Source organism: Mytilus californianus, unplaced genomic scaffold (assembly GCF_021869535.1).
Source record: "Mytilus californianus isolate M0D057914Y unplaced genomic scaffold, xbMytCali1.0.p SCAF_11, whole genome shotgun sequence".
Classification (NCBI taxonomy): domain Eukaryota; kingdom Metazoa; phylum Mollusca; class Bivalvia; order Mytilida; family Mytilidae; genus Mytilus; species Mytilus californianus.
The window spans coordinates 36,752,545-36,896,723 of NW_026262593.1; the positions used below are offsets into that span (position 1 = coordinate 36,752,545).

The window sequence follows — 144,179 nt, forward strand, 5'->3', positions numbered from 1 at the left end:
GTCCAAGTTGGGGTCCAAAATTAAACTTTGTTTGATTTCAACAAAAATTGAATTTATGGGGTTCTTTGATATGCTGAATCTAACCATGTATTTTGATTTTGGACATTTGACCATAATAGGTAAATTAAAAAAATTGAAGTTCTTAGACCACATTCTTTCTGTGTCAGAAACCTATGCTGTGTCAAATATTTAATCACAATCCAAATTCAGAGCTGTATCAAGCTTGAATGTTGTGTCCATACTTGCCCCAACTGTTCAGGGTTCGACCTCTGCGGTCGTATCAAGCTGCGCCCAGCGAAGCATTTTATTTTAAGCAGCAATTCCGTGGAATCCTTCAAGAATTAATTCTAATACTACTTCCATTTGAGAACTAAGGAGACAAAAAACGGCCGGACCAAGTGGTGTGAGGATATCCCCCTTTTGTCCGAAATATTGTTATTATTTTAATACTTTTTTTCTTATTTTTGTCCGTTCCCCTTTTGCATACTAAATAACTCAGAACAACAAATCGACCTTTAATTTGAACTTTAACTCAATGGATAGCGCCACTAATCCGAGGCACATTAAACATATGGAAATCGGTTTAAAAATAGAACTAGTTTTTACCAAATGGTCATGTGGTTGTACCTCATCAAGTAATGTGATAAGCACATCAAAGAATGACAGAACCACACCAATTACCACATCATGTAGTGTGAAATCGTCAAATTTTGAAACATTGTTATGTAATGTTAAAGCCATATAAAGAATTGGCAAATCATCGTTACGAAATAACAAAACCACATCATGTAATGAAACAACTACATTACGTTAAAACACATACACATCAAGTAATGTTAAAACCACATTGCCTAATGACGCAACCACATTAAATAATTGTGAAACCACATTGAGTAATGACAAAACCATATTAAGTAATGACAAAACCATATTAAGTAATGACAAAACTATATCAAGTCAATACGAAACCATATCATGTAATATCGAAATATCATTAAATAATAACTATTCCATATTGAGTTATATCATAACATCATTAGGTAATGTCAAAACCATATTATGTAAAGACAAAATATCATCAAGTAATAATAAAACAACATAACGTAATATCAGAGTACCACATAAGACAGCTGTGGCGTTCCATAATACTTCATACATGTACCCCACATAAAGTCGGGGCAAATTAAGTCTATGATTTAATTAGGGAAACTCCAAATCATAAGGGATATTTATGCTGTCCAGCATCATTTTAAAGATATATTTTGGATAAAAAAGAAACAAAAAAAGAGTGTCACAATGGCATTTTATTGTTGATGTTCAGAGAAAGTTTCAATTAAATGTAAAAAACTAAAGGTTTACAAGGCAATACTAAATGACTGCCCCTGATAAAAAAACATTTGCAAAATCCAATTGCTGAAAAAAACAGAAAATAATTGGGATAAAAAAATTAAACAGAAGATGGGCAATAAAGTTAAGATTTCAATATTTGACATTGGGTTAGACAGTTATGCAGTGTTAGCTGACCAAACAGATTTTAATTTGACCAAAAAATAATTTGTATATTATAATATATATTTTTGGGATTTGATCTACGTTAATTATTCATTTCAATTCTATTGCACATGTACTGTATTGTACCAAAAAAAACCATGATGATATTGCACAGTAGGATTAATACATATTTGTTCATACTCAGATAAAATGTAGCTAAGATCAAGATACGTGTACATATATTTGGCAGGTAATTTTGGATCAGGTCAACTTTAAGGAGTGTTCTAAGGGAAATTCTAATATGTATTATATGAGGAGCTTGAGGAGAACAATCCTCCTTCAAGAATGATATAACTATCATAGTGGTACATGTACATGAGCAGCCTCAGCAGGCATGATTTCTTGCTCATTGTCATTTGTGACCTGTCCCTGGTACATGCACGTCTATGAAGACAGGCTATGGGTTGTGATTATTACAAGTTGTAGCTTGAAGTCCAGTGTACATTATACCATTTGGGCAAATTTGTCCATGACAAAGGACAAATGAGTATTTGTACAGATTTCAATCAATATATTTTGAAGTAAAATAGATGTAGATAGAATGTACAATGTAAGCCAGAGGGCAGCAGCACATGTACATGTTTTAGTGTGTTGATATTATTTCAGGGATATAGTTTACTTAAATGAATAGTTCATATACAGTCAAACCTATCTTAACGGTCACCTCGTTTCAGTGGTCACCTACCTCTAACGGTCACTTTCAGACCCTCCCAAACGTTTTCTCTATATAATTTAACTCGAATCAGCTGTCACCTGTCTAATGCGGTCAGCGGTCACCTATTTTTTGCACGAAATCTGTATTTCAACTTTGACCAACGGTCATTTTAATGTTTTTAGCTACCGAAATAATCATGATGAAAAATATATGTGTTCAGTATCACCGGATTCGTAACAAACCTTGTACATAAACATTTTTACTTACTGTACATTTTACACCTCTGAACAAAGAACTACTTAATTTCATCTAGGATTTGGCCCAGATGATGGTTTTCCTACAGCCCTTCACCCAGTTACATAGCAACACTATATACATACTGTATGTACAGTTTCTAGCTAAATGACAGCTTGTAGTTGTAAAGTATTCATTCAAATACATAAATTTATATGTTTTCTGTAGCTTTAATTTAATTCCCAAAATGTTTCTTATTTATTTTGTATATTGTGGGTAGCATGTTGATTAGTCTTTAGTTTTCTATGTAGTGTTTTGTGGGCTTGTTTAATTTGTCTTTTATTTTTTTATGTAAAAATTGCAGTCATGCAATCAAAATCAATTTCCAGGGTTTATCTCTACTTTTGAAATAAACAAAACATAATGCATTAAGCACAACCTTCTATTTACATTATGGACATGTACATCCTATCCATGAACATTTTAAAAAATTTGTCAATGAAAAACATACTCAGATATTCAAGTTGCAAAATGACATGTACTTGTATGTGTATAAGCATACTTGTCAAGAAAATTAGATAAATTGTGCATGGTGCATGAATCTAGTATCTGTTCTAAAAATATCAATAATGTCATTGTTAATGATATATTTAAAATTAGAGATATCTTCCTTTTTCCATAAATATATATAGTTGAACCAATTTTTAACCAGATTTTCGAAAGAAAAATAGGTTATTGATTTGGGGATGAACGGCGGGCGGGCAGCTGGGCGGCTGCCAAACAGTGTCCGTTCTTTAACATGAAAACGCTTTGACGAAATCTTTTCAAATTAAGATATGTTGTTTCCTGTGACTAAATGAAGGTCAAGTTCAATTTTCATTAGTATTGCATTCCAAAGCTTAAGGGGGCCTCTGTGGCCCAGTGGTCTAAGTTGTTCATCAACGGTATCACTAGCGTGAGTAGTATTGCCAGTTTTCCTGCTGATGGTCTTGTTTTCTCCGGGCACTCCTGCTTCCTCTTTCAATAAAAATGGCCACCACGAAACAGCCAAAAGTGTTGAAACTGACATTAAGCATCAACAATCAATCAATCATTCCAAAGCTGAAAACAATGCTATGTCTAATTTTTAGTTCCCACTGCAAATTAAATGCAATCTTAAACCCTTCAGTGCTCGACAGCACTTTGATTTGCCATGGTGTTGTCAATTTCTCTTTAGCTTTTTGATTTTAATAAATTTTTATACCCTGTCTTTCTGAAGCGGTTGGTACGAAATGTATATATATTGATGTGGTAGTCTATTCCTTCATTTGTCTCTCTATCCCACTTTTGTATCTCGCAACTATTTTTTAAAAGGCTTGACAAATGTTGAGTAAGTTTTAACACAATAAAATTGAGAATGGAAATGGGGAATGTGTCAAAGAGACAACAACCCGACCATAGAGCAGACAACAGCCGACAGCTGAAGGCCACCAATGGGTCTTCAATGCAGCGAGAAAATCTATTCTTGCTCACATAATGTACTTTTACACCTATATCATGTCTTCATTTGAATAATTTTTGGCATGACAAGGACTATGTCCTATCTTTATACTACGATTCACATTTGTATCCCTTTCTCGTAAACCCCAAATCGAATTTAAAGAAACTTTCTCAGAATCTTCACTGAATAATGCCATTTTACACCTTCTATATTTTTATCTTAATTATTTTTGGGGTTTCCCTTACATGCCTTATGTTAGCAAATCATGGACTTTGCCATTTATTTATCTTGTGTGTGGGTGGGGGAATAATATCTTTGTATCCGCAATGCCTCCTAAAATTCCTTATTATATTTCATTGAAACTTTCTCAAAATTTTACTATTATAATCAATGCCATTGTGTTTTTTTTATGCAAAGGAGTAGGACTAACATGACTAAAAATTGGCTCTAAGATTTTACTGTTTTAAATCAGGTCAGAATGTTTCAAATTTCACATAGAAATAGTTGTGATATATATGAGTATTTATACAAAATAATTTCTTTTTTGCACCTCACATTATAAATTTCGAAGTTATGACCCCTTTATTATGCATTATTTGTTTTGTTACGTTATGTTTGGTCCAATTTTTCCATAATTTTTAACAGATTTTAGCATAATTAACTTTGGCCACCATCCATGATCCAGATAATTTTTATACAACCGCAAAAAAATTTTGCGGTCGTATATTGGTATGACGTTGGCGTCGTCGTGGTCGTCGTCGTCCGAAGACACATTGGTTTTCGCACTCTAACTTTAGTTTAAGTGAATGGATCTCTATGAAATTTTACCATAAGGGAAGGTGGGGATTGATTTTGGGGGCTATGGTACCAACAGTTAAGGAATTAGGGACCAAAAAGGGACCAAAAAGGGGCCAAAAATAAGCATTTTTATAACTTCCAGACATAACTTGTGTGTTAGTGTATGGATCTCTCTGACATTGTACCACAAGGTTCCACATCACAAAGGGAATGCTGGGATTAATTTTGGGGGTAATTGCCTCCAAATTTTAGGAATTAGGGGCCAAAATGGGGCAAAAAACAAGCATTTTTCTAGTTTCATGACAATAACTTGTGTGTAAGTGTATGGATCTTTATGAAATTGTACTACAAGGTTCCATATCACAAAGGGAATGCTGGGATTGATTTTGGGGGTAATTGCCTCCAAATTTTAGGAATTCGAGACCAAAAAGGGGCAAAAAACAAGCATTTTTCTAGTTTCATGACAATAACTTGTGTGTAAGTGTATGGATCTTTATGAAATTGTACTACAAGGTTCCATATCACAAAGGGAAAGCTGGGTTTGAGTTTGGGGGTAATTGCCCAAAACGTTTAGGAATTAGGGGCCAAAAAACAAGCATTTTTCTAGTTTCCAGACAATAACTTGTGTTCAAGTGTATGGATCTCTCTGAAATTGTACTGCAAGGTACCATACCACAAAGGGAAGGCTGGGATTGAGTTTGGGGGTGATGAATCATAAGGGGGGTTCAAAAAATTTGGGGGGAGGAGATTTTTTTTCCCTTTTTTTTCTTTAAAATTTTCCAATTTAAATTGGTTATTTCTGATTTATATATAAAAGCAAGTAATAATGATATTGTTTGAATAGGTAAATAAAAAAATTTTAAGTTCTAAGGCCACATTCATTCTGTGTCAGAAACCTATGCTGTGTCAAATATTTAATTACAATTCAAATTCAGTGCTGTATCAAGCTTGAATGTTGTGTCCATACTTGCCCCAACTGTTCAAGGTTCGACCTCTGCGGTTGTATCAAGCTGCGCCCCAGCGGAGCATTTTATTGTGTCTAAGGATTCAATATTGACCTTAGCACATTTTAGTAACAGAACATTTTGGATCGTAGGTTGGGTCCACAGTTTTTAAAAGCTTTTATGTCCGAAAAACGCACAAAATCTTCAAATTTTGACAATGTCTTCATGATCAAAATATGCTGATTTTGGAGCCTATTATGAAGAGATTTGTTTTACCTAGCATTAAGGCTTTTGAAATAGATCCATATGAGAACCAGATTATGGTCTTTTTAATATTTTATCATTAAGTTGAAATTTTACCAAAAGTAAACCTTGTTCTTTTTTGGGGTTTCTCCTTGCAAATCCTGGACTTTGCGATTGCTTTATCTTTGGGGGAACCCATTTTATACCCATGATATCAGCAGCTCATCCTAAACTTCTTTTGAGAAATAACAAATCAGGAACTTTGGAAGGGAAGGGTTAATAATTTTATGAGCTTCCTTACAGAACTTCTGGTATTTCAGGGTTCTCACTTTTTATGCCCCCTCCGAAGCGAGTGAGTTTTACCCTTGTTCGTCTGTCCGTACGTTTTTATGTGAGTGCACAGACTTTTCATTTGTAGCCATTGCGAGTCCAGAGTTTTGACAAAAATTAATTTGAACTGTAAGGAAATTTTTAATTTCACATACATGAATATATATTTTTAATTACATTAATATATAATTGTCAACACCAAACCCTATCAAGCATGACCACCAACATAATTAGTTAACGAAAATTCTTTGTTCTTCCAAATGGCTTCTAAGCTTTTTTGAATAGAAGATGACAGATAGTTATAAAATTAATATAACCATCTGTGGTTAAATTTTTAGTGGGGACATTACAAATACATGGTAGGTGTATAGAAAAACAAGAAATATTCATATACTTGCATTTTTGTAGCTGTGTTTGCAATATTTGAAACAAAAGCTTTGGCCATGGGCAAAAAAACAGTACACACAGGAAATTGCTGTACTATCTTTAAATCATGGGGACACATTTTATCAATTTGTGTTTAAAAAAAAGTTGTTGAGTTTTATGAAATACATTTAAAAAAATAAAATAAAGTTGTTCAATTTTGTGAAATATATTTTAATTTTTATAAGTTTATATCATGGATTCACCTGTATCAACACCTCTACTAACATTAATTAAAGAATTCTTGAAATATTAATCTGAAATTAAATCTATATTGATCAGTTTTTGATCCCTTTTAGAGATTAAGACAAAAACAATTGCTGCTTTATTGATTTTTAAGAAGCAGTAATCAATGTTGTTATTTCTTTCTCATTGATTGTATTGGAATTCCTTGTATGTCTAACAGGTTCAGGGATGAATAATTTAACGATCCTATTTTCCTAAAGCTGGTAGAACTTTATGAATTTGTCTCACGTCAGACTAAGATCTATATTGGTAATGATTTATAGTATATCATGGTCAAATAAGGTATATAAAATTACCAAAAGAGGAAGGATGGTTTTAATGTTACGTGGGAGATGATAAATAACCGTATATGTATTTGATATGACATTAACATTTTTATTTAGACATAGATTCAAAACAAAATTCAATGCAGGACCTAGTGGATTAAGAAAAAAGAACCCAGGATTTTTTTACCCTGTAGAAAAGAAAAAATTGTAAAATTTTATAAAGATCCAAGATTCCCCATTTATGTACGTAACATTTGTACCTTTAACCTGGAAACAAAATATGATTTGGCAAACCTAAAAGAATTAAAAAAAAAAAAACAACAACATTCAGACTTATAAATAAGGAAATACGGTACAAAATCAGAATTGTAAATGAGACAACTATTCAGTAAAGACATCCAAACATGAAATTACTTGAATGTGAGGTAAAACTTAAACTGGATCAGTCCACTCTCAAAGGTAAAACATACAGAAAATTATTTTGATAATAAATAGATGAGTTATAGAGTGAATACTGACATAGACAGTCTGCACCATTAGCCACTAGTCCAATGCCCTAGACTAGTAAAATTTTATTCGGACTAGTAATTTTTTGCAAAACTTTATTAAAACACATAAGAAAAATGTTGGAATATTGGTCTTTGGACTAGTACATGTAGTAGTAAGAAAAGATTTTGGTGCAGACTGCATAGAGGTCTCTAAACCCTATAGCTTCAATGGAGCTTTCATTAGATGAAGCCATATTAACTATGTGTACTAGCATGAAGCAAATTTGAAAAGTAAAGGTAATGCCGAAAACACATAATTAACAGTGTGTCAGGTTTAATTATGTGTTTTCTGCATTACCTTTAATTTATTTTTTTATGAATAGTTCAGGATTATACCTAATGTTCTAGGTTTTGGTCTTGAGAGAGTATATGATGATGGTTATTTCAGAAACATGCTCATGCATTTGCACAGAAATTGGTATTATACATTTTTTATATGGAATTTCAATGTACACATGCACATGGTCAAACATTTATGTTTTTTGAATAGATTGGTAGGTATCCTTGGAAATAATAGATGTAGATGCTCTGGTGACATGTGCAATAAATTTGGTGGAATTTACAGAAGTTTTAAAATAATGACCACATAACATATGTTATCATTTAAGGTTCTAGACAACCATTTAACCATCCTTCTTTCTGACAAGTCTGATATATCATACCCAGTAATGCCATAGGAAATCAATAATCATCAAATTAACATTTCATTGTAATAGCTAAACATCTTGTTTTCTTGTTTCATGTTATTGAAATTCAATAAAATCACATTAGAAATAATTTTCTGGCATAATCACACAATGAATTGTCCGGTATAGAATAATTATATTTCATAAATCAATATCTGTTTGATACTTTAAAGAATTAGCCATTGTTTCACTTTTAAAACATTCTCAGCATCCCTTGTATGTTTTGAAAATCTGTGTTGCAGAGAAGCTTAATATGGTAACATTGAGGAGAATTATGATAATTATATGTTTGTGAGTAAAAGACAGTGACGTTATTCATTAACATTTGAGGAAAATATCATAGCACCGTTTGGTAAAAATATTTTGATCTTTTTCAGTGAAGAGTATTCAAGTAACAGTTAAAATGGATATATGACGGTGAAACCGGTAGGAAATAAACATTTTTCTCTATTTGTTATTTATTTGTGATGGAGTTTTGCTTTGGAATATATGAACTGGTTCTTCAGACAGAGTGTGGGAGAGACTAAACAATTGGTGCAGCATTGCAACTTTTGCTGTACTACAGATTATTGCAAGATATTTGGATATTTAATTACATAATTTTGGAGTGAAATTTTTAAAGGTAAGAAACCATATTTGTAAGATTGATTTATGCATTTATATTTTATACTGATTATCTATTTGGAGTTATTAAAATTTTATGTTAAAGTTTGCAGTGACGTCATTCCCGAGTACTGCATTTCGGCAGAAATTTGTGAATCATCTTATTTGGATATAAGCCAAAAGTGGATTTAAGAGATATTATTATGTAAACAAGTAGTGGTTCTAAATTGTTTATATTTTTATTTGAAATATACAAGATTATGTAATCTACCATTGAAGATATTGAAACAAGATATTAAAGGTAATTTTAGGTAACCATGTGTTGTATTTATTTTGTCAAATTTTTATAAGAAATTTCAGAGAATCAAAGCTAAATTTTGAAATAAATATATACTATGTTGATAAGAAAATATGGTAGCTTAAAGAGTCCCATACATACTTTTGGTCTATGATAGGTATAAAGTTCTTAGATATATACAATGTCTATGTCTGGTCAGTTTATGACATTGGGCTATCATAAGATAGCAGACCTGAAGTCTGCTGCTGTTTATAGAAGTTGTACAGCTATAAGGCCACCTACATTTGTGTACAGACAAATTCAAATAAAACAAAAACCATTAGAATCAGTTTAACACTGGTAACCCTAACCATATTGTGTTCCATCCCATATTCATAAGGTCAGATCAGGAGTGAAGACTGGTTTTCATAGCATCTGTAAGACCACAAAAACATATTGTGTACAAGTAAGCATTTTTTAGAGGGAACCCATGTGTACAAAAAAGCATTGTTTAGAGGGTACCCATGTGTACAATAAGGCATTGTTTAGAGGGTACCAATATGTACAATAAGGCATTGTTTAGAGGGTACCAATGAGTACAATAAGGCATTGTTTAGAGGTTCCAATGTGTACAATAAGGCATTGTTTAGAGGGTACCAATGAGTACAATAAGGCATTGTTTAGAGGTTCCAATGAGTACAATAAGGCATTGTTTTGAGGGTATCAATGTGTACAATTGGGCATAAAGAAGGTACCAATCATCAAATCTTCCTAAAAATTATTTGAAATAATATCCAATATTCCCATAGATTGAGTGCAGGTTTCTTTTATCCAAAATTTGAAAGTGTGAAAATCCAATAAATACCCCAAAAAAATGAAAACAGGGCTCATGTTACCTCTTTTTTGTCTCGCTAGAGGAAGTTGCAGAAACAAGACTTGGGCATCCAGTTTCTGGGGTCAAGAATAAATTGTTAAAGTTGGTTATTAGATCAGTTTAAGAGGAACTCCAAACAGTAAGTCACTTATATATATATATATATATATGGTATGCAGTTGTATTAGAGTTGTCATATTTCATTTCCATGGAAATAATTTGGCCCTGCTCCCTCAGTCATGGTTCATTAACTTTAAAACTTTTCCATAGTGTAATTACATATTAAGTATTGCTATTTAAATTTCAACATTTGCTTTTTCTATCGAAATCACAGATAGGCAAGGCATATCTCTGCGTCAACAGTTTATTTGTTTTTGTAACTCAGAATTATGAAATATAGTATTATATAGCTATATAAAGTATGGCAGACCCAATTAAAGGTGTAGATCCCCAGCTGTTACATCTGTAGAGACTAGCCTAAAGCAGTTTTTTTATAGACTGACAATAATGTCGTCCAAATAAAAAAATTGTTGAAGACACTGAATTTCAATAAGCATTAGAGTCAGGTGACAAATAATTGCTTTCCGTTATGTGGCTTAGTTATAACTGTTTCTGACACAATTGATCTTAATGAATAACTTTATGCAACTTTTACATTTTGCAGGAGAAAAAAATGTCGTCTGTAAAGGTAGCTGTGCGTGTCCGTCCATTTAACAGTAGAGAGGTGGCACATAAGTCTAGCTGTGTTATTGGAATGACTGGAAACACCACTAGTAAGTATACAAAATGTTACATGTACTCACAATATTTAAAGAAAAAAAAAGGGGGGGGTTTGTAAATTTTTATTAGTGTTTTGTTTAGGAAACAAAACAGGATTAATGCTATTCTGTTTCTAAGTATTTTTTTCTTGGTTACTTTTCTTCAATGACTTTTGTCCCTGACTGCAGTGGTGGGACCTAGAAATACAAAGTGTCCGTCCATACAACACTGGCACATACAATTCTTGCCAGATTGTTATGAAATATGTCAAAGATTTATATCACCAATGTCTTGCATGAGTTGGAAAATCGGTGTCTATCAATGATTTTAAAGGAGTTATGCCCCTTGAAAATATAAATAATATGGAAGTTGCATTTGCAAGGGCTCTCCTGCGTACAATTCTTTCCAGATTTTTGTGAAATGGCATCTTTAATGGAACACTATTCCTTTATTTTGTACTGGTTTTCTGATAAAAGCCAGAAATAAGTAAACAAGAAATCAATAATGAGGGGCCTGATGGGGGGTGTCTCATCACAATTCATGAGTTGATTTTTTTGTCAATCACGATTCACAGAAAATAAATTTCCATGATCATGGATCACGAAAATATAAAAAAAAAAAAAAATCTGTAGAAAAACGGATCACGATAGCGAAAATGCGCCGATCACGATAACGAAAATAACCCATCAGGCCCCTCAATAATGGATCACAGCATGAATGAAATCTAATCTGTTCTTTGTGTTTCATGGAGACTTATACTCATTCACAAGTGTGAAGTTTGTAAAAAAACTAGACTGTAACAATTGAAACAAGCAGGGACATAGTAGCTCACGGCCCAAGAACTTTGTACTGGGTTTCCAATTTAGTTTTAAGTAGTGGCCAAATTGGTTACTAGAATTTGTTTTATTTTTTCTTTGAAATAATGTGATGGGATCCCAAACATAGAAGTTGGGTAATTAAAGGAAATTACACACAAGCCAAACTGACAATTACAGTGAAAATATGAAGTTTCAGCCTTGATGCTTTTCAGTGCCTTATATTGTAAAACTTAAGCAAGGGGAACCATCTCATGAGGGGACACAGTTATATCTTCCAATACATTGGTTCTTGTCACTTTAACTGGTAGAAGGGGGAGGGGCGTTCATTCTCAACATAACTAAAGTGTTAGATAAAATTATTAAGCAAAGTTGCTATATTTGTGATACAAATTGCCTTTTAGTTGTTGCATTGATTTTACACTCCATTTTAAACATTTACACATACAAATTATTACCTTAAGCTACTATACATGATATAGGAATAAATTTATATTAAAAAAAAAATTGATAGAATTTGTTCATACTTTGATATTTACAGTAGGTGTTCATTCATGTGTATGCTGATGCTTTATTGACTGAAATCTTTTGATTTCATATAATGTTTCCAATTTGTATGAAAACCACCTGAGATTATAGAATTAACAGTTCAACCCACCTGATAAATCAATACTCTTTTAACTCTTTGTTCCTTGTACTTAGTTCAAACTTAGTGCAAACTGTTAGTTTTTAAAAAAAATGCAAATTTTATTAATTTGAAAAAGTAATTGACATGATATTGATTTTAAATATGAATTATTAATAAAAAATATGTAACAATAAATTGTTATTCTGTGATCTATAGATGTATACTTAGTATTGAAAATTGATGAATATATTACGAGCTATCTATTTTGAAATCAACATCTTCATTATTCAAATTTCAGCTATATGACATATAATTGAGTTTTTCATGTGGAATGATACTGCTTTCATCAAATTAAATAATTTGTGCTGAAGTTTAGATTACATAAGAATTAAATGCTGTGTTTTTGAAAATTTTATATGCAATGAAAGCAAATGACAATCACAATTTTATCAAGAAGCTTCCGTGCTTCATGCAAAATGTGAAAGTCTCTCACTTTCATTTCATATAAATAAAATTAGAAAAAAAATTATAAGAGGTCACTGTACATTCCTTTATAAAAGTAAATTGTCTGACTTATCAACTCTTACAAAGCAAAATTTGAATATTTTGAATCAACCAAGTAAATATTCTCTATTTGTTAAAACTTTAGTAAATGACAAATTTTTCTTCATTTGAATGAAAAATCACAATATGAATTGTATTCCTGCATCAAAATTTGTTAATTTCAATTAAAATCTTGGCCCCTTAGTTGCTGTTATTTGCTCTCCAGGATGACAAAATACTTCAATACTACCTTAAGTGATGCAAATATTTATGTCTTTTCTTTTAATTTGTTTTAGCTATTACCAATTTGAAGGCAGGTCCCAAGGAAAACAAAGTGAAGAGCTTTAACTTTGATTACTCATACTGGTCTCATACAACAGTAAGTAAAGTTACTTAATACATGTGCTGTAAACGTCAAAATATTACGTCAGTGTTATCTTTTGCTTATTTCTCATTCACATAAATTATGCCAAAATATCCACCAAATGAATTGTTCTAAGAATGCAAAAAGTATTGATACGCTGTGGAAATTTTTCGTTTATGCACAAATTTAACCTTCTTGCAAAGAGTTTGCATTGAAATCACAAAAATAACAACCCCTCGGAAATTTCCACATTTACAATAGAATGGGTAAAATCTGATTGGCTAATACACACAGACAGTGTATATTTTGATTTGTGTCTTTTTGTTTTTGTTGTGTACTGTGTTATACAAAAAATCCAATTTACAATTTACACATTTTTTTACAACTGTAAATTCAGAAATTTTTTGTGAGGTTTTTATTACAATGTATTGTGAGAATTGAGACAATTAAACTTGCATTTTAAAGTTTTATAGCATGACATTATTTGTATGCAGCATGTTCTGAAATTGCAATATAAACTTAGCATTTGTGTCTGTTGTTTAACTAACACAATATTAAATGTTTGCAAAAATTTCTGAATTAATAGTAAATGAAATTGATAATTCTAATTGACATCAGCTTAATTTTTCTAGTTTCTATGCTTTATATAAAACCTACTTGTACATGTACATTAAAATTGCCGCATGAGAAGAAATACACACTAGATTTTAATTCAAAATGTATTTAATTTGTTTTCCTTAGCCTGCAGATAAGAATTTTGCAACCCAGAAGAAAGTTTACAGTGATATAGGATTGGAAATGTTAGACCATGCATTTGAAGGATATAATGTGTGTATATTTGCTTATGGGCAGACTGGTTCAGGCAAAAGTTATACCATGATGGGCAAGAGTGAGTCTGGGCAACAAGGAATTATTCCACAGGTTAATGTTATTTTATAGATTTATCTACTTTAATTTTTGCAACTTTTGTTAGTAGATTGATAACTCAAATATTTCAGACTTGGCCATGGATTTTCTCTTATATGTATATATGAATAAACCAATTAAATTAAAAACTTGAGAATATAAATCTGGGTGAAATAGAAAGGGTTAAACACAAAAAAAAGTAACTATGAAAAAATAAATTTGTTTACAGTTTATGTTTACTATCCATCGACAGTACATGGCCATTAGTAATACCCTGCCATGTCCGGTCTGTGTTTATGTTTGATGTTTTTCTACTTTGTATCAATCTGATGAGTTAAGCCTTTTTCAACTGATTTGGATAGTTTGTTCTTATTTTGTGCTGTCCCAGGTTAGGGGGAGGGTTGAGCGCTCACAAACATGTTTAACCCCGCCACATTCTTTATGTGCCTGTCCCAAGTCAGGAGCCTGTAGTTCAGTGGTTGTCGTTGGTTCATGTCTGTCATATTTGTTTTTCGTTAATTGTTTCATTATAAATTAAGCTGTTAGTTTTCTCAATTGAATGGTTTCATATTTTTATGTCGGGGCCTTTTATAGCCGAGTATTTGGTATGGGTTTTTCTCATTGTTGAAGGCCGTACGGTTACCTATAATTACTTACATCCACTTGATTTGAATTTTCGTGGATAGTTGTTTCATTGGCAATCATACCACTTCTCCTTATTTTTATATCACTTGTGATTTTTCACTGTATTGCATATGAAACTATGTTTTTTCCAAAAAATATTGTGGGGACATTTCTTGTCGGATTTTAATCAACTTGGTACTAATAGAAAGAGAATTACCACAGGCTTATTTGTTTGTTTGATTATATTTTTGTTGTGGAACGATTTTCAATTTCTGATGATATAAACACAAGTATTTTTTTTTGTTCAGATATTTCCTATATATTTCAACCATATTAAATAATAAAAAATTATTATACATGTTCATAAAATGAGAAAAAACAAAAATAATTGTATCAAGTAGTAAAAAATACTGACTTTAATGATTTGGATATTTAACAAGAATTATCATGTCGATTGCCCATATGTTTACAGTTTCCTGCCACTGTACATGATTGATAAAGACAATATATCTTTAGCAGCAGTTGTATCAAAAATTAAGCAGGGTCGTATTCACATTTTATTCTCAAATGATGCTTATACTGAATTTGTTGGGATATTAAATCAAAGATTGTCATTTAATCATGATATTTATGTCACACCATCAGTGCTGTCAAGTCTCATGCAATTTGCGCAAGACTCAGGCATTTTCATGCTTATTTGGTGGCATTTTCCTTTGAGCTATTGTTTTTTCTCTTCGATCTTTACAATTTTTGCCTAATCTCACCCATTTGCTTCATGAAAACTTGACAGCCCTGCACCATCCTTTGGACATATATTCTGCGGTGAATTTACAATTTTTTTGGCATTCCAATATAAAAAAAAATGAATATAAAAGTCACATTAAGCATAGAGTTTATTAAGGATGGCCTAAAGAGAAAATGAACAGAATCCAAAATACTATTGGATTGTACTGTATCACTTCTTATTCAGAGACAGGGATCTAGTGGCTCACAATTCTTGTTGAGAAATTCCCTAGTCTTCTTACGTACAGATTACATGGTGCAAAATTGGAAAAATTGACATAAAAAAAGATGGAAGCTGAAAAGCTAAATAATTTGATCGCTTAATGGAAATTTGGTTTGGATTACATTTGGCATGCGTTACTCACTTACAAATGTACTGTAAATACAGAAATTTTTGCAATGTTATCATTATTATAAAAATTGCAGGATAGGTTTCGCTGCAGCACCAGGAAAATAGAAAACAGTGATTTAGAGAAGCTACTTTGGAATGGCAAATAATCTTTGAAAATAGTAAAACAATGTTTGATGGTTTATTCTTCGTTTAGTTACATACAAATTACTCCCTTCATCAGATATGCTAAAAGCCCAAAGTGTCGCAGTGCACATTATCAATATAAAAGATTTTTAACTTTGGATTCGGGCAAGTGAGTTAAGAGGTCAGACTAGTAGATTTTCTAGCAACTTTTCCAAATGCAACTCTTGAATAGCAAAAGGCCCTCTCATAACTGAGGGTACATCTTTATGTTGGAAGGGTAATATAAAAATAAGGAGATGAGGTATGATTGCCAATGAGACAACTATCCACCAAAGTTGAAATAAAGTGGATGTAAGCAATTATAGGCAACCGTACAGCCTTCAACAATGAGAAAACCCCTTACCGTATAGTCAGCTGTTTCTGCTCCATTTCATTAATGATTCATCAGATCATACATTTTAAATTTGTTGACAACCTTATGCCGTAGTACATTTGTATAATGATATTTGATCTCAGGATTGCAAAGTGTGCATTGTTTATTTTTTACAGTTATGTGAAGAATTATTTATGAAAATAAAAGACATGACGTCTGACAAAGACCTGAATTATTCTGTGGAGGTAAATATATATTGACTTTATACTACATGTTGTAATGTGTCTTACATGATTATGTATCATCAATTCACCTTTTGAATTTTGTATTTGCACAATTCAGTGTTTGAAGTTCGTAAGTTCACACAGCAGCCAAATTACTTGCATGACTATTAATAGGGCTTTGAAATTATATTGCCCTGCAAAAATGAAAATATACTTTTTTCCCAACAAGGTAGGGATATTATTGGTCAATCCATGTTTTCAACAACACATGTTTGGTGAAAAAATGATTGATCCTTTTGCAAAAGCAGGCAGTGTTTCACAAAAGAATATTTCAAGAAAACATGTAGGATGAGATTTTAAGGGGGTACAGAATGCCTAAGAAAGATAACTCTTACTTCTAGTCTGTTTCATTGCAGTGTTTTAAAATCACATGTAATATGCAAGAATTTAAAAGATCCAGATCAGAATGTTAACATTGTTGCTAAGAGCAGATGTACACCTATTGTTATTCTTTTAATCTTTTAATCCATTTATAGTCCCACTATTAATGAAAATTGAATGAGAAGTCTTAATACTTACTCTCCTTAACGTAATTTGATACTAACGACCAGGACATAAATAACATTAAGTGCCCTCAGTCCTCTATAGCTTTGGCTTGAAAAGCCCAAAGGATTTATAATTGTAGACAATGATAGTGTAGGATATAGTTATTGATATGAACCGGTCATCATATCTAAATACAATGTACTATTAATGTATTTACTTGAGTGCCATTGAATTTTTGTAGTTCTAATAATCACAGTATGTTCTTGTGTACATTTTTCTGTTTATTATAATAAGATATCTTTACCACTGTGAATGAAGTTTTACAAGTGTAAGGTTCTGTATTTTGTGGAAGCTTGTTTGCCTTGAAAATCAATACATGTTTGAACGAAGCTGTCCTTTCCCTTTACAACCCTGTCATAAGATATCTTCTGAATATAAAAAAAAGATATTTTAGAGTAAGTGACACCGAATCACCAGCATTCACTGTGAAAATTCACCCCCGATTTTTGTCTCACCTTGACGAAGTAAAAAAAGCAAGGCTTAGACACGTCAGCTGTTTCCGGTGGCATCGGCTGCGTCAACAATGTATTAGTTTGTGATTAGGTCAGTCAAAGGGGAACCACAAGTGGTAGGTCAATATTGTTTAGTAAGCAGTTGTAATAGCATTAGAAAATCCATGGCATGAAGGCTATTTTGCCCTGCCCCCTCACCATGGTTCATTGACTTTGAATGCTTTGCATAGTTTACATCTTAAAGTTTGTGTCTAGGTCAGTTTAAAGGGAACCACTTATGATAAGTCAATTGTATTTGGTATGCAGTTGTATCAGCATTGGTTTTTTCTCATTACAATGGAGGTTATTAGGCCCTGCAATTTCAGTCATCATTGACTGATTGTTTTGCATAGTTTACATGTTATAAGTATTGTCATTTTAATTTCAGCATTTGAATTATACTATTAAAATTACATAAAGGCGAGACATACCTCTGTGTCAACAGTTTATTAAGTGTATTGTATTTATTTTTGAAGCAGCTTCTGTAACAATCTAAACGAATTCACCATTTGAAAGAAAATAGTTTAACAGATAAATGGCTTCTGTTGTAATGTAATAAAATTTCACTTTCTGTCTGTACGAATTCATTTCCGTTGTTAAAGTCAAAGATAAATCAAGAAGCCCAATAGTTTTTTGTTCATAATGATACTATGTCCAGACATAGGTAATATTGTATGCAAATAGAGTAAGATCTGTGTTACAAAGCACTATTGGTGTGTGAAAGATCTGATTTGGTAGTCTGGGAAAAGAAATCGTTGATTTTGTCTGGTTTGCTAATTGATCCCTGTAGATTGTTACGTGTGACATGCATATGTAATCGTGTTGATGAAATGGAATTCTGTAAAATCTAATTGTTTATATTTACTGATGTATATATATTCTGAAGTTGTTAAGTACAATGTATTAATTTTCCCACCTTTTTTTGGTCTCTGATCGATATTGTGCCATTGGCAATTAGGCCAACTTTAAAAGAAATATATTTTTCCTATTGCTCCCGACGACACCCTTTATGAGCTGTTGTAGGTCGGAAATATTTGTTTTCTGAATTGATATATTTCTGAAGCAAACAATTGAAAAATGGTGATATAAAAAATTAGATGGAGAGTGGGGAGGGGCAGTGAATAAATATTCATTTGATATGGCTGATTTGTAGAGATAGGCGAATAAGATATGGCCAATTTGTAGAGATAAATGAACAAGATATGGCCAATTTGTAGAGATAGGTGAATAAAAAAGAAACAATATCTAAGATTTGTCCTCATATGAATTTTTTAAAAGTTTGCATAAAAATTGAGTTACCAGTACAGCCCTAGTTTGATAGACCTGGACATTTTATGACAGTTACCAGTACAGCCCTAGTTTGATAGACGTGGACAATTTATGACAGTTACCAGTACAGCCCTAGTTTGATAGACGTTGACAATTTATGACAGTTACCAGTACAGCCCTAGTTTGATAGACGTGGATAATTTATGACAGTTACCAGTACAGCCCTAGTTTGATAGACGTGGACAATTTATGACAGTTACCAGTACAGCCCTAGTTTGATAGACGTGGACAATTTATGACAGTTACTGGTACAGCCCTAGTTTGATAGACGTGGACAATTTATATTTATGACAGTTACCAGTACAGCCCTAGTTTGATAGACGTGGACAATTTATGACAGTTACCAGTACAGCCCTAGTTTGATAGACCTGGACAATTTATGACAGTTACCGGTACAGCCCTAGTTTGATAGACGTGGACAATTTATGACAGTTACCAGTAGGCCCGAGAACACAGTTATTTCGTAGTGCATTTCTTTTAGACAGTAAATTCAAATTAAAAAAATCGCACCTGCTCTATCTCGAAAAGATTTGTACTGTGTAGTGTACTACTATTGATACAAATAATATCAAAATTATAGAAACTTCTACCAGCTCTAACTCAAAATATTGACAATTCTGTGTTAAGGGGGGCTCAAATTCAGTTTGACAGCTTCAGACATTCTAATTTTTGACCTTTTTTAACTGGACCAAATCACTACTTAACATAAAGATTCAGCACCCAAATTTTTTTAACATGTAATTTCACCTCCTTACTTAATATTTCATGCATAAAATATCAAGAAATAAATTGGGAAAGTGTATCAAAAAAAAATGCAAGTTATACACTGTTCACACTAGGGACTATATTTGTAGACAACGAAAACCAAAGGACGATAACTGTGTCCTTGGACCAGTACAGCCCTAGTTTGATAGATGTGGACAATTTATGACAGTTACCAGTACAGCCCTAGTTTGATAGACGTGGACAATTTATGACAGTTACTGGTACAGCCCTAGTTTGATAGACGTGGACAATTTATGACAGTTACCAGTACAGCCCTAGTTTGATAGACGTGGACAATTTATGACAGTTACCGGTACAGCCCTAGTTTGATAGACGTGGACAATTTATGACAGTTACCCGTACAGCCCTAGTTTGATAGACGTGGACAATTTATGACAGTTAAATGACTTATTGGTAATGAATGGATGGTCAGATCTTACTCAAATTTTGAATATATTTTGTTGTTGTTACATACTGCTTTGTTAAACATTTGAACTCGTGGTTTACCTATTCCCATGAAACCCATGAAAATTTGTACCCCATAGATAATAATAAGTGTTTTCTTTCATAGCATAATTTATTGAATATAGTCCACTCTCCAATGTAGGAAGAATAATGTCTAGGGATATTTTGTAGAAGTGACATGCAACCGATGATTTCCAAGTAATATCACCAGTAAACTGATACAAAAATAGACAGAAAATCAATTTCTTTTCCACAAAATGATTTGATGTAATTGAGGCTTTATGGCTAAAGGAGAATTTGAGATTAAGTTAAACAGAGAAAAATGGTCGCTGTCATAACACTGGAAGGTAGCAACAAAGCCAAATGATGTTTAGACTTTGATTTGGTTAAATGATTCAAGTAAATAAATGTCAGTTCTGAGCTTCATTTGTAATTTGGTGTTTATACATCTTTGAAGGCCAACATAGTGACTGCTAGATGCCCTTTTCTGCTAGACTTTTGTTATTGTATGAATTTTGTTATATTTTTTACTTTCACCAATAAATAAGTTTGCAACAAAGCCAAATGATCTTTAGACTTTGATTTGGTTAAATGATTCAAGTAAATAACTGTCAGTTCAAAGCTTTTCTTGTAGTTTGGTGGCTATACATCTTTGAAGGCCAACACAGTGACCTCTAGATGCCCTTTTCTGCTAGACATTAGTTATTGGATTGCTATATTTTCCAAAACTTTCAAGTATAGATATAAATAAAATAAGATGTAGGGTATACATCAATGAAACTGCAGCCCTACCTCATAAAAAACCAAAAGATATCTGGGCAGTCAACATAAGGTCATTATATACTGATAGACAAGTGTTTATGCAATATGTCAAACTCTAAATATTAATAAGTAATGTATATAACTAACAAATGCAACTATACTGCAATTTTATCTTATTTGCCAAAATTAGCTAAAAGAAACCCCATGCTAACTTTACAGACACAAATTTGGATAATACAGTCGAACCTCATTGTGTTGAACTTGGTTGTGTTGAAAACTTGGATGAGTCGAAGTAATTTCTCGGTCCCGGTAAAATTCCTGTTTGATCAATGTATATTTACATCTGATGAGTTGAACTCGGTTGATTCAAATACTCGATTAAGTTGAGTTAACTTCATAGCCCTTCGATATAAAACTATTGTAAATTGACCCTGACGTCTTGAAGTTCAAAAGTAAGAAATTTCTAAAGATGCAGACTAAATGATAACAATTCAAATTGGATGTATTTCTTATGCTGTCTAATCATTTTCAAAAGAGATAAAAGCTGTGTAAACATACTTGTTTGTATAACAGTTAAAATGACTTGTTTATGGTGACCGGTAATTAACACCTTTGTTGATTCTCCAAGCGGAATGTTAGTGTGTTGAACATATTTTACCTGACATTAAAACGAAAGGAATTTAAATGACCAAAGCCAAGATTAAATAAATCGTTAGAATAAAAATCCATTAATTACAATAAATTAAAAGGATTAAGACAATTATGATCAATTTATAATAATTGAATGCAAAGCAGACGACCATCGATCATCAGAGACCTCGGATGAGTCGAACCTCGGATAAGTCAAATACTTTTGTCCGGTCCCTTCGACTTCAACATAACGAGGTTCGACTGAATAAGTAAATTTTGTATTTTGTTGAGATACTAAAGGTGATTAAGCACACACAGTCTTTGATATTAAACTTTTGGTTAAGATAGTTTTAGTTTACTAGTCTACACACTCAAAACATCGATATATATTTAACAAAATATTACAAAAATTACAGGCCTGATCAATTCTAGTAACAGTGGGCCTACAGATTACTTTCTTGAATCAGTGTTTTACCATGAAATTGATAAATTGTGATTAAGAATACAAGTCATACAAATAACAGGAAAACAATTAATAATTATTAAAAGAAGATTTAGTTCTTCACAAAATAAAAAATAATTCTCTCTTTCTCTCCATCATTTTCCAGTTAACAAATGAAAGGGGGAATTTAGCGTCTTAAATGAAATTAAACTTTATAATCCAAATTATGAATTGTTTTGATTAATTAAAAAAAGTACATATATGCTCTCCAATTAGCAGCAGAAAGATATTCAAAGGATGAAAATTTCATCCTTCGATCCATTTTAAACCTATCATTAGATCATAATGATTTGATGAAGTTGTTTAAAATGTTTGATTCATATTTATTGGACATAAATTTATGGATCTTTTCCTGTAATCTATCAGAGCTTCCTTTCTGTCACTTGGATGGCCATGATTATAGTCATTAGATTTAACACTTGATTTATGTCCAAAAATAGCTGTTTGTGGCTAAGCAAGGAAATAATCAAGACTTAATTTGTATTGTGCTGTTCAATTGAATGTACAATTAAAGTCTTGCATCTGGGAGGTCTTGGGTAGAACCCAGGCTGGGTCAAACCAAAGACTTTGAAATTGGTTTTTGCTACTTCTCTGCCAAGCATGAAGTATTTAGAAGTAACTCTAAAGTTAATTGTTAATGTGTCCAGGTAAAGAGTGACATGTCTTTTTGCTGACTGTTAACTTCGAACTAAAACATTAAAAACAAAGTTCCAAAGTAGTATAAAACATGTTGTATGTATATCTTATTAACATTTTATTGTCCTCATTATGCATGTAATATTTTCTGCTGGACATTAAGCAATGATTCATCAATCATATATCTATAAATTATTATTTATGGCTTTGGATAAAAATTTCCAAGTTAGTGCAGAAGGTAGGTGGTTCTTTCTGGGCACTTGGGCTTCCTCCACCAAAAAAAACTGGCCGCTATAAAAGAGCCAATAGTGCTTAAAGTGGCATTAATCACCAATAATTAATCAATCATCCAAGTTAATGTCTTTAAACCCACACTCAAACAGGTGTTTACCTATTTTCTGTCAGCTGGTCAGCTCAGTTTGAATATACATAGAGCTATTTAATCATTATTAGGTATTAAATCAGTATTGGCTCAGGTGTTTTTGACTAAGATTTAAGCTCTTCATAGAATAAGAGTAGAATTGACCAGTGGTAGGAAAATCATTTAAACCTATACAAGCTTATTTGTCAATGTGATGGAAACATGATTGACAAGAAAGCTGTAAAATGTGTTCATTGTTTGGTTTACGAATGCAATATTGATTTGTGATAATGCAATTCCTGTTAATTTTTGTTCTGGTGAAATATCCTTGCAAAAAGCAAAGTGTGAATTTTGTGATATTTATCTTCTTGGAATTTTGCACTTTAATAAGATATTTGCATTAATTACTTAATTTACAATAACATTTCAGATGTAAATTAATTCTTTGTTTTTTATCTGGTGCCTTAATCCCATTTTATCTAACTGGTTAAACTGGTACGTTATCTAACTGGTTAAACTGGTACGTTATCTAACTGGTTAAACTGGTACGTTATCTATAACTGGTTAAACTGGTACGTTATCTATAACTGGTTAAACTGGTACGTTATCTAACTGGTTAAACTGGTACGTTATCTAACTGGTTAAACTGGTACATTATCTTCAACTGGTTTAACTGGTACGTTATCTAACTGGTTAAACTGGTATGTTATCTATAACTGGTTAAACTGGTACGTTATCTAACTGGTTAAACTGGTATTATGTAAAACCTTTTTATTACTTTTCTGTTTTCTGTGGGAAAAAAAGCATTTCTTAATTTTTATCTCGATAGAAATTGATAGCATCAGTTTATATTCATGTATTCATTGAAAATTAAGATTGAATAAAATCAAATACAATAACTGTTGATTTGGTGAAATGTTAAAACAGTGTCACATAGGTTTTGCTTTATTTTGGATAAACAAAACAACATTATATGGATGTTATAAAGAGGTTGGGCTAATTTAGTGTTCGAAAAACATAATTTTATAGCAATATATCTTAATTATTGGCCTTAGATTTAGTAGAAAAGGTTTAATGTTCCTGTAGGTAGGGGTAATGATCTGTGGTTGATTTGATTTTATTTTATTTACATTCATGGAACACGTTTCGTTACATCATCTTTTTTAATTCCCTAACGAAAGAGTTAAATTAATCAATCGAGAAACCATTGTAAATCAAGAAATTCGTTAGGACGGGTCTATAACAAATGACGACAGTACTTTCATCATGGAAAGGCTAACATCAATTTATCTCTCAAAAGCAGCATCGGAAAAAATCAATACTGTATTATTTGACAAACCCCGCAGTTCCTTTGCCACACAGAAAGACTGACAAGTGAAATCTTATTCAGCAATTTATAACATGGAAGGCTATTTTTACGCAAGTGAATGTTCCTAGTTTTAATCCAGACATAATTACATGCCCTTTAATTTCTCTGTATATTCAATGAAGACAAATTGTTATGTTTTTGTAAGATCTTTATTGGAGAAAAATTGTAAAAACTTGAAAACTGTTTCTCACACTGAATTTGTTTTATTAACTCATATTGATTTGAAATAAATATTAGTTAATAGTAGTTACTCCTTTGAATTTGGATCAGCCCAGTCTTCATAAGCTTGAATCTGCCCAGTATTCATAGACACAGATGTGGTCAAGTTAAATCTGCCCACTATTCATAGACACAGGCCAGGTGTGATCAAGTAAAATCTACCTAGTACTCATAGACACAGGTGTGATCAATTAAAAATCAGCCCAGTATTCATAGAGACAGGTGTGATCAAGTTAAATCTACCTAGTATTCATAGACACAGGTGTGATCAAGTTAAATATGCCTAGTATTCATAGACACAGATGTGATCAAGTTAAATCTGCCTAGTATTCATAGACACAGGTGTGATCAAGTTACATCTGCCCAGTACCAAGATATAGGTGTGATCAAGTTTAATCTGCCCAGTGTTTATAGACACAGGTGTGCTTAAGTTAAATCTGCCCAGTACCAAGATATAGACATGATCAAGTTTAATCTGCCCAGTATTCATAGACACAGGTGTGATCAAGTTAAATCTGCTCAGTTCAAAGATATAGGTGTGATCTAGTTTAATCTGCCCAGTATTTATAGACACAAGTGTGATCAAGTTTAATTAGCATTTCATAGACATAAAATCTGCAAACTATGCATAGACATAGGTGTTATTTTAAAGTTACATTTTGATTGAGATTTTCAATTCAGTTAATAACTTGCATAAATTCTTCCATTTCCCCTGAGAAATTTACATTTGTATTTTTTTCATTTTTTTAATCATCTCAGTAAAATTGACCAATAGATGAATGGCTTTTCAGTATTGATTATAATGGAGTTTTGTTTATTTTGAACACACTCTATTCTAAATTTAAAAGGATATTTATGCGTTGGTTAACCAAAAATTCTGAAATATTCAAGATTATGCTTCCTTAATAATATTTTATGTTATTTTTAGATATTTTATGATTTATCACTTATTTTATTTTTAGTTGAAAATGTTAAACATCTTCATGTAAGATTATCCTTTAATCCATTTTTTTCACCAAAGTAAATTTTAAAAGCATTTCCTTTGCACAGAAATGCTTTTTATTTAAGATATAAAAAGATTATTCATGAAATCAATAGACTTTTGAGTTTGCTGAATGTTTTGAATTTTGCATAACGGTTTTAGAATTATCTCTGCATGACACGCAGTTAATTTAATAGTCGTTGACATTTATTGGTACATTCTATAAAATAATGTTGATTTTCTCTGCATCCATCAGAAAAAAGAAAAATTTACTTTGCTGCAAGCACAATATCACTTGATTCTGTGATTTTTTTACTCCTTTGAAAACATAAAGGATTAAAATATTGATGAGAATATAGGCTTTTTAATTGGTACAAAAGACAGAGGTTTTCTGGTACATTTTCTATGTTATTACTCCTAAGCGACATGTACTTCAGATAACATAAAAGTAATTATTTGCTGATGTTGTTTAGTTCTTTTGTCTTGGTAAAAAATTATTTGCGGATGTTGTTTAGATTTTATATCATGTTAAAAAATTATTTGCTGATGTTGTTTAGATATTTTGTCATGGTAAATTTTTTTTACTGATGTTGTTTAGATTTTTTGTCATTGTAAGATAAGGGTGATAAGAGACTTATTTGGCCAGAGTTTTCAATGAAAGAGGTAGGACCTGAATTTCCCCTGTATTTATTTCACTCACAGTCTAAAAGATGTCAAATCTTAATTGAAATTGAAAATTAATAAATCTGTCATATGCATAATATATTGTTTCACAGTTTAACATATTTTCATAAAATCAAAATGCTATTCAGAACTTTATGTTGCTGTTGAAAGCTTTTCGATACAAAATTGAAAATTTTACTTGTTTTTGTCAGATTTTGCGATTGAAGGACGTCGCTAATCAAAAGGATTTACATTGAATCTGAAAGGCAATGCATAGCTTTACTTACAACAGAATTTTGGTTTTGGTTATGAATGTCGTCCCTGTACATTATTGGGATAAATGTACAAAATTTGCCGAAATCTGTCAAGTTACAGTTTTGGACTATCTTCAGCTTTTCATAGTTTTGGGCTGTCTTTTGGCATTTATAATTTGGTGATACGTTTAGAAATAATCCACAATATTGTTAGAAATTTCAAGCTCACACATTGGGCTGTGATACTATGAATTTCAGTAAAGAGTGAAAGACCTTTTGAAAATGGTCCTAGTTAGTAAAAAATTTAGAGGAAATAGGCCCTACCACTTTGTAGTTTTGAAAGATTTCCATTTATGTTGAACTGAAATCTGGTAGTGTTTCAGCAGTGACTTCACACAATAGATGTAGTTATAAAGTCTAAGATATATCACTTTTACTAGTAAATGTTTTTGTGAAAATATTTTTCTTGATTTTTAAATGATTCTTCATAAGGACACAGAATTGATATCTTTGTCAATCATGTTATAAGACTGTTCACTGTAATAAGAACACAGAGGTGATATCTTTGTCAATCATGTTATACGACTGTTCACTGTAATAAGAACACAGAGGTGATATCTTTGTCAATCATGTTATAAGACTGTTCACTGTAATAAGAACACAGAGGTGATATCTTTGTCAATCATGTTATGAGACGGTTCACTGTTCATGAGTTGCCTCTCAAGATTTTTCCAATAAAAGGGCTTTACTTCTGCTGACCTTGTCATTCAACTCTGACTGACCTTAGATATATATGTTTAAACAATGAATTTGAATTTTGACATTGACGTTTTTTCCTTTGACATTTAACATTATGGGAAAACATGTTAATTCCAACAGCGACAGAGTAATTGTGAATAAGGCAAAAAAAATGTAGCCTCTTGGCTAAATAAAAAAAATAGGGTAGGTAGGTATGTAGGTAAAACAATTAAAAAAGTATTTTCTATAGATTTTACAGGGAAATATTCTTGAAATAAACAAAAATGTCTATAAAATGGGTTAGAGAAGGTAGTGTTTGGATAAAACACAACTTTATTTATGAGGCCTTAGAGCATAAATGTTAATTTCACTGAATTTTTATGTAAAAAAAAAGCTATGGCAAGTGTTTGAAATTTAAGACTAAATATCACTGGATCATTTGTCAGAACTTATGTGGGAGTTCATTACAAAACCATATATCTTTTATTGAGGAAACCAGCCTTAATATCTACAATTTAATGTCTCCAAATTTGGTAGCTTTATTAACATTTTAAGATATCATAATTACTGGTCTAACATTAAATGCCAGAGTGTTCAAATATCATTCATAAGATCAATTAGGGATCATTGATTTGTTATTTATCTGCTTGATTTAAATAGGAATTTTCTTAATCAGTTTTTCCCCTTTCTCCATATCGTATATCAAATAAAGTAGCTATTTCGCCGACATAATATTGATTCTGACTTTTGCTAAAACGTCATTTTGCCTTGTTATGGTCTATTCTGATGGGGATAGAAAGATGTAAAGTGTTAATGTTTGTTCTTGTGAAGTTATAGAAGGTTATGTGAATATATGTGTACCTTATGATTGAAAAAGAGAGGGGAAAGTCACCAAAGGGACATTCAAACTCATAAGTAGAAAATAAACTGACAACGTCATATCAAAAAAAAAAAAAAGAACAAAAGACAAACAACAGCATACAAAACACAACATAGAAAACTAAAGACTCAGACCATACACAAACCCCAGCAAAAACTGGGGGAGATCACAGGTGCTCTGGTAGATGACTTGCAGAAGCTTCTTTTTCTACGTAAATATCTATGCTCTAAGGAAAGAAAATAATTGTTGTGTTTCCTTCCTACCTACACATCCTAAATTACCTTAAAGTTCCATGGAAAGTAAAAAGCTGAAATATGCTCATATTTTATAGTGTGTCTTTCTATGTTGTGATGTTACACTATTGTTTCAGGTAGGGTGAAGGTTGGTGCCTATTAAAACATTTAAACCTGCTGCATTTGTTTGCACCTTTCCTAAGTCAGGAACCTGATGTTCAGTGGTTGTCGTTTGTTGATGTGGTTCCTAAGTGTTTCTCGTTTCTTGTATAGATAAGACCCTTGGTTTTCCTGTTTGAATGGTTTTACACTAGTCATTTTTGGGGGCCTTTATAGCGTGCTGTTCCGTGTGAGCCAAGGCTTCGTGTTGAAGGCCGTACTTTGACCTATAAAGGTTTACTTTTACAAATTGTGACTTGGATGGAGAGTTGCTTCATTGGCACTCATATTACATCTTCTTATATCTATCAGCTTCATTTCACCATATAAACTAGAATCTTTCAAATGAGTTTTTATCTAAAGATATTATTAAATAAAAAAGCTGTAATTCATTAGTAGTTAAATAAAATTTAACTGATAAATCCTGTTCCTTAAAAGAATTCTTGCTCTTTTATAGTTTTTTATCATGCTACAGATTTCCTTTAACAAGTTCTGTTCTGAGGCAATAATTGAAAAATTAATGGACATTGACTGTCTGTGATGTCAGACAACATAGATTCTTAAAATAGCCAAATATATTGTTATTGCTGAGAAAATTTCCAGTCAATATGTTTTACTTTGAAGGATTACTGAATCTCTGATTGTGAAGATTTCTTTTACTTTGAACAATTTTTGTACAGTAGTTCATTTTTATTATTGAGAGCTACAATCCTTGAATGATGTAAACTTCCCACTTATACCATACACCATGAACCATGAACAGTACACCATACACCATAAACATTTGATTGGAAAGTTTACACAATTTAAGTTTGTACCCTGTTTGGTTGTTATTTGTCTGGTTGTGCTTAATATACATTAATTTTGACAATTATTTCCGGGAGCCTGTTTTAAAAATCAAAAGAAGAAATATCAGTCTTATCTACAAATGGATTTCAAGGTTCTATATTTGTGTACTGTAATTAGTTTTTCAGTTAACAGCTTTAAAAATTTCCTTAGCAAATCAAAATGAGGCTTTTACATGATTTGGATTTTTTTAAAAGCTTATTTTTGGTTACAACTGGCAACTGAGGTGTGTTACTGTAATTTTTCATTTTACTACCATCCCTTGCTGATGCAACAGTAAAAAGTGACTGTACTGTGGTTCTTTTTCTGTTTACGCCTTGTATCTGCAGCTCTGCGCCTTGTATCTACATCTCTGAATCTTATTTCTGCAGCTCCTAAACAAGTTGCTGGATTTAAGTTTTAATGAATTTAAAGTACTGTAAATTCACAAATTATTGCGTGCATTTATTATTGCGATTTTGTCATTTTAACCTAAAATGCGTTTTTTTAATTTTTGCGATATTGAGAAAAATCCTGTTTAATTCAAATAAAAAATTTCAAAATGCAAGTTTAAATTATTGCGATTATAACCCTGTCGCATTTTTCGCAATAATAAAAACATCGCAATAATTTCTGAATTTACAGTATCTAATGGCAGTATGCACCTCCTCATATTATTGTATGTAAATTATCTTTGAGGTTTCCTAAAGCAAAACTTTCAATTTGCTATTAGTATATGAATTGGAGACTAGGGCTTATGGTCATAAAACTTTACTCAGTACTCGTGTACAAATTTTGTGCTTGAAATACCAAATTCAGTATTTTGATCAGTAGATTCTGAGTCTGCAGAGTACGATTCTCAATGACCACCAAGACAGGGATGCATTTTTTCGAGTACTGCTAAATAAGTTCTAGAATCATTACACCTTTTCTAATGCTTCAAATTCACCAGGAACTTTGCTGACAACATTGTTTATCAGAAAATATGTTTTTTATTTAGCTCCCTTAGCCTTAATGAATATTATAAAAATTACTGTAGAATCATTTATTTTGGTGGGTATAAATTTTTGTAGATTCACAGAAAAGTATATTTTCATGGTTTTGCCAAAGTCTATATAGAAATCTGTAGTAGATTTGTACTTCATTGATCACTTAAACTTTTGGTTCAACTTTACCTATGACATCAAAGAAAGTTAGTATCCTGGACAAAAAATAATAAATACACATTATTTGAAAATTATTGAAAAAAAATACAGTCACAGTATGGGGCATTTATATAAGCCGACTAATTTATCACAATTAAATTTTTTCTGAGGTCTATCACAATTCAATTCCTTCTGAGGTCTATTTGCAGATCTCAGTGGTTAGCATCAAATAATAAGAATTGCTTTTTGTCTTATTTTCATCCTGTCATTTGCATTGATTTTGTTTAAAATGAATCATATTTCTAGGTTACATTCCCGGTACATGAGGACTTAATCATGCTATGATGATATTTCATTTATTATTCCTTTTGTTTTTAAATATGTACGTTTGTTCAATAAAAAAATTAGTGATTGAAAACAATTAAAGTCAGGGGACAGTTTACAATATTTAATTTCAGTAAGCTTATGCATTATCCCACCTTCAAGTGACATTTAACACAGTTTCAGGTGAATCTGCATTTGAGAGAAGCTTGCTATGTAGTTCGTAAAAATCACTTTCTGTAATGTTTACAATATTTAATTTCAGTAAGCTAATGCACTATTCCACCTTCAAGAGACATTTAACACAGTTTCAAGTGAATCTGCATTTGAGCCAAGCTTGCGATGTAGTTTGTAAAAAATCAATTCCTATAATTTCGATCATGCTTTCCAATGATTTAACGATTTTTCATAAAGCACCCTGTATAACGGTCTATCGGAATTTGTTATGAGTCATCTGTTATTCTTTTTATACGGTATGCATTGATTCATTTTGCAATTAACCTTGCTGACTCTCTCAAAAATCAATTATCGTGAATATTTCATTAAAAGATATTCCTTGCACTTACAGTTAATAGCAATCTAGGAACTATGTCTATGAAAGAAATGACAAATAAAATAGTTCAAAGTCCAGAAATGGTAATGCAAAATAAAAATAAGGGATTGAAACTGGTACTTGCAAATCATTGATTCAGGAGATAATCACAAAAATTTCTCCTTTGAGAATTGTAAGAGTTCATGTCCATTTTAGGTACTCTAGTTGAATATCTTATATGGAAAATCCCAAAAGAGGCTAGTAATAACATGTTATGAACCATCACTGGTCACTGAATTAAATATTCCCAAAGAGAGGTCTTTATGAATATGTAACAAACCATATGGTCACTGAAATGACATGATATCAATGCATTAATCATTTGTAGAGGAAAAAATACTGTATTCGTTTAATTAATTTTAGAATTAATTTTTCCATTGTGAATTTTGTTATCTAAGAATTGCTATACTTACAAATGAGTGAAAAAATATCCTTGAAAAGTGATTTCATATCACACATATCTCATATCACATTATGACACATATCACATTATAAAACTGTGAAAATGAATTTGTGACTTAAAACTAGAAATTAGGCACATCAAAAATGAATGGTTACAGTAGTTCATCATGACATATGATTTAACTGCTCTGTGGTTTGTGACAAAATATTTTCATATCCATTTGGTTTCATATTGTTAAGACTATAAAACAGTATTGGCAAAAGAAGATAGCCAGAAATAAAGTTTTTAGGCTTCTTACTCATTAGTCTTCTGGATTTGGTGGAAAATGTCAGACAGGCATGTAGATCTCTGGGTAAATGGGATGACTGCTTAATATATTAAAGCTAAATAATTTGACAATTTTGATAGACAATTGATGACTGTAAAGAAGAAAAATAAGTAATTACAAGAATTCTCTAGTTTATTGTCTCGCCTGCGACGAAAGTCGCAGAAAGTGAGACATAGGTATTACTATCGGGCGGCGGTGGCATCGACGGCGGCGTAAACTATTTGTATAAAGCTTTATATTTCAGAAGGTAGAAGACCTGGATGCTTCATACTTTGTATGCAGATACCTTATGTTACGAACTTTCCGTCTGTCATATGTCCAATGTCCTTGACCTTATTTTCATGGTTCAGCGACTGCTTGAAAAAAAAGTTTAGTTTTTTTGTTATGTAAATTTCTCACTTATTATGAGTAATAGGATAACTATATTTGGTATATGGGTTCCTTGCAACGTCTACATGTCCATCAGACAGGGTTCACCTGACCTCAGCCTCATTTCATGGATCAGTGATCAAGGTTAAAGTTACGTGATTAGGTCCGTTTCTCAGATACTACAAGCAGTAGGTCAGCTATATGTGGTGTATGGAATGATTATAAGGGATACATGTCAGTCTGGCAGGTTTCATCTGACCTTGACCTCATTTTCACGGTTCATTGGTCAATGTTAAGTTTTTCTGTTTTGGTCTGTTTTTCTAATACTATAAGCAATAGGTCAACTATATTTGGTGTATGGAATGATTGTAAGGTGTACATGTCTAGCTGGCAGGTGTCATTTGACCTTGACCTCATATTCATGGTTCAGTGGTCAAAGTTAAGATTTTGAGTTTTGGTCTTTTTTCTAATACTATATGCAATAGGTCAACTATATTTGGTGTATGGAAATATTTCATGATCTATATGTCAGTCGCGCAGGTTTTATTTGACCTTGACCTCATTTTCACAGTTCATTGCTCAGTGTTAAGTTTTTAAATTAAAAATTTTTTGGTCGTATATTGGTATGACGTTGGCGTCGTCGTCGTCGTTTTCCGAAGACACATTGGTTTTCGCACTCTAACTTTAGTTTAAGTGAATGGATCTCTTTGAAATTTTACCATAAGGTTCAATACCACAAAAGGAAGGTTGGGATTGATTTTGGGGGTTATGGTACCAACAGTTAAGGAATAAGGGGCCAAAAAGGGGTCAAAAATAAGCATTTTTGTAACTTCCAGACATAACTTGTGTGTTAGTGTATGGATCTCTCTGACATTGCTCCACAAGGTTCCATATCACACAGGGAATGCTGGGATTGATTTTGGGGGTAATTGCCTCAAAATATTAGGAATTAGGGGCCAAAAAAGGGGCAAAAAACAAGCATTTTTCTAGTTTCATGTCAATAACTTGTGTGTAAGTGTATGGATCTTTCTGAAATTGTACTACAAGGCTCCATATCACAAAGGGAAAGCTGGAATTGAGTTTGGGGGTAATTGCCCAAAACGTTTAGGAATAAGGGGCCAAAAAGGGGCCAAAAATAAGCATTTTTCTAGTTTCCAGACAATAACTTGTGTTCAAGTGTATGGATCTCTCTGAAATTGTACCACAAGGTTCCATATCAAACAGGGAATGCTGGGATTGATTTTGGGGGTAATTGCCTCAAAATATTAGGAATTAGGGGCCAAAAAAGGGGCAAAAAACAAGCATTTTTCTAGTTTAATGATAATAACTTGTGTGTAAGTGTATGGATCTTTCTGAAATTGTACTACAAGGTTCAATATCACAAAGGGAAAGCTGGAATTGAGTTTGGGGGTAATTGCCCAAAATGTTTAGGAATAAGGGGCCAAAAAGGGGCCAAAAAGGGGCCAAAAATAAGCATTTTTCTAGTTTCCAGACAATAACTTGTGTTCAAGTGTATGGATCTCTCTGAAATTGTACTGCAAGGTACCATACCACAAAGGGAAGGCTGGGATTGAGTTTGGGGGTGATGAATCATAAGGGGGTTCAAAAAATTTGGGGGGGGGGGGGATTTTTTTTTTTTTTTCCTTTTTTTCTTTTTTTCCTTTTTTTTTTCTTTTAAAATTTTCCATTTTAAGTTGGTTAATTCTCTGTTTTATATTTAAAAGCAAATAATAATGATATGGTAGTATTGTGCAATAGCAAGAAATTTTCAATTGCACAGTATTGCACAATAGCAAGAAATCTTCAATTGCACAGTATTGCGCAATAGCAAGAAATCTTCAATTGCACAGTATTGTGCAATAGCAAGAAATATCCAATAGCACAATATTGCGCAATAGCAAGAAATTGTCAATTGTACAGTATTGTGCAATTGCAAGAAATATTCAATTGCACAGTATTGTGCAAAAGAAGATACTTCGTATAAGTTGCTTATTTCTTGACCAATTTCAATGGGGTTTCATTCTTGAATTCTTGGGGTTCTTAAATATGCTGATTCTAACCGTGTATTAAGTTTTTGGATTTTGGGCCCCGTTTTTAAATTGGTCCACATTCAGGTCCAAAGGGTCCAAAATTAAACTTTGTTTGATTTCATCAAAAATTGAATTATTGGGGTTCTTTGATATGCCGAATCTAACTGTGTATTTAGATTCTTAATTTTTGGTTCCGTTTTCAAATTGGTCTACATTAAGGTCCAAAGGGTCCAAAATTAAACTTAGTTTGATTTTAACAAAAATTGAATTCTTAGGGTTCTTTGATATGCTGAATCTAAACATGTATTTAGATTTTTGATTATGGGCCCAGTTTTCAAGTTGGTCCAAATCGGGGTCCAAAATTAAAATTTGTTTGATTTCAACAAAAATTGAATATATGGGGTACTTTGATATGCTGAATCTAACCATGTATTTAGATTTTTGATTTTTGGGCCCCATTATCAACTTTGTCCACATTGAGGTCAAAAGGGTCCAAAATTAAACTTTGTTTGATTTCATCAAAAATTGAATTCTTGGGGTTCTTTGATATGCTGAATCTAACCATGTATTTAGATTTTGGATATTGGACCATAATAGGTGAATGTCCAATTTAAAATTTTTAAGTTCTTAGACCACATTCATTCTGCCAGAAACCTATGCTGTGTCAAATATTTAATCACAATCCAAATTCAGAGCTGTATCAAGCTTGAATGTTGTGTCCATACTTGCCCCAACTGTTCAGGGTTCGACCTCTGCGGTCGTATCAAGCTGCGCCCTGCGGAGCATTTTATTGTGTTTTGATCTGCTTTTCTTAAACTATAAGCAATAGGTCAACTATATTTGTTGTATGGAAGAATTGTTAGCTGTACATGCCTGCCTGGCATGGTTCATCTGACCTTGACCTCATTTTCATGGTTCATTGGTCAATGTTTAGTTTTCTTGGTTAATGTTAAGTTTATGTGACAGTTGTAATAAAGCTTTATATTAGGACTATCAACATAATATCAGTGATTAGTAAAGAAGGCGAGACATTTCAGCGTGTGCACTCTTGTGTTATTATAAAGATAGAAAGAGTAACAAAGTCAATACATCATGGTGCGAAAAATTATTAAGTAAAATTTAAAAAATAAAGAACCCTCCTGCCCCCTACCTCTCCCCCATAAAATGTATGCACCACTAATTCATCTCAATTTAAAACATCTTTTTACAATCATAGTACAGAAACCTTTTAATCAGCATGATGTAATATGAAAGGAAAATTGCAGTAGGTAATTTCATGTTTTCTTAAAAGAGCTCAGTTTGGATAACACAATTAATAAAATATATAAAGGCCAATTCTCAGAATTGAGACTTGAGATTTGGAATAAGTTTGTCAAAACAATTATTAGAATCACAAGGAAGTACAGGTCTTAAATTTATTCCATATGTTGTCTTTTAATGTCTTGTTTTTGAATTTTCATGTTTATGTTGATTTGTCTTCGTTAGGCCATATGATCTGCAAACAAATAATCCCATGAATTTAATGTAAACTCGTAGTAAAACTAATGGAGATTAATTTGTATAATGGACATGATTTGATGTCATATGATGACTATTTTGAGGTAATTCTAGTAAAATTGTTTGATTAGAGATAATATGATCTTAGTATAATTTCCTCTTTAGTCTGAAAATTGCTCTGTTTGTCATGTCAAAGGTTGGTGACCTTTGTCATTAAAAGCAAAGCTATTGGCCCTGACATTATTTATTATAATTAAAGACAAATGGAAACTTAGAAAGTGCAATTTATTACTATACATATACATTTACTGAAGCATGTGAAGAATTAATTAGTTTTTTTTTTGTAATTTTTGGGAGTTTAAAAGCATGGACAAAAACAGAAACATTTCATACTAAAAATGTGTGCACACAGAGTCAGACATTTTTATAGTGCCAAAAACCAAAAAGCTGAAACCTTAAACAATCTGCAATCAAGTTTAATAATATTTCTGAAATAATATTCAATTGGACAGATATATTTTTGTCATTTCAGGTTAGCTACATGTAGATTTATTGTGAGAGAGTTAGAGATTTATTGAACCCAAGTAATAAGAACAAAATACTTTTGTCATTTTAGGTTAGCTACATGGAGATTTATTGTGAGAGAGTTAGAGATTTACTGAACCCTAGCAACAAGAACAACCTGAAAGTCCGTGAACATCCCTTACTTGGTCCCTATGTGGAGGACCTGTCAAAACTGGCTGTGCAATCCTTTGATGATATCAATAATCTTATTGATGAAGGAAATAAGGCAAGGTGGGTATGACATAAAGAAGAAAAAGGTCTGAAAATCAAAAAAAAAGGAAGAATAATGGCCTTGTCCTAGAAAAAACTGAAAAAAATCACTATAACCCTTTTATATAGCAGTGGTCAGGGCTAGTAACATCTCAGGATTAGGTCAACTTATTATTGCAGAAGATTCAATGAATATACATTTATTGTCTAATTGAAAAAATCAGATAATGGGATTTTTTTGCTAACATTTTAGCCAGAGTCTATTGAAGTTGTACATATATATGTAAGAAACAATTGGTTACATCTGTTAAATAATGTAGTACTACTCGTCTTTTCACCTCCAAGACCTATGAAAAAATACACCTGTCTAAACCAAACCTTTTCGATACTGAATAATGTAATACTACTCATCTTTATTCACCTCCAAGACATCCGACAGGATTACAACCGTCTAAACTGTATCTCTTTGGGACTGAAGTTTCTGTTCATTTTAGATGTGTGCAGTTTACATAAATTTTATTATTTTAGAATTTTCACTGTATATCTTGAACAAGAGTTCCTTTTACACAAATTTCACTAATCATACTACATGTTTGCATGATCATAGCAGTTTTAATGTCACAGTTTTTTGATAACATCATAGAATTTAAACAATGGCTAAGATTTAATATTGAAATAAGATGTAAATTGTAGTGCAATAGTTGAAGGCCGTACAGTGACCTTTAGTTGTTAGTTTCTTTGTCATTTGGCCTCTGGTGGAGAGTTGTTTCATTGGCAATCATACCACATCTTCTTATTTTTAAATTGACAGAAATGAATGCTGGGACTTTTTTCAAAATGATATTTGATAGTGCTAATGACTGAGAAACAGATTGATATGATACAGGACTTAAGATTTAAGCTTTTAGATGATAAAGGAAGGATGAGACAAATATTTGCTTGATTGTGGCACTTTTGCAATTTGTGTTTATTTTGGTAAAATGTTATAAAATTAAGTTAGTCCTTTAGGATTATTGAAACAAGTTTAAATTGATTATGATTTCTGCATGAAACAGCATTACATCTGCCTTATGGAAATTAATATAATAAGCATTTTTATCTCAGAATAATAAATTGTACTTTTAGATATTCAACTCCTACTTGAAAACACTTTTGGCATTTGCTAAATTAATCAAAATCATATTCATATCTTTAATTCATTTATCTATTTAAAAGCTATAGCATAAATATATTACCGGCATAATATTTCCAAAGCAGTTGTATAAAAGAGTTATGTAGAAGTCTTTCTTAAGTCAGAAAATCCATAGAAAGAAACTTAAGAGGAAGACAAAAAAAAATTGATAGAAAATTATGGCATGCTTCTTTATAGTAATGTAAAACTAAATTAAATGATTTATACCTTTAGAAAGAGCGATCAGTCTATTAATGAAATTGTTATACTGTAAAGTGTTTTTATGCCCCACCAACAACAGTAGAGGGGCATTATGTTTTTAGGTCTGTGCCTCTGTTTATTTGTCCGTCCATCCGTTCGTCCGTCTGTCTCGCTTAAGGCTAAAGTTTTTGGTCAAGGTAGTTTTTAATGAAGTTGAAGTCCAATCAACTTGAAACTTATTACACATGTTCCCTATGATATGATCTTTCTAATTTTAATGCCAAATTAGAGTTTTGACCCCAATTTCACGGTCCACTGAACATAGAAAATGATAGTGCGAGTGGTGCATCTGTATACTATGGACACGTTCTTGTTTTGTTGTTGTTGCAGAAATTAAGATTCATAATTTTTCATGCAAACCTGTTTGCAAGGTTTTATTTTCATGTTTTTACTTTTTTCCTTAAAGATCAAATTGACATGAAGGGAATGATTTCAATTTACAAGAGGGAATGATTTTATTAATGTAAATACTGTAAAAAGTTATGTATAATTTGTATTATAATTAATCGGCACACCCTTTTTTGCCACAAGAATTCAGGGAAAAAACTTTGTCATTTGTTGAAAATGTCAGGTGAAACTCCAGTAATTACAAGTTGTAGGTCATCATTTGTGGTACGTTCATGGATATTAACAACATTTCGGATTGCGCCCTTTAATAATGATCTTAAAAATATGTGAGATCACATAAGGGACATTATCTCGATCTCTTATACCCACACAAACCAGACACTCATTTTTTAGAGAGACAGTGTTCTTGACTAGGCCAGACAATAATAGCATTTCAATATCATATTATAATTTTAATCAAATAAGAAGCAATAACTACAGTAAATTCTTAATTTTTTTAAGTGCATCTATTATTGCAATGTTGAACAACTGACAAAAATGCAAGATTAATTAATTCTATTTCAAGAAATAATGTTGAACCACTGACAAAAATGCAAGATTAATTAATTCAATTTCAAGAAATGCTGCATACAAATTAGGCTTTAAAAATTCAAAATATAAATTTGTATTTTGACGGAACCTACCCCATTGCAATTTTAAGAATAAAAAAATTTCTGAATTTATAGTATCTTATGGGTATAAAGTTGCTTGTGTGAATTTGTTAATCAGTGGACCTCTGGTCAAAATGACACATGACTATTCCAATTTTTGGTCAAAAGTATACCCTTTTGAAGTTGTTTCAATAAACCTTTAATTGATAAATTTTTACTTTTAATTTTGCAGAACTGTGGCGGCCACCAACATGAATGAAACAAGTAGTAGATCACATGCTGTATTTACAATAATATTAACACAGAAAAGACATGATGCAACCACAAATCTTACTGGTGAAAAGGTAATAGTTTTATTGACATATAAATCAGGCCATTAGTTTCTCCTTTGAATTGTGTCATATTTTGTCATGCCAGGACCTTTGATAGCTTGCTATACAGTATGGGTGTTGCTCATTGTTGAAGACCCTACGGTGACCTATAGCATCCTTGTCCTAAGTCACTGATTGCTAATTGTCTCATTTGCAGTTATACCACATCTACTTATTTTTACATTGACAATTTGTATTTTGGTTATTTCTGATAAAATACTCATGGTTAAGTAAACAAATAAGCAAAGATACATTTCCTGTAATGACTGCTTATTGAAGTAATTTAGCTGTAAAACTGGCAGAGTTCTCAAAAAGTTGTGGTTCAAAGGTTTTGACCAACACAATTTCTGTATTTTGCAAAATAATGGTGACCAGCAAATTTTCTTCAAGGACCATCAGATCACCAGAGAAAAAAATATTTTGAGAACTCTGAAACTGGTACTTTTGATTTATGTTGTAGGTCAGTAAGATAAGTTTGGTAGATTTAGCAGGAAGTGAAAGAGCTGATTCAACAGGTGCTACTGGAACTAGACTGAAAGAAGGTGCTAATATAAACAAGTCATTGACAACACTCGGAAAAGTTATCTCAGCGCTTGCTGAATGTGTAAGTGTTCATATCTGATGTAATCTTGAGAAAAAATGGTAAGGTCATAGCATTTCATATCCATTTAGTCTTTCAATTTTGTACAACCGGACATTTAAACGTTACTTTGTTTTGACTTTTTGATGTAAACATTTTTGATAAATTGTAATGTTTAATTATTGGTTACTGGTGAATTTGAATTAAGATACTTTCTCTTTTTCTTGATAAGTAAAATTTAGTGTTAAACGTATAGTACATATAGTGATCGCCCTGTTTCATGATCAGAATTGAGAATAATGTTAAATGAGTTGCAAAATTATTCAAAAATAGTGCTGAAAAAAATGTAATCGTCATTATTTATGATGGAGAATTAACAATGCTGTTAAATGATTTGTTACGACTGTTAAAACTGAAATGTAACAAAAGAAATATTTCAGAAGATAAAACTAAATATGTAATGCAGCTAATTTATTGCAGTTCATTAGTCATGGCACAAGCGACTTAGCTTGGTTTCTTCTATATCTAAGCTTATATATACACTATATAATCAATCTATTTGTACTACAAATGCAGTAAGAGTTACTTCCCTTTTGTGCAGGTTATATTGCAATATTTTACTTAAAAAAGTTTGTAACCTGTTTTAATTTCAACAAAATATTCACTTTCTTAATACTATCACAGATTATTGAGTACTTTTAAAGACATGAAATCCATTCAGGATACATATCAATATTGTAAAAATTTGTGTACTACTTGAATTGTTTCAATTTTTAGAGTGTCCTGGATAACAAATTATCAGTAAGTGTAACAAAACAAGTCAACAGGTCAATAGTTGGATAGAAAAACTCAGAAATGACCAATTTAGAAAAAAATGTTGCATTGTGGGAATGGCATTGTATTTTTATTATTTCATTGGTTAAGGTTTTATTTACTAGGGCTCTTCGTAAGGCTGAGCAATGAAATTTATATGGCTAAATTTGAATACTGAAGTGGTCTTTCATGATTCATTATGATCTGCTGGTAATAATTATTGATTGATGTTTTATGGGGGTAGTTTCAGAATGTATGTTGTTACTTAATCACTGCACTATGATGATGGAATGAAAAAATGCCCAGTTATTTCATTAAGAAGATTGTTTTTATATTTTCTAACATATCACCTTTTATGGAAAGATATGAACTTTAAACCATCATGATAGCCAGTGTGGCATGATTTTATAATATAAAAAAATAATGTCTTCAGAATTCTTTTAATTTTGAAATTCTGATTGGTCATATTCTGAGTTTTTCTGATGATTGTTCTATTTTAAATGTCATGCCTCAGTTTGTTTCAAAGATTATTCAGCAGTTGAGATTCAAAGTTTTATGTCAGAATTTTAAGATTTATTTTGCAAAGGTCAATTTCATATTTTGCATGGCAATACAAATGAAGAAGATACAATTAGACTAAGCTTGTGATGTTATAGTTTCATAGCTTTAATGCAATCTAGTGTAAGCTAATCTTTAAGTCCTGTCACCTTGACTATTTTCATGCAAAGTACCATATCTGATCTACAAAGTGACTTTGCTCTTATTAAATGCTTAAAAATTGGGCTATGAAGACATTATAAAAAAAAACCCTAGCATCTCTTCCAACTTTTCAAATAAAATTGGAACTTGGAGAGAGAATGTTGCACTTTTTTTGTGTTAAAAATTAAAGTATGCTGAAAGAATTTGGCAAAAAAAAAATATTAGCTCTGAAAATCGGCTGAATTAAAACAACTTCATATTTAATATGCTATAATTTTAAATGTTTTCTAAAAGGGATTTTTTGACGATCACTAATTGAAATTGTGAAAAGGAACTAATTTTAGGAAATGACACAATTATTTGCCTCTTCTGAGACTTTATTTGGAAAATAGATCTCAGTATTGAGTCAAATTAAAGTGAACTAATTAATTTATGAAATGTTGCGTCAGATATGGTTTTCCCTTTCACTTTTCAATGTTGTATGTTTCATGAACTACAGTTTTACTTTGCTAGCAAACAGAACCCAATATTAGAGCTAATTTCCTAATGCGTGTAGAGGAAGACTTTGGTTGGCTTGCTTGCTTTGTTTGTATGAATGTTTGCTCAAGCATTGTAATTAAGATTGACATCTGCAAACAATATAAATAGGCGAAGTTGAACCTGTATACATTATTTTTAGATTCCTATCTGAGGATCCAGTCAAATTTAAGTATAATGTATACAGGTTTAACTCCGCCTATTTATATTGGTTGCAGATGTCAGTCTTAATTACAATGCTAGAGCAAACGTTTATACAAACAAAGCAAGCAAGACAACCAAAGTCTCAATCTACAAGCATTAGTAAATTAGCTCTAATGGAAATTTTACATTATTCTAGTTACTGATTTACTTTTTAAAAGCTGGATAAGCATTAAATAGGGGAAAAAAGTTGACAAAAATTGCTATAATGTAAAATTTATTGGTGTCCAAGCTACCCAAGTTCAACTGTAGTAAGTGTACAACTGTAAGATAAATATTGAATTAAGTTTTGATATTTGATTTGTTAGTTACAATCATGCAGTTTCAAACACTTGAAGCCCAGTTTATTATAATAATGCACTCCATCTCAATTACATACGGCTCAAATGGGATTAAATGGCAATCTGTTCATAAAGAACAATTAAGTTGTAGAGAAATTTTCAAATCACACAGTATTGATGAAATCAAATCGGGTACAAATAATTTCAGTACCAAAAAACGTTTTCATTTAATATTGGTAAATTAGAATGGATAAAATATTTGATTAGCTGGAATGGGGAGGTGGCCTGTTGTATATTTACCATTTTTTATTAAGTTCATATTTTACAGTACTTTGTTTGGGAGGCCATTCAATTTTAGGAAAATGATAGTAAGGAATTGACCAAGTAGAAGTGCAGACCATAATATCTTAACTTTTTTTTGTGTATCATTGAGAAGTTATTTTCCACAAGCAAAATATAATGTTTTTGGTAATTTTGTGGAATATCCAATGTTGACTTTTGTTTTAATTTTAAAGGCTACAAAAAAGAAAAAGAAGGATAACTTCATACCCTACAGGGATTCTGTACTAACATGGCTGCTGAGAGAAAATTTAGGTAAAACATTTAAATGTCACCAAGATATTTACAAGGGAAAAAAATTATTCTAACTAGAAAAAAATGATCAACTGGAAAGCTTTATAAAAAAATATACTTCAAAACATTGGCTGTTAAGGGAAAATTTAGGTAAAATATTTAAAAATAATCGACATTTACAGGCAGAAAAAGTAATCTTGTGAACAAAAATAAAATTATCAACTGGAATGCATTTTCAAAACATTGTGGTTGGTTGATAATGTTAAAAACAATGGGAATGTTCTATCCAATGATGCTACTTATTTTTCTTGTAGTTTACAAACAGTGAAACAAGTCTCTTGAGTTTTTCATACTTTGAAAGGTTGAATACGCCTTATCGCTATTTGTCAGCCTTTGTTGGACATCACAGAAGTCCTTTATACTTTGAAATGTTAAATATAGCTATTTTTCCACCATTGCTACACATCACAGACTTTCCCATAAGTCACAAGAGAAAATGTCCGATGCCACAGAGGAAAAGTGATTATTGTAAGACGTCAATAGTTAAAGTATCACAAATTCTTAGGGTCAAGTGTCTCAGATTCCTAAATAGTGTTAAGGTCTATTTTTTAATGAACCAAAAATAATTTTGTTTATCAGGTGGAAATTCCAAGACAGCCATGATAGCAGCTTTGAGTCCAGCAGACATAAATTATGATGAAACTCTTAGTACTCTAAGGTAAGTTTACACATACTCATGACAAGTTAAACTATTATGAAACTCTTAGTACTCTAAGGTAAGTTTACACATTCTCATGGCAAGTTAAACTATGATGAAACTCTTAGTACGCTAAGGTGAGTTTACACATACTCATGGCAAGTTAAACTATGATGAAACTCTTAGTACGCTAAGGTAAGTTTACACATACTCATGGCAAGTTAAACTATGATGAAACTCTTAGTACTCTAAGGTAAGTTTACACATACTCATGGCAAGTTAAACTATGATGAAACTATTAGTACGCTAAGGTAAGTTTACACATACTCATGGCAAGTTAAACTATGATGAAACTCTTAGTACTCTAAGGTAAGTTTACACATACTCATGGCAAGTTAAACTATGATGAAACTCTTAGTACTCTAAGGTAAGTTTACACATACTCATGGCAAGTTAAACTATGATGAAACTCTTAGTACTCTAAGGTAAGTTTACATATACTCATGGCAGGTTAAACTATGATGAAATTCTTAGTACTCTAAGGTAAGTTTACACATACTCTGGGCAAATCAAACTGGTGGAAGTTAAATTATAAATCTACAAGATTTATAGAAATGCTAATATGACTGTAATGATTACATGACCCCTTATGAAGGAGGATGGGTCCTCATAACAGTAGAAAAATCAATAAATAAGTGAATCCAAAATCATTAATTTTTATGCCCCCGCCGTAGCGGTGGGGGCATTAAGTTTTACCCTTGTCCGTCTGTACGTATGTATGTACGTCCCAAAATTGGTTTCCGTTCTCTAACTTGAGTTTGCCTCAACCAAATGTTATGAAACCTATACACAATGCTAATAACCACAAAACACAGATCAAGTTTGAATTATGATGTCATCACTTTAACCGTTCTAGAGTTATGCCCCTTTATAAATGGAAAAATTGCAAAATTTTTAGTTTCCATTCTCTAACTTAAGTTTGCCTCAACCAAATGTTATGAAACTTATACACAATGCTTATTACCACAAAACACAGATCAAGTTTGAATTTTGATGGCATCACTATAACCGTTCTAGAGTTATGCCCCTTTATCAATGGAAAAATTGCAAAATTTTTAGTTTCCGTTCTCTAACTTAAATTTGCTTCAACCAAATGTTATGAAACTCATACACAATGCTGATTACCACAAAACACAGATCAAGTTTGAATTTTGGTGGCGTCACTTTAACAGTTCTAGAATTATGCCCCTTTATTAATGGAAAAATTGCAAAATTTTTATTTTCTTCTAAATATCAAGTAATTTTTAAAATTGGAGTTATCTTCCTTTGTCCATGATTATAGTTGAATCAACTACAATCAATGCTTTATATTATGCAATGTTTAATTTTGACTTCCACTGATAAAACAGATCAAGTTGAGTTTGGGTAGTGTCACTTTAACCATTATTGAGTTATGCCCCTTTATCAATCGAAAGATTGCAAAATTTTTAGTTTCCATTCTGTAACTTAAGTTTGCCCCAACCAAACATAATGAAACCTATACACAATATTCATTACCACAAAACTAAGATCAAGTACAATTTTTTTGTTTCCGTTTTCTAACTTTAGTTTGCCTCAACCAAATGTTATGAAACTTATACACAATGCTTATTACTACATAATACAGAGTAAGTACGAAATTTGGTGGCGACACTTTTACCATTCTTGAGTTATGTCCCTTTCTAAACATAAAAATTGCTGAATTTTTCGTTTCCGTTCTCTAACTTTAGTTTGTCTCAACCAAATGTTATAAAACTTATACACAACCGTTCTAGAGTAATGCGTGTTTACAAATAGAAAAATTGCTGAATTTTTAGTTTCTGTTCTCTACTTAAGTTAGCCTCAACCAAATGTTATGAGACTTACACACAATGCTTATTACCACAAAACTCAGATCAAGTTCAAATTTGGGTAGCGTCACTTTTAGCGTTCTTCAGTTATGTCCCTTTATAACTATTATGATATGCAAGCAGTGGCATCATCTGTGTCCACATGTGGACACTATCCACATTTATTTTGACCAACATTCAAACTTGCGCATTACCATTTTTACGGAGGCTGTCATGTTGTAAAGCTTGAGATTTCCCACAAATTTGTACATCTGATTACCAAAATGTGTCATTAATAATTAACTACTCTAATTTTGCCTTGTATTATGAGTTGTTGCTCTTTAATGAATATTTTTGATGAGTTTTACAAATTTAGCCTATTATCTTGAAGACAAATATTTGAGACACTATGTTTTTTTTCCCTTTAAAATATGACCAATAGAAAATATAAGTTGTACAACATTTATCTGAATATATCTACATAGAAGGCTGCTTCTGTTTTGATTTATGTTTATTATTCCATTAAATGATGAAAATACAAGATATTAAATGAATAAAATGAGATGTGTGGCAAGGTTCTCACTAAGGACTGTTCCATACAAAACATACACGGTACCAAGGGAAGGCAGTTTCTTAATGGGGTACCCACCTAAAGAGGCAAATTTATAATTTCAATTAAATTTCCACTGTACTTGACACCAACCCATAGTAGAGATTTCAAAGTGCCTTCCCTTGGTCCCATGTATGTTTTTATGGAACAGCCCTAAAACAAATGGATGAGTCTTGGACTCATGAAAAATTTGTATTAAGCAAATTAATGAAATCAGAATAATTTTAATCTCACACTTTTCTCCATTGTTCAACAATCACAATAATAAATGCTTGAATATCTGAATTTACAGTAACATGCTAAATAATTTATACTTGATTTTAAATTCTTTTCTGTTTTATTGCTACAGATATGCTGACAGAGCCAAGCAGATCATGTGTAAAGCTGTTGTTAATGAAGATCCTAATGCCAGACTTATCAGAGAGTTGAAGGAAGAAGTAGCCAAACTAAGGGAAATCTTACAACATGAGGGTATTGAAATTGAAGAAGGTAGGTTGTACAAAAACTTCTTACAAGTGCACTTTTTATGCCCCCGTTGCGACAGAGGGGGCATTCAGTGTTATCCTTGTCCGTCTGTACATACGTCCCAAAATTAGTTTCCGTTCTATAACTTTTGTTTGCCTCAACCAAATGTTAAAAACTTGTACACAATGCTTATTACCATAGAACACAGATCAAAGTTTGAATTTGGGTGGTGTCATAAAGTAATACTTTAACAGTACTTCTAAATGTTGTACTATTTCAGCAATAAACTTTTCCTTATAAAATTATTGAAAGAACTGTTTATTTGCATGTCAAAATTGTTAAATGCATAGAAATAACTTGCGTTACACTAACCTGCACCTAATTTTAAGTATATGCACCTTATCGTTATTTGTCCGCCATTAATGGACATCACAAAGGGTCCTGTAAAATTTTGACGTCACAATAGTAAATAAATGACGCCACAATGGAAAAGTGATTGTTGTATGACGTCAATAGTTCAAGAGGCACAGATTCTTGGGTCAAGAAGGGCAGATTTCCAAATAGCGATAAGGTCTATTCAGAGAGGTGAACAAACAGTTGTAAAATATGTCATAAAAGTTAACAAATTCTTCCATTCAAATTTGAAGGTACAATAGCTAAGAAGGAAGGAACCAGATCTAGAAAGCAGTCAGTTGCTCTGGATGAAAAGGAAGATGCTTACGAAAGACTTCAAATGTCCGAGAAGTTGATAGCAGAACTTAACCAATCGTGGGAGGAAAAACTGAAAAAAACAGATGAAATAAGGAAAGACAGGTTTGTCATTTCTTATTTTGAATTGATATCTAACTGATAATTTTTCAATACTGTTGATTTATTGATATTAGATGGCTACTGATTATTGTGGAAGTTACCATGAATTTAGATATTACAATGGATTCATTATTATTCCTTGTGTACCAATTTTCCTGGATTTTGTGTGTACATGAAAACCACAAACTTCGATGTTCAACAAAGTACTAATATTCTTTAGGCTTGTACGCAGACTTTGTCAAACCACAAAATCAAATATCCATGAAATTACAATTTTTCCTGGATCCACAAATGTTGGTATCCATGGAAATAAATGAATCTACATTATAAGAAATGCAAATGAAATCTCAAAGCTAGGTACTCTATAAGAGCATTTGTTTACCCGCGTAGTGGTTTAATCCATTTATTTCTTACATTTTTTGGTCAACGTTGACATCGTTCACATAAACGATGTACACACAAAATAGTCGCATAGTTGTTGATTGTTTATCGTCAAGACGTATAAACGATGCATTTGCTTTTGCATTTATAGTTAAATTAATTACGAGCACATGTTTTTTATTAAGTCCTTGTCATTCATTTCCCACACTTTTACCGGTTTGTTTACCGTACATGTATGTTTTCTATTTCTGTCTCACTAGGCAAGGTTGATAAATGTCATTAAACAATGTATTTGTTTCTAGCAGTTTAGTGTTAACTGAACGAAAGTCATTGACATAGGGTTAGAAACAAATGCACTCTTAGATTAGCAAATTACTCTCCAACCATGAAAATTGATGGCAACAAAAATGAACAAATCCACAGTCAAGTTTATACAGATATCTCTGATGTGAAGTTTATGGAGTAATAGTCAAATACAATTAAACATGACTTCAGGAACATAATTTTTTCATTGAATTTACGACATTACTCAAATTAACAGTGTAAATGGACGAAATAGTACTGTTGGTACTTAATTGTATTTGGCTGTTATCCAATTAAGTACTAATTTAAATGAAATTCTCACTTTATTCTTCATTTCAGAGAGAAAGTGTTAGAAGAAATGGGTGTGGCATTAAAAGAAGATGGAGCCACTATTGGTGTATTCTCACCTAAAAAGGTAACATTTTTAGATTAAAAAGATAATGATATCAGTAATGTTTAAAGTCAAACAGGAGACCCTGTTAGGGCATTGGAAAAGTTTTTTTACTAGTTTGAAAACATGCTTATGAATATAGTGAAAGGACTTAGATTCATGAATGTTGCTTTTTTGTAATCTTACGAAAAAAGTGTTAATTTTAAGGTTTTAAACTTTTCCATATAATAGAGGTAGCCAATAAATACAAACATAGTGTGATTTGAAATATTGACATACAGGATACAATACTGTAAATTTAGAAATTATTGCAAGGTTTTTGTTAATGCAAATAATGCGTCTTCTTCAGTATTGCAATAATAAGAACTTGCATTCTGATATCAAATACATACATTTGTATGTAGCTTTTCCTAAAATCGCAATTTTTAAACTCGCATTTTTGTTCATTCTTCAAAAATTGCAATAATAAATGCTGGCAATGATTTCTGAATTTACAGTATATGCTTATATTTACTTGTAGACCCCACATCTAGTTAACCTGAATGAAGACCCCCTAATGTCTGAATGTCTTTTGTACTACATAAAACAAGGGACGACCAAAGTAGGTGGAGGGGGTCATCAGGACATACAACTCACAAGTACTACTATACTGGACTTGCATTGTTATTTCGAATGGAAAGATGGTAAGTTAAGATACTAGGTGTTATTATTTTCAACCTTAAGGGCTATTCTTTGGGGAGGGGGATTTGTATGGGTACAAAAAGGGGAGGGGGATTTAGCACTTTATTTTACCACCACTGTAAATTTAATAAAAAATGTGAGAATTTGCATTCTAAAAATATATTCAACCACTATTATGACTATACAATGTTAATTTTCATTGCCTTACAAATACCAAAATCCTCCTTCATCTCTTTCATTAACATCTTTGATTTTTAAGAAGAGATATTGAAATAAACTTTTTTGAGCTAGAGCAATGTATCTGTATCTCTTAGTTTTAGTATTTTTATGCCCCTGTCGTAGGCGACAGGGGCATTAAGTGTTACCCTTGACGGCCTGTTCATCCCATTTTCATTGCAAAGCTTGATTGGGTGCATTCGTGTCCTCTGACAATTTCTCCTTTTATTCTCGTTTATTTTTTATTTGTTCTGTATTTATATATATAGCTATATAAGGACAAGAAATATAGATAAGTTAGAAGTATAACATCTACAAGTCTTGTCTGTTCAATTGAAATACTAAAAAGATGGTCAGAATATTGAAGAATAAAATAATAAAGTTTTGTTTATTAACAATATTCTGAAACTACCCCCAACAATGTATTTCTGAAACTACCCCCAACAATGTATTAGCAGTTTTGTAAATGATGAATGATAATGGTGACAGAAAAGGCAGGTTTTACATTTTGTTATATTCATATTAAACATATACTTTATAATCAATTTTTTTAATAGGAACAGTATCAGTGATTGAACATGAAATTTTTTTTTAATCCCAAACAGCCATTTTGTTTGACATGAGTCATATTATATATATCTTTAACAGGAACTGTAACATTGAAACCATGTGAAGGAGCTCTTTGTTATGTTAATGGTAGGAAGGTGGACGAGGCCATGGACATGAAGACTGGTGCGAGAGTAATCCTTGGCAAACATCATGTCTTTAGGTTCAATCATCCAGAACAAGGTAAATTTTTGAGGAATTTATTGCTGTAGCTATTCATGTGATCATCAGTTTGCTTTCAGGTTGCATTTCTGTAAATATTGACAATGCAATTTCCCATAGGAACTCCTTTTACGGGTAAAACTGTACCACTTTTACTATGAAGTTTTGAAAAAAATCATATCCTAGAATGGAAAGTTCATATGCACTACAATTTTTTTCAAAGGTCAAAATATAGGGCTGTGCGGCATATTTTCAACGTTTATATGCCCCGAACTTCTAAGAGTTTAAACTAACACTAAATTTCTTAACTATCCCTACCTTGACAGTAGGATTACCACAGATTTCTATTTAGACAATATGCATATGTATATTTACTGGTAACATTCCCAAGTTATGTCTCTATGAGATGAAACCTAGAGATCATAACTGGGAACCAGTATGTAAACAAAATTAATTATCTATGAATATTCTATATCTCCCCAAAAGAGATGTGGTTTGAGAAACAGCTGTATTTACAAAGTGCAACCTTCAAGGGGTGAATACAACAGTTTCGAGTTCCAGGGTTTTACTATTTTGATTTTTGTGATGATTGACCTTACGGTGTTCTCTAAACAATCTCTTTTGGTCCATGACATCAGGTATTTCCTATTATAACCCTTAAAAAATATAGGAAAATGTTATTTCCTTAATTATGGACAAACTCTAAATTTGTGTATATTATGAATATTAGTGTAAGCACTTCAGACGTTGAAATAGAATTTTCTTAATACGGGAAACAGCTTGATATATATTCAGATAGGATAATTTTAGATTTTACTCACAATTTATTTAGATCTTGACATATTATGTAGTCACTTGTATATTGTTGAAGACTGTATGTTGCCTTCTAGATGTTATTTTTATGCCCCACCTACGAGAGTAGCAGGGGCATTATGTTTTCTGGTCTGTGCGTCCGTTCGTTCGTCTGTCTGTTCTTCTGTCCCGCTTCAGTTTAAAGTGTTTGGTCAAGGTAGTTTTTGATGAAGTTGAAGTCCAATCAACTTGAAACTTAGTACACATGTTTCCTATGATATGATCTTTCTAATTTTAATGCCAAATTAGAGTTTTGACCCCAATTTCATAGTCCACTGAACATAGAAAATGATAGTGCGAGTGGGGCATCCGTGTACTATGGACACATTCTTGTTTGTTATTTAGTTGCTCTCTCATTGACACATACCCCACATCTCTTTTTGTTCATATTGGTTGTTTAATGAACACAATAAAATAAAAGTTTAAAAGAGAATAAAATACCTCAAAGTTTTTCTCAAATTTGACAATCCCCTATTTTGCAAGTCTACCCAAAATGCAGAACAGGGAATAAATTGTATTATATTTGAGTATTTTTTTGGTTTATCTGCATTTTAATTCAAGCAAATTAATATATCTATAACAGTTCTAGACTTATACAAATGAAATATATAAATGTTAAACTTATATCTAGCAATCCGGGATTTCGATAAAAAATGTGGAAATGGAATAATTATTATTTTGCAGTATATGAGACATAGAAACATATAAGTTCTTTGTTACTTGATTTAGAATGTGTTTTTTTTACCACTTCAGCACGACAGAGCAGAGCACACCTAATAGACTTTGACCAGATTGATACCACTGGGTGTAAGTTTCTATTTATAGTAACAATTTCTAAAATTTTTAAATGGAGACGGAAATTATGATTTTTTTGTATTGAAATGATGTCTTTTATATGTCGTTAAATGCACAAGTTCATGGATGAAGACGATAAATTTACAATGATTTACCTTGTAGTTAAAAGAATTACAATAGACCTACTGAAAAATAATATTTAGATGCAATAATATGAAATATATCTATTTATAGCTGAACCAGTTGATTGGACATTTGCACAGTTAGAATTATTAGAAAAACAAGGAGTTGATTTGAAAGAAGATATGGAACAAAGGTTAGTTTACTTTTTTTATTAGATCATGTAAACATTTTTGGCGATAAAGTGTTAACATTTAGTTTACCTCACAAGTATATAAAATTTTGAATTCATGTATTAGATAACCCATGTGGATGTACTTAAATCAGATCAAGATATTATGGTTAATGCAAAAGGATAGATTTCAATAATTACGAGGGGTACTTTCAGCAATTTCGTCTAAATTTATGGTAAAGCATGACGGACAATAACAACTCATTAAATGTTAATAGTAGTGCCTTTTGACTTTTCTATACAAATATTCATGAACTAAAACATGTTTTTTTGGTCATTAAGGATGAATTTGATCATATCCATATTCTGTTAATTTTCACAAATAATGTTCTATTTTGACAGATTGTTTGCAATTGAAGAACAGTATAAAAAGGAAAAAGAAGAAGCAGACATGTTATTTGAGCAACAAAGAAAGGTAAAAATGAATTGGATAGTAAGAGAAATTGTACCAAAATGAAGGGAAAATATTGCAACACTCAATTTATAACCAATTTATTTATAGAGGTTATTTTTAGGAATTTGAATTAAATAGATAAAATGTATGTACTGTAGAAACATTAATTTTCATGGTGTCAAAATTTTGTGGTTTTGTCTTTAAAGTGAATTAAGAGTAAAATTGATTCTGTTGGTACTTGAGTAAAAGTCAAACATATAAGTCTGTTGCCCTTTTCAGCTTTAAAATCTAAGGACTTAGTCTTGACCCTCGTATAAGTCGGTCAAAATTTTGGCATTTTTTTTTTTGCAGCAGACAGTAACTGACCAATTGGTAAAATCAATGAAAAATCGAAGAATTATTTTCATTTTGTGATCCCTTCATGCATTGAATAAATGTTTGTTTCATGATAATTATACCCCAGCTTTTAAAAAGTGGGGGTATACTGTTTTACCTCTGTCTGTCCGTCCATCCATCAGTCCGTCCTGCCGTCCCATGAATATTTTTCATCGCATCTTTCTCAGGGACTACATCATAAGGATTTCTGAAAATTGGTTTCAGGCTTTATATAGGTCAGCTATGCTGTGTGATGCGTTTTCATATTCATCACTCAACAACTTCCTGTTTACCTAACACCTGTATCATTTTACACATGATAGCCAAGTTGAAAATTTTGTTACATTTTTCTCAGGAACTACAATACAAGGATTTCTGAAATTTGGTTTCAGGCTTTATATAAGTCAGCTATACTGTGTGATGAGTTTTCAGATTCATCACTCAACAACTTCTTATTTACCGAACACTTGTATCATTTTACACATGATAGCCAAGTTGAAAATTTTCTTCACATTTTTCTCAGGAACAACAATACAAGGATTGCTGAAATTTGGTTTCAGGCTTTATATAAGTCAGCTATACCGTGTGATGCGTTTTCAGATTCATCACTCAACAACTTCCTGTTTACCGAACACTTACATATTTTTACACTATTAAAATTATCCATATTTTGGCGGGGGTATCATCAGTGAGCAGTAGCTCGCAGTTTCACTTGTTTATTCCATTGTTAATAATAAAGATTATTCATTTCTTGTTCACTGTTTGATTATAACAATGTATTGTTTATATTTTAGGATTACGATTATAACAATATATTGTTTATATTTTAGGATTACGATTATAACAATATATTGTTTATATTTTAGGATTACGATTATAACAATATATTGTTTATATTTTAGGATTACGATTATAACAATATATTGTTTATATTTAAGGATTACGAGACGCGTATACAGAATCTACAGGAACAGGTGGAGACTTACTCCATGATGTCATCAGTATGTCACATGGAAGATGTTACCTCAGAAGAGGAACAACAAGGTCTGTATTTGAAAGCTATCAGTATAGACATTTTCATGATAAATTTAAAAGCATTCTATACAAATTTCTGTGAGGTAAATGCAAGTTTTGTGGTAAAGTATTGACTAGATGTTATTCTGGATGATGCTGAATTTCCTTGTGAATTTGTAATTTGAAAAGCTTTCAAGTTGTCATAAAGGGTTACCTTTGGTGGTAAAAAAAGGGGAAAAGTTGTGAATTCTTTATGATGTCAATGCAAAAGTGTTTAAAAAATTTAAATTGAGAAGCAAGTAATGATTATATTACAGCTATTTATATGTTTCATGTAATTACATCTACAGATGCTTGTTTCCTTAAGGAAAGTATCACAGTATGACTACTGGGTTGTAAACTAACATCACTACATACTTGTATGTTTGTAGAGTATACATGGACAGAGAAAGAAAGACAACTTGCTGCCTGGGCATTCAGAAAATGGAAGTATCATCAGTTTACATCTCTCCGGGTAAGATATTAATGTCTTCAGCTTTTATTCAATGGAGGACATTTTTATCTGTCTATCGACAAAATACACTACATGAAAGCTTTCATACTTGTGAGAATTGTTTGTCATTATGTGTAGTTGACCATACTTTACCATAATTATTTACTGTAAGGTTATTGTTATGATGAGATTTATAATTAAATCTCTATTGTAAAAATTGAAAAGCAGTTTTCATTTGTTACAATCAATTATATTTTTATTGGTACTATGGTTTCATTGAACCTTATATTTAAATGATTTTATATCATAAATTGGATATAGTACAAAATTTCTGAATTAGAACATAAGGAATTTATAAATTCAGGGAAATGTGAAAATGAAGGTGGCTTAGATGTATATCTTTCAAAGTATAATTAATGATTATTTTTCAGGATGATTTATGGGGTAATGCAATATTCCTGAAAGAGGCCAATGCAATAAGTGTGGAACTGAGTAAAAAGGTAGTATGGATACCTGTGCATGGTATACCTATTCTAAAAGTTGTAATGAACCACTAAACAAACTGTGTCAAGAGGGAAAATAATTTAATATTGACTGCATGAACAGAAATTTAACTCAAATTCTGCTACAATTAGATGTCATAAATAAGTTGTTTATTTGGCTTGTTCCATTCATCTGTTGTCTTCTTTGTGTATCCTAAGTTGATTTGAATATAAAATAATTATATTCTTTGGCCTAGACAAAAAAAAAATCCAATGTAGTTGTAATACAATACAGTATGATAAATTATAGCAAAAATACAAATACGATTACTCATTAAATTATGCATTAATAAAAGTGTCTCTTCTTAAAGTTATAGTGAAAGTCAAAGGTGAGAACTATAACAGCATAGGTTTTATGAATATTCATGAATAGATCCCAAAAAAAGAATTTATGTCAAAGTTTCTCGTATCTAAAAAAAATATCAATCTTTTTAGGTTCAGTTCCAGTTTGTGTTGCTGACTGACACCCTTTACTCTCCACTGCCTCCAGACCTACTGCCATCTGGTGAGAGGGACATTGCTAGGCCATTCCCAAAGACTGTTGTAGCTGTAGAAGTCCAAGACACCAAAAATGGGGCCACACATTACTGGTGCCTTGATAAACTTAAGTGAGTTTTTGATATTTTATAAATTTGTCTTGTCTTTTTAAAAGTTTTGTCTTGTCTGTTTAAAATTTTTGTATTGTCTTGGTCATGTCTAGAGTACACTGTCCTAGAATACAATTTTTGTATCACTGTCCTAGAATGCAATTTTTGTGCTGAAATTTTCAAATATTCATTTGCTATTATTTCATAGGAGATACTTATGAATAGTACATGCAAATACAGATCTTTATACCATTATTCTGATAAACAGACATCAGGCATGCATTCACAAAAGGCTGTACAGATAACAACCAGTTGTAAAGATAATAAATTACGACTGGTCCTAATTGAAATGACCTTTCGGGAAACATGGACCAGTATGCCACAAATTTAAGAACACCATCATTTGTATTAAATTATTATGCTTCTCAGATTAAACTAAGAACTTACTAAGAAGCAGGTACAGAAAATCATATTTGAACTGATCTCTCCCATTCACAATGCATTTTATGTCAGTATTGATGAAATTTGTGATTTCTCCTCCAAGAACCTAATCTATGCTAATTCAATACATTTTATTTACCAAATATATAAATAAAGTAGCTAGGTAGAATAAATCAGAATTTTAAGCATTCTTATTCTTTATATCATCAGCATACTGATGATTTATCGACAGAAAGTTCTTTTCAGATATGCTGTGCCAGTGGAATTTTTCCATTTCAACATGTAAAATCAAAGTACTGAAGTACTGAACATCGGATGACCACAAGTTCTTGAGGATGGTCAAAAGCACTTGTCTCAGAAAAAAAACAACATATCTCTTTGCGTGAAACTTAGGTTAATGTACAGAGATATATTTTTTCTAGACAAGTGCGTGCGAGTATGATGAATAAATGACAGGAAATTCAACTTCACCGTAATAACTATTATATTGTTGTGATACAAATCAGTATACACTGATTTGTTGTTATATATTATATTAAAATAACAGTTACATATATATATGATTTGCATCCGTTTGTATATCATTCTATTCTACTGTTCTAATAATAGTGCAATGCAAGTGCATGGTGGACACTTTTCTGTAAAAATTCGATTTTTCTAAGATTGGATACGAGTAGGCATTCATATTTTCCCGCAAAAACAATTACAGAGTTACCGGTCCTGTCGCAAAACGTTCTTTGAGATATTCTTCCGCATGCTTTAACACAATTTTTCGGTACTTGTGCATTGATATTATCAATGATTTTTTACTTATATATATATATATCTAACTACAAAACATTTTCACAATATTAATTTATGTTGTAAACAAAAATATTTTTATCAGTATTCATTGAAGAGATGTATTTATATCAAATGACAAGGAATGTTATTTTGCACTCGTTTATGTGCGCATATTTATCATGTTTATAGATCGGTTACAAACCCAAAACTAATTTACATAATGGAAATCTAGGCGATAGCAATACATCCGCATGACCTCAAGGTCATCGCGATGTAAAAACACGAAACAAATTTAAACTTTTTACATTATTTAAAGTTACAAATTAAAACATAAAATGTATCTTATGCATCAAAATATGTCCATAGTCTTTTAGATGAAAAAAAATGCAACTTGAATATAGGCTAATATGGCTTCAGTGTTCTCCTCAGAAATTTCTTATATCATCCAGTTAAACAGGGAACTATGAAATACCTTCTTGGTTCTAGAAAATATGGCATCACATTCATAACACTATCTATAAGAAACTAATTTCAGATAGAATCACATTCTAGAAATACAGCATCACATTGCCATGATGCTAAAAGGCCCTGGGGAGAACACTGTGGCTTACATGGTGATTGGTCTGTATTATAGCCGATTGAATATATCCCTTAATAGTATTTATTCAGATACATGAAGTTAAAACTTAATTTTTCATCACAAAGCAGAAGATAATAAGTATTTTTTCTACCAAAATAATGAAACTGACTTTTATATGACTGATTCAAAAAAAATTTGTGTTCAGTATATTGAATCAATATTTTAACACTTAGCTTAGGAAGCAGATCAGTTGGGACATTGTATTTTTCATTTTTTTTTGAAATATATTTAAACTATGATATCTGTATTGGATTTGCTGTATTTTATTTATTGATTTATTCAGTATAATTTGGGCGTAAGGTGGTACATAACACTACAGGGAGATAACTCTGTAAAATCAGCTGAACGTTTTAATCACGTTCTATTGTTAAGGAAATATTAAGCTTCTCAATGATCAAAATTAGTATTTGTCAAACTGCTATGTATCCAATGAAATTTTTCCCATAAAGTGAGTGGTTCAATTCTTTTGAAATTTTTATATTTTTATCAAAGGGTCAAAGTTAATATTTTGTCAAAATTTTATGAAAATTAAACGAGCCAAATTAATTCAGGTCAAGGTGTTTGGTACCACCTTAAGATTTATAAAGATTATAAATAAAAATACATCTTGTGATTATACTTAAGAGATATAATAAATTGTATAAATCTGTTTCTTACTGCTCTTTTGGTTATTTTGCTGATCAATTTCATTCACAGCCATTTACTACATAAATATTTCTAATATTTTTATCATCATATTTAACATTATTCCTGGGCAAAGTTGGAAGCTCAAAATTTTCATCATAAAACAATCTTGTTTCATCAGTTACAAAATTCTGTTGTCCTCAATATTGAACTTGTTCTTCAGAAAAGAAGTCTTTTTGTTTTTATATGAAAGAATTGCCAGGAAATTCTTGCTTAAAGTGGCACAATCTTATTATAATTATTATTTTTTAAGAGAATGACTATAAATTAGCATGAAATGTTTTGAGTAGATAGATTTGTAACTGATGTCCGAATTCATTGCATGAAAGATTAACTTTGTTTGTGATCCCCTGTATAATTTAATATAATGACATTTCTTGTGTAAATTTATTTTAGTTCTTTTTTCAGCGTTTCAACTTTTTGCTCAACTTTTTATATTGTCTGAACGCATGTTAAAACTTTATTAAAATCTGACTGATATGTATCTCGGCATGAGTTCCAACTTTGTCCTTTAAAAAGACATTTTTTTATATATTTCCTTTTTATATATCATTTGCACAATCTTTTTAATGATTGTTTTTGCAATTTGACAATAATACATATTGGTTTTTATGGCATTATTGCATTTACTTTTGTAATCGGAGAAATTATTTTTGGACAGAATCTTTTTTAAACAAGCTTTTTTTGCTTCATGACAGTTTATTTCAAGACCAAAAATAAATCATCTTTCAGCAAATATATTTTTGCACTAAATAATTTCTTCATTAAATGTATAGATAATATGCAGTTGTTATTCATATAAAAAATAGATAAATAAGTTATTTTGTAGACAATAAATTTAAAAAAAATGATATTGTAATTTTGTAGACAACGTTTGGGACTCATGCGAGACATTTATAATGAAGACCATTCACCAGATTCGCCAGTACAAAAACAGGATTTCTTTCAGTGTCTGATGGGATGTAATCCAAACCAAAATGTCTTTAATTTTGCTAATTTAATACCATCCAGGTCTGTGGAAATCGGTGTTGTGTAAATGTCATCATTTTGGTGTTGTAAATTTCATAAATGTTTTCTTACTTTTGCTTCTATTTTGATTTGTTCATTTTTTATACCATTTATTATTTATTGATTTTTTATCAATTTTTTAAATATAAAAACGAAACCAATTTTTTATCGTTTTTTTCTGGGCATTTTTCCCTTGTGTTTTAAAAATATTTAGGGGTTTTAATTGCTTTTCTTGTCTGTTTTTTAAGACCAAATCATTTGAATCAGCTACTGTATTGAAAAGATCAGCCGTTAAAAGTGTCACTTGGGAGTTTTCGTCTATACGTCTTATTATCTGTATTTTTGTTAATTGAAATTTATTTCTCTCATGAGTTATGTCTCAGTGTTATTTCAAAATACAATGGGAAAGGTTCGTGTCTTGTCTTTTATTTTTAGCTCACCTGACCTGAAAGGTCAAGTGAGCTTTTCTCATCACTTTGCGTCCGTCGTCCGTCGTCCGTAAACTTTTACAAAAATCTTCTCCTCTGAAACTACTGGGCCAAATGCACCCAAACTTAAACACAATCATCATTCAAGTATCTAGTTTAAAAAAATGTGTCCGATGACCCCGCAAACCAACCAAGATGGCCACCATGGCTAAAAATAGAACATAGGGGTAAAATGTAGATTTTGGCTTATATCTCTGAAACCAAAGCATTTAGAGTAAATCTGACATAGGGTAAAACTGATTATCAGGTCAAGATCTATCTGCCCTGAAATTTTCAGACAAATCTGACAACCTGTTGTTGGGTTGCTGCCCCTGAATTGGTAATTTTAAGGAAATTTTGCAGTTTTTGGTTATTATCTTGAATATTATTATAGATAGAGATAAACTGTAAACAGCAATAATGTTCAGCAAAGTAAGATTTACAAATAAGTTGTCACGACCAAAATTGTCAGTCGACCCCTTTAGGAGTTATTGCCCTTAATAGTCAATTTTTAACAATTTTTTGTAAATTTTTGTAATCTTTTACAAAAATCTTCTTCTCTGAAACTACTGAGACAAATTTAACCATACTTGGCCATTATCATTATTAGGGTATCTAGTTTAAAAAATTGGTCAGATGACCCCGCCTTCCAACCATCATGGCCGACTTGGTTAAAGATAGAACATAGGGGTAAAATGCAGTTTTTGGTTTATATCTCTGAAACTAAAGCATTTAGAGCAAATCTGACAGGTGGCAAAAATGTTCATCAGATTTAGATTTATCTGCCCTGAAATTTTCAGACGAAACCGACAACCCGTTGTTGGGTTGCTGCCCCTGAGTTATTAATTTTACAAAAATTTTGCAGTTTTTTGTTATTATCTTAGATATCATTATAATATCTAATATCTAATACTATTAATTATGATTTTAACCTTATTTTACATGATTTCCAAAGCATCAGTAAATACAGGTGAGCGACACAGGCTCTTCAGAGCCTCTAGTTTTTTTTCAGTTTCATATGTGTTATTATTAGCACCATATTTATTTCTGTCTCATTACTACATTGTATATTTAATTTAACATATATTTTAGGAAATAAGTTGTCAATATCTTGTATTCAATCTCACTAAATATTATGAAATGGTAAAGACTGTAAAACTCTAAAGGACAGTCTTGAAAAAAAATTTGATTTATTTGGTTATTAAAATTATTGTGTAAGTATTATGTAAAAATCAATATGATATTTTCCATGAACAATGATTATTTATTTAGATGTGACTTACCAAAAAATGGTTTAATAAAATGCAAATTGATAAACTACTATAATTAATAGAAAGTGTGTGGACATCAAAAGTTAAAACTACTTTTTAAGTCACCCCACAAAACCGTGTACTGATCATTTTTAGCTCATCTGGCCTACAAGGCCACATTAGCCTTTTGCATTGGTCAAAGAGAGGCAAGGGATACCAAAGGGACATTCAAACTCAAAGTCTAAAATAAACTGACAACGCCATGGCTAAAAAAGGAAAAGACAAACAGACAAACAACAGTAAAACAAAGCACATAACACAACATAGAAAACCAAAGACTGAGCAACAAAAACCCCACCAAAAACCAGGGGTGATCTCAGGTGCTCAGGAAGCGTAAGCAGACCCGTCGTGTTGCTCATGTTAGTACAAACCCGGTGATAAGTCTAATTTGGTAAGTCACATTGGGGGAAAATGGAACGGGATAGTAGTTACGACAATTGGAACATATCCATTGTCATCTGTGAAACAGATATTGGTATTTATCAGGAGAACAAATTCATTATCAGGATATTGGTACATCCTTCATTGAGAATCAAAAGTTTATACATTGTATGTGTGGATCCACATGTACCATTATATGCAGATGTCTTATTTTGAAATATACTTATTATTTGGAGGCCTCCATGGCCACTAGTTCATTTAAAGTTATCAGTAGGCAGTCAACTCAGGTCGCAAGTTCTAACCCAACTCTTGGCAGGTTTTTTTTATGCCACACCTACTATACTACAGGGGCATTATGTTTTTCGGTCTGTTCGTTTGTCCATAGTCCCTCTGTCCTGCTTCAGGTTAAAGTTTTTGGTCAAGGTAGTTTTTGATGAAGTTGAAGTCTAATCAACTTGAAACTTAGTACACATGCTCCCTATGATATGATCTTTCTAATTTTAAAGCCAAATTAGAGTTTTGACCCCAATTTCACAGTCCACTGAACATAGAAAATGATAGTGCGAGTTGGGCATCCGTGTACTATGGACACAATCTTAATTGACAAGGATTGCACAGTTGATGGTTCTCTCTGTATACAACGGCTTCATCTACCAATAAAAATAAAAACTGGCCACCATAACATAGCCAAGATATCTGAAGGTGGATTTAAACACCTACAAACAAACAAACAAATTTATTATTGGGTAACTATTTCATTGATCAATATGGATGTTTTGTGGTAGAATGTTCATGTAGATGTAATGAATTTGATACCTGGTCAAAAATTAGAACTTGCTGCTTCTTTGCTTAGCATACAGGATTTAGGAGTTAGTGCAGAACTTGATGGCTAAAGAGTCATTAAATGATCAAATTGGCTTGATTTGAGGCTGCAGATCTTGTTAAGTAAAATGGTTAAAAATCAAGCTAATTGTCTAATAAAAAGCTGAGTTCACATTCTAATCACATCAATACGTTTTTGTCTCAAATATGGTTAATCAATTTACTGCTGGAAGTTGAACATACATGTATTCATACATTCATCAAAGCTTTAAATCCTTACACATCCTGATCCTTACACATCCTGAGTAATTTATTTGATTTATTTAGTAACATTTCTCTTATAATTACAGGCAGAGATTGGAATTGATGAGAGAGATGTATCACAATGAAGCAGAGTTATCCCCGACATCCCCAGAACCTAACATGGATAGCATGACTGGCGGTGATCCATTCTATGACAGATTTCCATGGTTTAGACTAGTAGGAAGGTAACATGTTTTAATCTTCACAATTGAAATCACTAAGCACTTTCTGTTTTTATGCCCAATCTACGACAGTAGAGGGGCAATTTTATGTCCCATCTATGTTTATAGTAGAGGGGCATTATGTTTTCTGGTCTGTCCGTCAGTCTGTTCAAGTTATGGTTAAAGGTAGGTTAAAGTTTTGGTTTAGCGTAGTTTGTGGTCATATTAACTTGAGACCAGTACTAATGTTACTTATGAAGTGAACTGTTTAATAAATATGACAAATTAGGGTTTAGACAAAGATTTTATGCTTTATTGAACATGGATTTGTAATAGAGTGCACCAGGAATATATCCTGTAGATGCACATTCTTGATAGATATTGAGCAGTGTATTTGTATAAATCTGAAGATCTGTGTATCAGGTTCTATATATTTTTGTTATTAGGACCATAATAATAGATTTCTTTATTGGCCAGCTAGTTGGAAGTTCAAATTACCAGTTTCAGGTCCAATAATATGACGTCAATGATGTCAAAGATTTGGTCACTTGTAAGAAAATAGGTTAAACAAATTAATGTTTTTTTCTTTAATATTTTTGCATAGCTGTTTTGCTTATAGATTGTTTTTTTCTTTTCTAGGGCTTTTGTATACCTGAGTAATTTGTATTATCCTGTGCCATTGATACACAGAGTTAATATTGTCAGTGAAAAAGGAGAGGTCAAAGGGTCGATACGGGTAGCTGTTCAAGCCATTACAGGTAATTGTCAAAATCAAATGCAATTGATATATTGTCAATGAAATAAAAAGGGTCAAGTAGTGTTTATGGTTAGCTGTTCAGTCCATTAATGGTAAAAACAATGTATATATGGCATAAGTACCACAGAACACCATGTGATTTAAGAAATCAGAACAAAATTATTCTATTCAGCCAATTAAATCATAAAAACCCTGTTTAGTCTTAAGGAGAAATAGTTTGTCTCACCAGTTATAGGAGAGTTAAATTTATTGATTCACATAACTTCTTATATGAAAATAACACTGCATCTGACATACATTTCTGAATTTACATTTATTAGGAATGCTTTAGCTTCTAATTGAAAGATCACTTTTTGTTTAGAAATTCAAATAAAGCATGTCCAGTTTTAAATAATTAAGATTTTGTTATCATAAAGTTTCCTCAGTCCCTTTTTCTTTTTACTGAGTGACAAATTAGTTACACTATGAGCGAAGAAGATCTTAGGCTGAAGTGTTTTTGCTCATGGTAAAAAGACAAAATTCAAAGAAAAAATATTAGACATAAATTTACTTAATTCAAATTTTTTCATTTTTATTTTTATAAGGTATTAATAAGTATATTGTTTATTTAGTGGTTTTAAAACAATTTGATGGTTGTAGATGTATTTTATTTATTTGGTACTATTACATATTTTCTTAGGCAAAGAAGAGACCCCAGACTATACTCCTGGAATAAAACAGTTCGGAAATGCCAAGATTTCATTTAGAGATGATGACTATTTTAAGAAGGTATGAAAAGCTTCATCAGAGCTTTAAAACAAAATTTATATTTAGCTTAGCTTTACCAGAGCATATTAAACAAAATGAGTGGTAAGCTAAGCTTTCTTAGGCCACTTAAAACAATAGCTATAGTTCGCTTAGCCATTTGACACAAACAACTTACCTTTTTGCTTTGTCAAACTTTATTTTTTTAAACTTAAAAACTTTGTTGTTACACTATTTTGCATACTTTCTTGTTCTTTACTTACATTTAATGGTAAAAGTTTGGCAGTGAGTACTGATGGAGGTTTGTTTGTATTCAAAGCATGAATTAAGATAAACATTTATGGCAGTGTAAGGCTCCAGTTTTTTTCTCTTATGAGTGTGTCCATATATTGGTAAACGGACAGAAAGTCACAGGACAAAAAGTCACAGGACATAAAGTCACAAATTTGATAGGACAAAAAGTCACAAATAATTTGTTGACAATTGTTTGAATATATAAGAGAAAGATCTTGAAATATTTTCTTTTTATTACATATATTCATTTTTAAGTTTAGGAAATTGTTCATAAGCCTTGATAAATGAAAATTTATTAAATTTTAATCATGCAAAGGATATATTACTTGGCACAATGAAGCCATTTAAGTACCAAGCCACTTTGACATTTTGTTTTCATAACAATTATTTGATCATTATTGATATTTATTGAATAAATTTTAATTACAAAGTTGCTTCATATATAATAGTTCAAGAAAAAACAAAAATTAAATTTTTTAAATTAGTGTTTTCTTGTTTAAAGAAAAATAATCTCAAAACTGAATTTTTACTTTTTGTCCTGTGACTTTTTGTCCGTGACTTTTTGTCCGTGACTTTTTGTCTGTGACTTTTTGTCCTGTGACTTTCTGTCCTACATTCCATATTTTAACTGTTCACATTTTACATTGATTTGATATTTACAGAAACAATTGTATGACAAAGAACCTCAAGCTGCTCCGTCTACTGAAGAATTACGATATGTAGAGGGTGAAGGACAAAGTCCAGACAATCATAATGATGGTAGGTGTACTTTGTTATTGAACTTTGATATGTAAAAGGTGAAGGACAAAGTACAGAGAGTTATAATGATGGTAGGTGTACTTTGTTATTGAACTTTGATATGTAAAAGGTGAAGGACAAAGTACAGAGAGTCATAATGATGGTAGGTGTACTTTGTTATTGAACTTTGATATGTAAAAGGTGAAGGACAAAGTTTAGACAATCATAATGATGGTATGTGTAGTACTGTTGATTCATTTATTTTCTTGGGCATCGATTTTCATGGATTGAGTAAAACTTTCATTTTTGTGGATTTTTGATTTCAGGATTTTGCCATAGTTTGAATATAAGCCTATAGAAAGTTTGTAATTTGTTGAACATTTAATTTCTTGATTCAACTATACCCATGAAATCCATGAAAACTGGTACCTCAGGAAATACAATGAATCCACATCTTTGTGGTTGATAAAGGAAGTTCCTCTTCATTGTTCATACAGAAGTTGTATCTAGTTGAATTGAATATATAGTGATGAGGCTTCTAGAAATTAAGATAATAAAAAGTGTGAATTTGCACGTTTTAAAGTTTGAAATATTTGTTCCTATCAGAGGAAAATTTCCTGTTATTTTTTGAATGTTGTAATGAGGTATTTTGTTTGACAGATGACATTATTTAATTTACTAAACTTTAAAGAACTCTTTTCATTATGGGCTGTTCCAAAATTTACCATGTTGGAGGAATGGGAGGCACACAAATTAATTAAATATGGTTATGCAAATAAGGTATTCCAAACTTAAAGGTAAAGGATACAACTACTACTGTAAATTCAAAATTGTTTGATTACGATTTTTGAAGTATGGACAAAATTGTGAGATTGATTATTCCAACATCAGTATATGCGGCATATACAAAATTCTATCAAATTTTAAGATAAGAGTTTGTTTTTCTGTAGTACAAATTCAGTTGCAATTTTCATAATAATATATAAAAAAAAATTGCAAACATTTATGATTTTACAGTATTTAACAACAATATTTGTTTTTTTTTTTTAGAAATGAATTGTATTAATACAGAGAAGACAGTGATTACTGACATATTCCCAGAGATAAATGAAAATGATCTTCCAGGACATCTAAAACTTGGTTCTCAACTGCTGTTTAGAGTAACTATACTAGAAGCTACTGGGATACCTATTGAATATGCTGACATATTTTGTCAATTCAAGTGAGTAGAATTTATTTAAGGAATGACTGTAATATTTTTTCTGTCTATGAAGAAATGACATCAAAAATGTGGTGCACACTGAATAACCCGCGTAATGGGTTATTTTAAAGTGTGCACCACATTTTTATGTTATTTCGAATAGACAGAAAAAATCTTACAGTCATTTCTTATAATTTAATTCTTAATTCCATTTTAAACCAAAGTAAATCATGAAAAAACGTTGATGACGTCAAGGTCACATGACAAAATTATGTCTGTGAGCTGATAGACAAAACAACGTCAGCCAATCGGAAGACGCGTTACATACAAAATTAAATTATATAAGAATTGACCGTAAAAGTTTTACACGACTTACTTGCATGAAATACTTAGTTAAATGACATGAGACAACCACTGTGTATCACATGATAAATAGAAATTCACATCTACAAGTGGTGTTATATACTTACTGTGGCTGGATAAAAAGATATTATCACAGAAATTTAATACAGATATTATTTATACCATAATAAAGAAATATTTGTAATTGTTAAATTGCAGTTATCTTGAATGATCAAATTTTAATTTTGTTTTATTCATAAAGAAGTTGATAATATAATTGATTAGTGAGTTTACTGAAGATAAATTTGGATTAAAATTTCTCTTTCCAATCTTTAGCTTCCTGCATCGTCATGACGAAGCTTTCTCAACAGAGCCTCTGAAGAATTGTGGTAAAAATAATCCATTAGGATTCTACCACGTACAGAATGTAAGTAAAAGCGTTTTTTTTTTTTAAAGGATATGTCACTCTGTCAAACAGTGAGCCTTTGTTGAAGATAAACAGATCAAATGGTGTTATAATTTCTGTTCTGTACATGTATTTATGTTGCACAAGTACATGTTTATTCCTTGTTTATAAAGAAAATATCTTAATAAATTAACTTAAGAATTCAGTACCATATTTGACCACATGATCACTATGAACACCAGGATGTATATACCAAATTTATGATGCAAAATTTCTACCATTTGTTTAATTGTTGGGCATAAAACCTACATTAGTACTTTGAGCAAAAGGAAAATAATATTGTTAGTGATTTCATGCCTACCGTAGAAAGGCTTGTATAGTTCGCACTGGTACATAGTCCGCACCCCCTTCTCCCCACGAAATTTTAGGTAAAAAAACTTTTTGTAACTGTTAGAAAAGGTCTGATGAAACTCCGGTAATTTCAAATCCAAACCATATAAGTCAGTATGAAACACCAAAACGGAACGAACAATAACCGATTACGTTTTGTAGTTTACAAATTCTAAGCTGGTTTACGGTTGTCTTTTTCACTATGTTTGTATCGTTTCAATCATGCAGATACCAGTTTATTTCAACCAATGCATTGAAAAGAAACGAGAAATTTGTAATGAAAGGTTTAGTTTTTATATTTATCAGTATTAATTTGATATTGAATAGAAATAACTTATTAATATGGATGAGTTAAAATTATTAGTTTGAAAAATGATAAGAGCGCCCTCTACAATATAAATAACAAAGATGGCGGAAAAGTAAACAAACCACCTCGCCCGCGAAATTGAAATGTTTCTCTTCTTTCTTGCTTATTGTACTCTATAGTCAGCACCCCGTCTGGAAGGTCCAATTTTGGAGAATAAAACCGCGGACTATACAAGCCTTTCTACGGTAATATCTTGTAGGATATTTATAAAAAAGTTTAAAAGAACCAAACATTATTTTCTTTTAATTATTGCCCTTGGACATGTTTGCAATGGCTGTGGACTTTGGAACACTATTTTTTATTATTGCCATAATGTTTTCTTGTGTTTTGTAGTTTACAGTGACAGTAACAAAGTCATTCGTAGATTACATAAAAAGTCAGCCACTAGTATTTGAAGTATTTGGACATTATCAACAACACCCTCTTCATGAACAAGCCAAAGATTTTTCATCTCAAAAGTAAGTTGATTGGACTCACAAGTTGTAACAAATCATACAATATTTCTAAAGGCCATTTAATGAGATTGTAATCATGATCATAGAAATACAAATAAAATTACAAAAGAACAAGATAGGATATGTGGTATCCATCAATGACACAATATCAGTATATGCACCGCAAAAAACAGTGATTTTTTTTGCAGTTCTTCATTGCAAAGTCACAGTGAGGCCTTCAACACGGAGCAAAAAAACTCTCACCACACTGCAAGACAGCCACTAGCACCCGTTTGAGTGGAATTCTTTGCAAACTGATGATCACGCCACAACTGTGAATTGAAGAACAAAGCTATGGAGTAATATCAATAAAATAAATCTATTTGTCGATATTTATCATTCAAAAGTTACAATTACGTGTTAGTGGTATTTTGGCACAATTGATTCAAATACTGCCAGAGTTAGCTAAAGGTTTAGTTGCAAGACTGTAAAATGATAAGAAACAAAACCAGAAAACACATGTATTCATATTAAAAATATATGTAGGAATATCTTTTGCACATAAGAAAAGTAACTAGCAGCCACACAATAGTTGTAAATTTGTTGTCTAAAGGCACATAGATAAGTTATTACTATATTAGATCATAGTAAAATCTTTTCACATAGATGTATTTTATGTTTATTATAGTAGCATTAGACCTCCACCTAGAAGGAATTTCCCACCCATGATTCCTGTGTCAAAGCCAGTTCCGTCACCAAAGTTTGGAGTTCTTGTTCCTCCTAGGTAATTATTAATATTTAAGATGGTCAATTGTTAATCTATATTAGTATCGATAATTTCTGAAGTTACAATTTGTTATTGAGAAATTATCATGTTGTAAATCGTATGAAAATTGAATATTTTATGATTCAGCTTTTCATATTTTTCATGATTCATTTGCTTTGTATTTTATACCCAACTATTAAAAGTAAAACAGTTTCTAAGATCTGTTTATTAACAAAATTTGGGGTTCTATAGGAATCACCCTAATTATCCATCTGTCATTTTCTTTATCTGTGCATGATTCCTGTAAGTGCTAATTCCAATATGTTTTAAGAATTTCTGTAAACTTTACTTAAAGGAAATACCCCATTTCAGGATGAGCCTGATTATTTCATTCAGACATCTTGAAGGAGAGATAATTGAAAAAAAGTTGAAAGTAAATATAAGGGAAGGTTTCATTTAGAGTGGCTGCTTACAGTTCCTCTGAATTACTTTCCACTTTGTATGAAGTTAGACATTAAAGCCTCCTTGACTAATGATTTCTCACCTCTATAAAAATTGTCTTCTACCAATGTACATTTTTTCTGCAATCTATAAAATTGTCACCTTCAAATAAATGTATTTTTGCAGTAGTTTGAAGTTAATTGGCATTTCATACTGTGGATTCATTATAATATCTTGAGATACCACTTTTCATGGGTTTTTTGGGGGTCAAATGATCAATGACATATACATTTTCTATATAGGCTTGTATATATGCAGACTTTGGCAAAACCATGAAATCAAATATAAATGAAATTACACTTTTCCTCAATCAATGAAAATTTGTATCCTGGAAAACAAATGAATCCACAGTAATTAATTTCACCTGATTGGACAAGGCCCTAGTAGCTTTGTAATTAAATGCCATTATATATATTTTAAAGTGATCTAGTATTCACTTCTCTCTATATAATATTAAAATATGTTGAAATAGTGGTAGAGGTAGAAAGAAAAAGAAAAAACGAGACTTATTCATTGATACTGCTAAAGCATCTGGGAAGAGGTAATGTATTGAGTTTGGAATTTTGCCAGATACTAACAAGAGGGTCTAAATCTTATTTAGGGCTATTCTAGAATATTTGTATATCGAGGGGACAGAAGGCAATTTGTTTAATTTCTATCATCAAATATACCAGTGTTAATTATTTTGATTGATTTTTGTCCTTATTTTTTTAAAAGTCTGATCTTCAGAAAATGTTATAATTTGAAATGCTTTCTTTCTGCTCCATACTTATTTCTGGGAAAGCCCTGACTTCATGTATCACATGTATAATCAAACTTGTCAATTGCTATTCCAGTGTAAAAATTAAAGTTTTATGATTTATGAAAAAAATGCAAGAAATTCTTTATATGTTTATTTTTATGATAATTTATTTTGCAAAAATTAAGAATTTTGTCATTTAAAAGTTTTCAGAATTAAATTTCAACCAATTTATCAAGATTTTATTCTGCATGTAATACACAACACATTTGTATTAATCCTGGAAATTTTTGGCTTGGAAATATTCTGTAGATAGATACAATAGTTAGATAATATAGAAGGTGGAAGGAAGCTAGTATTTATAGGAATTGCTAAGTATCTTTCATTTTCTACTGAAGAGTACAGTGTTACTTGTAAGAAAGAACCCCTCAAGAGTTGGCAATTGTATGTTACTCTTTCAGATAGAAGCTTTACTTGTGTACAATCTTAACTAGTACATACTTTTGAAAAGAAAAATTTCTCCTGTTACATTTTGGGTTAAACAAAGCTTTTACAGAGTGATCGTACTTCTTTATATGAACTATAAGAATATATCTTATTAGAATTGTATTTAGATATTTCTTACATGAGCTTTTTGAAACAGAATTTTTCCTTTTCTTTGGTTTTCAATTTCAAAGAATATGAAAAATTATTATTATCTCAAAAATTGAGAATTTATAAGTCTGGTAGCAAGGTTACTACCTCTTTTGTATTTGATTTTAATTCCTTACTTTTAACCAATTTCATGCTGTGTTTACTCATGCAAAGTAATAATTTGCTATAATTTTCATGTATTTGGAAATATGGTATCATATATTTTCTGTAAAAGTTCCAAAGTTTAACAGCATTTCTTTTTTACATGATAATGCTTATAAGTATTAAAATTTAAAAAAATGAAAGGATATTTCAAGTAATTTTACAAATTTAAACAGAAAATATAAATACTTATGTACTAACATTATAAAAGACAGCTTTATAATCTCAAGGGAAAAAAAATTCAATTCAGTTTTAGTTATTTTATAGATTAATTGTTATTAAATTAAACAAAGGAGAAGGTATGATGAGACCACTTGTTTTGGCGCCTTGGATTGGAAGTGAACAGTGTTATGAATCCATCATATGTGACTCATATCTAATTTTGCCAAAAACTATGTGTAAAATGTCTATTTTAGGTCAATAATTTTTTCATCTTTCTGACATAACCTTCATTTCTGCACTAAAGATTTTGATTATATTAGCCGATTCATTTGTCAATGTATTGAACATAATTTTGAAAGGCTTGGAAGAATTTTACAACTTTTCAAATTTCAAGTGGCCAAATAATGGCTCTTATAATGCCTCCTCCTTTCTTGGATTTATGTAAAAAAAAAACATCCAATTTTTTGTTAACATTCCAAAATGCAAAAAAATGGAAACACAGTAAACCAGCTTACTAAGGATAAGCACTGTGGTTGATCTAGAAACTTATTCAAATAAAACTGAGATTATAAAACTGTATTTCATCATATCTTAATTTTAAATGTTCTGTTAGCTGTTTGCAGTTCACTAATTACTAACATTTTATATATAGAAAATGCTATGGGTTTTATTTTTTTGGGGTGGGTGGTTGGATGGCTGTTTGGGCTGAAAATGGCTAATTAAAATTAAAATTTTGATAAAAAAAAAGAACTGTAGTTATAAAAAACTAACATATCTTAAATGATATCCATAATCTTATGAACAAATGTTCTTACAGTTATTGAAAATATATTTTTATACATTATTTATTGGCGAAGGATCCCATGATATCTGCAGTATTTTGTACCTTTTTCAATGAAAATTTCCATTAGTTAGGTTAGCAAACAGCTTACAAAATTGAGTTTTTAGCTTAGCTTTATCCTGAATTGCTATGCTTTGTTTGGTATAGGTGGTATGATTCAGGTCGCAGTGTTGAATCCCCCCTTTCTCCATCGTCACCACAGTACGTACTTTTTAATACTACCATTTATGTTGTCATATTTTCCATATTGTCAAGCACAAGTTTTATTTCTGTATTTTTTTCCACTATTTTTAGTGTTTTTGTTTTAAAAATATGTGAAGTACTCAGTTCTGAAGAAGTTAATTTTACAGGTAAAGCCTTTCATCTCATCTGTTAGCTTGGAGTATAATGAATAACATGAGGTTATATATATACTGTGGATACTTAAGTAAATATTGGGTCTAGTTTTCTTGGATTTTGTTTGTTTAGGTGAACCAATAATTTGAATATATTACAAAATGCAAATTTCCTTTAGGCTTGTATGCAGAATTTGTGAAAACCATGAAATCGAGTATCCCTGGAAACAGGATTTTTCCAGAATCCACAAAAATTGGTACCCACAAAACTTAATAAACTTAATAAATCCACAGAAATTAAACTGAGTAGGAATTGGATATGAATAAAAGTAAGATGTGGGGTATGCATCAATGAAACAGCAACCGGATAACATAAATGAGAAAAAGACATCTAGAGGTCTCCAGCCAAAGATTGGTGTCGTTTTGGGAATAAACTTTTGAAATTTGTATAAATCTTGTATTATAAATTGTTGCATGCTTTAATATGTGAATTTTCTCTCTTCTCTAACATTGTGTGTGTGTGCACTAGTTCTCTAATAGGTAGTTGCATGTCTCTTCTTCAACTCTTTTAAACTATTTAATGTCTTCGATTGTCCAGTTTGTACAAAAATAGTGAAATGATTAAAATACTACAAAAAAAATTAGAACTGAGATTTTTAAAGTATTTGTACTGAAAGAACTTTTCAAATGTTTGCTCTGTGTACTTACCACATGTATATGGGGTCATTATTTCTAGTAGTACTTTGTTATAGACTGTACAAAGTCATTAGTTTAAGTGTTTTGTAAGAATAGAGGAAGCCAAGATGCCATACAACATATCACTAATGGAAAGAATTCCATTTGAACCCCCTTTGGTTGACAGAATAAGCAAAGACACACATTAAGAAGGATGCAAAAGGAAACTTAAAAAATCTTTAATGTAACCGTTTAAATTCTCTCTTATATGCAATAGTATTTATGACATAGCTTTTCCTGTTTAGTTTAATTTTATTTTGCATTCATAATTTTCATTTATATTTCACTTCATTCAGACACAATTTACCAAAGATTTTTAAAAGATTAGAAGGGCAAATTTTGCCAAGAAACTGGTTTACACAATACTTGTTCTTAGATAAACTGAATTTTATTTGTCATTTCTTTTTCAGTGCCAGTCACATTCACTCCAGATTTGATTTACTTGTATGGTTTGAGATCTGTGAATTAGCTCCAAATGGAGAGTAAGTATTTGAGGGAGGGATGTAGTAACAATATGCTTCAGTAATGGTCACATACTATATTTCACCAATTATTTATGTAATCTATTTAAAAAAATCCCACATTTGTACTATAAAGTGTCTTGAAAAGTGCTATAATTTTGATGCTCTTAAGCTGCAAATATTTTATGCATCTGACTTCCTAAACTTTTGGTCTCTAGCCTATTTGATGAAGCCTATTCCATAAACATGTCTTGTATTAGTGGCGGGTTCAGACTGGGGAGTAACCAATATATCATTATCGTTCATTATTTTTTTATGTTAAGGAAGAAAAGTCATAAATCTAATTGTATTCTTTAAATCAACTAATAATATTTCCAGACTCCTGAAAATTTTGAATAAGTTGTATGGTGTGGGTGCCTGTCCATTATTATAGATCATATGTTGACGTCAAAATGTCATCTTGTTTAATTTGTGTTGTAAGATTGCTGTCTTATTGAGGTTTACCCCACAAGTTCTTTTATTTACATGTTTTAGATAACTTACTCTAGGGTAAATTTTCTCTAGGGGTTTATTTTCATTAATTCCCTGATTATCATAAAAATCGCAAAATTTCCCCTATGTCAATTTGATCTTTAGGAAAATCAGAAACATAGAATAGAAAAATGTGAAAATAAAAATACAGAACAGTTCTGGCCTCAGAAATTGTAAAATTTAAACTCCACAAAAAAATAAAATGCTTAACAATTCTTTATGATGATACTAAAATATACTTTAACAGATATGTGCCAGTAGTTGTTGACCACAGTGAGGAATTCCCCTGTACAGGAACATATCTACTACACCAAGGTATTCAGCGTCGTCTAGCAATAACCATTATGCAGGAACAGAGTCCAGAGACTGACCTTCTTTGGAAAGATGTTAAGGAATTGGTTGTTGGACGTATCAGGACTACCCCAGAATATACAGACTTTGATCTTGAAACAAATGTCTTATCTCTAAGTTTGTTTCCGGCATCTTACATACAGTACCCAGGAGATGATAGGTATTCTTGTATTATCAAGTTTGACTTGAGCATGGGACAGTAGAGATTAGATTCTCATGCTTTTTAAAAGCAAAAATAGTAATAGAATAATAGAATAGAGAATGGAATCAGGGAATGTGTCAAAGCGACAACAATCCGACCAAAGAGCAGAAAACAGCCCAAGGCCAAAATGGGTCTTCAACCCAGGAAGAAAATCCTGCACCTGGAGGCGTGCTTCAGCTGGCCCCTGAATAATAATATATACTAGTTTAGCAAAATGGGCACAATACTAAACTCTGTAACATGCAAATGAACCAAAATAAAAAATACATAGGACTAACAAAGTCTAGAGGTTCTGGACCTGGGACAGGTGCAAAAATATTTGTATCTGTTGCTTCTTTACCAAGCACCTGACCTTTAGAATCAAGACCCTGGAAAGGTCGACAGAAATGACTCCATATTTTTTAAATCTTAATCATGTAATATATCAACATGCTAGTGCATTGGAATTTTAAATTTCTTCTTGGAGAAAATAAATATTTACACCTTTTGTTATCAAAATGCATTATTTTTTGTCTCACTTGACGGAGTCAAAAAGCGAGACATAGGTATGCTGTTTCCGGGGTCAGCGGCGTCAACAATGTATTAGTTTGTGATTAGGTCTAGTTTGGGGTGAACCACAAGTTGTAGGTCAATCATATTTGGTATACAGTTGTATTAGCATTGGCACATCTCATTTCCATGAAGAGTCGCCGCGATATAGCCTTTCTGTGCTAATGCGGCGTAAAGCAAACAACAATCAATCATTTCCATGAAGATTATTTGGCCCTGTCTCCTCAGTCATGGTCTATTGACTTTGAAACTTTTGCTCATTTTACATGTATTAGTTTGTGATTAGGGCAGTTTATGGGGAACCATTAGTGGTAGGTCAATGATATTTGGTATACAGTTGTATTAGCATCCATGGAGATTATTTGGCCCTGCTCCCTCAGTCATGGTCTATTGACTTTTAAACTTTTACTTATTTTGCATGTATTAGTTTGTGATTAGGTCAGTTTATGAGGAACCATTAGTGGTAGGTCAATGATATTTGGTATGCAGTTTTATAAGCATTGGCACATCTCATTTCCATGGAGATTATTTGGCTCAGCCCCCTTAGTCATGGTCTATTGACTTTGAAAATTTTGCTTAGTTAACATGTATTAGTTTGTGATTAGGTCAGTTCAAGGGGAACCATTAGGGGTAGGCCAATGTTATTTGGTATTCAGTTGTATAAGCATTAGCACATTTCATTTCAATGGAGAATATTTGGCCCCATCCCCTCAGTCATGGCCTATTGACTTTGAAACTTTTGCTTAACTTACATGTATTAGTTTGTGATAAGATCAGTTTAAGATGAACTTCTAATGTTAAGTCAATGATATTTGGTATTCAAATTTATTGGCATTTGTGAGTATCGTTTCCATGGGGATTATATAGCTCCACCCCTTCTTCATGGTTCATTGACTTTGAAACTTTTACATAGTTTACAAGTTAATGTTTGTGTTTAGGTTTGTTTAAAGGGAACAACTTATAATAAGTCAATGATATTTGGTATGCAGTTGTATTAGCATTGGTGCATGTCATTTACATGGAGATGGTTTAGCCATGTACCTCAGTCATGGTTCATTGACCTTGAATATTAGCCGAACTTGTTAAGTATTGCCATTTTAATTTCAACATTTGCATAATCAAAATTACAAAAAAGCCAGACATATCTCTGTGATAACAGTTAATGTTTAAGTGCAGTTAAAATTTGTTAATACCTCATAAGACTTATTTCTATTGCAGGATCTATTTCCGATTTGAAGCTGCTTGGGACAGTTCCCTACATAATTCTAGTTTACTGAACAAAATCACCTCCACAGGAGAGAGAGTATACATGACACTGTCAGCCTATATTGAGGTAATGAATCAAAAATATTATTAGTTTTTGTTTGTTGGTTTATAGCACCACTTTCAACAACCTTGGCTATATCATGGCCGCCAGTTTATATCTGCTGGAGGAAGCGGGAGTACCCAGAGAAAATAACAACCTTTGCTAGGTAAACTGGCAATCCTAGTCAGTTAGAAAGGGAGTCTAGCACATTACGCCATTAGAGGGGTATGAACTCATAACCTCTAGGAGGTGAAAAAATGTGGACCACAATAAATAATTTCCTTGTTGTAATCAGGATGTTGTTGTCTTTTTATAGTTTGGATTTATGAGGGTTTTAAGACAACTGCTGCATACTTCAGTGTTCAATCTGACTACTATACCAGCTGGTACTGTCAGAAGGTGTTGGTTCAATTGACTTATTTATTCATAACCTCAAAGTTGACAGAATAATGATCACTGTAGATAACTACTTGATCCACTTAGAGTCACTGAGGCCCCTCAAAGATATGAGTTGAAATTGAAATTCATAGTTCTAGTTCAAAGAGACTACTCAATTTATTTTTAAAATAAACCATCTTTATTTGTGATTAGATTTATAAGGATGAAACACTCCCTTCTTTCTGAATCATTCAATGTGTAAGTCAGATGCATGCAAATTGAATTTTGATGGGTTATCTTATATTTGCAGGTAGAGAATTGTGACCAGCCAACTTGTATAACAAAGGATCTATCCATGATTATCTATTCCAGAGATACTAAAATAGCTACTTCCAGGTTAGTGTCGAAACTTATTTTTAACGGGAGATAATTCAGTGTGAATCAAATCTTCATGAGACACTTTTGCACTTAACCAATGAAAAGATATTCACCTTTGCCATTTGGCACTTGACCTATCAACATCATTTTAGTATTGATATAAAAGAAATAACAAAAAATAAGTTTAAGTAAAAGATAAGGTTTTTTTCAGCTTTGAGATACATGTAGCACATATTATTACGTCGTCCTGAATATGCATGAAATATTTGCCACTGGACGTTAAGCAACCAACAATCAATCATTTTATTACGCATGAGACCAACTGATATAAAACGAATGAAGATCTTTTGAAAATGTTGACAACGTGCATGTAAAAAAGAAAGACATAGCTAACACACTATATCTTTTTAGAAATGAAAAACTTACAAGTATTCCATTGAAACTATGATGAAAAATTGCAAATTGATAAAGCCATTCTTTTGTATCCCACAAACAAATTTGTGTTGTAATTTGATGCATTTTGTGTTTATAAATCGTGAAAATATGTATAAATGTTATGTAATTATGTACTAGTGAGTGAAACCTGTCATGTGACACTTCCCATCATTCAGTGTGCCTGTAGAAAGGAATGCTTTTCACATCCATTTTGGGCATGTATTGAAATTTTGCCTTAACAGATTTATTTTATTTTTTACCTTCCTTGCTTTGATATTTGCTTTTAATGTTATATTTTATTTTTGATTTTTATGTTTTTGAAATGTTTGTTATTGCAATGTAGATATCTGTTTTAGAGCTTTATCTTTTTTATACGGCTGTTTACGGGACATATTATAGTCTACCGTTGTCTGTCGTCAACATGTCGAACAATAACTCAAAAACAATTAAACCAATTTTCATGAAACTTTGGTAAATTGTTTATATCTATTGTCGTAAGCTCCCTTTCGATTTTTATGAAATCTTGATTTTACGTTTCCGAGTTATGGGATTTTGTTCATAAAAAAAGGGAGATTTTCTAGTTTTCGGACAATAACTCAAAAATGCTTTCAGCAGTTTTCATGAAACTTTGGTGAATGGTTTATATCTAAAATATGATCCCTTTAGTTTTGTTTATAAATTTCTGATATGAAATTGAGAAGTAATGGAACTTTATTTGTTAAAAAAGCGATGAGCATGATATGTGCATATCATGCTCTCATGGTGCAGCTCTTTATTAACATCTAGTTTGTTTTGGAAATCCTTTGCTTGTTTTTAAAAAACATGAGTCAACGGATAATGCTTGTAAACTCTTAATGCTACTTTTATTATCCTTTTCTCATAAAGTTTTTTTTTCAAATGTATGTAGGGACTGTGCCTAAGGTTCTCAGGATTTAAGATAGCATCCTGATTGTGAATAATTTAGATCACTTTTGAATTTTTTTCATTTTTTAGGACAATCAGTCATTTTGGTATGGTTATATGCATTTCTGCTTTAAGCCAAAACTAAAAACAGATTTGAGTTGTGTTATGTAATATTCTTTTCATAGATTTTTATGAAATATTATTTTTAAAAGTTGCTAGAAAGGTTAATTTTAATTTTCAGCTTCTTGTTCAATTTAGTTACATAAGGAGACAAAATATTTCCAAGAGGCAAAAAATAGAAAGTGATTGAAATATCTATAAAAAATTATAAAAGTTGTTGTTTATTATTTGTCTCTTCTAAGTAGCAAGGACTATTTCAGTACCATTATAAGAGTGCACTTGCATGTAAACATCCCGGTACAATATTGAACTACTTGACCTTCTTCAGTGATACTTGGTATGCAGATGCATTGTGAACCTGCTATGAAATGGAAAACATATGACCTTTGTTTCTCAGTTCATTAACTTTTGATTAAATTTTACAATCAAGTTGAGATTTTGATACTGTTTTACCTTTAATCATGTAATTTGGTATTGGAACAGATCTAATTGTCTGTTATTTTCTACTCCAAGGATTGACTAGGGTAAAAAAAATGTGGTCACTTGAATTTTTCCTGTCTTGCAGTGAGACTTATTATGAGGAAGGGGTGAGTTTGAATTTGTGTCATGTATAAATATGCAGGAAACTATGGTTAAAATAAAGAGGTAGCTTTGAATATAAATAAGTACTACGTGACAGACAACGGATGTAAATAGAGTCTTTTTAGCTATGTCTAAATGGGCTTTTTAAAGGTTAATGGAAGGTAATTTGAAAATTTGTTATTATAGACAGAGACATATATCTAAATAGATTTTAGAAGATTGTGGTGAAGGAGATAAACCCATTGTTAAAAAGACAATTTCCGTAGAATGCAATTAATATTTAAAAAAAAAAGAAAAAAAAATAAATTCCAAAGAAGTGGACATAACATGCAAAAAAAGGCAGACACATAGATTTGGCATCAAGGGATTATTTATGTGAACTTGTATATTTGTTGGTAGCTTGTTGTGCTTTTTTTAAAGCTATAATTTAATATGGATATGTTTAACATATATAAGTATGAATGCGAAGCTTGTTGTGCTTTTTTGAAAGCTATGATTTAATATTGATATGTTTAACATATATAAGTATATAATTAGCATTAATATAGAGATGGAAGGTGCCGCTACATAATCTACAGGTCCTGAAAACAGTCAGACGGCAGCAATCACTCACTGGTCATGTGATCAAAGCTGCCATTACTGTAACTAACTTTAGAATGTTGTCATTAGTTCTCCTTTCAGATCTTTACGAAGTTTATTTGGTGGGTTAAAATCTCAAGATGCTAACAGAGTCAGTGGAATTTATGAGCTGTACTTACGGAAAGCGTCTGAAACAGGTAGTCCAGGTCGGTGTTGTGTTTTATGTAATACCTTATATTCTTACAACACAAAGCATTGGATTGCAGCATTTGCTTATTAATTACAAGGGATATTTTGTAAATTTTTAGATGAAATTTGAAATATTGAAACTCATATTTCCATCTGGTACTTTATAAAATCATCAATATATAATTAATAGCTTAAATTTATATATAAAAATTATTGGTTGTTTCTCAACTTTTACATGAGGTAAAGGTATTTTTTTTAGAAAAAAAATCAAAACCGATTTTCTTTATTTTTATTCCAATGAAAATACCGTTTTGTTTAATTGTACAAAATAGAAAATAGGATATTGAAATTGCACAAAAATAATTAAATATTATAGTTATAATTAAATATAAAAATTTTACAGCTTAAAAAAAATCTACATAATGTATAATGGTAAACAGCTGCCATTCAATGCTTTTATTCTGTAACACCAAATTATCTGCCCGATTTCATCTTGTTTCTCAGTGTTCCTTATTATTTTATTTTCCTCTGAACATTATTTTTTTATCTAGTATGTATTAAGGAAGCTTGACAGCAAAGATGTAGTGACACAAGTGTCATTGTCTACATCACACTTTGTTAATCTGCAACTTAATTTTGGGGTTTCCCATACCAAAACATGGAAATCATCATTTCTGCTCATGTCATATGGAGACAGCAGGTAACCCACATTTTTCTTGGACCTCAGATGTTTTCAAGATATATGTAGTTTTTAACTTTATATGAATTTCACAAATAGATATAACTACCTACATACCGTTGTGTTATTAAAACCAAAACCATAGAAGTGTGAACCAATTTCTTGTTAGCAGTCACTTCTATTTTATAATTTTGACCAATAGCTGGTAAAAAAAAAATGCAAGTGTTAAATGCAAACTGATCAGATAGAACTCAGACAAATCTAAAGTAAGGTCACCTGAAGCAAACTGTTTCTCCTGTCGAAGTTTTACAATGATGAAAAACACAAAAGCAAAATTTCTAAATTTACCTGACCTTACAATTGTTTGAATATCTCTATGTAAAATTGAGCCGATCAGTTGCAAGAAAATTGGCTAACATTTGTATGGATTTGGTTGTAAAATATTCCAGTTGTTGTAAACCATTATTGATGTTGACTTCTTAGAAGGTTTATTGCAATACTCTGGATTCATTTATTTTTGTGGGTATCAATTTTTATCGATTTAGAAAAATAGGTATATATTGTGGAAACTTTATTTCATGGTTTTACAGAGTCTATATAAAAAGTTTAGAAGATTTGCTCTTCATTTAACACTTAAATTGTGGTTGGCCTATACCAATAAAATCCATGAAAATTGATGCACTACAAATAATGACGAATCCACAGTACATTGGTTTTGATTTGTATAAAATGAATATAATTGTAATAATTGCAATAGTTGTGTTATTTCTTTCAGTTACACTTTTTTAACATAGTTTTGAAATACAAATAGGACATTTATTGAACATTCTATTAGTTACAGATATGACTTCTCTCAGTACTTTATTTACAAAACACTGGCATTGTCAGTTCATTTTCCACCGATGAGTTTAATTATCCCTTTGATATTATTTGTGCCTGTCTTTTAAGCACACGGCATCCATATTTGCCTAAAAAGTCCCACTTTTAAACAGAATTAACGTTTCTTTGCTTCAGAATTTCTACTTTCAATCTGATATTATCTACACTTATCATTTTTTTTTTACTTCCAAACTAAAACAATTTATATATGCTACTAATTGCAACTGTTAAATAGAAATAAATGTAGAAGCCTCAAAATTATCTAGTTTTTACTGTGACTCGACTGTAAGTGTTTCTCTCCTCCTATTGCAGTTTATTCAAAATTCTGACCTAATTGCAATTTGTTTCATCAAACCAAACTGTTCAACTGGTCAGAAATTTGAACAAACTGCTGTAGAAAAACACAGTCAAGTCATGAAAGTGCAAGGTGATAAAATGAAGCATACGTACAATTCTATTATTTCAAAATTTATGAGACTGACAAAAAAAGTTTGAAATATAATGCATATCTATTAATTGGAACAGACATATTACTTTGAAAGAACAGTTATTTTGAAAAAAGTCTTTAAAGAGGGAGTTGAAAGAAGAGCCAACTGTATTTGATTGAACATTTCAACAGATAAAAAAATTACATCCATTCAACAAAGCAAGTAACCAAAAATATACAGTTAAAAGGTCAATAATGGAGAAGTACTTAAAATCATAAGTTGTTAATGGGTTTTACAGAAATCTGTTTGTACGAGTGCTTATTATTTATGGCTTTTACAATGATATACATTGTAAACTTACCATTTTTGATGCATTTCTAGATTCCATGAAGATTTCAAAAATGTTCACACTATTTCTATTAATGCTTCTACAGTCAAACCTGTATATGAATGTCACTTTTGGGACCAGAGAAAACTTACCTTATACGAGAGTTGACATTTGCACTGAGGTTCAAAATGTATAGGTATTTACAGCAGGACAAGGAGAGTGAGAACTGACAAGACAATTTTTTTTGTTTCAAGTAGGTGACCTTTATAGCAGGTTTGACTGTATATTTTCTTTGCTTTATATGCCTGTATTGATTCTCTAGGTGCTCAGCGTAGACAGAGAAAGGTTCTGGACACGTCAGCAACCTATGTAAGAGGGGAGGAGAATTTAAATGGGTGGAGACCCAGAGGTGATTCACTTATATTTGATCACCAGTGGGAGCTAGAGAAACTCACAAGATTAGAAATGGTAAGGTTTTAACATATAATTTTGTTATTGATATTGGTGAGATGTTAATTCTGGGAAAATATTGACCTTAAGAAAAAATCAGAATATATTTTAGTCCTTTTCAGTGTTTTCGGGAAATGATTTAACTATACATACATTTGTTCTATCCTGCTTTTTATTAGCGTTTACAATTGAAGGCATTCAAGCCAATCATGATAACCACCAGGAGACCAATTAAGGGCAAGAAAGTTTTGTAGCAAAACTTGAAAATGATGTAAGGTGACCTATAGTTGTAAACTTCTATGTCATTTGGTCTCTGGTGGAGAGTTGTCTCATTGGCAATCATACCACATCTTCTTATTTTTATCATACTGTTACTTTCAAGAGTGGAACATCATTTGACTGAAAATGTTGCCTTACTAATACTACTCATTTCTGCAATAACACACTGAGAGAAAGTTTACTTTAAAAAAAAAAAAACAAAGCAATTTTCTGATAACAAATGGTGACTTTGAGGCTATAAAACTCAATGGACGGAATACAAAATATGAAATGTGTACATTTTTGTCAAGCATCCTCTTAACCTGGTATGTAATTTTTGTGTTCTTTTTCTGTTTTAAGGTGGAGAGGTGCAGACATGTGTTACATCTCCGTGAAAAACTTGCCGAACAAAACAAATCACAAGAACTAAGCAAACTTGACAAAGAAGTCACAAACAAAGCAAAAGCCAAAGAAAACTTAAAAAATAAAGAAAATGAAACTGAGAAAATTGAAGAAAAGGCAGATGACAAATCGATGGAGAAATGGGAGAAAGATGAAGCCGAGAAAACCAAGAGATGTAGTAGTCTGTACATATTTACAACAGATGGAGATAAAGACAAAGAACTGATGGCCAAATGTCTGAGGTTGATCCTGTATGGAAGATTACCGGCAAGTCCCCCTCCAGTCAAGGTCAGTGTGGTCTATTACAAAGGAGAAGGGGCATTAAGGCCCTTATTTGACCTAAATATTAGTGCATATTTAAAAGTTACTACATGTATATAATATATAACAATGCTAAAGTAAAAGGTGTTAAGAAAATAGAAACAAATTTAACAATTGACCAGTAACCATGGCAACAAATCAAGCGCAAATTAATATATTTTGTTAAATTTCTTGATTTTCCTTGTTAAACATCAACTTTTAAGAGTATTTTGGATTGGAAAATTATCTACATGTTGAAATAGAAAATTTTATATTTGATGAGATTATGTAAATAGCTAAAATTATTCAGTTGTTTTGCACACAATTTTTCAAGAAAAGAAATGTGGATGGCAAACTGCATAGAGTCAGTATTTTTTCTTCATTTTCATGTAAAAGGAGCATATTATGACATATTTAATCTATTTTAGACCCCAATGAATGAGTCTGTTATAAGTATAACCTCAGCCTCCAGTGACAGTGATGTTATAACCAGTGTGACAGATTCTATGGGTAGTAGTATGATAACATCATCTGCCTCATCAGAAATGTTTAGGTGAGTGTTGGTCATTTTGTGAGTATTTGTGATTGGTATTTTATATATTTTACAGAAAAATTGGTACCGTTAATGTTATTATAACTTAATTTTGATTAAGTTGTTCACTTTTTGTACTTGTTGAAGTAGAAAGTCAAATAAAAGATTAATTTAGCTTTTCAGGCCTTTCTTATTTGCGAGAAACCTGCATCACAACTTATAAAAATGAATGCCTACGTCTATAAATTAATCAGCTCTTTATAAATGTTAGTAACTGGATTCATTAATTTTTGTTTGTAAAAGTTTTTGTATTTTCATAGATATCTGATTTTTTAGTTTTGCCAAAGTCAGCATACAAGCCTCTAGAAAATTTGTTAGTCAATGAACATTTAAATCTGAGGTTTACCTGTACCCACGAAATCTATGAAAATTTGCAACATGAATCCACAGTATGTTATTTTTGTTGTTTTTGAAAATATACAAAATGTACCTCTAGCCTCTTCTAAAATTTTGAATTTCTCAGAACGTTACAGCAAGTCTGAATAATATTTTATAAAAGAAAAAAAAATACATCACATTGCTGTTTATACTATAGTTGGTTAGGTAAAAAATAACTCAGAATTTCAATTTGATGTTACATAGTTTATCATCCAATCAGTTTCATCGTTATCACTTTCACTTTCAGACCAAATATAGGTCAGCCATCAATCCAACTGTCAAAGTCATGTGATAGTTTATTATCCTCTTCCTCATCTGATGTCAATGACAGGAAGTTGTCATTACCCATAAAACCTAACCGTGGGGATGGGGATGACAGATTACATGTTCCTTACATTGAGGAAGTGAGAGTTAGTCCTGTTGTCTCCAAGAAAGGCTACCTCAACTTTTTGGAGGAGAAGCACAGTGGATGGATGAAAAAATGGGTGGTAAGTCAAACATATAAGTGGACCAATAGGAACAAGAATTTTTTTCTTCTTGATATTAGATAAAAAATATGCAGTTATTAAGTTAATCAGCAGCTTAATAAATCCAGGAATTAACTAAGAGTAGGAAAGTGGTTTGATTAACAGTTATTAGTCCCCTACCGACGAAGTCGAAGGGGACTTTAGGTTTGCACTCTGTCTGTCTGTCTGTCTGTCTGTCTGTCTGTCTGTCTGTCTGTCTGTCTGTCTGTCTGTCTGGTCTGTCTGTTTGTCTAGTCTGTCTGTCTGTCTGTCTGTCTGTCTGTCTGTCTGTCTGTCCATCCGGCAAATCAGTTTTCCACACTTTTTTTCTTCGTGCTTGAAGATATTGATTTGATATTTGGTATATTGTTTTATCATGAGAAGTTACAGATCAAGTTTGAATTTTGTTTTAGTCTGATGATTTTGTGCAGAGTTATGGTCCTTGGACTTTGAAAATTTACTCAAATAATCAGTTTTCTGCACTTTTTTTGGCCATGCTTGAAGATATTGATTTGATAATTGGTATATAGTTTTATCATGACAAGTTATAGATCAAGTTGGAATTTTGTTCCATTCTAATGATTTTGTGCAGACTTTGAAATTTCACTCAAATAATCAGTTTTCCACACTTTTTTTCATCATGCTTGAAGATATTGATTTGATAATTGATATATAGTTTTATCATGTCAAGTTACAAATCAAGTTCGAATTTTGTTTCGGTCTGATGATTTTGTGCAGAGTAATGGTCCTTGGACTTTGAAAATTCACTTAAAGAATCAGTTTCCCACCCTTTTTTTCGTCATGCTTGAAGTTATTGACTTGATATTTCTTATATAGTTTACACCATGAAAAGTTAAAGATAAAGTTAGAAATTTGTCCCAGTACAATATTTTTAACCGGTAGGGGACTATGTATTGCCATGCTCAGAATGCTTGTTAAAAGTAGTTTTTCTGCTTTTTGTTGGATGATTGCTGCTGTCTCATTGACATTTGTCCTTTCTTTTTCACATTTGGAAGATTTTGAGTAACTTTTACTTTTTATGTTCTAATTTGTGGTGTAGTTTTATTTTTTTGTCTCACCTCAATGAAGTAAAAATATGCAAGATTTAGGCATGTTGTTCCATTACAAAATGACGAGACATATCTTTTTGTCAACAATTTATTATTCTAAACTTTTGATAATCTGATCTTGTACAAAATGATCTTTTATTTTCTGATTTAAATATTGAAATGTATTTACAGGTTGTTAGACGTCCTTATATTTACATATATAATAGTGAGAAGGATCCAGTAGAACGTTCCATTATAAACCTAGCCACTTCACAGATAGAGTACAGTGAAGACCAACAGTCTCTCTTAAAGGTAGGCTCTCTCAATAAGCTCAGAGAATTTCTTGATTGGAAAAAAAAAATGAAAAATATGCATTGTCAGTTACTTCAGCTTTTTCATTGGTTCTTAATATATTTTGTCCAAACAGGGAAACTATGGTAATGTCAGTAAATCTATAGTCTGTATATTTCTTTCAGCATTTTTGTGAACTTTTTGCAACATTATTGAACATAGACCATCTTTTATGCCATATTTTGACTTTTACGTTTGCTTTTATTGATCTTCTGCTGTCAGTGATATAATTACATTACTTCTACTTTCGTACATGGATTAGAGATGAATGAATATTGCCAGCAATGAGAACTAAAATTGTTTTAATGGAACACAAATTTAAGGGTTGTTCTCTGGCACTAGTGACATGATTCAATGAAAAGAATGTTAAATCAAACAAACAAAAAAGATTCAAAGTTCTATATAATCATTAATTGTTAACCAGCTGTATATATTTTGTTACAGAAAACTGTTTTGTACAATAAAAAGATTATAATTATTTTGCAGACAAGGAATACATTCTCAGTGTTAACAAAACACCGTGGATTCCTGATGCAGACATTGGATGACAAAGATTTCCATGACTGGTTATATGCTATTAATCCTCTTCTGGCTGGCCAGATCAGGTAAGGAACCAGTCAATTCAAGTCTGATATTGAGGCTATTCCAAACAAATTATAGAGGGTTGGAAGGCCATCAGGATGAACAATGTAAGGATGATGAGGTTTTAATTTAAACTTCCAAAAAATTTTAACAACCCTTCTTTCTTCCTTTGAAACCAGCTCAAAAATTATATTTTTGCAATTAATTCTGTGGGTTTTCTTCCAATCCCATCAGTGTGTAAATTTTTATCGTGTAAAGCAAATAAGGAAACCACTATACAGAAAGATTGTTTTGCATATTATATGTAGTAAAATTTATGAGGATTGTATTTATTATATTATATATTATATTTTATAATTTATTACATCATCAATATATTTTCAGGTCTACTCTGTCTAGACGTAAAGACCCTGTACTTTTGTAAGGAAGATTTTGTTGCTGAGTGATATTTATAGAACATTGATTTGATTGGCTGAAAGATTATTACAGAACAGCAGTTAATTTAAATCGTCATTGTGATTTGTGGAAATTCCATTTTAATTGTAAATACAAAATCATGATAGATAAGATATTGTATTCATGTGATCTCAATATTTCAGTGTTATGTGCAATATAGAAGCTAAGCTTTGATGTAAAAATCATTAGATTATGAATTTATATATCTCTGTTCTGAAAATTCTTGATAAGGTACAGTCAAACCTGCATTTAAAGGTCACCTGATTGATCTGAGAAAAATTACCTCATAAGAGAGGTGACTTTGAATTGAGGTTGAAAATACACCAGTATTACTACAGTTGGACTGGACAAAACCAGTTTTTCATTAATTAAGGAGTTACCTTATAGCAGGTTTGACTGTAAATAAAAATATATGAATGAACATGGAAAGTTAATGTTATACAAAGTATGTAATCCTCCAGTCTGGAGGTATAAATTTCAGAAAGTTTTCCTTATGAAAATATTTTGTCTTATGATGAATTGGCAAGAATGTATTTGTTTGTCAAGAGGGAAGATATGGAACTATTCGAATCTACTGATATTAGATCCATTTTCATAATGTCAACTTTAAAATCTTCTTATGTCTGTGATGTGTAAAATATCAATGTAACTTTATTTATGATTTACTATTCTTATAGTTTTTGAAGTCATTATGGTTTCAGTCTTTGCTCAAATTCCTTGAAAAAATGCACTATTGAAATACAAGGTTTTTATCAACCACAGAACACATTAAAACTATATTCCTTGAATGAAATTTCTTTCACAGTAGTTGATGTAAGAAAGACAGTTTGCAATGGTTAAATTCCTGGAATTGTTATTTTTCATTGAATATGAATCAGGGATTTAATTTTATTAAATTGGAAAGACATGACTCCTTTAAGGGAAGTAACTCTGCAAGGTGCTAAAAAGTTTTGTATAAAAACGAAAATTTCAGAACAGAGATATCAGTTGTTATTAATATTATGTACATTTTGTTATCATTTAATGATTAATGTTGTAAATATTTCATCTTAATATTATTATTGTTATTACTTCAAGTAAAATTGTTACAAAAATTAAGAGAAAAAAAGGAATGTCTTTAAATATTTCACCATTTTTTTTAGAAACAAAACTGTACAAGTCTACTTAATTGCATATATATCTTATTGGTATATTTTGCTTAAGAACAAATATCTTAGAATATTTGTTTCTTATATTATTCAAATCAGCATTTTTTTATGATCAGCGATATTTGTAAGTGTGAGAAAAGACTAGTAAAATTCAGATATGATTTGATTAAAATTCTGAAAGTCATGCAAAGAAGTATCATTAAATAATTTCGTATTATCTTTAGATAATGCATACACCACTCCAATGTGAAATAAAAATCTGTATTGTTTCTACAGAATTTTTATTGGCAGTTAGAAGTCAAATGAATTTCAGTTTTTGTGTAATCAATTGAATTTTATTTTAAAATGTCTGTATATTAAATAGATAGGTAAAAGATTTGCAACATTTGAATAACATGTTAAATCTAAATGCATGTTTTAAAGGTATTATATTAGCCTGCATATTACATGCTATTGTTTTTATCAACTCAGCACTGGTACGCAGTGTATAAAATCATTATAGTTCAAAATTAGCTTCTGAAAGTTCCCAAACTTAAAACAAGCGAAAATTTGATTAACATGACTTCTTAGTTCTACATGACAAAATTGTGGTGTAATTTTTCATCGTATATTTTCATTGTAATAAAAAATCATAAATTATAGAAATTAAATATCGACTGTTGTTTTGTAAACTTTAGTCTTGTATTTCACTTTCAGATAGAGTAGTCTATATGAAATATACATTGTAGCTCGTATTGTTGTTCATTTTGTCAATTTATTAACCAAAATATTCTTCAATGTAACATGCAATTATATAAAGTCAATGCATTAATTGGTTAGTTATTTCATGGGTAAAAACAAGAATTGCATTGATTTAGAGACTGAGAACAATTTTGCTTGAAATTCACTTTTGTTAAATGTTTTGAGTGATATACTTAATTATTACATTGGTTGCAATGAATTACCGTGATTTCCCAGTAAGAATATATCTAACATACATTTGGTATCATAATATTTTGCTAGTTTATTCTTGTTGGTTAAAGAAAGAAGCAATTTGTTGAGTCAACCTTTTACTATAACAAAATGGCCAAATACAACTCTGATAAAATTGTCATTCCAAGCTTGCTGTGATATGAGTATTGGTTTCAAATTTGTGAATACAGACAGATTTAGGCACAGCTAAATATTTCTATGAATGTGGGCATAGATGTAAGATATCGCATTGCATTTAAAAGGCATTTTATAAAAATGTATAATTTTTATAGCCCTCCTCTCGACGCTTTTGTAAGGTTATAGCTTCTGGAAAAATTTACCTTCCTTTTTTAAAGACTAAATTGTTAAAAAAAAAGATGCCCACATTGATAGTCATAGCAAAAATAGAATATTTCAAAGTGGTTTCAAGTTTTTCTGTGGAAAAGATGATACATGTTGTCCGACTTCAATGTTTCTATGAAGCTGACTTTGTCTTGCTATATTGGTGCATTCATTCATGTTCAAATTCTTAGCCAGTCTTGAACAAATGTTAATGTTATTACATTCATTAAACATCTCTGATCAAATTCAAATCTTAAGCTGTGTATAACAGGCTATCTTATGTAGATACATTTTGTTTCATGCTTAATCTTTAGTAATAGTGTTTGGGGAATCCCTCATGAAGTAGTTGTCCAGACCTGGAGACTAAGATTTTCATTTGAACTTAATTATTAAGTTATCTGTACTGTATTGAAAATTATGTTTATATTATAATATATTTACAATGATGAACACAACTGTTGTACGGAATATTTCTGTATTCTTTTAAACAGGTTCTTAACAGTTTGATAAATTATGATAAACCAAATGTTAATTAAATTTGCAGTGATATGTATTCCTTTCATTGCATTTGGCATTTTCCATTAAATCATTAGAAAAACATTTTCTAACCCTTTAACCTGTTGACTACAATATTAATCCACTCCTGCATTTAAAATTTTAAAATTTAACTATCTTGAATGGATAAAATATAACAAGGTTATGTGGTAGAAACTTAATGTAAACATTTCAATGCAAACTTATATGCTTAGAATAGACGGTGAAATCTTACATTTATCCAGGTTATGTTGTAAATCTTTGAATGACATTCTGGTCTTTTTAAAGTCACATGATCAATTATGGTACAGATTCTTTAATACTTTTGTCACTTTCTTATAGGTTTTGTTTTTGACTCTTTTTCTTAGTTATAGTTACAGAATTTTCGAATTATTAGTTTAAGCTTAAATGTGCCAAATAATTTTTACCAAGCTTTTAATGTAGATATTGTAAATGTTAATTTATTAATGAAAATAGTATGTAGTAAATTGTGTTCAATTGTGTATTAAGTACAGATAACAGTTAAAACAAGTTATTTTTTCTGAAATTAAGAAAAAATAATCTAAAATGATTAAGGATTTATGTTGCATCGTATTTTAATTTTTTTTTTAATTTTAAATGCCAGTTTGTGCATAACCTGTTCATATATATTGCTGGAAAATTTCCATCACAAAAATTATATTTTATTTATTATTTTTTGCTTGAATAAGGATTTTTTGCTATTATTAAACAGGAGACAGTTTGATGTATGCTAGTGTTGTGATTTTTTTTCAGTGATTTATTTGTTGCTTACATATCATGAACAAGCAAATAGTCATTAGATAAATCTACCTCTTAAATTAAAGAATTCCAGTTGAATGAAAAAAGAAAAAATTATGAAAATTTCATCAACCACACAAAATATACATTTGAACTTTGATTTCTCAAACGCACAAGGAACTGTTTTAGAAATATGGGTGCTCTAGTTCTTCAGGATTTCTTGTTACAGAATTAAATGCATTTTGTGTAAGATTTTAAAATTCGAAAACTCTTTAACATGGACATTTGACCAATGGCGCCATATTATTTTAATTTTGGTGTACTAACAATGAAAATATCCATAATCCTTTAGACTCTGAAACAGCAAATAAGAACTACTTATAAGTGTTTTAGAAATCAAAATTCTGTGTCATGTCATTACCAAGGGAGATAGTTATTTAATTGTCTCCCCTTGAAGGTTCAGCTAAAAAACACAAATGAAAATAAATTGAATGGGTATTATTTGCATGGTGCTTGTTTTCTTTATATTTTTGCAAGCTTATATCTTTAAAGGAAGTAGTGTAGCAGTGAAAAAAATTAGATATTATTATAAGTCGTCATAAACACCTAAACTTGTACTTGAAAGGAAAATCCAAGTGAATAAAAGTTAAATAGTTCATTACAGAATGACTGAAAATTTGAAGGAAAGTCATATAACACCTAGATTGATAATATTAATAAAAAAGTTAAAAAAAAAATGAGTATAATTTTTTTTTAAGATAACTCCTCAAAAAGAGAAAATATAATACTGTATGGCAATCTTGTCATTGCTGACAGTTCCCTAAGTCTATGTACAAACAGTGCCTTCTTGCAATAACCTTGAAATTTTAAAGGTTAAGTAATGACCTTGAAAAATGTCAAGGTTAAGTAATGACCTTGAAAAATGTCAAGGTTAAGTAATGACCTTGTATTCTACAAGGTTGTTTTTTCGTTTACAGGGGGCACTCAATGTTACATAGAAATGTGATAGCTTGTAATCTGGTGAATTTTTATATCAGAAACCCTATACTTGTATTAAATTTTAATAATAATATTTAATATGTTAAACATGTATAGAATTAATACCAATGTAATCTATATTCTTGTCTGTATCATGCATGAAACAAATATTTTGTTACTTTCAAACATTATTTAGTTTGTAGGTTATCGTTTTGAGTTGGATTCTTGGTATAAAGTGAAAAATATTTTTAGTTGATTTGAACTGAAAATACAAAAATCTGAAATCCGTCTACTTTCATTTTGAACTTGGTTTCAATTTACTATTGTGTGTCTAATTTCAAGTTGTCATTGAAGTGTATTTATTGACGAAGTTTTTGTAATTTTTTTTTCTTAAATTATTAAAGTATGACAACAAAATTCAAGTTATTTCGTCCACAGTGGCATACTGTTTTTGACATCATTGTAATTCAAGTATATCTACCTGAATTCTGATATAGTTATATCAATAATCACTTAATTTTGAACATAAGAAATTTTGAAAGTATACTAGTTAGCAATTATTCAACTTAGATATTGAATTTTTTTTTTTTACGGTTTGAAACAGAAATCCTGTAGTACTGTTTAATTTCTGAAAATTTTGACAAGAATTCCATTTAGTTTTGACTACTCAAATATATTGTACCTGGCTATATTTGTGACTTTTACCTGGCTGTATTTTTGACCTTGTTTAAACAGATTATTGTCTGGTTTATGATTTCCAATTTGTGTTCATTGAAGACAATGCATTTATAGGAGTTGACGAAGTGTACCGATTGAAACCAATTAGAAGAAAAACATATAAAGTATCTGGAGCGTAATCAAAATAATCATTAAATATTTATAATTTTTGAAAGAAAAATTAAACAATAAATAATAATATGATTAACTTTATATTATGAAATTTTCATTAGTACGAAAAAACATAAGACCAGTCTTATTTAAATTTTCTGAAAATAAAAATTTACGAGATGGAAACAGTTTCGAAAGTTTACAATGTTTGCAAAGTTCAGATGTTTATTTATATAGCTCAAAAGGTTTTAAACGATTTCAAAATTTTATAACTTCATATTTAGATAATACAATACCTATATTTTTATGCCATTGCTGAATAGGCTGTGGTTCCCTTGGGAATTAACAGTCCACCAGAAGAGGTATTGACCCTGTGGTAGTAATAACATAAACCGTACCAACGTTACTGCACCAGATGCACATTTCAACAATCAATGTATCTACAGTGATGCTCAAAGCCAAAATATTTGATAAATCCAAAACCTTAAATAAATTTTGACAATCTGATAAAACCATAAAAAACAAAAATATAGCCTAACCCATACAAGGAAAGAATGCAGAAGTAAAGGACATTATCTTGATTAAGGCCAGAAATTTGGAAAGTCTTATCTTTAGTAAGATTAAGAAAATAGAAAAATGAACTACTGAGAATGGGATAAGTTTTATATATCAAACTTTTTCCATAAGACTGTTATGTGAAAACTCTTTATGGAATGTTTTGTTCTTTGTAATTTGGGTTAGCTTAGGATTCCTGTCAAGCAAAAACTAGCTGATTTAACAAGAAATACAGTGTTCCATAATGTTCCATAGATCCAGTTATTTTGGGCCAATGAATTTAGAATGTACAATCTTACATAGGTCCATCAAACAAACATTTGTGTCCCTATTGAATCCTGATGAAGACTTTCAAGAATATCAGATTTTTCAGAAATAAAGAAATTTAACAACCATGACGTTGACCACTCCTTTACTCTATATGGGTGTACCAGTAAATCCTTTTATACCATGGTACATATATTTTAGTAGTCATAACTTAAAACTTGTGATGGTAATAGTACAATGATATTATTTGCTGTTTATTATTTTATTACACATTTATTTACAAAATGTATTTACATAACAGTATACAAATATGTGCAATATTCCTCAGATGTTATTGTTTATGTATTGTTGCCATGGCAACAGTTGTGATCTGTACAGCTTTTTGTTGATGTGATATTGCAGACATTAAAAAATCAAACTAAAATGTTTTTTTTTTTATTTTTGAAAGTATTGAAAAATTCTAGTTATGTTTAGTTTAGTATGACGTCCATTATACTGAACTAGTACATATTTTTGTTTAGGGGCCAGCTGAAGTACGCCTCCGGGTGTGGGATTTTCTCGCTGTATTGAAGACTCATTGGTGACCTTCGGGTGAATTCTGCTCTTTGGTGGGGTTGATGTCTCTTTGACACATTCCCCATTTCTAATTCTAGCTATGAATTTAAGGTAATGTTGGGTAGCTATTAATAAAAGGGAATGTTGGGTAGCTATTAAGAAGACAGCAACCCAATGACAAAAAACTAAAACACATCTGGAGTTAAAAATGCAGTTTTCAGCAAAAAATCAAGTCTAAACAATATGTAAAGATATACCGGTAAATCTCTCAGAAAGGTTAACAGATCCTGCTCCAATAATGGCACTGATCATAACTTTTGAGTATGCAGCTTTATGAAGAATATATCATATACTGTTAAGTGGTTCATATTCGCAGATTTAGAATTTTGCGATTTATAGGCCAAAACCTGTTCCGATTCCAGGAATTCCTCTCATTTGTAAAATTTGTGAAAATAAACACCTCACTAAAATTTCCCACTTTACTGTTTTATCATTTGCTCCGATATACCAAAGTAAATAAAATATAATTTCAATCCAATATTTAAATTTCTGATTGACAATACTCACAGAAAAATTAGTATCCCAAGAGAAAAAATGAATCCACTGCAGTGACTATTTTTTGTTGTTCTTGGTTCCTTGTACAGATAGAGAGAAGGTAAGATAATCAAAAAAAGACAAACGATGGCCAATATGAAAAGACAACAAACAACAATCTATAAATTACTACCCAGAAAAGCTAAAGATTGAACAACACAAACAACACTAAAAACTGGGTGAACTTGGGTGCTTATTATTCATTCTGCATATTTTCAGTAAGGATGCAATGCAGCTTGTCGTTTTATGTTATATCTTCTAAGGACCAAACCTAATAACCTTAAGGTACTGGTTTCACCTCATTAGATATTATATTAAACTAGATCACACCTGATTCAGTTTCAGAATTTTTTTTTTTTTTAAATCCATTTTATAAAAGTTATTCATGTGTAGCACATACCATACATTGTATGCTATAAATAGGTGTCCTTTTGTTCTTATGCACTCAATCATTTTTTTCTTTTATGTTTTTTTCTTATAAAGTGTCACATGGATGAACAGATGTTGCTTTGTTTAAAGCTTCAGATGAGATAATAATGTTAATGTGATATGAATATACCTTGCTTTGCACTTAAACATCCCACTTAATGAAATATTATTAAAAGTACTAGCTCATCAGGTAGCAGTCAAAAGGAAGATATGTAATCATACCCAGACCCATTATTTTGACTTTGTACTGACCAGTCTTGTCATACTGCTAAACTGCAGTGTTCTCAACAGAATTTTGAGTCTTAAACTCTTTAGTTTGACTTGGATTGGAAATAAAATCCTCCATTGCCTTTACTCTATGTCAGCAGAGTTAAATGAAATAAAGATAAAGGTTACCCTTTTATATAATGTATGAAATCAACTTGGAAGTTCAGAAGCCAATACTATAGTTTGAAATCTTCAGTAGACAGGATTTCTATATCAGCAAGCTCAGTACTTTTTGTGTTAAGAAACTGGCTGCAATCTTTTTAGTATTGATCTACATGTTACAACTCGGTGGTCTGTAATATCATTATTAGGGAATCATGTACTTTTTATGTGCTGATGTTTATGGTGTTTTTCTCCATGTCTTTTCTTTTAACAATGATTTAAAGATAAAAGTGAAGGGTTGAGTGCTCACTAAACTTTGTTAATCAAACTACATATTTTAAATTTGCCTGCTCCTAGTCAGGAATCTACAATGGTTGCATTCACCTTATATTATTTTTTGTGTGTGAAAAATTTATCTTGGAAGCAGACATTTACCTGGTAGTTGATTACTTATGGTTTCCTTAATATCCAGTGGCAAATATTTCATGGCACAGATATTTGGTTATCGCTTTTGAGTTTGTTCTTTAGCATAGACACAGAATAATTTAAGAATAATGTGCATGCTAAATGATTGTTGAACTCGCAAAGTCTGTAAGGGGATCTGTAGATGTCAAACTTGTGTTTTAAGGTTGCAGATTCAACAAATAACAATTGATAACAATGGCTGCTTAAAGCCTCTTAAAATGCGGAAAACTCCTTTCAAACTTTATTAAAAAAGGTTTGATTTTTAAAAGATTAAGGTTTCTCATACCGATCATAACCATATTTGTCTATGTTTTTATCACACAGAACTATTGAAATTCCATTTGAGCCCACAAATAAAATCTTTTTGATTGGTTATTACTTTTCTTATGTCCAGTAAAAATCTTTTGAAACCCCATGCAGAAAAAAAAAAAATATTGCCAAATCTTCATAAAAGATTGCCACTAATGGACATGTTCATCAAATTGGAACGAAATGAGGATAGTTTATACTGGATAATCTGTACAACATTCCTGTCCAAATTTGGCTAACCAATCTATTGTCTAATTCACATTATCATTGATCCATTTAACCCTACCGACAGGCATGTATATACTTTACTATCATATAATACTGTGGTTTCATGTTTATTCATGGGATATCAATTTTCTTGGATTTTATGGGTATAGGTAAACCACGAAATTAAAGTACTATGAAGAACACTTTTTCTAAATAGATATAAGAACTTATTAGGAAGATGTGGTATGAGTGCCAATAAGACAACTCACCATCCAAGTCCCAAAAAAAGTAAACCATTAGGCTGGTATACAGACTTTGGTAAATCATAAAAAATACAAGTTGTCCTCAATCTATGAAAATTGGTATCCACGAAAATAAATGAATCCAAAGTACATCAAATATGCATATGGTCTCTGAAAAAAGACCCTATTACTATTAACTGTTATCACAGAGATATGTCTCGCTTTTTTGTAATTTTGATAATGCAAAAGTTGAAATTAAAATGGCAATACTTAACAAGTTAGGCTAATATTCAAAGTCAATGAACCATGACTGAGGTACATGACTAAACCATCTCCATGTAAATGAGATGCGCCAATGCTAATACAACTGCATACCAAATATCATTGACGTATTATAAGTTGTTCCCTTTAAACACAAACATTAACTTGTAAACTATGTAAAAGTTTCAAAATCAATGAACCATGAAAAAGGGGGTGGAGCTATATAATCTCCATGGAAACGATACTTACAAATGCCAATATATTTGCATACCAAATATCATTGACTTAACATTAGCAGTTCATCTTAAACTGATCTTATCACAAACTAATACATGTAAACTAAGCAAAAGTTTCAAAGTCAATAGGCCATGACTGAGGGGATGGGGCCAAAAATCTCCATTGAAATGAGATGTGCTAATGCTTATACAACTGAATACCAATTAACATTGGCCTACCACTAATGGTTCCCCTTGAACTGACCTAATCACAAACTAATACATGTTAACTTAGCAAAATTTTCAAAGTCAATAGACCATGAATAAGGGGGCTGAGCCAAATAATCTCCATGGAAATGAGATTTGCCAATGCTTATACAACTGCATACCAAATATCATTGACCTACCACTAATGGTTCCTCATAAACTGACCTAATCACAAACTAATACATGTAAAATAAGCAAGAGTTTCAAAGTTAATAGACGATGACTGAGGGGGCAGGGCCAAATTATCTCCATTGTAATGAGATGTGCCAATGCTAATACAACTGTATACCAAATATCATTGACCTACCAATAATGGTTACCCATAAACTGATCTAATCACAAACTAATACATGTAAACTAAGCAAAGGTTTCAAAGTCAATAGACCATGACTGAGGGGTCGGGCCCAAATATTCTCCATGGAAATGAGATGTACTAATGCTTATACAACTTTATACCAATTAACATTGGCCTACCAATGATGGTTCCCCTTAAACTGACCTAATCACAAACTAATACATGTAAACTAATCAAAAAGTTTCAGTCATTAGACCATGACTGAGGGGCAGGGCCCAATAATCTCCATGGAAATGAGATATGCTCATGATGATACAACTGCATACCAAATATCTTTGACCTACCACTAGTGGTTCCCCATAAACTGACCTAATCACAAACTAATACATGTAAACTAAGTAAAAGTTTCAAAGTCAATAGACCATGACTGAGGGGGCAGGGTCAAATAATCTCCATGGAAATGAGATAATCCAAATTGAATGCTAATGCAACTGCATACCAAATAACATTGACCTACCACTTGTGGTTCACCACAAACTAGACCTTATCACAAACTAATACATTGTTGACGCCACTGCCTCTGCCGCCTGACACAGCATACCTATGTCTCGCTTTTTGACTCCGTAAAGGCGAGACAAAAATGAGGTCTTCTGAATAGAAAGCTTTATACAAATGGTTTATGGTGTTGCATCCTGATAAGCATCCCTATGTGTCGCATTCTGTGACTTTCAATTTAAACAGCAAATATCAACAAAACTAATCTATTCAACAACCAAATTACCAATTCACTTACTGCTTAAATAATATTTGAAATTTTTCCCCAAGCTGAAATTGCATTTATGTGGTGAAACAGTTGGTAAGGGGAGTTCAAAAAAATGTTATTTGGGTCTCTGAAGGCACATGATTACAAATATTTCTTTGTCAATAAAATAATTAAGTACCAATCTAGTGTATGTGAAATATTCTATCAATCTTGGGTCTTATAAAGCAGTGCCTTCAAAGTCCCAAATAGCACATTTTTTTGGGAACAGTCTCTGACAGAAGACTTTGAAATTTGGAAAACAGTAAATTAAATCTTCTCAATCTACATTAAAACTTATTCCCCAAATAGAGAAAATAACTTGTTTGGGTTATTCTCTGGTACAGTTATCCTGAACCTTTTCCCTTTTCTATTCTAATGCAGTCCTTCTGGGCCTTTATACATAAGGAAATATACATGAATAAATTCATTGAAAAGTTTTATACTCAAATAATTTTAACAAATATATCATAAATGCATTATTTCATTTTTCAGTTGAATCATATTTGCGAAGTGATTCCAAATCTGTCCTAGAGCTCTCATTGTTATCATCTAAAACGGGTTCAACAATGTCACTTGATGTATTTTCTTCAATTGAAACAAGATCAGAGTAATTGCCCTTTACAACTTCCTGTGAATGTAATGGTGATGCTATGTAGGATGATGGAGTATTAGAAAATGATGACCTAGAGTTATCTCCCTGTTCAGAAATGCTCGGAGAAGAGTTTAATATCGAACTTTGCGGCGTGGTTACACATGATGGTTCGTTTTCGTCAATGTCTAATGGCGTATTTACAACAGATATTTCACCACTTTGTGGGGTATTTACTGTTGATGGCGGTTCATGAGAATGGAGTTCATGTTCATACAAGTTTGATGGTGTGTTTCCAACTGACTGTTCCCCACTAAACTGAGGAGTATCTTTTGGGCTGTTTGATGCAGACACCGAGATAACTGAACTTCGTGGTGTAGCTATTGATGATGGTTCATATGAATGCATTCCTTCCATGTTTGATGGTGTGTTTGTGACTCCACTCAATAGAATATCTTTTGGACTATTCCATGTTGAATCTGCCTTAGTGTAGAGCTGTATAGGTCTTCTAAATCCTAGAAAATATGAAAATTCATAATCAAATTTCGAATTCTTGTACTTTCTATGATTTTTTTTTTAAATCTTATTTTAGGAATCTCAACTGAAAATAAAGCAAAAATAACTGGTGATAATTACTTAACAATTCAAAAAAATTTGCAATGTTTTTATTTTTTACATGGTGAAAATCACAACAGGATGGATGGATTTCGCAAAACTAAAAACTCACATTTTAAATTTAGACAGCATTTTTGTATTCAGCAATCCCCAAAATCACATTAATTAATCTTGTATTTCAATCGTAGCAATTAATGAGTGCAAAAAATTCTTAATTTACAGTACTTAGTTCCCTGATGACATCAAAGAACTTGTAATACCCAAACTTAAATTAACAATAGAAGAAATATTTTAAAAAGTGGAATGATATCAACTTTGTTGATTATTGTAATGCATGAAGAATTGCCACAAGAAAAGGCCATAAGGACGTTTCCAAAAATATGTGTTTCTTTAGACAGCAAATCAGAAATAGAAAATAAAGTTGTTTTCAAAAATAATCATGAATTTAATAAGTTTGAATTAGTGGCATTTGATCACATATTTTTACAATTAATTTGCTATGTGCAAAATTTGAAACCATAAATTAAAATGTAAAACAAAAACAAATAATAAAGTTGACCTATGGTTTTAATATAGCATTTGATGATAAAATTAGTTTCAATAACCCCAGCAGTGACAGAGGAAGTTGATGGACAACGACAACAGGTGATTAGAATAGCTCCTTGACCTTCAAGTGATCATGAAAACTTAAATGATGATCATTTCAGTTTTTGGCCGAATTCCGAGAAACTATCATTTATTTTAGCCAATGACAATATTAATGTGATACAAAAATGCGCCAAAAAAGGCAAACTTATTTTAGACAGTAGAAGACATTTTTAAAACCGATAATAGATGTAAATATGTTTCATGATTTACATTTTTTTTTATAATAGCTTTTTGAAAATGTGTAAATATACTAGTTCCTTTTTAATCTGTCTCTCATAATTCTTTTTATAATGGCATTAATATTTTTAAAAAGTTTGTTTTTTACAATGTGAAAAGTGTATACTGTATTATTGATGGTGAGACATTAATAAATTATCATTGTATTGTATTGATCACTAATCTATTCATCATAGGCTATACAATAAAATTCAAGAAGAAACCATCCATTTGCCAACTTTTTTTATGTATTATTGCATTTACAATTATTCTAACAAAAAGTGGTACTTAAATATAAGTTAACTGATGCTATTTACAAACCCTTTGATTTGTTGAATGGCACATCTACCACTTCACATGTTGAAAATCCAATTTCCCGGAGTAAATAGTCTGAAAACTGATGTGGTTTCAATTTGATGCTCTGGAAACGCTTGTGAATATCTTCCTGCAATGATATTTGTTTTGATCAATATATTTATCGACTGTATTTGTATCTAATGTTGCTGTGAATTTATTTTAACATATTTAACAATGAAGATATCATGAATTTTAAGTACACACTCACAAATATCGAGTGGATTAAGAATTTCCTACTTCTGGTTATGATAATTAAAATTTAAGTTTCTACTACTTGCCACAAGGTTTAAATTCTCACCTATTGAGTGGGGTTAGACAAAATAATTGTGGTGAGGTTAAAATACTTGTGGTCTGTATTGATATGCAAGTTATTACTTATTGATATACAAAATGTAGGCTTAATGCTGTGTCAAGACACATGGGCTATCTCACAGCAAGAGTTTACTTTGATTTCATGGTTCTACAAACACCTAAATACATGTACATAGAGTTTGTATAAATAAATTTGTAACATCAACTTCTAGAATTAGTTCTATTCAATTTTAGGTCACTTTTTTAATTCTAAACATGCTAAAAGTGTGTTTCAAGATTTCACTGACTAACACCCCTCCCCCTTTCCCTAAACAAATTCTTTCAAATTCTTACTTTACATATGGTCAAAGTGGGACATTTTTGTAAGGGATTTATTTTCATTTGCTATTTCCTGAGAAAGATTTAAAAATGAAAATATCCCCTCGTGTTAATTTCATATTTAAGGAGGAAAAGAATCAGGATAAAAAAAAAGTAAAAATAAATCTATGCCAACAAGTTTGGCCCTATAAATCAAGAAAATAATCCACTTTACAATACATAACAATCACAGTAACAAATGCAAATTCTAACTTACTGTGAGCTTCTTTTTTTTCTTGTAAGATGACCAAGGTTGTGGTTCTAAGATAAGTTTACCACCAGGGCGAAGATGATTGAAGATCCTACGGAAAAATCTCTTCAGTCCAGTGTCACCGTTATTCAAATGGATCCATTTAGTTAAACTTAGAGCTAGTATGACATCATATTCTTCTCTCTGTTGATCGACCATTTCATCTGATGATAAGACATAGTTCCCCTGAAATGTATAAATGATATGAATTAGCTCATTTACACAATTTTTGCATTACCTGTACACATGGTACAGCTAATTTTATAAGTTGCACAATATATTCATGTATATGCATAACTTCTTCTTCCAATGCAATATTTCTGAACAATAATTTTGATTCAACAACTAAACAAAAATTCTGTGTACAAGGCCAAAAATAAAATTAGAATTGTTTGATGTTGCCTACCTACCCACCTAAAAAAGCAGCCTTCCAGAAAAAATTTATGACACAAATTGTTTCAAAATTAAAAATTTTTTGTTTTGTTTTCTGATGTCGTTTTCTTGTCTAAAACATGTAACCTACAAATGTATGTTATTGGTAAAAAAAATTAAATTAAATCCCTACCTACCCAACCAACCCTACGAGGCATGGGGAGGCAACATCAAACAAAGAACTTGTTAAGGGTGGCCCAAAGTGCATGATTGATAGCTATATAGCTATATCTATATAGAATACCAGTAATCTGTATGCGCTTATGTGAAATTTCAAATAATGGAAGTACAAATTTTGTATTTATCTGTCAAAGTTGCATTACAGAGGAAGTACATACATGACATACACATGATACATGTATGTATGTTAATTACTACCATGATTAACACACTTAAAATTTCTCACCAAAAAATAACTCACTGAAACCATATTCTGTTTTACAGCTGTAGAGAGCAAATAGTTCCATTGCAACTACTGCAAACTCCCTTGAAATTATGAAAAGTCAATTAGAATTTTGCAAATATCATTTACACCATCGCATTAAAATAATATTCTTTAACTTTAATTTACAATTTTGAAAATTTATGTTCATTTATGAACCAGAAGTGAAACATAAGTCTGTAAATGAAAAAATCTATCAGTTCATCTTAAACTAATTTAATCACAAACTAATACATGTAAATTACGCAAAAGTTTCAAAATCAGTAGACCATGACTGAGGGGGTGGGGCCAAATATTCTTCATGGTTTAAATAAAAGGAAAAGAATGGGACTGTAATAGCACTTGTTCAAAACAAAAAACAAATCTTGAGGGTTGGCACTAAAAATAAGGGTACAAAATGTAGGTAAAAAATTTAGGGTAAGCAGAGTCTGAAACACCAGATTTTTAGGCCTAATGTTACCACCATCTAAATGTACATGTAGCTACCACTGCATGTACATGGTGCAATGAATGAATTACCTGTGTAAATGTTATATTGTATGGAAATCCATCTTTTGGACTATTTCCAACTACAGGCGGTGCTAATATTGGACCATAATTAATTGAGTTTGATACTGGAAAAGATTTTGTATCTGTCTGACTCGATGTAATATAATGCCTTATATTCTTCCTAGCTGCAGTAATTAATGTTCTGTCAATGTCTACTCCTACTATTTTAGAAGGATTGAAATCTCGAGCAATTGAAAGTGTCAGATGTCCAACATTACATCCAATATCTAGTACATCTTTCTTCTCAAACCATTCCTGTTTAAAGCAATGTAATCTATAATCATCCTCTGTTTCTGGGTTTCTATAGCCATAGTATCTATTGTAATTGCCATGTACAAACTTTGGATTTTTATTAAATTTGACAGCACCAGATTGTTTCTGGTTTGATTTCTTTGATGCCTTGACAGTCAAAGGTTTATGAATCTCAAGATTTCTTGATGGACTTAATGATGTTCTGAAAATTGCTCTAGCTGCAGTGGACTCAGGTCTAACATGTACATCACTCATACTTGAACATCTCGTCCTTTTCCTTGGCCTAGGTGATGACTGTGGAATTACTGGAGACACAATTTTATCTGGTTTTGAAGAAGAACTAAGTTTGAAAGTCAATTCTTTCATCTGTGGAGATTTCATTTGGGATGAATTTATTTCATTCAACTTAGGTTCATCTATTTCAATCTTCAATGCTTGCATTAAATTTTTCCTTTTTTCTGACGGCACCCATTCCTTCGCTAACTGACTGCCAGAAGAAAATGATTCATGTCTTTTCTTATTTCTTTTCTTTTTCTTTGCTCCTCTCATTCCTATTTCATCATCTGCTGACTCTAAATTCAATGGGTCTGTTATGTTGAATGGCACTGAATTGATAAGTTCTTTACGATGTGCTGGTGTTGGCACAGGTGATGAATATGGCGTCTTGTCATTTTCCTCTTCATTTATGCTGTTGAGGTTCAATGGATCGTTAATATTTCCACCTAGAAGAAATTTTGTCGGCAACACAATCTGTTCACTTGGTGTTGACTTGAATCTTTTTCTGCGTGAACCTGGGCCATAAAAAGAAGCATCATTTCTGTTTGTGCTTAGTCTTCTTTTCCTCCACTGAACTGATAAATTTTGTCCTCCATCACTTGCTCTCCTGTACGAGTTGTAGTTATGCTGATTTTCGTCAAATTTGAATGTAACTGGTGAAGATTTGGGTTTTGAACTCGATTGTTTATCTCCACAAAGAAATTCAGAATGTTCGAATTGAGTGTGGGTCGGTGTCTTCACTTCAACACTCATTTTCTGACTTTTCACACACGATCGTCGTTATTGTTTACATCGAGCACGTGTTCGTAATGTAAACGTCGGAACTTTGCTGCCACCTGGCGGTTGACCAAGCCAAAATGCGGTCACAACAACAATCACCTATCACGTTCTAGTATTAACAGTTCCCAAGAAGAATAGGTTCAAAAGTTAATATTAATTGCACGATTTTAGCTTAAAGAAGCATTAAATGTCAGAAAATATCCACCAAAGTCGCAATAAACTTTCTAATGTTTCCTTGAGGCTCCGTGCAGTAAGGCAGTTAGCTCACACTGGATATCCAGTGCGCCTGTGCAAATCGTAGACTTGTGGGAAATTAGTTCGGAAATTGTTGTTCCGAAAGGCTATAAATTGTCGTCTGCAAAAATATTCCAAGAAAGAAAGAAGAAAACAGTCTTCGACTATTTGCAGAAGACTGAGCACTGTATGGCTGTCTGAGAAGTTTTAAGGTAAAGATATTTATGAGGTGTATGAAATAATTACTTAACATACCACTGGTTTCAAAAAAACAGTACTGCAAAAACTTGGCTATATCATTTTTATACATAAATAATAAGATTGTATCTACCATTGTCTTTCTAATTTATAAACATACATGTTCAGAGTATGTTGTTTTTATGATATGCCTTTAATAAATACAAGATAAAATAAACAAATAAACAGCAAGTCATTGTCATGTTTTATATGATTGATTGATTGATGCTTCACTTCTCTTTTCAGACTTTTGACAAGTTTTGTTCCAGTGAGCCAGATAATTTAATAACATGCTAACTCAGCTCATCCTAGTCCAAATAAATATATAAAGGTCTAGAAAGGCTATTTTAATATTTTTGATGTATGAAGACTTTTTTTATGGCTTATCACTATTTGGGAATCCGCGACACTTGACTCGAGAATCTGCGCCACTTGAACTATTGACGTCATACAACAATCACTTTGTCTTTGTGGCATCAGACAGTTTCTATTATGACGTCAAAATTTTACGGGAACTTTGTGATGTCCAGTAATGGCAGACAAATAGCGATAAGCTGTATTTGGACTAAGCTCATCCAAAATACGGTTTGCAGGTATTACAGGTCATCCTACATAGACACATACATTATCAATATTCTGACTTCTAGTGGACTTGCTTTTGAATCTACAGATCTGTACAGTGGAGTCCATGGTGTCCGTCTGGCCGGTGATATCGCGCATTAGCTGATTTCCTTAGATATCAACACAGTTACACAAAATAAAATCGTTCTAGTTATTGTTTTAAACTTCCAAAGGGATAAAAAAGAATAAAACTGATAAGTTCAAGAGTTAATTAATAACTGCAATCCCGTGATTTACAATATTTGGCCAATTTCCATTAAAAAAATTCATCATCAGATAAAATTTGTTTTATTTCAGAAAAATTTATATCAGACGGAAATTATTTTTGCTGTGCATCCTTGGCATTGTGTTTGGTTCAAATTCAGCTATATTTCGTAGTGTCAAGTCTTTCCTGTATTCAAAATAAGCTATTTTTGGAAAGCATGCGCGAAATCACCGGACGTCGGAGGAACCCTCAGAACAGGGGTTTCCCTAATTTTGGACACACATTACACAAAATCTTGAGGGCGAAACCGTACAAACAGAAGATTTTATGAAATAAAAGTATGTTATGAATGTGATCACACACTATTATTCAATTATTGATTTTATCAGTTGAATGAAGTGAAGTCATAAGTCTTAGGTGCGGGGATACACCGGACTGCACCGTACTTGAAAAGGGGGGGGGGGGGGGGGAGATAATAATAACAAATATATAGTGTCATGTTGCAACCTAAATAACTATATGATGCAGTTGGGTAAATCCGCCCACATAAGGCTTTGATCGTATGTATTTCTGCTTAATTATACACAAATTGTATCAAATTTGATATAAATCAATTCACTGACAAATCAACTTTGAGTAGTTTATCTCATTTCCCCAAAAATATCTGAAACAAAACATGTGGGTCATCCGTGTATTTATCGGAAATGTGTTTGTCCGGTAAATCTGCCCATGCGCAGTAAATATGTATGGAAGGCCAGTTTATCACAAATTTATGAAAGGAAAATGTGATCTATTTATTAATAGACCACTTATAAAGAGATTCCAGATAATCCAAAAAAAAATTTGAAGTCAGAAATGAGTTTTTTAAGCAATAATATGATTATCGTAAGATTAGGAAACTATTATAGAACTCACTAGATATTTTGGTAATAATAATCACTAATAAAGGATTTTTCTTTAAAATTTGACATGCAGGATGATAAGTACAATTCCTATGAATAAAATAGCAGACAAAATATTCACGGAAGTGACAATTACGGCAGTAATGGGAGTGGGCAGGTTTACCGAACGGGCGGAATTAATGGACACTACTTTAGTCCAAATAATTATGATGTCTTGAAAGGCTATTTAAATTTTTTTTTTGTTATGACTAAAACATTAGTGAACTTACTTGCACATATGGCCCGAGAACACAGTTATTTCGTAGTGCATTTCTTTTAGACAATAAAGTCAAATTAAAAAAATCGCAGCTGCTCTATCTCAAAAATATTTTTACAGTGTAGTGTACTACTACTGGGACAAATAATATCAAAATTATAGAAAAGTCTATTAGCTCTAACTCAAAATAATGACAATTCTATGTTAAGGGGGTCTAAATTCAGTTTTACAACTTCAGACATACTAGTTTTTGACCTTTTTTAACTGGACCAAATCACTTCTTAATATTAACATAAAGATTCAGCAACCAAATTTTTTTAACATGTAATTTCATCCCCTTACTTAATATTTCATGCATAAAATATAAAGAAATAAAATTGGAATGTGTATGAAAAAAATTTGCAAGTTATACATTGTCCACACTAGGGACTTTATTTGTAGACAACGAAAATCTAAGGACGATAACTGTGTCCTCGGACCATATCTAATTTTCTATAATGCAGAAATTGTTATTTGTGTCTATCATGACGTTATAAGATATATTACAATTGACATATCTAACCAAAAATGTTCTTTTCACACACATTGAATGTTTAATGATAAGCATGATATAATCGGCGTATTCATAAAAGTAGTTATAAATCCAAACAAAGTTGACAAAATATTCATCATTAATTTTTATTTATATAAAAAAACGAGTGTGGACAGAAACTTGTTAATATGAAAAATTAAAGTCTCATATTTAACAGCAAATTTTGATGAACTGTAAAACAGTGGTTACCAAAATTTGAATATTAAAACAAACTTAATTGTACATTATAGCAAGAATAATATCATTTTTAGATTTCTACAATTTGCAATGCAGAATTGAATTTTTAATGTATGTATATATTTCAATACAGCATAGTATTTTTGTTGATAACATTCCTTTTGACATGTTTTAATATACAGCTGAAAAATGACAATTATTAGGGTAATTTGTATCGTTATTCAAAATGTTGGCAATTTTTTCACCCATATGCTGTGAAATAATTAACAGTAAGTTGATAATCATCACTAAAGATATTCACACTCTGCAGAAGAGTATCATGCACTGAGGCAGTGTTGCTCGCCAGTAAAAAAAATGTTTTGGTCAACTATTGCATTCTTCATTATTTTACCAAAATGTTTCAGAAAGAATTTATATAAAAATAAGGAGATGTAGTGTGATTGCAAATGAGACAATTATCAAGCAAAGTGCAAATGCAGTGGATGTAAGCAATTATAGGCAACTGTACAGCCTATTTTGCTTAATAAATTGCATTATGATGCTTCATTTTGTAAAAGCCTTGATTCAGGTGTTTAAAATTGTTTAGTAAAAGAATTATACACCAATTTTTTTCTACACATTTATTCGACTAAGTTAAAGCCTGAATATATATAAAAAAAATAAGGATATGTGGTATTATTGCCAATGAGACAACTATCCAGCAGAGTTCAAATAAGGTGGAAGTAAGCAACTAGGCAACTGTAATGGCCTTCAACAATGAGAAAAACTCATACCGTACAGCCGGCTAAAATAGGCGTAACATAAAAAATGTGAATCCATTCAAACCAGAAAACCAGAAAACCAACGGCTTATTATAAAAAACAATTTACGAAAAACAGTTATGACAGACATAAAAAAACACAACCTGGCTGAACTACAGGCTCCTGACTTGGGACAGGCACAAAACTATTAAAGAATGTGGTGGGCTTAAACATGTTTGTGAGCGCTCAACACTCCCCCTAACATGAGACAGCAAAACATAAGAACAATCTAAAAAACAGTAGCAATTGAATAAATGGGTTTAAAGCTGTGTGTACTCAAACCGCTTTTTTTATCATGATTGGGAGGATAAAAAATAGTTGCAGAAAAAACTACAGAAAAAAAACCCATCTAATTCAATAATATATGTATTATGGATGACGAAAACACAGGTAGGAATAAATATTTGCAAGTTTTAGTGAGATTTTGATGATGATTTGGTCCTGGTAAATAATTTTTCAAATGCGAAACAAGTTTTCAAGACCTTAAAGGGTTTCCTTTTCTTTTGTTTTTGTTTCAGCTAATCAGAAATGTGTGATCAAAAGAAACTGCAATTTAAAAAGATATGAACAAAACCATAGTTCAACTAAGTCATTGCTGTAATGATGATTTGGGTAAATAATTTTTCAAATGCAATGCAATTTTTCAAGATGGTAAATTATTTCCTTTTTTTGTTTGTTTTTGTTTCAGCTTACAGAAATGACTGACCCAAAGAAGCCTTCTTTTAAAAGGACATTTGCAGGTAAAGTTAAATGATGGCCCTATCAACTAGTCAACAGTTACCCTATAAGTCAGTCAGACTCTGTCTGTCTGTCTGTCTGTCTGTCTGTCTGTCTGTCTGTCTGTCTGTCTGTCTGTCTGTCTGTCTGTCTGTCTGTCTGTCTGTCTGTCTGTCTGTCTGCACTTCTATGTCACATGATAAGTCAAGATTGACTCAACTAATTTTCAAAATATTTTGCCTAGTATTAATACCTATGAAAGGAAGACCCCTTTTGTGCACTTCTGAAATTCCCCCCAAAAATTTGGTAGAAAACTTAAGTTTTTATGAAAGAAAAAAAAATCACAAATTTTGAAACATCTTTTTTTGCTAGGGCTTCAATGAAAGAATTGAAAAAAGTGTGGTAAAAACTTAATTCTGTTTAAAAATTACAGTGGACTAAATGGGATCACTAAATATTCTTATTCATAAAATCAGTATCAGAAACAAAAATAATTTATGTATCTTACATTTTTATATTTGTTTTTCAGTACCAAAGCTTAAAGCGGGAGTAAAAGCTGAGATCTCACTATTGAGTCCCAAAAACCTGTTTAAGGCTGCTGAAAATAATACTGCCAAATCTGAAACAGTTCAGGTTCAGGTAAATAAAAGTGTTTACCACTTAGGTGTGAGAATTAATTTTATGAAGAAGGAAAAAATTATGGTGGCTTCTGAAAATTAAATGTTCAAGCTTCTCAATCTGTCAGATCAAAAGACGTTTTAGTTCAGGCAGAATTTTATACAATGTTTTATCCAATGTCATATACAAGCAATCCATACCAGAACAATATTTCTTTTATGTCTAATTTTTGTTGGTGATCTTATCAAACAGCAGGTACACAAGAATATAAAAAACAATGCATAAAAATTCTCTCCGGTTTCTGTGCTAAAGAAAATTTAACAAGCTTTTTATTACTGGCACATACAGAAATGGTGAATTATGCATATCTGGAAATTATACAGATGTATTATGTCTGAGTGTGTCTTGCTAGATATATTGCTATTTCTTTTTTTAAACCAGATATGGTTTACATGTACCCTCTTTAGTCACCTTAATAGTTACCAATATTGAATGTGAGCTGAAACAGAAATACTTTGGTTGTTTGGGTGACTTGAGATTCTAATCAGAAGACCATTTTCGAACGGTCAACTTTGGCTCTATTGGTTATCTCTGATAGGTGTAATACCACCATTGATTTTCCCCTATTAGTCTTTGTTAAATTTGCACTTTTCAAAATATTGTGCAGAATTTATCTTTGTTTCAAATAAAGAAATACTTGGCATAAGTAAAGTTTTATCCTGTCCAGTACTATAGAAAAAATTTCACATAACATTTCATTGCATATAAGAAAATAACCATCTCTGGAAGTTAACCAATCAAATTTTCCCCTTTTATTAACCTGTGTACAAGCTTTAGTAACCATGTAACCTCAAGTTTCCAAAATATTCTATAGAAACCCCAAATAAAAAAAATAATGGTGCTTTTAAATACCCAATATAAATGTTTATGACCCAGAAATGTTTTACTGCAATGAAATGTAGAATTAATTACCTACAACTGTCAAATTCAAGGGAATATTTTTTTTTTCAACCTATTTTCGTATGCAACCGGATGTGAGGTACTATGATTTGGTGGTATTACACATGATAATAGCCTAAACTGGGGATAGTGTTATATTCTGAATCATGTGAATGTTAATAAAAGTTTAATTTGTACATTTATCCTAGTAATGGACTTCTCTGATCAAAATCGAATTCAATTTTATAGTAGAACTTAATTGTTCTTTTGAACAAAAGTTTTAAGATTTCTGGTCTTTCATAACATGCAAGTTTTACAAAGGTAATGAATTTGAAATGCATGTTTAGATATTCTTCTAAAATAGGAGTGTCTGCAACATATAACCATTTACTGCATTTTCATTTAACGTCTTTTGATTACAGCCAAGTTCTGGAAAATGTGATGATTCTAATGATGTCATAGACAAAGAACAGGACAAGGAGAATAATGCAGTGGGTCTAAAGAAAGTCAAATCAAAGAAAAGCCTTTTCCAAGCTCCATGCACCTCAGATATTGTTAGTTCTTTATGATTATCCCAATTTTATTTTATTTCTATTAAAAGCTAAATAAAAACAATGAAATTCAAATTTAATTTTGAAAGAGGACCAGATGGTAACCATTGTTAAGTTTTAATAATTTATTTCCTAGAATTCAAGGCCATACATTAATATTTTTCTGTCAACTTAATTTAGTACTGTAAATTCAGTCATCACGAAAAATTTTGCAGCCACTGGCTTGATGCTAATTTTTTGGGAAGTTTCCTGTACATTTTATTGGCCAAAAGTAGAAATTCTTACAGGCTCATTTTTAATTTATCAAGCCTGATCTGGTGGGTCTGTGGTTAACTGTGAAGACTGCAGATTATTGATTCTGGAAAGATTTTGTTATAATTCAAGTTTTGCTTTATCTACACCAGATTCCAACCAAATAATTGTACTTTCTTTAAAAGATATTTCCAAGTAGAATTATCTCCCCTTGATTATTGCTAACAGAAAAAAATATTGGTTTCCTATAAATAAAAGTGCAGGAGTATTCAATTATTTTTTAAGTAGAATATTTAAGCATAGGTTTGATGCTGTTTCAGGACAAAAAGGAGGTAAAAGAAGAATTAAGTGAAAAGAACAAAAAGAGAGGAACAAAGAAATCTCTAAAGGTGATTTTTGATAAGAAAAACCTTCATTTTTCCATTTCTGTTTTTTTTTTTCAGGGAAGCTATGCATGGTCAGAGTGTACCATCATTTTTGTTTATATATAAAATAAAAAAGCACAATTTGAAGGTAATGTACTATGCAAATATTTTGTATTTATATTTCTGGGATAATGTTTTTTAAGTCAGCAGGAATAAAAAAAAATGCACCAAATGACAATTTTCCTTCTTCTAAGTATGAGAGATAAATAATATTCTGCTTTTAAATGGTTTTTGCTCAAGAGTTATATCACCAAAAGTTTAAACATTCTGATGAATATGTAAAATTTGAATTTTTCAGGAACAGTCAAATACTGATTCAGATAAACCAAAACCGAAGAAAATCAAAAAGGTAATGTTTTATGAACTATGCTATCATTTTTTTTATTAATTGTATTAATTGTAAAGTAAATAATAAATAACTTTCTTTTCATCACTATTTTCAAAAAGAAAAAAGTTTTTATACATGTTTGTGTGTTATTTTACTGACCTTGAAGTTTTTGTTGTTGTTGGATAGATTAATTGATTGATAGTTGGTGCTTATCACCACTATAAGCACTCTTGGCTATATCAAGGAAGCCAGTTTTTATTGGTGGAGGAAGCAGGAGTGTCTTCGACCAGAATACTGGCAATCTTAGTCAATTTTGTTGTTTGAAATATCTTTGTTATTATCTTTAACATATCTGTTGATTATTAAGTACAAGTATTTTCAAATTTATGTTTGACCTATGTTACAGATGAAATCTAATGCTGATGACAATGTTGATGTTTCAAAGCCGAAGAAAGTGAAAAAGGATAAGGTAAGGGCTGTCCCAAAACGACCTTAGTGATGGTATGGGTCGGAGGATTCACTTAAATTAATTAATTGTGAGTGGTTGCAAATTTTGGTTCAAATCCAGTCTCAACTAGTTGTTTACTTATTCTGAAAAGGAATAAATATAAAGTGTAATATGTATTTACAGTATTATGAATGTTTTCATTTTCAAAAAAAGATATAAATAATGTATGATATGATAACTGTATATCATAGTATACATATGATAGAATGTCTTCATATTTGGTCATTAGCTTGACAATGATGAGTTGTGATGTATGAGAACTTTTCTGATTTGTGGGACACCTACTTCCTTGCTGATACTTCAATTGAATATAAAAAATAATTTCGTTACAATTTTCTAAAAATACTGCTGAACAGAATGACTTCATATTTGGTCAACAGCTTGACAGTGATGAGTTGTAATCTGTGAAACACCTACTTCTTGTTTTCCAATACTTTGAATTATGAGTCAGGGGACTATGTTTCATAGCACAACAACTGATCCTGCATTCTTGTTTTAGTGTTTTGATGATTTATTCCACAGGAAACTAGAGAAATCACATTTGATGAAGAAATCAGACATTCATATGTTACTGACAATAAAATATTCAAACTTAAGTTGAACAAATGTGCATATGACCAAAAACAGAATTAGAAATCTCAATGTGGATAAACGATTTTATTTAAACTCAAGAATTTGCATTTTAATTACAGGAAAGTGCTGACAAAACAGAAAACTTATCAAAACCGAAGAAGGCAAAGAAAAAGAAGGTACTTAAAGCTAATCTGAATTTGTGTCAAGTGATGTTTTACTTTGAGAAAGGCCAATGAAAGAGTGTAGCAAACAGCCATGTACGACAACATAGTTTTGTCATATCTTAATGAAGTACTATGAAGATAAAAATTTTAACTGACGCTTTTTACAAATGAATTGAAATCTAGTTAAAAAAATACAAAATGATAACATTGATGTCTTTGTAAAAGGTGGATAGAAGATCCAAGAGTGATATTTCTCAGTTATTTAGTCAAGTGCAAATTGTAGTAAGGTGAAGGCCAATTGATGTTCAGTGTTTCAGTTTTAAGACAGTGCACTTTGGGAAAGGGTGACCACTTATTTTTGAGATCACTGACTCAAAGTTTAATGTCACAACCTCTACAAATGAACAAATTTAGACAAAATTATACCCCACTCTAGAAGTGATGCTGTATTGCAATTATAGATTCCCTTTGAAATAGAACAAACCTTAAACAACTTAATGTTTTTCTAACTTTAATTAGTCAGATTCAGAAGCACAGAATGAAGCTAAAGCTGGAGAAGACACTGATGTTCAACATGAACAGAAATCTTCTTTTGAAAAAGAGGATGAAGATGACGAGGTTAAAAATGGCAATGAGATGGTTTGCACAGAAGAAAATGAAGAATCTGTTTTTCAGCCTGCCATTGAAATGCAGCAAAGCAAAGATGACTCAGATGAAATTATAACTGAGCAGGAAGAAAAGAAAAATGAGGAAGCACACGCAGAAATTCAGATTAAAAAGGTTTAATGTCTTTCTTAATTTAGTAATATTGTTATCGATGTAGTTCACATAACAGCAATTTAACAAAAAAGATTTAGAAAATTTCACCTCTTGCAAAGACAAGTACACTTTAGATTTACAATACCAAATGTCATATTCAGAATTCCATTAACTCTTTTATTTGTAGTAATAAATATACATGTGTTGTTCATAATTTTATCACACACATAGGTTCTAATGTGTTTGACTTTTTGTCAGTCAGTCTGTCCCTGATCTTTTTGTTGTGGCCAGGATAGAGCCTTTATTTTTTATCAAATCCAATCCAAATTAAGATGAAGGTTAATTTCCATAGGTTTGATAATCAGGGGAAAAATGAAATGAAGGATAATTGTTTTCGGGGGTGGTGGTGGGGGCTGTTACACTGTTAAAAACAAATCTTGTTACTGGGAAAGCACCTTTATTGTCAGATTGTCTTTTAATTTGTATGAAGATTTCCACTCATCAAAACCTCCGATACTTTGGATTCATTTATTTTCGTGGATATTTGATTTCATGGTTTTGCCAATCTCTGAATACAAAGCTACGAAAATTTTATATTCGTTGAACATTTTACTTCATGGTTCACCTGTACCCATGAAACCCCAAGAAAATTGGTATCCAACGAATAATAATGAATTCACAGTAAGTTCTATAAAAAAATTTGTAATGTGGGGCACTATTTTTTTAGAAGCACTTTAATGAAATACATCACTTTTAATACTTATTGATTGTAAGGCATATTATATTATTTTCTGAAAATATCAGAAAAGAATCCAACCTTCAAGTAAACAGAACAAACCTATGATACCAGGTCACGATATGTTCCTTTATGTGAGGGAGGGCACATGGTGTATGTGAGCTTGATCACTGAAAAACTCTTTTATTCAGTTCTGTCAAATGAATATCTTGTTTTTAAAACATACTACTACTTTATACATTTAGTCTCAGGCATCAGATGCTACCACTAAAGAACCACCAAGATCTCTATCAGACCAAGAATATGAGGAAATATTCCAGGCTGTTCTAGATAGATGTAACAACACATCTCTTGAAGAAAGTAAGTTCATTGTCATTTATCTCTTGGAATAAAAATTTCTCAAGTCGCTTAAAAAAAGATAGAATAAGGTCCATAAGATTATAAAATGATTTAATATTGTTGCAATAATAATATGTTAATTTAATCTAAAAAGAACTTTCTTAAAGAGATATATACACTATGGACAGGATTATAATAATAGTTTTTAGGTTAGGGCTATTCTATTGAAAAGAATGTACCAGGGTCGGACGGCAATTATAAAAAATCCCCTTGATATTTGGATAACATAACTGTTCCCGCGACTTACGCAGCGGCAGGCACAACGTTGTATTCTACCTATGGTACCAGTTCCGGAAGTGCAAGAGATACTTCCCTTAAATGACAAGCACATGACGAATGATGTCAAATTCTGTTGAAAGGACCTTCGATTTGAAAGAAAATAAAATTTAACTTTGCCGACCTTTTTAACCATCAGTATGGTCATTTTAAAGCCATATTACTATTGAGATTGTATACTCCTCCAGGGATTTTTCTAGTATTCCACAGGGTCCAAATACCGGACCCATTCCTATCACAGGGGCTTGTTTAGTGTGTCAGACAAGGTTTTACTGTCAATGGCGGTTGCTATCCTTTGTTTTATATAGGATAGCGACCGCCATTGACAGTTAAACCTCGTCTGATACTAAACAAGCCCCTGTGTTCCTATTTGCAATGGCAAATACCCTACGTTTTTCCCAGCAAACGATCTCAAAATTTATTTTTATCTTTATTATTCATGACAGCGATGCTCATTTTATTCAACCACTAGCTTTATACTGAAAATCGCCAACAAGTAATGTGTAAATACGAGTAAAATCGTATCTGACTGACAAAAACAACATTGAAAAACAATGGATGCCATAAACCGGAAATGAAGACGATTACAATACCGGATCAGATTCTGGGGTCAAATAAGGGTAATTCCGGGTTTGCCGATCAAATACAATAAAAAAAAAAAAAATTCCAGGCAGGTGACAAAATACATCTATCACGATGAAATATAAACACTAGAATTGATAACCAAAAGATATATGGAAAAGAAAGAAAAAGCATGAAATATTTTATACAGAAACTCGAAATAACTTTTAGTTCACAAATTTTCATGTCAAAATCCAATGAAATGTGACAGTAATTTTCTTATTCATTAATAAATGTTAATATTACATGTAGATGTTTTTATAGAGTATACATATATCTTCAATCCCAAGAGGTAATTTCTTCTCAATTTTGAAGGGCCAGTAAAAAATAAGTTAAATATATTCCAGTTGGTTCTTGTATTATCATGAAATGACTTCCGGTTGGTTGGTGTTAAGATACATGGTACATTCCTCTTGGTCCTGGGGGTACTTAAATATTGCCTTCCGACCCTAGTACCTCCTTTTTAATGGAATAGCCCTTATTCCATGCATGCTTAATAATCCACAAATAATTATGGAATGTCCTATTTCCATTTAAATAATGAACAATTTTCATTCATAGAGTTAATTGCTCCAATTCTACTTTTGATGCCACACTATAAGGAATTAAAGACAAAATCTCTTCATGCCTATCATTCTTTGCTGAGAATTTTACCCATTTATTCTTCTGCTCTTGTTTTCTCTCATGAATCTAAGCTTAAAGCTTTTGTTATGAATTGTACTGAAACTGGAAATTGTTTAGAATGTGTTACCATTTACTTATTGTAATCAACTGTTTGTTGCAAATATGTATGCCTAAATTTTAAAATTTTAATGTTTAATTCATATTTAAAGTGTATGAGTCTTTGAATAAGCCTGTAAAAGAGAAAAAACAAAAAGAAATGAAAGCTACTTCAGAAAAAGTTACAAAACCAAAACAGATAAAAAAAACCAAGACAAAGAAACCAAAAGAACAGACACAGGCTCAAGTTGTTCCTACCAGTAAAAAGTTTGACAAGGCACCAAAAATATCAGAACGTAACACAGATGTCAAAGTTCAAGAAGAAAAACAGTTAGGAAATGACTGTAATTCTGATGAAGAGCAACAGTCTGAGGAGGAATTGGATGTTCTGGAATTTGAGAATGTGGATGAAGTTGAAGAATGCCAGGCTTTATCACAGCTAATACCAGATGAAGTGATTAATGGTCTTCAGAGCTTAAGGTTTAGTATCTTTCTACATTTTTATATACTGCATAGTAAAAATGCAGTTTGGTTATTTCATGTATTTCCCTTCAACTTTCCATTTATAAACATATACAGTATCAATACGTTTGTTTTATTAAACCATTTTTTATGAAATTTTGTTGCATTGATTTTTTTGGAAACTGTACAAGTAAAAGCCCTCTGTAATGAAAAAATTTTGCAAAGCAATGTGCACAATTTACTAATACAATCCTAATTATTTTTCTTGTTCATAATGCATTCTTTTATCTCCCAGAAAAAAATAAATCTGATTTATGATGTTGAAGATGAAGGCAAAAACACACAAAAAGAAATATGAAAATCAACCTTATGCCACCTGACTTTGAATTTATATGAAATGATCTTTACTTATAATAACAATGTATGTTCTTTTCTTTCCAGCAATACTGTTGAACCAAACTTTCAAGATGTAAATGAGGAAACACCAGAGGGCAGTGAAGTAGATTACAAATTACCTGTACAGAAGACTCCACCTCCAAAGAAGAGCAAAAATTCAGAAAATCATTCTTCCATTAAAAAACAAAAACTAGCACCAAAACAGCTCAACTTCCCAAAGAAAATTGAAGGTTTGAAAACTAAAGCCCCTGTAGGCATGGTGTGCAATTCAATTTTTTAATGAATAAAACAATGCAGTCTCAATTTTGGGATCCTAAACAGAAAATGATATTTTCAATTTTTTCTGTCAATTTGGTTGCGATAGAGACAATAAAAGTGAGAATGGAAACAGGGAATGTGTCAGAGAGACAACAACCTGACCAATCAGCAGAAAAAAGCCAAAGGCCACCAAAGGATCTTCAACACAGCGAGAAAATCCCGCACCCAGAGGCGGGCTTCAGCTGGCCCCTAAACAAAAATGTATATTAGTTCAGCGAAAATGGACATCACACTAAACTCCGACACAATAAATGAACCAAAATTAAAAAAAAAATACAAGACTAACAAAGGCCAGAGGTTCCTGACTTGGGACAGACGCAAAAATGTGGCAGGGTTAAACATGTTTTGTGAGATCTCAACCCTCCATCGAACACTTGATTGAATGACTCAGTTTTGTGTTCAATGTAAGCATTTTTTATATTTCAAATCGATATTCCCTGTATCCTGTCTGTACGTCTTTATGTCGTTTTGTTTTGGAAATATACAAAGCCAATAACTAAATTATTTAGAATTAAGTCACTTAAATATCAAAATCCTTTATAAACATTTTGATAATTTTCAACTCCGTAAATAAAAAATATGACCATCCTACTATAATTTTGATAACCTGTATTCAGTGTTGGTATAGATACTTTAATTATGAATGGGGATATTCTTAGCATTGAAAACTTGTGCATTTTTGATTGATTTTTTTTTTTAGAACTGAAGAAAGAAAACACAAAGAGTGAAACAAAGTCTAGTAAAAAGAAACTGAAAATGGATGAACAAGTGTCCAAGAAATTGACAAAAGAAAAAGGTATTGCCTGTAGTGTATGCCCTATATTTTTACAGTTAGGGTTTTTTGCTTGTGAGAGAGCTGTCTACATATTCCATTATAATTTCTGTGTCATTTGGTCTATTGTGGAGAGTTGTCTCATTGGCAATCATACCACATCTTTTTTTTTATATATAATAAATTTTACTAAATTTTAGGGTATGATTTAACTTTAAACTTAATTGGGGAAGACGTTTCTTTGAAAAAGTGATTGATTACTGTAAATTCAGAAATTATTGTGTGCATTTATTATTGTGATTTTGGAAGAAATGAAAAAATTGAGAGATTAGTTATTGCGATTTCAGGAAAATCTGCATACAGATTTATGTATCAGATATCAGAATATGAGTTATTATTGCGATCATTACCAAGTCGCATTATTCTCATTAAAAAAAAAATCACAATAATTTCTGAATTTACAGTATATTTGACTGCAATGATAATTGTATGAGAAGTAATTGATTTTTAAAATTCCAAATACTATCAATCCAAAAACTTTTTAAAAAATGGAGAAAAGAAATGTTTCATATGAAGATTAGTTGCATTAATCCTGCAATATATTTTATCCTAAAACTTTATAATTAAAATAATCTACTGCTGAATATATACAAAAAGTAAAATGATGTTTATATAACATCTATAAAAGGATAATAAATGAAGAAATGCTTTAATAAGACACAATATGAGATTATGTATGAAAATGTACTTGTTGTTTACACAATTAAAAGTAGTAAAGAAAGTTTGATCAACCCAAATGATTTGACAACAACCCATTGATAAAACAAATTTTGAAATGTTTCTATATCAGACGACAAGCAAATGCATTCAGAAAAAATATTTTCAGGTACATACAAATTTCTGAAAACATTATTTGCAGGCTTTAACAATGTTAACAATTATAAATATAGTTTTGTATTTGTTTCTAAGATTATAGTCAAAGGTACTGTGTAAATTCAGAAATTATTGCGTGCATTTATTATTGTGTGCATTTATTATTAAGATTTGTAAAGAATGGATAATAATGCGAGATTAATTATTGCGATTTCACAAAAATCTGCATTTATTTGTATGTATCAAATTTCACAATGAGAGGTTATTGTTGCGAAACTCATCTATTCACATTATTTGCATTAATAAAACCCTCGCAATAATTTGTGAATTTACAGTATGAAACTAAATCACAAAAATATGAATGTATTTGTAATTTTGAAAAAAATCAAATAACTGGTAAATTAAAAGCCAAAAAACATGATTTAATTTTGTATACTTAATTGTTGACATAAAGTTTCCTGATTTTAAAGAGAACTTAATTTTGGTTTAAGGACTAGTTTAAAGATAAATATGGGTAGTCATTGGTAGATGAATTTATTCTGGACACAATCATTTGTAGTAAATAAAGGCTGTTACTTCTGAATATATAGTTGGTTTGCGGATGTTCTACTCTTTAAAGGATGAGTTGGAATCCTCTTAAGGTTGGAAATATGAAAATTATAAATGATTTCTCTTTTTTTATGGTAGGAGGAAGGGGGTTAATTACTGCAATAATTATAAATTTAAAGATCATAACATGTTAATATTGATTCATATAAGATTATAATTTTAAATTTAATAGAACCAGATAAACTGGCATCAAAGGAGAAATCAAGGAAAAAAGAAATGCAAGAAAGATACTTGACAAGAGAAAAGCTAGGTATTTAGTTTATCACAGACTGCAGGTCACATTTCAAAGATCTGTCAGACATTTGATCAGACTAACTGTGATGATTTATCTGACCGACCAAAAATCAGTCAGAAGAAGGATTTTCTTGGGGAAAATCTGTTGTTGGTAAAAATCCTGAAACGGACTTGTATTCCTATAAACATGTGAATATGTTTACATTCCGTATAGGTATTTAACACAAATTATTATGTTTTCAAAGAATTTAGCATTTTTTGTAGTTGCTTAAGATGTGAATTTTAAAAAGAAAATAGTAGCTTATAAAATATTTTAAGGTTTTAATCAAAAGGATGGTGGCAAAACAAATTACATTTAAAAATACCAAAATCAAACAAACCTGCTCTTATTGCCATTGAAATCAATGACTAACAGAATTTTTCTCTAATCGAAGAACAGGTCAAAGAAACAGACTGTAAAATCTTAATAAGATAGACAATGTATTGTGATGGATATTGTTTGAATTATTCAACAATTTGTGTTTGTGCATTTTTAAGCAATATCACAGTATTTTCATATACCAAATGTGAACTTTTCCTGTTTATAACTGATATAGTACATATGCATTGAATTTATGTATAAATCTATTATTAATACTGTTCAGTACAATTTTCTGTTTGAATAGAGTTGTAACATTTTTTTTTTTTTTAATAAGCTTTAATTTTTCCTTCACATTAACAGGAACATGGGTTCAGTGTGGGGATAAGAACTGTTCTAAGTGGAGATATTTACCGGACTGTGAAGATCCATCAGAATTACCAGAAGTCTGGACTTGTAACATGAATACAGGTTAATTATTTTGTACAAGCTATTTTCTGTGTTCAGAATGATTTAATTGTTCCCTTAGTATAACTGGTTGAATGGTATATGCATCAAAAATTGGTCCAAAAAGAAATGCGTTTGGTGTTCAATTGATTAAGATATATAAGAAATTGACATATTTCAAAATGTTGATTTAAAATGGGTATACGGATAAGTCTTAATCTGTGGATGAATAATGAGGGAAAACATTTATACAAAAGAAATACCTCCGATTCATACAATTTGAATGGTACAACATTTATATAAAATCTTCAATCTAAAGATTGCGACTGGGCATTAAGCAACCAACAATCAATCAATCAATCTTAAGACATGTGAAAAATTTAAAATTCTGTAAATTCAGAAATATTTAAAATTGAGAATGGAAATGGGGAATGTGTCAAAGAGACAGCAACCCAACCAAAGAGTAAAAAACAGCCGAAGGCCACCAATGGGTCTTCAACACAGCGAGAAAATCCCACACCCGGAGGCAGGCTTCAGCTGGCCCCTATCAAAAATGTGTACTAGTTCAATGAAAATAGACGTCACACTATACTCCAAAACATAAATGAACTAAAATTAAAAAAACATACAAGACTAACAATGATTAAAACACTACTGTACGTAAATGAAGAACGTTTTTTTTCTGTTTATTCAGATAAAAGATATAACAGCTGTGAAGCTGATGAGCAGAATTATAATGAAGATGAACACATATTTACAAACTTTGCTGAAGGCTCTGTTGTTTGGGCTAAAATGGCAGGATTTCCATGGTAATATTAATTGACTATAATATGCTATAGTTGATCAGATCATTTTAAAACTTAAGAATCATAATTAAACAATATAAGTTTGTAGTCAGGACTATTTCATTGCAATGAATGTGGAAGGAAAGACGGGAAATTTTATTGTTGGAAATAATGTCATCTGTCATTTATGATTGTATGTCCTTTTCATGTTTGCAAAATTACTCAAAGTAATTGAAATCCCTTCCTACCCTCATACATTTTAATTGAATAACCTTAACAATATTCCATGATGAAACATCATCTGCTTTTCATTCTTTTTTCAGAAACATATCAACAACAGATGTGTAATGATATAATGTTGTCTGCACCAAAAAAGAAATTCATATAATTTTTATACAATCTTTGGATTGTTTACATACAGTAGTCTTCAATTTTTAGCTGACCTGACCAAAAGGCTCAAGTGAGCTATTCTCATCACTTGGCATCTGATTGTCCATTAACTTTTTACAAAAATCTTCTCTGAAACTACTTGGCCAATTAGAACCAAACTTTGCCATAATTACCATTGGGGTATCTAGTTTAAAATGTCTGATAATCCTACCTGCCAACCAACATGGACAACACAGACAACATGGCTTAAAATAGAACATAGGAGTAAAATCTGACTTGTCCTGTTCTCACACTCTGGAAAATTGAAATTTCTACAGTATTTAGAGTATTTTCAATGAAAAACTCAGATTAAGAAGTAATTGCATAGCATACAGGAATACCCTCAACTGTCTATATGTGTGTTATATAAAACACAGTCAAATTGTGAGTTTGATTTTTCTGCCGTTGAGACATTGTCTGTGTTGACTTAATGATTTTACAGGTGGCCATCTATGATAGAGATAGATCCTGATACAGAAAGTTATTTTATGTTAATGACAGCATACACCATGTATCCAGTAAGTATTCTCATATACGATAGCATTATGTGGCTTATACAGTACTCGACCTTCCCACTTTTAATCTTGATTAAAGAGATAAGAATAAAACATCACTGAAGAATGCACAATAAGAAATCAGTTCAGAAAAACCTCTCAATTCCATAATACTGGTACAGACAATAAAAACTTATAAAACAATATTTTAAAATAATATTGCTTAAAAAATATTTGCATTGATTGAAAGCAAGCTAATAATGTTGAAATTCAAGCCATCTTAAAACTGCCTTTCTAAGTAAAAAACACTTTGTGATATCCACAATGAAAAATAATAAGTGCAAACAGATTTCTTTTTTATAGATATTTATAGATTATTGTTGGTCATCTCAACGAGATTGATTTTCTCGCTTGAGCCGGTACGTCGAAAGTGAGAAAAGCAATCGAGTTGAGATGATCAATGACAATCTGTTTATCGCTATTTTACCTATGATGACGTTGTTAATTTCATTGACATTTCATGCGCCCTTAGTTTTCTAGTGATAATTTTTCATATCACTCTACTGTGCTGAGAAAGGAAATTATCAGTCAGTAAGATCAAAGGAAAATTTCGTAAAATAGCCATAACAAAATATATCTTCAAATTTACAGTTTAGATAAAAGCAAAACCTAACAAGTTTGTTCTGGGCATTTTTAAATATAAATCTAGTTGGTTGCATTCATAATCAAATTGAAAGTGGTTTTATATGAATTTAAAAAATATATAGGAGTCTAATTTAAAGTCATAGTTTCAGATTAGGTTTATATATTTTGCTTTTTACTGGTTCATTAAAGTTTGCCAAAAAGATGCAATCATTTTGTCTGAAATACTTTATTGTGTATCATTTAATGAAATCAATTTACATTTTTAATCATTACAGAGTCATTACCATGTAGTATTCTTTGATGATAAAGTATCCAGGGCATGGGTAAACGCAACTTCGATCAGAAAGTATACAGGTGGAATAGAAGATGATAATATGGTAAATATTTACATTACTGTGTATTTACTATTATTTATGGGATACAAATGTTTGTGGATTTCAAGGGTACAGGTGAACCACCAATTTAAATGTTCAAAGTAAAACAAATTTTCTGTAGGCTTGTATGCAGATTTTGCCAAAAATACAAAATCCATGAAAATCCATTTTTTCCTGAATCCATAAAAATTGGTATCCACGAAAATAAATGAATCCACAGTATTATTTTGCAGTAATAATTAAGATTAAGAGATTGACCTGTTAAATATGCCTTATCAGCCATTTGCTATATTGGTAGGAAATGACATTCAAACTTATACAGCTGTTAAATATTTTATTTCAACTGCATGCACATGGTAAATTCAATCAGAATTTAATATGGCACTATTTATAACATTTGTTAATAATGGGTACATGTACTGATATTGCTTTAATAGGTGAAACAGCTTGCTTCATAAGGCTTTACAATGGATTTACATGAGTTAAACCTAAACAATTAATTTTTGTTAATACCCAATAATTTCTTCATCAGCTTTTCATAAAATTAAAATAGAACTAGACAGTTGCAAGGAAAGTGCTGTTATTCATTGATAATATATATGATTGATTTGATAGTTATACATTGATGGACATTTTTGTTGTTTGTTTCATTATTATTTTTTTTAGTTAATGGATTCTTAGAACAAATTCTAATCTAAAGTCTGATTTTATTCAACATTTCATAGTATGGTTTTCATGAACCAATGATTCAAAGTAAATATCCAAAAGGAAAAAGTAACAGAAAATTTACTCAAATCAAAATCTAATTCTTTTGGAAATAATGCTTTAAAGTGTTTTTAATTTAATTTTTTTTTTGGTTGCAGACTGATGACATTTCTGCCTTTTAACTACAAAACAGACATTGTAGTAATACCATATATTTTTTTCAGACTCCAAAGCCCACGAAAGGAGGGAAAGGATATGCAAGTTTTTCAAAGGATTTAGTGAAGGCTAAAACAAATGCACTCCTTGCTTATGATATGTCAGTTAGTGTAAGTATAGTATACAATTTGCCCATCTGTTTGATAGGATAGACACAATTAAGATAGATATCAAGACTTTCAAAAGTTCTTACATTTCAAAAGTTTAATGGATTTGAAATTTATATCTATTTTTTATTGGTTGTTGAAAAACAGAATATCTATCATATTTAGACTGATGATGATTGGCCCAACACTCCACTGATAATATTTTATTTTTCTAAGCCTGTTGCAAGTGACTATATAGATATTGATATTTGATCTTGGCATAATGTTTAACTGCCACTGGTCAACAGTAACTGTTTTACTTTTAATAATTGAAAAAAGTAAAATCACTTTGCAAGTTACCGGTTTGAAAAGTAGGGCTTATTATTTTGTGCATTTTGTTCAAACGTAATTTATTTATAAACCATGAGACAATCAGATTTGATACAATTATACAATTCAGAATTTGCTTTCTGTGTATACTGTTTGATCTTTGCTTCTCTTCAACAAGCTGAAATGTTTCCGTTGTCTTGTTGAACTTGCGAATAGTTGATGATTTGTTACTTTTTTTATTCATATATAAGTTGAGAAAAAGAAAAAAAAATCATTAAAAATTGATGAATAATTAATCCCATGAACTACTATAGACTAATAAAAAAAATTTATAAGTATATTGAAACAAAAGATTTGTCTTTAGCTATCTTCAATTCATTTTAGAATTTGAACATATAGTGTAACTACCCAGACAACATTGGTACGTTGGCACAACATTGGCCCAACGTATCTACATGCATTGGCCCGACGTTGTTTTTAAACGTTGGCCCAATGTATAAGTGCAAAGTGGCCCTATGTTGGCCCAAAGTGATGGCTAAACGTTGGCACAACATTGTAAGGTTTTATACAATACATTGGCCCAACGTTGGTCCAATGATGGAATAAAACTTGCCGATGTTGAACAAACGTTGGGCCAACGTAGTAAAACAAACTGTTAACAAACGTTGGCACTCCGTTGGTTCAATCTGTAAACTTTTCTATCCATATGAAGGATACTAAAATCCCTTCCATACAACAACTGCAATAATTCCTGGTTCTTACATCAGTTCAAAATGGCGAAAGTAATATTTTTTTTCAATGTTGCAATTATTGCGTTTTACAGATCCACTATACCATGTTGTGTCTTGCATACTTCCCGAAAATTTTGTATTTTGCAACTTTCTCTCAATCTTCCTGAATATGCATGAAATATTTGTCAATGGACGTTTCAGTAACCAACAACCAATCAATCTCTCTCCAGGAATGGTACTTCTGAATTTTATACCCATATTTGTATGAACTCAATTAACGTATCCATGTTACCTATTTTTCTTAAATAATATAAATACAAAGGTATGATTAAATATAATTTATTATTAGCTAGACAACCAGCAAATTAAAAAAAAGTCTTTTTTTGTATCTATACGTTGCTAAATCAGATCTATAGAATAAACATTTTAAAGTCTATTCATGATAATTCATTTATCCCATTTGTATAATATCGATCAGTTTATGTTGTAATATCCAAGCTCTGTATGACGGCCTTGATAATTTATTTTATACAGCTATTTTTCTAGTTCTGTATTCCAACATGGTTTTTATTCACAAGAGTTTTCCTTTTGTTTTCTGCTACACTTTGTTTTGTCACTATTTCTGGCTCCGTCTAATGTTACATCCTTTTAATATCCAGTTTAGCATATCTTCATAAAAGTTATTTCACTACATGTACCTCTGTAATAAAGTAATGAGTAAATGAGTACTCAATGTATGTATATTTAGAATATATTAAATCCTCCTAAAAAATAAACAAAGAGACAAAAAATGCATTGTTTCCGGTGTCCTGGCACATTACAATAGTTAGAAAAAATACTCTTTTTTGATATTTTCCCTAGCCTATACAATCCAAGGCAAAAGGCATATTGCATGCTTTACCATACTGGCTAGACTTAACCTCGCTAGCTAGGTTAGCAGGACAATTGAGTGCAGAAATGGATACAGGAAACTTTGTCAAAAAACGTTCTAAGTAAATAAATAAAACTAGTTGAAAAAAAAAAACACAAAGTCAAATCTAAATATACTAGCATTAATGGTAGTATTAAACATTTTATGCATATATATCTGTGAAATTCTAATCCGATGTAGCATAAAAGATGGCTATTATGTTAACTTACTTTCTTAAACTTATTCATTCTGGGCTATCAAATGGTAGAATGCATTTTTTCCCATCTCCATTCCCATGCATTTTCTAGCCAGGATGTTGTCAATAATTTCTATTATTCCTAGCTCTGTATTATATTTTTGCCCTCTGAATTATTTTGTCTTCTGTAGTACTCAAATACCTAACCTATAACATGTATAAATTTATATTTAAATGTAAAATTGTATATTAAAAAGAAAAGCTACTTCAAGTAATTCAGACAATAATCTTTATAGTCTTTTTCTTTTATAAATATCCTTATGTGTGGTATAGTCTTTTTTTTTTACATCCCCCCTATTTTTTTTTTATATTTCAAGCGTCAGTTTTTGTGACTGATATTTACTCCTACAAACTATTCAAATATCGGTTTTCTTTTGCAAAAGTTTTGCCGAGGACAAAAAACTAAATTCAGTCGAGTCCGTATAATTATATATAAATTACAACATTCTTGCAATGAATTTAATAAATAAATACTCTATTTGATATCTAAAACACTGTTACACATGCAAGTGTATATATGATCAGGTTTCACAAATATATCGTATATGTTTGCATGCGATTTAGAAATAATAAAACTAACAAATTCATTTATATTTCTTTAAAGTAGAAATCATTATACCACATTTCTGAAACATTACGGAACAAGGTACATCTTAAGACAGATTTTTTCTATTAACTTCAGTAAAGGTGATCAATGCAATCGTTATAGATTTCACAAATAAAACATTAAAATATTAGCAATTTACAATTTGTTTGATGATACTAATGTTCAGTGGCAAATATTTCATGATTATTTAGGATTGAAATGGTTTAAACAAAATCAAGAAAATATTTCGCCAGAAACGTATAAACTTCAAGATCAACATTATCACTAAAATGATAGAAATTATATGTTTTAATTTTGAACAACATCCCTCAGATTAAAAAAAAAAACAAATATGTTTGTCATTCACAATCGTATATAAAACAGAATGTTTAAAGTTATAACTTACATGTCACTTTCTTTTTCTTTGAACCTCAGATAATATGATTTTCTCTTTTTGTTTTCTTCGTTTCACTGCTTTCTTACAAATACACAACAGGAAATAAACACAAAAGTGACCATCCCATTACATTCAGATTTCCTATAAACTTAATTACCATAGCAACTATCTTTGAAATTTGTCTAACATATGGTCAACCTTATCAGAATGTGCTTGATTAACAGACTGGCTGTATCAAATATCACTCTGTATATAATTGCTAAATTATGATGTTTCACAAAGTTTAATGAATAAAGTTATAATAAATAATGATTGCAATAAATTTAAACTTTTAACCAGGCAATCTATGTTAACGATATATTTTTTTTTTATTACAGTAATAATATTCCAGTATAAATTTTACCTGAGTTATATATAGAGTATAATATAGGATCAACGTTGGCCCAGCATTGGCCCAACATAGAGTTGTAAATGTAATTTCAGTTAATGAACCCTTTCGGTATAACATTAACTTTTCATAAAGCATGCAGCAATCGAAATCACCCGCCTTCCCAAGAGAAATAAAGCGTAAAATATTTCATAATCAATTTTTTTAACAAAATTTCATATCGGCCCTATGTTGCTACTAACGTAATGCCAACGTTGGCCCGATTATTCATAACCAACATGAGATAATAATATGGATTTACAACAGCAGGCCAACATTGGGCCAATGTTGTGCAGCCAACACCAAAGTGCGACCAACGGACCGAAAATTTGCCAACGTTGGGCCAATGTTGTGCAGCCAACACCAACTGTCGACCAATGGACCGACAATTTGCCAACGTTGGGCCAATGTTGTGCAGCCAACACCAACGGTCGACCAACGGACCGACAATTTGCCAACGTTGGCCCACTGTTAGTCTGTTGACTGGGTAATGAATTAAAAGCTCAGAGAAAGAAAGGATTTAGTAAACATGTATAAATGTTTAAGTAAGTAGTTGTTGTGGTGTTTGAATGAATTTATATTTTTTGCTTTCAGGATAGGTTGAAAAATTTTAGTTTTGCCAAAAGATATAGAGGAACCTATGGAAAGGTTTACCAATCAGACAGTTCACAAGGTAAGATAAATTACAATTGAGGACAATTATTCATTTTTTCAAAACTTGATGGGTTCTATGTTATAGGGTTATTGCACTAATATTCTTCAGTATTATATTATATGCATGTATAAGAATTTCGAAAGCAAAAGAAACGTAAGAACATTTGCAGCAAATTAAAATGATTTATCCTATAGTTGAAAAAATTAAAAACCTGATCAACTTTGCCATAGAGACTTAAACCATTGTATATGTAATATTGATATTTGATGTTGGTTCAAACCACTTTTTTATGTCCCCACCATAGGCAAAGGGGGCTTTAATTGTTACCTTTGACCGTCTATCCGCCCCATTTTCATTTCCGCACTCTAACTTAAGTTTGCCTCATCTAAATTTTATGAAACTGGTACACAATGCTAAGAACCACAACATGCAGACAGAGTTCGAATTTGGGTTGTGAGTCATATACTGTCCTAGAGTTATGCCACTTTTTAACTTGGAAAATTGCAATGCTTGAGCGGGGGCATTTGTGTCTTCAGACACATTCTTTTATTTGACAGGTTTAGTTGGCTATAAAACCAGGTTCAATCTACCATTTTCTACATAAGAAAAGCCTGTACCAAGTCAGGAATATGACAGTTGTTATCCATTCGTTTGATGTGTTTGAGCTATTGATTTTGCCATTTGAATTTTCCTCGGAGTTCAGTATTTTTGTGATTTTCCTTTTTAATAGCAGATAATATATGTACTTATGTTTCAATATAAAATAGTAAAGGATGTCACAATTAGTTCAGTATTATAAACCTTGAATTTTGTTTGATAACCCAGTGGATTTTTTTTCAATCTTGGTGCCATTTTTGTAGAATTCATGGTTAAAATAAATTACAAAAAGTAAATTGATTATTTCCTATAGTTGTTCAAGGCTACCTTTCTTAATCACCAACCATCAATGTTGTATTGTCCCTTGATTTGCTTTTTGACAGGCTTTCAAACCACCATGTACTACTTACAAATTAAAATTAACCATTTTTCTTTCAAAAATATATATAGCAGATTACTGAAGTTGACTGTCTTATAAACAAGGGGATAATACTATGTATAGAAATAATTGAAAACAGACCCGAATAATTCTAACGTGCACAAATTAACAATGATGAAAACAATGGAGGATACATATGCCTGCAAACTGCATAAAAGTTTGTGTTAGTGATTTTCCTATTATCGTTTAAATTCTAGAGACACCAAAACCTAAGAACAAACCTAAGATCAGGAAGACAAAGGTAGAAGCAATAGGTAATGGCATGATAGACTCTGCATTAGAGGAAGATGATAATGAAGAAGCTGTATTGAAAGGGATTGAAGAAGTGTTGGATGCCATTGATGATGAACTTGATGCCATGGATGAAGATTGTGAAGATGAAGGTACTGTGATAATTATCAAATAGTCCTGCATTACTGAATCTTCAAAATTCTTTCAATATTAAGGAAAAAAATAAGCCATTAATTTATAGTAGTAGTTAAAATCTATGCAGAGGAAAGGAGGGGGGGGGGACACTTCAAACATTTTTTGGTAGTAGGGGAGAGCAGCTGAGACACCCTTTTTGTATAATTTGAATATTTAAAATATTTACTTTTTGTAAAAAATAGACCACCAGCTAATTATTATGCTATACCACTCAGTAGATAGTAGCTGGTCTCCCCGTGATTTTTTATAAAAATTTTGGTAACCACAACACACATTACCAAAAGCTTGTTTTTTTTTTTGGGGGGGGGGGGGGGGGGTTAATTTTATAGGATGCACCAACTTTTTCTAAATTCTCAATCACCACTGGCATTTTGCTGAAAAAAATAATTTTTCTTTTAAGATGATGAAGATTTCAAAATGACAGAAGAAATTGAAAATAAGACAAATATAAGAAAACATGGAGATGAAAAGAAAAAAATGTCAAAAGGTAATTTGATTGTAATATATACAAGCTTTAAGACAACCAAGCAAATAATAAAGACAAGAAACTATAGAATAATTAGAAGTCTCATACTCTCCCTGCCTCCTTTCTATATATACCTTACTCAAACCTGTGAAAAAATCAACATAAGATTCAAAACAAGGCAAAAGTAAGATACAGGCACATCTACATGTATTTGTACCACATAAAATTGGATGAATTTACAATATTTCTTAGGCAATTTAGGTGCATAGTCTAATTAAAAATACCTCCTGGACAAGCTAATGTACAAGACTATGTTAAAGACTTTTTGAAACCCCTGCATATTGAGATATTCACTTAACTGTCCATTGAAAGTAAAAACAGATAATAAAAGAAATTTACTATAAAATTGAAATGTTAGGGTCTGCAAAATTTCATTCAGCTTATGCCTGCTTTTATTATATTCAGTAGCAAGAGACAGTCCCCTTTTATGTATAAAGTTTAATATTTATATAAATAATAAACATTCAAAAAGACATAGCTATTTTGAAACATTATACATTGTACTTCTGTAGAAAATTTTGGAACCGAACAAAATTCAGTTCTATAACTTTTGTGTTCCCTAATCTGTACAACAGAACACTTGTTTTCATGGTGGATAGAGGGCCTTATTTGTTAGGTGTTTATTATTGTATGCACAGATATACTGCACATTATTTCTAAATAAATGACCATACGGTCTTCAACAATAGGAAGAAAATATGTTACCCAGAGTTTTTATGTTTTATATTAAGGTTTGAAATAAAAGTATAAATAATATGATACCCTTACAAATATTATCTGTTATATTCATGAAATTTAGTCAATTATATGACTTTTATTTTACTTTTAGTTCAGCTATTGAATATAATTATTTATTTTTTTAAATCATTTATAAACAACATGCAAAATTCATATAATTTAAAAGTGAATGACTCCAAGGGAGATAATTATAATATATTTTTGAAATCTGAAAAAATTGTAAAGATATCAGACCATGTTAATAAAAATTGAAACCCCTGCATATTGTGCTTTTTCATAGCACTGTCTATTGAGAAAAATAATTTTATTTTTTAAATTGAAATGATAGTGTTGGCAAATATCATTCAGTTTTTGTTTCATTCAATAGGGCACTCAGCATTTAAACAGAGATATATATATATATACATGTATATAATGTCTCTGGCATTAAGGATGTGGGGCCTTTTACTTTTCACTTTACATGTTGGTCTGTCTGTGCTTTTTGTAAATGCAAAATCTCCAAAATTATGGTTAGGAGGCAAACGAAATTTTTGCACACTCAGATTTTGTGCATTTATAAATGTAAATAGAAGTGGATGGTTTTTTTCTTTGTGTGAAAATTTTCCAATGTATGTTAAAAAAAACTTAGTTTTTAGTAATAGTTTTTGTAAATGCAAATCATCCAAAAGTATCAATAAGAGACCACTGAAATATTTGCCTAATATGTAGATGATATTGCATCCTTAACTTTTCTCTTAATTCATTTTTTTTTTTTTTGGTTTCAAAATGACATATACTCTTGAATGTTTACTCTTTAGTTAAATTGTTTACACTGTATATTCTTAACTACTGAACACTAGAAAATTATTAATGATTGACTAAATTCAGGAAGCCCAGCCACCTTGAGCGGCATTCACATTTGTGTTTGAGCCCCCAAAAGAAACAAATAATTAATTCTGATACAAAGAAAACAATAGTCTAGCTAATAGAGTTTCATCAATTTTGACACCAGGAAAAAAATTCAGATATATGTTCTATTTGATATAGGACGTGTCATACCTATATTTTAATTTTGTTAAAATCCTGACACAATAGAAGTTTCTGATAATTTGTTATTAAAAACGAAAACTGTTTACCCCAATCCCCCCCCAAAAAAAAATTCAGAAAGAAATCAGTTTTTTACCAGGGTTCAATTTTGAGTAGCATATTATACCAATTTATCAGTTTTCAATGAAATCCTATCACAAAAAGATATTTTTCTACAAAATTTGGATTTTTAACCAAAACTAAGTTTTTCCATTTAAGTTGATTTATTAATTTTTACAAAAAAGAATAATATGAACATCTACATATTAATCATAACAACTGTGTAAAATTAAATTTCAGTGGCCTCGTAATCATACTTTAGTTTTTGTTTTTACAGTGTGAGCAAATTGGAAACTCTATAATGCAAAGATTTAAAGGACTCGTAGACTCATAGATTAAGTTCATGTATCAGAAAAATTAATTTAGAAGCTATACATGTAGAATAATATTAGGACTAAAGTTTAAGATATATAGATATATGTGAATACTAGTATACTTTATTAAGCACAAATAAAATCTTTTATGGCTAATTTGAAGAAAAAATCCTCCCATAATTTTTCTTTAAAGCATGTTTAAAAAATAAACAGCCCACTTGAAATAATAAAATTCATTCCATTATTTTGTTTTAAAATTATTTTTAAAATATTGTCCTTCACTAGAAAAAATTCTTTCACCTCTGAAAAATCAAGTTTTGAAAGGCAGAAAAAGAAAATTTTTTTTTGCTTGCTCCTTTTCTTCGACAGGAGGAGTCTGAAAATTAGAAATTAATTTGGTTTGGCCTTATTGCTTAAAATTTAATTTTTATACCCAAAATCTTCATATAAATTTTTGACACGGAATAAACGAATTAATTAATTTGGAGTAACTTAATTGTTTCAAAATCAATTGGCAAAAAATAATATGCACATCGCAATACGGTTCTGAGACCTTCCAAGTACCATGTTGCAAGTCTTAAACAAGAATTGGACGAATGATAAATATGAACAGGCATGATGATATATATAGTTTGCTCATATGAGGTATATACACTAAATTTCAGGAAACTCTGTATTTACTTAGAAAAATGTGACAAAATTGTATCTCAGACCATGGATTTGTATAGTAAGAACAATATATACAAATCCTTGCTCAGACAAGTCCGACAGCAATAAGAGTAATTAATACACCCTCCTAGGGAGATAGGGTATTTTATAATGATTTAATTTTTGTATAGAGGGAAACACTTTTAGCTGTACAACTATAATGTTCCCTGACAACCTTGTGTAATACAAAATTATTTTAAAAAAAAATAACAAGCAACAATTAACAAATTAATCAAGGAAAAATCAAGTGAAAAATTGTGCAAATTAACATAATATTATCAAGTGAGACATTATTGATAATTTTCTAACTATTTTAACAATTTATAAAGTTGTTTAGTCTAAAACAAAGGTGAAAAAAATATACAAGCAAGTTTATGCCAACAAAATATTCTGGAAACAATTTCTTGTTATGAAAACAAATTATAAAGATCATATCTTCTCATACAAGTTTGAATATTATATTTTTATTATCTCCCTTGGAATCATCCACATTTAAATTTCATCATTTATTATGTCAATTTAAAAGCTTTAAAAAAAACAACAATAATATTGAATACTTTAACCAATAAGTAAACTAAATATGGTCTTAACTGACTATATCAAATTATTACAATTGATAATATTTGAAATAATATTAAAATATCTATACTTTTATTTTAAACCATAATAAGAAATATAAGAACTCAGGGTAACCATTTTGAGGTGCTCATTGTTGAAGACCGTATGGTCATTTATTTAGAATACATGCACATTAATTATGTGCATAATATTACTTAAATCATAAAGTAACAACTGTTAAGGTCCCTCTGTCTCTTGTACATGGAGAGGCTTGACATACCCTTAATAAATATCTGCTAAAAAGTGACTCAAAGAATAACTTAAATTCGTTTGTTGCTAGTTCGGTTCTAATTACACATCTCAGAGCTCTTCCTATTATTAAAGAATGTTCAATTTGTTTCAAAAGGTATTTAGTTATCAAGTTTGTTAAGTTTGATTAAGCTTTACAATGAATACTGACACCTGCTTAAACAACATCTTCCAAGTTAATTTTAGTCCTTTTATGGAAAATACTGTAATTTGATTGAAATGCATTAGCCAATTTCCTTTACCAGCCATTTTTTTTTTAAATATATGTTATGAGAAAAATTCCTAATCTGACAGTTATGTAAAACCTAAAATTTGTTTAGAATCAACTCTTATTTTCAGGTTGTTTAATTTGATTAAAAAGAAAGTACATTTATGTCAGAAATTAGGCCTTTAAATATAACTTCAGTAATTACTTAATACAGGAAAAGAGATTTGAATTATAAGTAAACAAATTTTTTTTTGTATACAGAGAACAAATCAACAATTTATTGCAAAAATGATAACCATTTTTTTGTATTTTTACCTATCATCTGAAAAAGTATATTAGATAGATAGAAAATTTAGATAGCGAAAACAATCAGCTAGACAAGATCTACAAATACACACTAGTTACTGCAATTGTATCATACTAATAACAACTCACTAGCAATGGGCAAAATTTTTCACAAAATGGTCAGTTTGAAGAGACGATTTTAGCTTGTAAAACACTTTTTTTACATTACTTGGCGTCCGTCGTCCGTTGTCATTAGCTTTTTACACAAATCTTCTCCTCTGAAACCACTGGGCCAAATTTAACCAAACTTGGCCACAATCATCATTAGGGTATCTAGTTTAAAAAATGTGTCCGATGACCCCGCCAACCAACCAAGATGGCCGCCATGGCTAAAAATAGAACATAGGGGTAAAATGTAGATTTTGGCTTATATCTCTGAAATCAAAGCATTTAGAGTAAATCTGACAAGGGTAAAACTGATTATCAGGTCAAGATCTATCTGCCCTGAAATTTTCAGAGAAATCTGACAACCTGTTGTTTGGTTGCTGCCCCTGAATTGGTAATTTTAAGGAAATTTTGCAGTTTTTGGTTATTATCTTGAATATTATTATAGATAGAGATAAACTGTAAACAGCAATAATGTTCAGCAAAGTAAGATCTACAAATAAGTTGTCATGACCAAAATTGTCAGTCGACCCCTTTAGGAGTTATTGCCCTTAATAGTCAATTTTTAACAATTTTTTGTAAATTTTTGTAATCTTTTACAAAAATCTTCTTCTCTGAAACTACTGAGACAAATTTAACCATACTTGGCCATAATCATTATTAGGGTATCTAGTTTAAAAAATTTGTCCGATGACCCCGCCTTCCAACCATCATGGCCGACTTGGTTAAAAATAGAACATAGGGGTAAAATGCAGTTTTTTGGTTTATATCTCTGAAACTAAAGCATTTGGAGCAAATCTGACGGGGGGGCAAAAATGTTCATCAGATTTAGATTTATCTGCCCTGAAATTTTCAGACGAATCCGACAACCGGTTGTTGGGTTGCTGCTCCTGAGTTAGTAATTTTACAAAAATTTTGCAGTTTTTTGTTATCTTAGATATCATTATAATATCTAATATCTAATACTATTAATTATGATTTTAACCTTATTTTACATGATATCCAAAGCATCAGTAAATGCAGGTGAGCGACACAGGCTCTTGAGAGCCTCTAGTTCCCATTGGTATTGAGAATGGGCAAAGCCTTTCAAATATTCATAGTAAATGAGTAGATATATAAGCAGAACTTTGAAATATATTGTAATTTATCTTCTAGCATAACTCTTTCTTTATTAATATATTTTTATAGTTAACTCTTTCAGAAACCAGACAGATTTCAAGACAGAAGCATAAAAGAAATCCAGGAGAAATTAATAAAGGTACAAAAATGAACAAAATTAAGAAACCCAAAATGTTTACTGAATCGAAAGAGGAGGAAGAAATGGTGGTTCAATCAATACCAGTAAGATCTCTGAAGCTTGACAGCGATGTTTTTACAATGGATATGAATGATGATTTACCAGACTCTAATGCTGTAGAAACTAATGTTAAAGAAGCTGAAGACAAATCTTCAAACCTTGAGAGTAAAGAAAAAAAAGCATTCACAGCTCCTTCATTAAATTCTTCCAAAATTGAAAGTGAAAATTCAATTTCTGTTATTGAAGATGCTGTGGTGCATGTTGAAAATGCACAAAATGACAGTAATTTTGAAAATGCTGAAAATGCTGATGATTCTGAGAGCAGTCAAAATGATGATGAGTCTGAAATCAATCAAAATCAAAATGAACAAACAGTTGAAACCACAAATACCTTAAAGGAGGACACATTTGAAGAAAATAGTGCTACTCATATAAGCAATGATTCTGTTTCCGTCAATAGTTCACCTGACAATGAGGCATCGTGTATGAATAAAGCTGATGCACATGGTATTGATATGGATGGAAGATCAGAGGAGGTGTTATCTCTGGAGCAGGATGAACAAATGGTTCCAGGGGAAGAACCATCACCTGCTGAAGAAGAACTAAATTTAGAAATATCCAATCCTACTGAAGACAAACACCCATCACAGGTTTTAAATCGTACCATTGCCCCTGTTACAATTGAACTTGCTTATGATTCAGATCCATTTGATATGGAAGAGTAATATCTAATCAAGGACTGTCTTGTAAGCTTTGTCATACATTGTTATAGTTTTTTTTTATTATATTGTGAGCTTTTATGAATAATGTAAAAATTAAGCAGAACAGTCATACAAAATGTTTTTTGATATATTTTTAATTTCAGCAAGGACACATAGACAATAAATTCATATGCTAATGGCACATTAAATGATTTAAAAAATATTCTTAACATAGATAAATTGGATATTTTGATTGGTCAGCTGTAAAATCCCATGATCATTTAAAATTGCTGTATACACATGTCTTTGACAGATGTATTATGTATGCTGCAGTCTGTCTGTCAGTCTGTCAGGATACACTTCATCCAATAAATCAAATTTGCTAACATCAATTTTACATGAAACTTTTACCTTGTTAGAAGTCTACGGAAAAATTACCCTTTCAGAATTAATATATCCTGGAACAAACCAAGTTTATGATTATAAGTTTAAAAGATGTTCCCCACATCTTATTTGGCATAGCACAAAGTATAAATTTGATAAAAAACAGTCTTGCTAATAATAGTTTGAAAAAAAAACCCAAAAAACTGGCAAATAGTGCTGTGACAATCACAAGCAATGACTTATAATCAAAGAAGTATCAATGGTACTTTTAAACATGACATACTTCAGTTGTGCTGCATTCTGTGGATTATTCATTTATCATTGGGTACTAATTTTTTTTTATTTGTGACCAAAAAAAAAACACGTGTGTATACATAAAAAAATTATTTTAGAATTTAACAGAATATCAAATTCCTATAGGCTTGTTTGCAGAATATTAGACAACAATGAAATCAAGTATTAAAGAGAATACCATTTTTGCCATACCGCAGACACCACACAAAATTGGATCCACAAAATTAAATGAATCCATGGTAACAACACATGAAATTTAGTTCATCTTAATGGAAAAATGATTTTAACTACATTCCAATATTTATTTTTTTTAAATTTATGATATGTAAATACACAGCTGTTAACATATATTGACTGTTATGGATGGTATATCTAGTTATATACACTGTTATTGTTGATGATATATTTCTATAGATCTATTGTTATTGTTGATTTTTGTATTGATTGTCAAAATATGTTTTTTTTTTCAACTGACATTTAATAAATGATTGATATTTTCATTATAAATACATAAAGAAAATGGTTTGGGAATATTGTTAAGTTATTTCTCTGTTAATTGTATAGATAGTACTAAACCAGCAGAAAATCATTTCATTGACATTGATGGTTAATTATTTAAATTACCATGAAGCTATAAATTTATAGCAATTGTCTTCAAAGACAAACTTTTTAATTCTCAGTCACTGTAAAAGTCTGAAAAATATATATCAGTTAAATATTTGTTTACAAGTTTTGTTAAAAATACTTAAAACATATCTGTCCTGAAGAGATTTCATAGGCTAACCTAATCTTGCTGCAGATACTGCTAAATACAGTGATTAAAAAATATATATTTAAAAAATGTATATATATATATATATATATATATATAATTCTAAATACACAAGAAAATATTATATTTGGAAATAGGGATTAAAATGTTTTGATTCTTAAACTTTGCTTCAAGGATGTTTGCTACTGTTTTTCAAAATAACAAGCTTTTAAAAGACTGTTATAAATTGATAGTATATAAGTAATGGAATTTAAAAAGTAAATAAAAATGACAGGTCCGTGTCCTTGTTTTTCAGACATAATCAATTGAAAATTTGGCGGGAAATGATTCTCTCTAGACTTTTCATACATTTAACATTGGCATCTTTTTTCTTCAAAAGCTATGAAAAAATAACAAGGATTTTATAAGATTTTGAAATATTGCTTTTTAAACTATATGCAATAAAATTATGAAAAGAAAAGTAGAGGTTAGCGGGCAAAATTTGTATAGGTACTACATGGATAAAACTAGAGGATTTTGAATATCTGACAAAAAGTCAAAACATGAGTAGCGAACATACTTAAATGATGTTAAAGTAATTTTTCATCATCAGTTTGACCTTGAAGTTTCAAATATTGATGAAGTATGATGTAAAGACATTATTTTGTTTATCTGTTATATTGTTGTTGTTTTTTTTTTACACTGTGTAAAGTGTGGAGTTATATTGTTATGAAGCATTAAAATAAAGTAATATATTATGGTCTTAATTTCTAGAATTAAAATTGTTATGGATAAAGTTTGTGTGATTTTGCTGTTGAGTCAGTATACATTGTTATTTAAAAAAAACTTTCATGATATTTATGTTAATGTTGCAAAATATTCAAAAACCTTATTGAAATATGTTATTTCTATATGCTGTTGTCAGCTGTTGTTATTTAATAAGATTATTTTTGTAAAATTCAACTTACTAATCTTGTTATTTTTATTATGATTGTTAATGAATTGTTGAATTGTTCCTGTTCATGACTACATTGTTGCCAAAATAAAATATTATTTAAAAGAACTTTTTAAATTTAAGCCAATAATGAAAAAACTTTGGGAGGAGAGTATAGGTTGTATTTATGGAAACAAATGCAGAAGAAGCATGCATTAGGTATACAGCTAATTTACGGAATTTTGGGTCATCAATGCTCTTCAACTTCATACTGTATTTGGCCTTTTTTACTTTTTTGATTCGAGAGTCACTGGTAAGTTTGGCATACAAAATTTTAATCCTGGTATCTATGATGAGTTTAATTATTTAGCATGACCATTAGTATTTATGCTACTGAAAATTATCACTGATTTAGGCTTTGACATAAAGTTTGTGCTGTTGGACTGTAAAAAAGGTAAATGGCCTATGTGTCATATTGACAGAACATGTATCCGTGTAAAGGGTGTATGGATAAAAAAGAGGCAGAATATATTAAATGGACAATCAAAAATACAAATCGATTTTTACATTGATAGCTTGTAAATCTCAACAAAAAAAAAAGGCAAGAGTACTAACTTATTTTTCTAGAATCTAGTATAAAGGTAAATTTCGACATAAATACCCAGACCTTTTAGGTTATACCCATAACTTTGGGCTAGCTTTTCTTATGAATGGTTATTTCAGAAATGAACTATAAATGGGGCAGCCATTTTGAACTTTCAGTCAGTTTCTTTGCTTGTGACATTTTTAGGGACTATTGATGTACCTGTAGATGTACCAATTTTAATGAATAACATCTCTTCGGTAATTTTAACGTTTTAAGGTTTCCAGAACTTGAGCATTGAAAGGTAAAATTCACCCTATTTTTTTACATGTAAAGTATTTTTTTTGTTTTTTTTTTAATTTCTAAAATGTAGTTCTTAAGTTTTATCAATTGATCAATTTAAAACTGCAACTTAAGGTGTAAGCAGAGTCTGACTTTTAAGTTCAGACATTAGCAACTAGATTTTGATTTTAATTGCATCAAAATTGTTCTTTCAAAAACTAAGTATTTAAACTCACAACACCACCTCTGTTTCTATGACTAGGTTGAATTTCATTATTTTAATCAGGGACAGTCTATACTTAGTATAGACTGTCCCTGTTTTAATGTATATTTTTTTGACTGATTTTTCGTAAAAGCTATTGTAAAAGATTCATTTTCAAACCATTCAGACCAGGTTTGGAAATATATAAGAAATAAGAAAAAATGCCAAATACATGTTGAATGAAGTAATAGTAAATACTTTAAGTGTATGAATGCTAATAAGAAAGCATTAACATACCATGTACATGTACTTTCTATTATTAAAGAGAGTATCATGCAACCATAAAAAAAAAGTTTTGAAATTCTTATCAAATTTTAGCTTTGATCTGAGATTACTGCAGTGTAGCAGTTATAGTATTCTCTGGTTTGATAATTAGATAGATAGATAAATTTTATTTCCAAGAGAGGACCTTTATGGGCAAAACTAGTACAGCGATTATTATATTAAACATTTACAATAAAGGGAAAACACATGGAATATAATAGAAGCTATAGTTACTAATATAACCGTATAAACCAAATTGTTCAGTGTTCGTTGACAATGCACAAGAAGCAGCATCATATCCATTATGAAATAAGCTTTTATATTTTAGTCCTCCTCATGGCTGATGCATATGAACAATTATATAGTTATCCAAATGTAGGAGTCACCAAGGGCAGATGCTTAAAGGACACCAAAGCAAATAAACAGTATTTTCCATAACAAGACTACAACCCGCCGATGTCATTGTCTTCAAATGTCAGTATTTATCTTTATGCTTAACAAACTTTCTAATAACTTTGCAATTGATTTTGGCTAGCTTTTCAGTACTGAACTTTGTTCAACATATTTTAATAGAAAAAGCTCTCGGTCCATGTTAGGGAACTTAATAATTAGAAAATAGATATGTTTCTTTTTACCAGCTTTACACGCTATCGACACTATCTACTGTCGCCTTACATTTCTTTGTATTAATATGCACATTTAGAATATGCAAGGATCCATAGAAATTCTTTTTTTTTCTAAACGTTTTTTAACGATGAGCACCTAACATAGTATTTACCTGAAAATTTACTGTTTTTAATTTTAATTAAAATGATAGTGTAAATCATATTATATTCTTTCAAGTATTATTAAAAATTTCCAATTGCTTAAGTTCAATTATACAAATTTAGTTTAGTTTTTAGTTGAATTATTGAATATTTATTACTTTCTTAAATGCTTTTAAAAAATACATGCAGAACTGATAAAATTAAAATCTGAATGATTCTAAGGGAGATAATTAAATTAGTTTCAAGCTATCAATGGTTTACACGAAGCCTGTCCCAAATCAGGAGCCTTAAAGCCAGTGGTTGTCGTTAGTTGCTGTTTGTCAGAATTGTTCAATTGTGTTTACAATTTTAACAGTGATCTGGCCAGTTGATGTTTTCTCTCTCATTTTTGTCATATATAATTTTCTATCATATGTGGTATGAGCCTGATTATTAAACTCATTGTAACTACAGGTTCGCGTTCTGCCTTCAACATTGTTGAAGACAGAACGCGAATCTGTAG

At 31.0% G+C, this 144,179-nt stretch overlaps 3 protein-coding genes and 1 long non-coding RNA gene across 10 annotated transcripts; 2 read left to right on the top strand and 2 right to left on the bottom strand.

The window, feature by feature from the left end:
• The first annotated feature begins 8,544 nt into the window (after nt 1-8,544).
• Nucleotides 8,545-94,994, top strand: LOC127720004 (kinesin-like protein unc-104). 6 transcript variants are annotated; one of them, XM_052226409.1, is made up of 45 exons: nt 8,545-9,026; nt 10,823-10,931; nt 13,200-13,282; nt 14,009-14,188; nt 16,605-16,673; nt 36,823-37,001; nt 39,643-39,754; nt 40,242-40,385; nt 41,139-41,162; nt 43,408-43,486; nt 44,105-44,183; nt 46,990-47,129; nt 47,753-47,918; nt 48,939-49,014; nt 49,511-49,673; nt 50,536-50,676; nt 52,261-52,314; nt 52,537-52,618; nt 52,997-53,069; nt 54,362-54,467; nt 54,869-54,951; nt 55,362-55,430; nt 55,908-56,080; nt 59,475-59,618; nt 62,946-63,083; nt 63,699-63,817; nt 64,496-64,584; nt 65,517-65,613; nt 66,643-66,814; nt 67,472-67,562; nt 68,632-68,756; nt 69,421-69,516; nt 70,472-70,540; nt 74,017-74,088; nt 74,846-75,109; nt 76,919-77,033; nt 77,695-77,780; nt 80,484-80,587; nt 83,207-83,352; nt 83,953-84,282; nt 84,723-84,847; nt 85,512-85,752; nt 87,012-87,131; nt 87,657-87,775; nt 88,137-94,994. In XM_052226409.1, the coding sequence occupies exons 2-45, from the start codon at nt 10,832-10,834 to the stop codon at nt 88,174-88,176; spliced, it is 5,277 nt and encodes a 1,758-aa protein (XP_052082369.1). In that variant the 5' UTR covers nt 8,545-9,026; nt 10,823-10,831; the 3' UTR covers nt 88,177-94,994. The 6 variants fall into 6 exon arrangements, with proteins under 6 accessions (XP_052082369.1, XP_052082370.1, XP_052082374.1 ...); XM_052226410.1 differs by lacking the exon at nt 41,139-41,162 and having other exon boundaries at nt 80,472-80,587; XM_052226411.1 differs by lacking the exon at nt 59,475-59,618 and having other exon boundaries at nt 8,546-9,026; nt 80,472-80,587.
• Nucleotides 94,995-99,999: 5,005 nt separating this feature from the next.
• Nucleotides 100,000-105,947, bottom strand: LOC127720012 (7SK snRNA methylphosphate capping enzyme-like). Its single transcript, XM_052226421.1, has 4 exons — nt 104,318-105,947; nt 102,892-103,110; nt 101,970-102,093; nt 100,000-100,684 (listed from the first exon to the last, which is right to left on the bottom strand). Exons 1-4 carry the CDS (start codon nt 105,626-105,628, stop codon nt 100,062-100,064), a joined length of 2,277 nt encoding a protein of 758 aa, XP_052082381.1. The 5' UTR covers nt 105,629-105,947; the 3' UTR covers nt 100,000-100,061.
• Nucleotides 105,948-110,348: 4,401 nt separating this feature from the next.
• LOC127720013 (zinc finger CW-type PWWP domain protein 1-like) lies at nt 110,349-140,664 on the top strand. Of its 2 annotated transcripts, none has more exons than XM_052226422.1 (22): nt 110,349-110,419; nt 110,926-111,035; nt 112,376-112,507; nt 113,077-113,145; nt 113,480-113,530; nt 113,916-113,978; nt 114,710-114,766; nt 115,274-115,534; nt 116,495-116,609; nt 118,379-118,745; nt 119,169-119,353; nt 120,142-120,237; nt 121,868-121,945; nt 122,651-122,758; nt 123,429-123,543; nt 124,391-124,466; nt 125,363-125,464; nt 126,391-126,492; nt 130,700-130,778; nt 131,994-132,179; nt 132,623-132,709; nt 138,360-140,664. In XM_052226422.1, exons 1-22 carry the CDS (start codon nt 110,377-110,379, stop codon nt 139,178-139,180), a joined length of 3,303 nt encoding a protein of 1,100 aa, XP_052082382.1. In that variant the 5' UTR covers nt 110,349-110,376; the 3' UTR covers nt 139,181-140,664. The 2 variants fall into 2 exon arrangements, with proteins under 2 accessions (XP_052082382.1, XP_052082383.1); XM_052226423.1 differs by having other exon boundaries at nt 138,347-138,517.
• Nucleotides 127,853-130,590, bottom strand: LOC127720015 (uncharacterized). Its single transcript, XR_007990580.1, has 3 exons — nt 129,688-130,590; nt 128,670-128,842; nt 127,853-128,229 (listed from the first exon to the last, which is right to left on the bottom strand). It is a non-coding gene; the product is annotated as an uncharacterized LOC127720015 (long non-coding RNA).
• Nucleotides 140,665-144,179: the final 3,515 nt, after the last annotated feature.

Bases quoted from the DNA above. Each gene is read 5' to 3' on its own strand.
- LOC127720004 (XM_052226409.1), top strand. From the start codon at position 10,832: ATGTCGTCTGTAAAGGTAGCTGTGCGTGTCCGTCCATTTAACAGTAGA. The intron at 13,283-14,008 runs GTAAGTAAAGTT...TGTTTTCCTTAG, and splicing joins CATACTGGTCTCATACAACA to CCTGCAGATAAGAATTTTGC. The intron at 53,070-54,361 runs GTAAAAATGAAT...TTTATATTTAAG, and splicing joins TATTTGAGCAACAAAGAAAG to GATTACGAGACGCGTATACA.
- LOC127720012 (XM_052226421.1), bottom strand. From the start codon at position 105,628: ATGAGTGTTGAAGTGAAGACACCGACCCACACTCAATTCGAACATTCT. The intron at 102,094-102,891 runs GTAAGTTAGAAT...ATATCATTGCAG, and splicing joins AGAAAAAAAAGAAGCTCACA to GAAGATATTCACAAGCGTTT. The intron at 100,685-101,969 runs GTTTGTAAATAG...CATATTTTCTAG, and splicing joins GCCATTCAACAAATCAAAGG to GATTTAGAAGACCTATACAG.
- LOC127720013 (XM_052226422.1), top strand. From the start codon at position 110,377: ATGACTGACCCAAAGAAGCCTTCTTTTAAAAGGACATTTGCAG. The intron at 110,420-110,925 runs GTAAAGTTAAAT...TTTGTTTTTCAG, and splicing joins TTTTAAAAGGACATTTGCAG to TACCAAAGCTTAAAGCGGGA. The intron at 118,746-119,168 runs GTTTAGTATCTT...TTTTCTTTCCAG, and splicing joins AATGGTCTTCAGAGCTTAAG to CAATACTGTTGAACCAAACT.